The 118,368-nt window shown below is 42.2% G+C and overlaps 2 protein-coding genes across 3 annotated transcripts; one reads left to right on the plus strand and one right to left on the minus strand.

The window, feature by feature from the left end:
* The first annotated feature begins 30,582 nt into the window (after positions 1 to 30,582).
* Positions 30,583 to 101,594, plus strand: ptchd4 (patched domain containing 4). Of its 2 annotated transcripts, none has more exons than XM_080882383.1 (3): positions 30,583 to 31,436; positions 57,714 to 58,209; positions 97,468 to 101,594. In XM_080882383.1, exons 1-3 carry the CDS (start codon positions 30,837 to 30,839, stop codon positions 99,141 to 99,143), a joined length of 2,772 nt encoding a protein of 923 aa, XP_080738509.1. In that variant the 5' UTR covers positions 30,583 to 30,836; the 3' UTR covers positions 99,144 to 101,594. The 2 variants fall into 2 exon arrangements, with proteins under 2 accessions (XP_080738509.1, XP_080738510.1); XM_080882384.1 differs by having other exon boundaries at positions 30,583 to 31,262.
* LOC308397047 (uncharacterized protein) lies at positions 34,593 to 41,663 on the minus strand. Its single transcript, XM_080882771.1, has 9 exons — positions 39,987 to 41,663; positions 39,541 to 39,687; positions 39,127 to 39,308; positions 38,747 to 38,883; positions 38,532 to 38,625; positions 37,953 to 38,267; positions 37,589 to 37,763; positions 37,375 to 37,499; positions 34,593 to 37,176 (listed from the first exon to the last, which is right to left on the minus strand). Exons 1-9 carry the CDS (start codon positions 40,069 to 40,071, stop codon positions 36,850 to 36,852), a joined length of 1,587 nt encoding a protein of 528 aa, XP_080738897.1. The 5' UTR covers positions 40,072 to 41,663; the 3' UTR covers positions 34,593 to 36,849.
* Positions 101,595 to 118,368: the final 16,774 nt, after the last annotated feature.

The raw sequence follows: 118,368 nt of genomic DNA on the forward strand, positions 1-118,368 counted from the left end.
GGTGTACCAGGGGCACGGCAAAAAGTTGTTGTACCATAGGCACGAGAAAAGTTGTCGTACCAGGGGCACGGAGGAAAGTTGTCGTACCATAGGCACGAGAAAAGTTGTCGTACCATAGGCACGAGGAGAGTTTGTGTGGCAAAGTGCTACTGAGCGGTGTACCAGGGGCACGGAGAAAAGTTGTCGTACCATAGGCACGAGAAAAGCTGTCGTACCAGGGGCACGGAGGAAAGTTGTCGTAGCATAGGCACTAGAAAAGTTGTCGTACCATAGGCACGAGAAAAGTTGTCGTACCATAGGCACGAGGAGAGTTTGTGTGGCAAAGTGCTACTGAGCGGTGTACCAGGGGCACGGCAAAAAGTTGTTGTACCATAGGCACGAGAAAAGTTGTCGTACCAGGGGCACGGAGGAAAGTTGTCGTACCATAGGCACGAGAAAAGTTGTCGTACCATAGGCACGAGGAGAGTTTGTGTGGCAAAGTGCTACTGAGCGGTGTACCAGGGGCATGGAGAAAAGTTGTCGTACCATAGGCACGAGAAAAGCTGTCGTACCAGGGGCACGGAGGAAAGTTGTCGTAGCATAGGCACTAGAAAAGTTGTCGTACCATAGGCACGAGAAAAGTTGTCGTACCATAGGCACGAGGAGAGTTTGTGTGGCAAAGTGCTACTGAGCGGTGTACCAGGGGCACGGCAAAAAGTTGTACCATAGGCACGAGAAAAGTTGTTGTACCATAGGCACGACAAAAGTTGTCGTACCATAGGCACGAGGAGAGTTTGTGTGGCAAAGTGCTACTGAGCGGTGTACCAGGGGCACGACGAAAAGTTGTTGTACCATAGGCACGAGAAAAGTTGTTGTACCATAGGCACGAGAAAAATTGTTGTACCATAGGCACGAGAAAAGTTGTTGTACCATAGGCACGAGAAAAGTTGTTGTACCATAGGCACAAGAAAAATTGTTGTACCATAGGCACGAGAAAAGTTGTTGTACCATAGGCACGAGAAAAGTTGTCGTACCATAGGCACAAGCAGTGCGTGCGTGCGTGCGTGCGTGCGTGTGTGCGTGTGTGTGGCAGTTCTTCTGCGCAGTGTACCAGGGGCATTTTGCCAGTGGTGTTCTGCTTTGTTAGTGGGAGGGGGCTTAAGTGTGGGTCCCCGGGGCCTGCTGGAGGTCCAGGTCCATGCTAGATATGTGGTACAGGGTAACTGCAGGAGGGGGGGGGGGGGGTAATGTGGGTCCACGGGGCCTGCTGGAGGTCCAGGTCCATGCTAGATATGTGGTACAGGGTAACTGCGGGGGGGGGGGGGGGGGGGGGTAATGTGGGTCCACGGGGCCTGCTGGAAGTCAAGGTCCATGCTAGACATGTGGTACAGGGTAACTGCAGGAGGGGGGGGGGGGGGGTAATGTGGGTCCCCGGGGCCTGCTGGAGGTCCAGGTCCATGCTAGATATGTGGTACAGGGTAACTGCGGGGGGGTAATGTGGGTCCACGGGGCCTGCTGGAAGTCAAGGTCCATGCTAGACATGTGGTACAGGGTAACTGCAGGGGGAAGGGGGGGGGGGTGTAATGTGGGTCCCCGGGGCCTGCTGGAGGTCAAGGTCCATGCTAGACATGTGGTACAGGGTAACTGCAGGAGGGGGGGGGGGGGGGTAATGTGGGTCCCCGGGGCCTGCTGGAGGTCCAGGTCCATGCTAGATATGTGGTACAGGGTAACTGCGGGGGGGTAATGTGGGTCCACGGGGCCTGCTGGAAGTCAAGGTCCATGCTAGACATGTGGTACAGGGTAACTGCAGGGGGAAGGGGGGGGGGTGTAATGTGGGTCCCCGGGGCCTGCTGGAGGTCAAGGTCCGTGCTAGATATGTGGTACAGGGTAACTGCGGGGGGGGGGGGGGGGGGGATCTAATGGGGGACTAGATCAGGGGAGGATGTAATGGCCAGTTCGACAGCAGCATCTTTTTCGGCCGTAAGGGAGAGAGGAGGCCGACTCACCACCTCGGCCAGGCCCTTTTTTTCTCCCCTCTCCAGTTGAGCAGTCTAAGGGTAATGAGTAGCAAAGGTGCCCTCCGTCATTTATGGGAGACGGGTGTCTCAAGATGCGCAAGTCAGCAGACACCCTCGGCAATGCTCGGACGGCACTGGGACGGCGCGAGAGAGCGAGTTGCTGCCACAGCAGCCTCCTCTTCCGGCCCACCTGCCTGCCAGCCTTCCCTCCCACCCCGATCGACTGGCAAACGTGGCCTGCCATCAGAGGGCTGCCGCCGGGCCCGGCACCTTCGCCGGCGCCTTCGGGAGGTCAGCTCCTCCAGCCCGCAGGCTCGCCTCTAGCGCCGGCCGGGGGTTACAGCGCGAAGGTCGGAGGGGGTGGTGGTTCTCGGACCCCGCCCTGTCCTCCCCGCGCTTCCCCCCGCCAGTCGCGATCGCTCGGTAGCGAGACAGAGACGCCCGGTCCGTCCCGGTGGTCATACCACGGCGGGCCTCGTCGCAGAGTGGGTAGGCAAACCCAGAGTTTGCCCACCCCGCGAGGGCAACGGGGCCCCGTCTGGCAAACATGGTTTCTCGAACCCTCGCCCCGGTCCACACCTGCGTCCGGAAAGCCTCGCCCTGGTCGACAGGGCTCAGTAGCCCCGAGCGAGCGCGCGCATGCGCGCCGCTGCTGCCGCCTGAGGGGCTACCTGGTTGATCCTGCCAGTAGCATATGCTTGTCTCAAAGATTAAGCCATGCAGGTCTAAGTACACGCGGCCGGTACAGTGAAACTGCGAATGGCTCATTAAATCAGTTATGGTTCCTTTGATCGCTCATCCGTTACTTGGATAACTGTGGCAATTCTAGAGCTAATACATGCAAACGAGCGCTGACCCTCCGGGTATGCGTGCATTTATCAGACCCAAAACCCATGCCGCTTTGGTGACTCTAGATAACCTCTAGCCGATCGCTGGCCCTCCGTGGCGGCGACGTCTCATTCGAATGTCTGCCCTATCAACTTTCGATGGTACTTTATGTGCCTACCATGGTGACCACGGGTAACGGGGAATCAGGGTTCGATTCCGGAGAGGGAGCCTGAGAAACGGCTACCACATCCAAGGAAGGCAGCAGGCGCGCAAATTACCCACTCCCGACTCGGGGAGGTAGTGACGAAAAATAACAATACAGGACTCTTTCGAGGCCCTGTAATTGGAATGAGTACACTTTAAATCCTTTAACGAGGATCCATTGGAGGGCAAGTCTGGTGCCAGCAGCCGCGGTAATTCCAGCTCCAATAGTGTATCTTAAACAGAAAGCAGTCCTTTATTTGGATGATTGCAGGGGTTAAACAAGGAACCCTAAGCAAACTAAAAAACACTAAGAAACAAATACTACGAAGTTCTATGACTATGGTGGGGATAACAGACGACCCGACAATGACATTCAGAAAACAGAGGACTTAAATAGACACATGAGGTGATCAGGGGAAGTGGAGACACATGAGGAAACAGCTGACTAGGATAAACATACTGATGCACAGGCAAGAGTAAAACTAACCACATGAACACAGAACACAAGACCCTTTTCAAAATAAAACAGGAAACATGCAGACTTAGACACGACAACACAACTTAACAGGCCTAACACGCATGACAGACTAGACAAGGAACCAAACATAACCACACAGACATGACACATGAACCAGGGAAACTTAGTACAGGGGAGATGACATAACTAAGAAACAGGACTACACAGTAATCTAGAAATTAACTAGGTGCACTAAGCTAAGGCACAAAATAAATACAAAAGATACATAAACTCAAACACTGGGTCGCTTGACCCAGGACCATGACACCATTGTAACCATATCACGGGAAACCCAACGATGTTCACATGAACATGCTTTTCAGCATCTCTTTATTGACCACTTTTCACAAATGGTTGCTGTACACATATAGCTTTCCAGCTCACAGCCCAACACATACCAACACAACAGCAGACAGAGCACAGACTATAAGCTGACAAGGCGTGATTGCGGATGCCACTCAGGTGCGTCCGCCTCCCCTGCACCAGCACCGCAGACCACGCCCTGCCACACAGATTAACCGGGTAAAATAAATATTTATGCAGATATTTTGCAAATATTTTTTTTCATTGTTTAATGACATCGTTTTAACCCACTCCTGTGTAAGCACACAGGAGTGGGTTCAGGGAGGAGCTGGACATGAGTGCGCATAATCATAACACCCAGGAACTTCAGTTAACTGTGACTTTAGTTTTAAAGAGCTAACAGTTTCACAACAAAAATAACAATCAGAGCCCTTTACAAAATTGAATGAAAATGAAACACATTGTCCTTAATCATTTGAATTGTCCCTTTGAAGGTATTTTGTTAGGTTGCAACCTTATATTTTAGTTTGTTCCTCAGAGTTTTATAGAGTTGAGGGTCAGTCAAGTCAAAGCACAGATCAGGTGAGGGAATGATCTGTAATGATCTGTCAGTCAGCAACTCACAAGTCTAGTGAAGTTTCACGCTTGGTGTATTTATAGTCTAGGGGGTTGGCAACCCTGGGCACGCGATCCACAGTTGGCACACGAAGGGTTAACTGATGGCATGACCATAGCTGGACTGGCCATCGGGCATACTGGGCATTTGCCCAGTGGGCCGATGGTGATTTTTCGTTTTTATGAATTTTATTTTTTTTGTAACGGTATAAACAATGAAAGCTCTTGGATTGGCCAGATGCTGGCCGATGTATAAAAATAACCCGGTTGTTTGGTGGTGGCTATGGCAGAGCTGCCACAAGAGGCCAGGTGGATGAGGGAAAGGTGAGGCAGGAGGAGGAGAGGAGGAGAGACAAGGAGGAGAGACCAGGAGGAGAGGCGGCTGAGTGTCAGGTGAACTGAACTTCAGGTAAGAAGTTATGACCTGCAGTCTACTTTTTACAGTCAGTTATAATAACTCGTACTGCGAACTAGCTAGCATGACAGAGTTTCTACAGCTGGGTGGGTGCTATGACGTTACTGATAGTGAACTTTATTTTATTCATAAGGTTACCCATATGGAAAAGAAATAGTAAAAACTTATATGTGATTACTCATGAAAGTGGCCACTTCCATGAGTAAATCATATAAGGCTTACATGATTTACTCATGAAAGTGGCCACTTTCTCATTACTTTCATACATTGTTTTAGTAAGTATCCAAAACATACAAGTTTCATTATGTAATTTTTCAAGGGATCTTATATCCGTTTTCACTCTTATATGCTTTTCATACAAGTTTCACACAAGACAGATACAAGCTTTATAAGATTTATACAGTGGGGCAAAAAAGTATTTAGTCAGCCACCGATTGTGCAAGTTCCCCCACCTAAAATGATGACAGAGGTCAGTAATTTGCACCAGAGGTACACTTCAACTGTGAGTAACAGAATGTGAAAAAAAAAATCCATGAATCCACATGGTAGGATTTGTAAAGAATTTATTCGTAAATCAGGGTGGAAAATAAGTATTTGGTCAATAACAAAAATACAACTCAATACTTTGTAACATAACCTTTGTTGGCAATAACAGAGGTCAAACATTTACTATAGGTCTTTACCAGGTTTGCACACACAGTAGCTGGTATTTTGGCCCATTCCTCCATGCAGATCTTCTCGAGAGCAGTGATGTTTTGGGGCTGTCGCCGAGCAACACGGACTTTCAACTCCCGCCACCGATTTTCTATGGGGTTGAGGTCTGGAGACTGGCTAGGCCACTCCAGGACTTTCAAATGCTTCTTACGGAGCCACTCCTTTGTTGCCCGGGCGGTGTGTTTTGGATCATTGTCATGTTGGAAGACCCAGCCTCGTTTCATCTTCAAAGTTCTCACTGATGGAAGGAGGTTTTGGCTCAAAATCTCACGATACATGGCCCCATTCATTCTGTCCTTAACACGGATCAGTCGTCCTGTCCCCTTGGCAGAAAAACAGCCCCATAGCATGATGTTTCCACCCCCATGCTTCACAGTAGGTATGGTGTTCTTGGGATGCAACTCCGTATTCTTCTTCCTCCAAACACGACGAGTTGAGTTTATACCAAAAAGTTCTACTTTGGTTTCATCTGACCACATGACATTCTCCCAATCCTCTGCTGTATCCATGTGCTCTCTGGCAAACTTCAGACGGGCCTGGACATGCACTGGCTTCAGCAGCGGAACACATCTGGCACTGCGGGATTTGATTCCCTGCCATTGTAGTGTGTTACTGATGGTGACCTTTGTTACTTTGGTCCCAGCTCTCTGCAGGTCATTCACCAGGTCCCCCCGTGTGGTTCTGGGATCTTTGCTCACCGTTCTCATGATCATTTTGACCCCACGGGATGAGATCTTGCGTGGAGCCCCAGATCGAGGGAGATTATCAGTGGTCTTGTATGTCTTCCATTTTCTGATGATTGCTCCCACAGTTGATTTTTCACACCAAGCTGCTTGCCTATTGTAGATTCACTCTTCCCAGTCTGGTGCAGGTCTACAATACTTTTCCTGGTGTCCTTCGAAAGCTCTTTGGTCTTGGCCATGGCGGAGTTTGGAGTCTGACTGTTTGAGGCTGTGGACAGGTGTCTTTTATACAGATGATGAGTTCAAACAGGTGCCATTCATACAGGTAACGAGTGGGGGACAGAAAAGCTTCTTACAGAAGACGTTACAGGTCTGTGAGAGCCAGAGATTTTCCTTGTTTGAGGTGACCAAATACTTATTTTCCACCCTAATTTACGAATAAATTCTTTACAAATCCTACCATGTGAATTCATGGATTTTTTTTTCACATTCTGTCTCTCACAGTTGAAGTGTACCTCTGGTGCAAATTACTGACCTCTGTCATCATTTTAAGTGGGGGAACTTGCACAATCGGTGGCTGACTAAATACTTTTTTGTCCCACTGTATATATCTTTTCCATATGGGTAGTTAGTAGAGTTGCCAACCACCTTTTAAAAAACGGAATCGTCCCATATTCAGAGAAAATATTACATGTTTCGTGTTGACGTGAAAAGGAGCTCAGTTTGTCCCGTACTTCAGCTAGAATGAAAAAAGACACAAAGCTGGAGTTATTCTGTGTCTTTACGCTGTCAGCTGCCTCTTCTTCTCTCATTCAATCATGAAACTGATCAATGATCAGCTGATCGGTATTTCTGACGCAAGTCCCGTCTCTCGTTTGTTTATCTAATATATATATATATATATTTTAGGGGTGCAACGATACACAAAATTCACGGTTCAGTTCGATACTTTGGTGGCACGGTTCAATATTTTTTCGATACAAGAAAATGTTCATGCCTTTTTAATTTGTCATTTATTAAAATTATAAATATATATTTTAACTCAAAAGTACAGTTTTTAAATTTAATGTTGCTGAAACAACAAAATAATAAAAAAAATAAATCTATCTGATCGAAAAATCACTCATCTTTGGAAAAGAGAGTTTATTACAGAGAAATGGCTCTTTCCAAAATGAAAGCTATACTATACGCTTCTTCTGGGGTATATTCTCAGCAGCATATTAAACATATCAGGTCCCCATAAGGAGAATCATGTGCTAATGGCTGTCTAAATGACTCGGATAAAGTTTGTAGCATTCGTGCTTGTTGTTTTTGTCTGCTTCCACTTGTCTTTGCACTAGGATAATGTCGGCGTAAATGTGCAGTCATATTCGTTGTGTTCCCACTACTGCTGTCAGCGTTAATCTTGTTAAAATGACGTAAACACCATAACGTGGCAAATCTCCGTTAATGATTTACCGTGGATCCCCCCGTGCGTGGGACTGGACAGCGTCAACACATTAACGAGCTAACTGCACTAATGCACTAGTTCCCACCAATGTAATTGAGCATTGCGTGGCACATCCGACATACTGTTTTACATTTGGCCATGACACACTTACCATCAGGGTCATACTTCACATGAAAACCAAAATAGTTCCAAATGCCAGATCTGAATGAGGGTGGGGGAGGTTCAATTTCGGGTAGCGTTGAGGCAATTGCCATGTTGCAACGAGCTTAACTTCTGTCTCGCTAGCTTGCACTGCGCTCAGTGGATCTGCGCTTGACAGTGTAGCCTAGGCAGAGTAGTCGAACGCTGATCCACTGAGCTCTCAACACAGACAGCATCGTCAGAAGAAAAGTTGATGAAATAAATTTTGTATTGTTCGATACATATGCGTACCGAACCGAAAGCACTGTCTCGAACGGTTCAAAACCGATACATGCATTGTTGCACCCCTAATGCAACAATACATGTGTATATATATATATATATATATATATATATATATATATATATATATATATATATATATATATATATATATATATATATATATATATATACACCCAGGATCGCCCGGATCAACAAGGTCCGCGTCAGGTGTTGAGGAACCAGGGCACCCTGACGAAAAGTGGGCTACTGGAACAAGAAGGCATCGGTGGGCAAGAGACGAAAACAGGGCGTTGTTGGAATGCTACTACGCAAGTAACCCCGGCGGAAGGGGCTACATGAATAGGATATATATATATATATATATATATATATATATATATATATATATATATATATATATATATATATACATATATATATATATTTTTTTAATTAAATAGAATAAACAATAAAATAAAATATACAGAGGTTGGCAATTGGACATGTGCAAAACAAGTGGCATTTATATACAGTATGGAGTGCATAATGTTGAAGTTCTGGTAAGTGAAGGTGAGGTGTCTATGAAGTGTTCAGCAGTCTGATGGCCTGATGGAAAAAGCTGTCTCTCAGGCTCTCAGTCTCAACGATCCTTGAGGGCCGCGTACTCAAAGACCGCTAAGGCCGGAAGTGCGAGGCTTGTGAAATGGGACGGTCTAGCCTCCGTTGCGCTGCCCAGGTTGCCTAGCAACCATGATACTAACAGCTAGAAACGTTTCATACAGCTTTGTTTGACAGAAATGAAGGAGAAAATCATTTGTTCATTTGTTTGTTTGTTTCTACATGAGCTTTGATCATTCTTTGTAAGATTAAGCTCAGCTATTGAACGGCGTATATTTTAAAGTAAAGGCTTTAAAACCAAGTTAGTACAAACGTCACTAATGTCACATAACTTTGCCGACAAGTGGCCAACAGTAATGTTTTAATGTTCTTCGTTATTAAACATTTGCACATAAATAAGTGACATAATTTTCAGTACTTACTTAAAGTTTACTCTTCGGGCGCCCCTCATCCGCTGTTATTTTTTGGCAAAATTATCCACACCCACCGCCACGTCCTTAAAATTCAGGGAAATGAAGGACGCATTTGAGGGCCGCATTTTGAGCAGCCTTTGAATTGGGACAGCCTTCGTCATGTCGATGTGACGTAATCGGCCTTAAGGCTGCAGACCCTGAATTGGGATACAGCCTCAGTCTGCTGGTTCGGGACCGGATACTGCAGAACCCCCTTCCTGATGGAAGTAGTCTGAACTAGCGGTGGGCGGATCGATCGGCCTGGTGATATCAATTCTTTACTTTGAGTTCTGCTCATTTACAACGCTGTGCTTTCGGCAAAAACGAAACAACCAGGTTGCTGGACTCACCGCTCCTGTGTCAGCTGAGAGCAGGCACACTTTGCTCCCTCTCACCCACTCTTATGTTTCGGTGTTGCACTGACACGTCACGTGACTTAGACACTTTGGGGGTCGTTAAGTTGTTTACATATTAATTATATTTTTTTGAGGTTTTTTTGTTGTTGAGAATTTTAATTGTAATTTTTGTATTAGTTCATCAACAGTATTTGTTTTAATTTGTTTACTGGTTTGCGTGCACTTAAGATTAAAAAAAAAAAGATCGCCACCACAGCAGACCCGATGGCATTTTCATGCTTCGCAGCATCATTTATTCTTACAATAATCACACGGTTGTTGTAACAGTACATTCAACGGCTTCAGCTCTCCTGCTGGCAGCCATACACATCACCACCACTGTTACGGCTGTGGCCATAAGAACACTGTGTGGGGTGTTTTGTTCTGTGTCTCTTTACTGTGCTTAGGACCTGTCACTACCCGATCCGTACCGGAAACCCGATCGGTACCCCGCATGCGCAAATCTTACGTCACTTCCTCTCTTTGCCAACATTGCGACATTCATTATATTTGAATGATACGGTTAGCGCCCAGTTAGCTCCTAGCATTTCTCAGCAGCTCTGCCTCCTTTTTGACTACCGGGACATTTAAACAATGAATAATCCGTATCCGCAACAAATTTTTGCTTTTCTCCTCAACAGAGAGCGTCCCCCGATTGAACAACAGTGCCGTAAAATAAGAAGAATGGTGCCTAATGACAGAGTTAATAATACAGACTTTATAATATGTCACGTGAAGATTCAGCAGCCAGATGAAGTGTTTACTGGCAATTGACAGTGATAGCGGACATCATCATCACTATTCCAACAATCCTCTCCACACAGACAAGCATAAACACACTCGATTATCACTAAATCAAATTTAACACACGTTTGTAATGACGCTAATTCAGTTTACAATAGGGTTCATTCGCTCAGTCAGCAGGTGGCGGTATCCTCGTACACTGTGGAGTACACTGCCATTAAATGAACAGAAGAAGATGAAAACCCCTGCACATGCGTGGTACGGATCGGGTAGACCCGATTTGTACAGTCCGACTTTGCACATGCGCAGTTAGGATCGGGAGTCCCGATCTTTCGCTATCTTTTTATTTTTTTTGTTTTTGTCTACATTATATTAAATGTTTCATTATCGGAAACATTTTAAGAGATACTTGTTATTCTTAACATCTTAACAGATACTCTGACCTGTAACTATCGTAAAATGCTTCGACCGGAAGTAGACACCTCTCGTGCATGCGGGGTACCGATTGGGTTTCCGGTACGGATCGGGTAGTGACAGGACTCTTTGCAGGTCCCTCCCCTAATGAAGAGCAGTGAGCAGCTGATTGGACCGTGGAACACGTGACCGTGTTCAAAAAGCCGCTCTGACAGCTCCCACCGGAGAGAGAGAGAGAGGAGCGAGTGAGCGAGCAGTTTGACAGCTGACTTAGTGCTTAGGCACCCTTAAGCTGAAGCGAAAGGGGCGAGCCGCCTTTTTCTTTGGAACAGTTTTCTCCTGTTTTCCGGGTTAGGGAGCGAGGGTTAGTACTGTCATTTGTTTGTTCTGTGTCTTTCTTAGGGTTTAGTTAGTTTTCTCTGGTGGGACTTAGTTGGTTTTGTTTATTATTTTCGCCTGGGTTCATCCTGGAGCTATGCCTCATTACCTTCAATAAAATCACCTTTTTTACTCAACAACTGGTTTTGGATGTTTGGCTTGGGAACCAGGGCGGGTATTTGTCTCTCTCTCCTCCAACCTTATGTGCGTCTCTACACGCCTAGACTCGAGGTGTAACATAAATGGGGGCTCGTCTCTTTTCGTTCGTGTGATTGGTTCGTTTCCTTTTTGCATTTGCGGTGGGGGGGAAACGTCGTGGAGGGTGTGGGAAGACAGAGAGTTTCATTCGTCTATGCGGTAGGCGCGAGTTTTGCGGCTCTGGAGTGCGCGGATGCGGTTAGTTGTCTGCAGAGTTGTGTTTTTCTTTTTTGCTTTGCTCGTGATGTCGTTTGACATGGATGATTTTGCGCAACAGCCCCGGTTAGCTCCTTTTCGACTAATGTCCCGGTAGTCGAAAAGGAGGCAGAGCTGCACAAAAGCAGTGGTGCATAAAAGCAGATTTGTTAGTAGTGTCTAATTTATTCAATGTGGATGTTCCCTTGCATTCTAAGAAGGCGGAAATTAAGCAATGTTTGATAGAGAAACTAGTGGACAGGGGAGTGTTTGGCAGGCAGAAAACTTCGCCGAGTGGGTCTGGGAGTTTGGAGACGGCAGTGGGGGCGGAAGCTGCTGCGGCCGTCCCGAAACCATCCAAGGGGTGGATGACGTCGGGGGTGAAAGCTCCCGTCGCTGTTCAACCTCCTAAATTTGACCCGACTGGCCAGGTTGCGGCGGGTTTGGTGACGGAAGATCTCAAGCTTGCCCTTCACTTTAAGGAGGTGGAGCTGGAGGCTAAGGCTAAGGAAGTCGAGCTCATGCATCTCCGCATACGAGCTATGGAGCTGGATCCTTCTCGAGCGAAAGACGCTGTTCCCGTCCCTGTAAGTACACTCCCTGACACTTCCATCGTAGACCAGTTTAACGCTAGCAAGCAGATTGTTTTGGTACCTCCTTTTAGGGAGGGAGAGGTTGATTCTTATTTCACTGCTTTTGAGCGCATCGCAACCACTTTAAAACGGCCAAAGGATGTCTGGAGTCTGTTGTTGCACTGCAACTTAGTAAGAAGAGCGCAGGAGGTTTGTGCGAGTTTTTCCATTGCTGACAGTCTGGATTATGAGATTGTCAAATCCACTATTTTGCGGGCTTATGAATTAGACCCCGGGGCGTATCGGCAAAAGTTTCGTGCCTGTAACAAGTTTGACAGTCAACCTTATGTCCGTCTCTACACGCCTAGACTAGGGGCGTAACAACCACCAAACCTGCAGCAGCATCGCAGAACATGCCTCCCTCGCCCGCTTCACCTCACCCCGAGAGCAGGCGAGGGAATCGGCCCGGACCATCAGCGCCCCATGCCCCCGCCAGAGTGGAAGTGTCCACTCTGGCGGTCGCCCGCACCTCCAGCGGAAGCCCCGGAGCTGGCCTGATGGCCACCCATATGGGAAACAGCGGGGCGCAGCAGGCGTGGAAGTGAGCTGGGGCTCACGGGCAGCTGGGCAGACGGCCGGCACGCAGGACTATGCAGCCTGCGTGCGGAAGTGGACAGCACGCCGCCCTGTGGCAGAACCCCCGTGCACCTCGACCTCCGTCTCCAGCTTGGCAGGTCCTGCTGGCGCGCCAGCCTCTGGCTCACCCCAAGCCGCGCGCTGTCCACACGGTTGCTGTAACAGTAGCCTACATTCAATGGCTGCAGCCCTCCTGCTGCAACAACAACACCAAAAACAACAACAGCACAAGCAGCGCACAGTTTTAAGCCGGCGAGGCATCATTGTAGATGCAGTGAAGGTGAGTCCATCTCACCTGCAGCGGCATGGCAGACCACGAGATGCCACATTAATAAAACATTTTTTATTTAATTATAAATAAATTATTTCTCCTAATTATGTCCTGGGTTTTAACTAATTAATAATACCAAAGGAAACATCACAAAAAACACTTAAGGTTATGAAAATTAATTGCGATTTAGCAATTCAATTAGGCATCCGCCTTATTTATTGAAAAGTATCGGTATTGGTATCGGTGATACTGGCCCGAATTTACTTGGTATCAGATCGATACCAAAATATGCAGTATCGCACACCACTAGTATGAACAGTTTATGGCTGGGGTGACTGGATTCCTTGATCCTCCCCGCTTTCCTCAGGCACCACTTCCTGTAGATGTCCTGGAGGGAGGGAAGCTCATCTCCAATTATCCGTTCAGAACACTGCACTACTCTCTGGAGAGCTTTGCGTTTGTAAGCGGTGCTGTTGCCATACCAGGTGGTGATGCATCCAGTGAGGATGCTCTCAATGGCACAGCGATAGAAGGTCCTGAGGATGCGGGGGCTCATGCCGAATCTTTTCAGTCTCCTGAGAAAGAAGAGGTGCTGTTGCGACTTCTTCGCTGTCTTGTTTATGTGTCCTGACCACGTAAGATCCTCAGCCAGATGTACACTGAGTTTAATAAACTCAGCCGTCTGCTCTTTGCTATCTAAAATATAACAGGACACTGGCGTAAATTCTCAATCATCTCAGACTTCTGTTTAATCAGTTTTCCGTTTGATGTTTATTCAGCTGTACTCTCAGCCAAACCAATTTACTCAGGAACAAATAAAACACTGACAAAAGCCAAAAAAGAAAAATTTTAAGTTATCTAAGTGACTTATATATCATGTTTAACCTGAGTAGCGAAAAACCGCGGGGATCTGGAAACGATGTGCCGGGTGTCCAGTGTTCTCGCCGGCTCTAGTGAGCCTCGACCTCCTGGTCAGCTTCAAACTGGTGGGTAACAGACGTCTACGAAACACTTTTGCAAATATGTGATCTCTTGATAAACCGAGCAGATATTTGAAATTTACACATCTACAGTCTCGCCTGAAAATATCTGGTGACCCAGAAAGAGTAGTATGAGGAATATTAAACTAAGTAGCTGCCGCCATTGCTGGAAACTGGAATTGGCTGGGCTGCACTATGAATTCTGGGATAGGTTGGGCCACGAAGGATACACCCGACCCATCCTACAAATTGGGGGAGATGAAAGACACATTTGTCATGTGCCATGTTTCTTTATATTTTCTGGCTCCTCCCTTTAGAATGTTAGTGAGTGTGTGTAGCTCTTTCTCCTCACTTCAAAAACTCTTGTGTATGTGTTGGCTGTTGTGACCAGTGTTGCCAATTTAGCAACTTTGTTACTATATTTAGCAAGTTTTCAGACCCCCTTAGCGCCTTCTTTTCTAAAAAGCAACTAGTGACAAATCTGGCGACTTTTTCTGGTGTTGTTGGAGACTAATGATGACTTTTTGACATGAACACATGTATCGCTCTTACTCTATTTGTGACCCGTGGTAGGTACCTATTTAAAATAGGACAAAGCCGTAGGCGCACAGTCAGTTAGGAAGAGTTTAATCTTTAATACAAAATAAAAGTAACAGTGTAACAGCGGCACCTAAAAACAATTAAAAAGCTTTACCTTATTAAAAATGATAAAACTGTATGATTGCCCGTGAGACAGGACAAGCGCTGCGGGGAACCGTTTAAGAACAAATCGACATAGCACACAGGTTAAAAAGGGAGGGCAACTCACACATGACCCCAAATGGGCAAAACACTATAGAAAAAAACCCCCAAAATCTTCAGTGCCGTCTTCACTCAGGCCCACCGCTGTGCATGCAAAAGCGGCAAGACAAAAAAAGGATTTGTTTTCCCTGCAGCGCCTTCACCGTTCGCGACAATATATATATTAAAAAGGGGTTAAAATACTAAAAGAATCAATATCTGTGGTGCCTACTGATACAGAAAAAATTAAAACAAAAAAACAAAACAATCGACAGCTGCAGCAGTCAGTCTGTCGACTTACTTTTATTAATCCTTTATTTATCCAGGTAAAAATCTCATTGAGATTAAAAATCTCATTTACAAGAGAGACCTGGCATCATAGCAACAAAAGTCACATACCACATAGGTATATAACATTTAAAACAAATACAATATCCCATACAAACATGTGTAAAATATACAATAACAGATCAAATTAAGAGTACATTAAAAACAATCACACTGAGTAAAAGAGCTGTTCTATCGTTCCTTTAAGACAGACTTAAACTCTCCCAAGGTAACCAATTCTGATAATTTCAGTTCCTTCTGCAGATTATTCCAGGAAGCAGGGGCAGCGTATTTAAAAGCCCTTTTCCCCAATTCTGTTCTGATTTTTGGGACAATCAATTGAATGATTTTGTTCGAACGAAGGTTGTATTGGTTGTGGTTTTTACACATATAAATACCAGTTTAAAACAAATTAAAACACACTGATGTGTCGGGTCCTTTGCCCGCAGCCAGAAATCCACCTGGCAAAGCAGCAGCTCGGTACTCTGTGAATAAAAGGCAGGAGATCACTTAGCTGGACAGTAAAACACAGGAATATTCCTCAACTGAATTGGTTTTGTTACCTGTCCACAAGTTCGTGTCACACCCTAATAAATGTGGGTCAGTCGTGCCAAAGCGCTCACAGGCGGCAGGTAGTCCTCATGCAGCAGTCGCCCCCAGCTGATGTCTGAGCAGGAGATATTCACCCCTACGCATACAAACTGCAAATGAATCACGCATGAGCGAAGCCGCTGCTTTTACTGCTCTTTTACTATTACTTTTTATGGATCACAAGGTATAAAACTACGCACACACACACACACACACACACACACACACACACACACACACACACACACAAAACTCCACTAGAGTGCCTATTTCTGGTCACTTTTGCTGGTCGCAAGTCCGGATAAAGGAGGAGGGTTGGAATTGTGACATTACAAAAGCAATAATTGCTAAAAGAAATTTTATTTGTAGTTCTAAGTGTATTCTAAATGCTTTTAGGGTGTTTTTACTCACTTTATGTCTCTTCCATGATGTTATTTCTCTCTCCTACAGCATCTGTTACAATTACATAGGCATGACTAATTACGCAAATTAGGCGATGACGTCATTTAGCGACTTCTAGAGACTTTTAGGACAGCCAATAGTGATTTTCCTTACTGAGGAGTTGGCAACACTGATTGAGACAAGTGGGACTGCTGATTGGCTGGTTTGAAAAAGTTCCTGAATGTGGATTGATTGGTTGGATGGATAGCAGTCTTTTAGCCTCAAGACATCCACCTCGCCCTCTCCTTGCCTCGTCTTCAATTCAATTCAGTTTTATTTATATAGCACCAAATCACATCAACAGTCACCTTATATTTATTGTACGGTAAAGACCCTACAATAATAGAGAGAAAACCCCAACAATCAGATGACCCCCTATTAGAAAATACTTTGTGACAATGGGAAGGAAAAACTCAATTTTAACAGGAAGAACTCCTACCGCCATCTTTGGGGTAGGGAGAGGGAGACAGGCAACCCGTTCTCACTCCCAAAGCGTAACATTTTACGCTAGGTGACAAATCGTCACCATATTACGTTTTCGGCTACCCACCACGTTCCTAAATGAGAGCTTAGAAACACGCTATTTAACATCATTAAAGTCCTGGTTAAGGTCAGGAATAAGGTTATGGTCAGGGCTAGGGATAAGGTTAGGTTTAGGGCTGGAATACAGGGCTGGAATACAGGGCTGGAACGCCTATTACCGCGGGAGCGTCATTGCACTGGATTCCAGCCATAACCCGCCACGTACCATAAGAACGCCGAAGGTCCTTTCACATTGTTAAGGTTCAAAAATTGAGGAAGGAGAGTACAAACCACCCTTGGTCCAGAAGCTCTTGGTCAAACAATGATTTTTAATGAATACACACGTGTGGGAAGAACACTCTGTGCGCAGACAGCAAGTGGTCTTCGACTTCCTCAAAGCATACACAGATTTTATACCGTCAGGGCTTGATTTACTGACGCCCCTTCATGCGTCACAGACAGGATATATACACATACGTCAATATCAAAACCACAACGACTTTTGACACAATTTAAAAGAACAATTGTCTTTTATCTTCATAACAGGTGCTTCCTGTCACTGCCGGTTGCTCGCTTGTCATCTTGGCACCTCAGCAGCAGTTCTGCGACAAACTGCTCTTTTTGCAACCCCAAGCAAAACATGATTAAAACTTTTACCTATAAATGATTCTCTCTAACTGAGTGTGTGTGTGTCTGTGTGCTAACCACAATTGCACCCTGTTTCACCTCGCCGACTAGCTCCTGACCTCTAACCAGACAGAGAGACAGAAGCCACCCTCAGATATGTAATAACCGAACTGAAACTATGTATGTGTCATCTACTAAATAAATGTTTTAATCAAGAACCCCTACTAAAAGCTTAATACAAGAATATGAACATATAAAAGATATTAAAATGAACTGTTGTGTAAGCATGTATTGCAATTCCTTCTATGTTCTAGTTTTCCCTCAGCATGGATCATCTAGACACTCTCACTAGTGAAGCTTTAGACCATTAATGAACCTGAACATCAACTCAAATAAGCACAGATATGCAATATGTATAAAATAGTTATAACTGCACCTGGAATACAAAGTTAATTTAATACCTGTATGCATAAAACCTTAAAGCCTTCTTAAAGCTATCTGTTACATTGTTAAAGCAATGATCAATTTGAATAACCTAGTAATTCAAATGGCCTCGTCTGGCCTGCTGCTCAAAATAACCTAAGACTGGTTTCACTTCTGCAAACTCTCTGCAAGCCTGTTTCCTGTCAGCCTGTGACTTTTAGCCTTTTCTGAAAGACACACTGTTCAACCTCTGAATGCAATATAAACTACAGATTATATTATTAATGCAATGGTAATAATGATGATTATTTAACAATAGCAGTAAAATAATTTCCCTGCTCCACACTCCCTCTCTCGACCTCTGGAACACCAGAGGTCGCAATACATTGTGTCCTTGCTCAGCAAATCAGACAACCTCATGTCATCTAATTGGTCCAGTAATAAACACCAGCTCCCCTTCGAGAACACTCCATGTGTAAGCTTTGGTTTTCTCGGTCCCTCTCTTGTGGTCTCGGACCTCCCTGTGGTCGTCGAGATCTTCTGCAAAGGAAACAAAACACCTTTTCCTGCACCTCCCTAACTTATCCTATCTGTAATCAAAAGCCTGATCCTAATTATGTTCTTAACTTATTGACTTGTATTTATATATATTCTTCAACGTTACTCATCACTTTGAAACTCTTTAAGCGCTGCTTTCACGTCCGGTTGCTTGCTCTATTTTCCCTTATCTGATCATCAACATCCTGTACACACAAACTGTCGCTGCTGCAAGTGCCCCCACTCTAATCTTAAGTCACCTTTTTAACAAGAAAATCATTATAAGCGCCTATTCTACTAAAAGCTCCAAAAGAAAACAACCACTTTAATCAATTAAGTTTAAGCATATAAGCAATTACTCCTGTATACATTTCATCATAGTTAAATGCTGCCTAGAAACAACTCCTGTGTGTTAACACTAACTTCATTTTAACCTCACATTTCCTATGTTATAACCTGTTTTTGGTATAGCCTTTTTGTTTCATTTTGCTCCTTTTAATGTAACAATACCTTCTAATTTTAGTTTATCAGACTTAACCAAAATATATGCTTTCCTTCCTCTTTGGTCCTTCTTTAAGTTCAGTTAAAAGCTAAATGAATTTGAGGCCTTTTGCCTGGAATCAATACTGTCATGTGTGTTTCTGGACTCTGTGTCTGTAAGCGTGTAATTATTTCTATTTATAAGCTCTCCCATTTATCCTAAAAATAAATCTATGTAATATCTGTATGTGTAAGCCTACATTATAACCACTTCTTCTAGAAATCAAAAGAAATCAAACCTGTTCTCCTCCTTCAACCCTCACTAATTTTCCCCCTAAAATTTATTCACAGCTTTGAAACACTGGCATTGTGTCTTCTAAACAGGATTCAGTTCTTTAATCCTTTAACCTTAACATAAAAATAACAGTTTCAGTTTTACCATACCCAAATGACCAAAAAACCCCAAAAAGTCCTGAAATAATCCTAAATTATTAAACCCTAAATTCCCCCTTTTATTTTTGACACATTTCATGTGTCAAAAATACTATACATCCACAATACTATACAAAACTTAAAATGCTCAGTTTTCCCCACTCATGTTCCAATCTATGTCATAAAAATAAACTTAAAACAGAACAATTATCAGTCATGTGTTCCTCCAATTAATGGTAACTGAGTCATAACCGAAAATGTTTCTCCTTTAACATTTGGCATTCTCCCAACAATATACTATAATCCCATAATCTAACCCCAGTCAACAAAACAGAAATTTTCTCTGGTAGAAGCCAATTGTTTGTCCACATTTATTCATTCCCCCACCTTCATCCAGTCACACACATTCACATTCAGTCACACCATATATTTGCTAATAGTGGAGCTTCAGATCAGATTCTCCACCCTCGGCAAAATGAGCTCATTTTTTATTTTCCATAGGAAAATATTTCTTTATGCTTTTGGACTGGATTGAATCGCCACAATCCTTTTTACAGGGACTTAGACCTGATCACAGGTAGCTTTCTCCTTAGCCAGTTGTAATCTGGAAAGCCCCCCTTACATTTGCTCTCCCCGAGAATTTGTCAGCGCTGTTGCAGGCCTGCTTAGAACAGAAATGAGAAAAAATAGAGCTGATCATTAGCTCACAAAACACAAAACAAAATCACCTGGCAGGTTTTCTTTAAGTGCACTGTTAAAAATAATGGGCCAATTCTTAGACATGTCCATGTTTCCTAAAACTCCCTCTATTAAAAACAAAAACAACCACAACCCTAACCTAACTGACAGAATCAACCCATCACCCCAACAACCTCAACAACCTTAAACACACAAGTTTTGCCACCACATAATTTCACCTCCTCAATACACCGAAAGTCTCATTAAAACCACACAATTTGCCCACAAAAATCACCCCCTTTATGCACTTTAACATACTTCAATTCAGCATAAAACATAACCCCCCTTACAACAACATATCACTAAACTATAAATTTCCTACCCAAATCTGCACTTCTCTTCTCTGCTATGCTTCCTCTTCTGAAAGTCACTTCCTCAGTCACACACACACACACACACACACACAGGAAGTTCCTCCGTCACCACTCACTCCAGCTAATTTGCATACTGAGTCATCTCTCAATGAGTTGCTGTAACAACAGAAACATATGTTTAAACATTACCACCTTATTAAATCATTTTATTTCTTTCTACAGTGATCACTGGTTTTGATCACTCAGTACGAGAGAACACTCCTAAGTCACTCTTTTTAAAACTACTTTAATCACTTTTATTTTCATAACTCCCTTTGTCATATAGCTTCTTTGAGTTATTCCTCAACTACAAACTCAAATGTATTCTATTAACCAGTCACACCATTCTACCACTCATATAAGTAGCAAGCTGATCTTCATTGCATATCTTGTGTTCTAAGCCAGGTTTAATCAGTGTCTATGCATTAATCTCCATGAGCTTGTCTTGTCTTTTTAAGGTTAATGCATTTTCTGTTTGTGTATGTGAATTTGCATATGTTGCTTTTGCAGTGTGTCCGACTCCTGCACAATTCTCCACTTAAGCCGTCAGTTCTCTTTCCCAAATTTGCTAACCCAAATTTTAAGTTCCCACCTTATTAACAGCATTCCTGCTCCTCAGCCAGAAGTCAGGGCTCCACTTGCCACTCTCCCCCTCTGCCTCAGCCCAGCGGCTTTACCCGTGAGGTCCCGTCTTCTTCACTTCATCTCACCAGTGAGTCTGAGCTCACAGGGACTGAGTGAGGCCGAGTAATCGTGACTGTGCCTGCCTTAGGTTGTCCCAGGGTTTCGAGGTGGGATCTTACCCGTCATGGGCTATCCAGCCTTCCATACTCGCCTGATACGGGGCCCAAGTGGGCAGGGCAGGGAACACACTGGCTCTGGAAATTAAAGGAGTGTAAGCTGCTTCCTTCATTGCATCTTATATTAAACTATCTCGCTTCTGATTCTTTCCTCGAATAATTTCACATATGGCACTTTGTGTATGTATGTTTTCTATTCATTAATGTGATTGTCAGTTATTTTCTCTCTTCATTTTACTTTTTTTTTATCTGTTTGTAACGTTCTACTTTAGTTCTACTAAATCTTGATGTAAAAACAATACACCCTTATTTCACGCACACACACTCTGCAGACTTCCTCTGTTCACACACTCGCCTATGAGTTATTATTATTAGTTATTTATTATTTTGTTCAAATCACACAGAATCATTCAAATCGAGTACTCACAGCATTCACATCACAACCTTCAACGTGCTCACTTTCAATCCTGCAAGACGCAGAGATCTCCTTCACCTAACATAAACTAAATTACCATATCAACATACAATTACTGAAATTCAGACTCAAATACACCGTCTGTTTTAATAAAGTCAAAGAGTAAACGGGTGTACCAAGTGTATGTACTTATGCGTTCTTGAACTGAAAGAAAAAGAAACTCAAACTCTTATAACATCACTCATGCCTCTCTCAAATTAAAAACACTTTCAAACTTTAAAACATCCTACTTTACATCACCAAAGAAATACCTCTCACACCTTTATTCCTCATTCAAAACCTTCTAGTCACCGCATTCACACTTAAACTGTGACCAGAGTTGAGGAATATAACTCAAAACACACTTTCCTAAGAGTATTTTAGACATGCTTGTCATAATCAGAAAGAGCAAGTCAAAAACAAACAAACGAAAAATTGAAACCTCCATTAATTCTCACCGCACACACAAGAAATTGAAAAAATAAACCACACCAGCAACTAATGCTGGAGAAAAGTTACTACTGAAAGTAATGTGTTAGTCTTAAATATATACAGTGCACTCAATATATTTATATATCTACATCCAAACTCAGTCAATTACTATACATCCACTACGGCAACTCAAAACTTTATTTATAGTCCTCTAATAAACATAAATGGCATCTTAAACACACACTCAACAATGTTTGCAGCAGTATTTGTAAAACCAACTGTGGTTTAAACAGTTCACTACTTACTCATTTGCATTTTCACACTCACACACACCGTCTAAAAATAGCAGCAGACAGTCAGTGCATTACTGACTCGACACACAGCCTCCTCTCACTTTATATTACAAAGACGTCTTATATTTACAACTACTGCCAGATCTGTCAGCTTTAGCGCCTACACAATTTCGACAAATTTAAGTTAACGGTCCCACCGAAAAAGTCCAACTTTTTTGTAATCAATTAACCAGTATCTGTCCAACAGTTTCTGGCCTCATCTCTAAAGTCCCTAACAACTCAATTTAAAAGCGTCAACCAACCCAAACTTTGCCTGAAGCTCTATTTTTTGGCGTTTCCCAGCCAAGGCTTACCCCGAAGTTTTAAGTTAAAGTTACACGCCCGAAGTCCAACTTCTCCTGACCAAAAAAGCGCAGACTACCGTTCCAAACGGTAAGGAGACTCTAACTCCTAGCTTCATTCCACTCCACAACATTCCTCAGGAACGCCGCGGGACGTGACAAAACGTCGACATGTTACACCTCGGGAGTGAGAACGCTCTGAGACAGGACAAAATACATGCAACACCCAACAAAGCAGCCAACACAGAGCCAGACATTTGTTAGTAGCATTCAGTGTTTGTGTGTAAAGCCTGAATAGAAGGGAATTTTGAAAGCTGAGTTGTACTCCAGATATATTTCTTATTACATGAAAGCATTTTGTAGATAGTCTTTGTAAATAGTGATCCGTAAATACCACTCTACATATGGAACACCTTGTAGCAGTTCGGTAGTAGTGAGAAGCCTTTTTTGTTTGTTGGTTAGAAGCCTAGTTTAAAGAACTGTCATTTCTTTGCCTTTTATTTTCTGTTAGGGAAAACAGGGATCATTAGAAATTGTTTTGTTCTTTTGGCATTGCTCCCCTTTGAAGCCAAAAAAAACTGCTGCTCAGTAGTTTTGTTCAGTGCTGCTGGGCTTTCCCTAGGAGTGGCTGGCGTGGAGGACTCGAACCTCATGTTATGTCTCAGTTACTGCTAGACAAGGTTATAAATGACTGTAGCTACTACTGCCTCTCATTTGTGCATTGGATGGCTGATGAAAAATATGGAACTTTTTTAACATGTACGTAATTTAATAAAGGTTTTTATCCACTTGACCTTTTGATCATTGCTGCTTACTTTGTTTTTGAAATTTTTGGATGTTTGTTTGGAAAAGTTGGTTCAAGAACTTGGGAGAGCTTTACAAGGGCTTTAGTGACTAGTGTCAGTGCTTTAAGAGTGACTACCTACACATGAATGGTAAATGGCCTGTATTTATATAGCGCTTTACTAGTACCTAAGGACCCCAAAGCGCTTTACATATCCAGTCATCCACCCATTCACACACGCATTCACACACTGGTGATGGCAAGCTACATTGTAGCCACAGCCACCCTGGGGCGCACTGACAGAGGCGAGGCTGCCGGACACTGGCGCCACCGGGCCCTCTGACCACCACCAGTAGGCAACGGGTGAAGTGTCTTGCCCAAGGACACAACGACCGAGACTGTCCAAGCCGAAGCTCGAACCGGCAACCTTCCGATTACAAGGCGAACTCCCGACTCTTGAGCCACGATCGCCCGTATATGATCTGATATCGTCGTGTTGGTGTTGTTACCAGATCATCATGAAAATGTTGTTCCAGGTTCAACATCGCAAGTGACCAATCACATTGTTGTGACGTTATTCTTTTGCGCGCCAAGCCATTCGTGCATTTATGAAATTCCAATGTTGCAAGGACAATATCAATTCTGCTTACCGTTTATTAAAGGGTTATGGTTAGGTTTAGGGTTAGGGTCCGTTGATCGGCAGACAGAAGCGGTTTCTCGCAGCTTAAACTTAGAGTCCCCCGAGAGCAGCCATTTGGCTTTTCTACCTTTAAAACCATTTGTACAATATGTGTACAAATGGTTGGTTTTTTGTACTGTTTTTATCAATAAATCTCAGCAACAAAGGAAATACACCCATGTGTGTTGATTTCTCCCTAAGATGGCAAACTGAAACACTCCAAGTTGGTGACTTTTGGAGATTTATTTCCCTGGATGATTGAGAATGCATCAAGACGAACACAAAAGGAAGTTCACAGCTTTTAGCAGCTCCCCCACCCGCTCATTCACACACCCCCACTCCCCTCCAGAATTCCCAGATAACAACCTAATTTACATATGAATGACTAGACAATTTAGCTTCCACTTGGCTGAATCTAAAGCCTAGCTAAAAGCCTACCAGCTATTTGGCTGGAAGGCGGGTTTTAAAGGTAGAAAGGTAGAAGGCAGGGCACTGCTGCTCTCGGGGGACTCTAAGTGTTAAGTACAGTCTTTGGTTTTACGGCGTTTTTTCCTGAAGTCGCAAAAGTATGACGTCACAACATTCTGATTGGTCACTTGCAATGTTGATCCTGGAACAACATTTAGTATGATGATCTGGGAACAACTCCAACACGACAATATCATATCATGCACCTACACACATCTTCAGGAAGTGGGGTAGAACTGTCACATTCCTGATATCAAACCACTCTGGAAGCATAGATAACGACAGAAGCATCTTACATAGGCTATGGAGAAAAAGGATTGGATTGTTGTACCGGGGTCCAAAGTCCTGGTTTCACATGAAAGTGAATTTTACATTTCTTTTGTAACTCGGCTCCTTTTGTCTGGAGGAAGAACGGAGAGGCTTTGAAGTTCAGTGTGAAGGTTCTGTAGTCTGTGATGACTATGATGATTATTTGTTGGCCCACAGTGTTTTATCAAGTCAGCATAGCATCAACCAGGACTTTTTTTAGAGGAAGATCAGAAACAACCTGGGCTTCAATAACAGCTCAGCAGTGCCAGAAGCTCATCATTTTAATACAATATAGATGCAGTTATTCACTGTAAAGGAGCCCTAACCAAATGCCGAATATGTAAATGAAGGTACTCTTCAGAAGAAAAGATTTTTTTTGCAATCTTGGAAATAGAAAAAAGAGAGATATAATCCCTGATGTGTCAATAGATTAATAAAACTCACTGTAACCCACTCTGCAACACATAACAAAGATTTACCAGTACCGATGCTCTCCCAAATAACCAGAGACTTTGTTTTTAAATGGTAATTGCTTGGCATCCAGTCACAGGCTAAATGGAATGTGGTCAATGTGTGGCCTTTAATTAAGCCCTTCCACAGGGGAGAATTTACTGCTTTGGAAGGAGAAAAGAATACGTACATGGTATTTTCCCCACCCACTTAGGCCAGTAAGTCATAAAGCATGTATGCTGTGGGTACACAAGGGAATTCCTGCTTTACTGATGCATACAACAGCATTAACATAATGCACTATATCTCCAATGGGATGACACAGAGTGGCTAAATTTGAAAAGACCTTGCCTCAAAGGGCAACACATATGATATGATACAAATATGTCTTGTGCCCCATTTCTTTCTGACTCAGCTATGAGCTCTTTTTGTGATTAGATGAAGGTCTTTTCTGAGGGCTACTATGGATGAGCTGATAGTGTGTCACAATAGGCTAGGTTGTTCTTCTCAAGTCCTCAACAATAGTTTCTACTATGAAAATATTTTTGAAATGCCCCAAAATTCTAAGGAGATATTTTTCTTCAAACGTTTGCAGAGATTCGTGCTGGTCTAACGGGCAGGGACCGCCGTGTATCATTTACAGTTTTTGCCCGTTGCTTGAACACCATGAACCCATGCCTAGACTAAAGTAACACAAGTTGAAGCTTTTGTTACCATACCTCAAACACATGTACCCCTACCTTAAACAAAAGCGCTGCTTTGCACCCCAGTTCCAATTATGCAACACACCTACTCCTTTATGCAACACACATGGTCCTGCATGCTACACTCCATTTCATACATAAGACACTTCGCTCACAAAATGAAATTTCAGGGTGCCATTCGGAAAACACATGTATCCAAAATACAAAACACATCGGGTAATTGCAACCACTCAAATACACACCTGAAGGCACTTACTTGCAAAACCGAACACCAATTAGCCAACTACAAAAAGCCCTCAGCGTAGCCATTTCAAGAACTTTGCAAGCATGGATGGAGGGAGAGCAAGAGGAAGAGGAAGAGGTAGAGGAGGAGGAGGAAGAGGAGGAGGAGGCCGAAGAGGCCATGCACGGACCCATATTTCTGATGAAATAAGAGCAACTTTGGTGGACCATGTCATCAACCATGGCCTGACTATGAGGGAAGCTGGGCAGAGAGTCCACCCACATCTAAGCCGCTTCACAGTGGCATCTGTAATACGAACATTCCGACTAGAAAACAGGTATGTCTTCACCTCCATACCTTCTGCTCTACTCAGATGGTTTTATAGCACTGTTCTACAGTATATCACATTACCATATCAAGTGTACGGGGTGCTAATGCTCCTTTTGCAGCCAAAGTGGCTGATTCCTTATATTGAAGTACAGTGTTGTACAGTGGATGACACAGTACATACAGTAAAGTACTGTAAGAAAAATAAGCAAACCGATGACAATATGTCGTTGTATTTCTCTAGAATGACTCGAAGACCTTCTGGGGGAGGACGGCAATGCCTGTTCACACAACAGCAGGAACTTGCCGTTGTGGACCTAGTGAGGGCAGACAATGCCATCCGTCTCCACCAGCTACGACGGAAAATACTTGCAGACAGGCAAGTGTTCAACAACATAAACCATGTGAGCATCACCACCATCAGACGCATCTTGGGAAAACACAGCATCACCATGAAGCAACTCTACAGAGTACCATTTGAGAGGAACAGTGACAGGGTCAAAGGACTTCGAGCTGAATATGTACCATATCAGTACCACATGAATACATTCTGAGAGCTACACAGGTACCCGTGTGATGGGGTGAGGGTTCTGTATGTGTAGCACTGTAGTACAGTAATATGTTCTCTCTTTTTTTTTTTTTTTTTTTTTTTTTTTTACAGAGAATCTTGGCCATGGTTGGAGCTGCACAGCCTCATGAATTCATTTTCATTGATGAAGCTGGATTCGACCTGTGCAAAACAAGACGACGGGGTCGTAATGTAATTGGCCAAAGGGCAATTGTGCACGTTCCAGGGCAGCGCGGGGGAAATATCACATTGTGTGCCGCCATAAGCCTTCGACGGCTTCTGCATCATCATGCAAAACTAGGTCCATACAATAGCCAACATATACTCACATTTCTAGATCTCCATGATATAGTTGTACAGAATAGACCAGATCAGCCCAGGTTTGTGGTGATATGGGATAATGTCAGTTTCCATCGGGCTGCTCTGGTCCAGGCCTGGTTCTCCAACCACAGTCAACTTGAAGTGGTATGCTTGCCCCCTTACTCACCATTTTTAAACCCTATAGAGGAATTTTTTTTGGCTTGGAGATGGCGTGTATATGACCGCCAACTACATGCCTGCATGCCTCTTCTGCAGGCAATGGAACAGGCCTGCGGCGACATTCAGGTGACAGCAATCCATGGATGGTTTTGACATGGAAGAGGATATTTTCCCCGGTGCCTAGCGGGAGAAGACATTGCTTGCGATGTTGATGAGGTCCTGTGGCCAGACCCCAACAGACGGCGGGATCCATGAGCCCACGTATGCACAATTGTCATGATTTTTTGTTTACAGTATAGTGTTTTTTCTATTACTGTATTATGGGTTGTTTTTTTTTTTGTTTTTTTTTTGCTTTATCTGAATTCATGGTACTGCAATGTACAATATTGAGTAGGCCTATTTGCTTTTTTGGTTGTTTGCAAATGTGTCTCCTGAAAATATGCCTTCTGAATGAACAATGGAAATCAAAGACTGCAGTGCTTTATATAAAGTAGACTAGTGTGTTCCCCCTGCTCTGTAGGTGTTTGCATATGATGCAAGTATGTGTCATTTTGTCAACAGAGTTACATTTTGACAAAGGAATGTTAGGTTTTGATAGCAGAGTTTAGGTTTTGAGAGTAGAGTTTCAATTTGGTGCAGATGTGAATGGTATATTTCCCAGTGTTGTGTCATGTTTACTTGTGTTTAGGGTTTTGGCACAATGAGCAAAGTTTTGCAAAATGTGTTCAGGCAACGGGCAAAAACTGTAATATCTATTTTTAGATTTGTCAAGCCTTTCTTGTCCTGACAGAACACCACTAGCTAGTGCTGTTCCCACAAATGGACAGAAATTATCCAGCCTTCTCTGAAACAAACGTCCTGATTAGAACTGGATTACAAAGTACTCTCACAAACAGGTCTACACCTATTGTAGCCCATGTTACATATGCTGATCAGAAGTTCCTCTTTCTGCTATATTAATGGGTGTCTTAAAGCTTACTACTGTACATCTACATTAAGAGACTCCTTTACCAGCAAGTCAGACTCCACACAAAGTCACACTTGTCATTGAGTGGGGGGTATAGAACCCAATTTGGAATTGTTCCAGTGTGTCTATGGACATAAGCTTAAGTAAAAGGTGTTCTAAATTACCACAGATGTCATCTGCTCCACAGACATAGTGTTACTATTCTTCACACTGTCCATCAATCAGTTAATTAATCTTCTCCAATTCAGGAATACTAGGTGGGGGAGGGGGAAGTGGAGCCTACGCTACTACGCTGTATGTGGAGATGTGGAGAACATGTGAATATCACACAGAAAAGCCCCAGTCAGATGCGGATTCAAACCCAGGACCTTCTTGAAATAAGGCAACTGCACTAACCACCACACCACCATGCACATGAACTCTATGCTATGGGTTTGCTGTTACAGAAGTAGACATCATATGCTAAGAGTCATAATCAACAGCCTCCTATTAGTATATATATTCTTTTGTTAATAAACAGCCTTTTGTGTGACTGTGTTTTATATGGAGAGAATAGCAACGATCACATCCACGATCACAACTCTACTCAGGTTCCTGTTACTAGATCTCAAAGATTCATGTTTGTTTGAATAAAAAAAAAAAAACCACTTCATATTAATTTTCCCATTTTTGTAGTCTAAGTGCCAGTTGGTGCTGGTAAACTATATAATCCTTTTCTGGTTTGTGTACATTTTGTGGGGGGCAGGATATATTGAAAAATAACTAATGTCACTAAGATCTCTGGACAAGTACTAAGGGAAGGTTTGCAGTATATGCTGACTCATGAGTGCCCATATGCACTTGAAGACTTGAGAGTAGGACAGGCCCCATACATTTGGCAGGAATGAACCTCAGATTCTGTGAGTTTGCAGATTGGGATTGCGCCACTGAAGAGCAGGTGCATTCATTGAAATTTGCTGTGACGAGTTCTAATACTGCGCCAAAAAAAATAATGCCATGGCACCTGCGTCTCATGATTATACACATGGTTTCCTTTGGCACAGATGTCTTGATGCACCAGCATCTACAATATTAAGTCCTTGAGAGATAACTGTCGCCCTAAGATCTGAGATGGCAGGAACTAGCGCAGGTTATTGGCTGGTTGGAAGGTTGGTGGTTTAATTCCTGGCTGTTGCTCCAGGATGCATGCCAAAGCATCCTTTGGCAAGATACTAAACCATCGATTGTAACTGTGTGTGAATGTTAAATATAAAGCACTTAGGCATAGAAAAAAGTGCTTTTGTGAATGAGGCATGTTGTTTAAAGAGTGCTTCAGTGGAGTAGAAAAGCCCTACACAGGAACCAATTAATTTACCAAGACAACCTGCCATTTGGTCTTGTTGGACCTTTGCTCCCTTTAGCATGTCTATACCAATTCTAAGAAAAGGATGAATCAAGGTCATTTCTGAGAACTGCAGTCCATGTTAGTGTCCATCCAAATATAAAGATATATCAAGAAATATCTTTATGCACTTCTCAAATGTCCATTTAAATTGTCGAGGATTTTGGCAATATGAACGTGAATAACTGGACAACTTACAAAGACATACTTTAAAAAAAAAACATCAGGGAGGTCTGTGCTGAATGATCCATTTACACCACCATGCCTGGCCTGCACAAACCACTCAGCGTGAAGCACTGCACAAGTTGGGTTTTCCCCATTCATGAAGCTAACACTGACTCATTTCTCCAAGTGCTGCTGGTCATTCAGCCACCTGCGGGAGCATTTTACAACTATCATGTTGCCTCCCCGGTTCCCAAAAATAACCACGGGTCACCCCTCTCCTCCCTCCCTCCACATCCATCCTTCCTCTTCAACCCCGCCACATGGTTACAGTTAAGTACATAAATCAGGCGCCACCGCTGGTGTGAGAGCTGTAGAGGCAGACAGAAGGCATACACACACATACTCACACACACATGCACATCCCACTGCCGCGGCTCGTCGCTGCTACTGCAGCCGGTGCAGAGCAGGAGACTCGCAGCATTCTCTCCATCACACGCAGGCGGAATGGCTTGAGATCAGACATCGTGGACTCGTCTCGTTCGGCTCACGCACTATGATTTTGTGACTGTCTGAGTATGCGTGCGTGTATGTGCGTGCGCGCGCGCGCGTGAGCCCGCCTTGCCGCGAATTGCTGCAGTGCTGTTTTCCAGGTGTGCGAGTGCGTGTGTGTGAGAGTGTGTAAGCGTGTGTGCATGTAAGAGTGTGTGCATGGTGTTGTAGCCTGGTGTAATTCTCTTACGAATTGTACTAAGCCGGGGAACGGAGTCTGATGTCACATGTGCTTCATCGGAGGACACGGGGCATCTGCAAGCTGGATTTTGTGGAGGATGCTGCGGCAAGTGATACACAGAGGGCTCAAGGCTTCGTTCTACTGGCTGGGCTTATTCGTTAGCAGACATCCCGTTTTCTTCCTCACCGTCCCTGCGGTGCTCACCATCATTTTCGGATCTACAGTGCTGAGCCGATTCAAGCCGGAGACGGACCTGGAGGTACTGGTCGCCCCGACTCACAGCCTCGCCAAGATCGAGCGGAGTCTCGCTAACAGCTTGTTTCAAATCGACCAGTCAAAGCACAAGCTGTACTCGGATTTGCACACCCCGGGCAGATATGGCAGGCTGATCCTGCTCGCCAAGTCCGGGGGGAACATCCTGGAGCTGGCCGATCAGGTCCTGCAGGTCCACAAGCAAGTGTTGGATCTGCGCGTCAATTACAAGGGATTCAATTTCACGTTCGCGCACCTCTGCGTCTTGAGCCACAGGGACAAGCGCTGCCTACTGGATGATATCATCACCATCTTCGAAGACATCAGGCAGGCTGTGCTTTCCAACAGCACTTTCCACAAGGTGCCCATTAGTTATCCGAACACAACATTAAAGGTGAGGGTTTTTTTTCTCTCTCTTTCTCCCTCTCAGCCAGGCCCTTCACGTGCGCATACACGCTCCCCAAACCCATCTCCATCAGAGCAGCAGCCCCAGCAGTCAGCATGTGAAGCTCTGAGGCTGGCCCTCGGAGCTTGCTATAATTTCTGAATGAACAGAAAACACTTGTATACCAGACTGTAATTTGGGGCTGCACAGTGCCTCATATATCAGCCAGCGAAGGGGAAGCCTCTCCATAACACACACACAGCCGGCTTTTCAGTTTTCACCCTCCCTTTTTGGTGCAGGTGAATTGATTGGCTGCATGCCGCTTGCCCTGATCTGCTCCTCCACCTTCACACACACACACACACACACACACACACACACACACACACACACACACACACACACACACACACACAGGGATATCCTGACTATATGACTTTTTTTTTTTGATGCAGTGTCTCCCTCCTGGCTGCACAATCATTGGCCACAGTAGCTATGGCCTTACAGGTATCCCATCTTGGTTGCCTGTAGCTTCACCTGTACTGGATCTGCAGCTGTATTTATTACAGGCCACCCACCACAACATAAAAAAAGAATTCTAGATGCAACATGTAGACATTAAGGTATATTGGAGCTCAGAAGGCTCACATATATATGAGCTGTAAATCTGCTGCACTCTTGCATGATTTTCAATAAGGAATATTCATTTCCATTTGTTGTTGATAGAGATTAGCACACTTTGCAGTATTGTCACTCCACAAGGCAGGCAGTGGAGTGCATTGTGGGTTCAAAGTATAGACTGGATATAAAAAATGGACAGATCACTCTGACATCATCTATTAGTTAGCAAATGACTTGTTGTAAACATTCAAGCTGAGCGTTTTGGTTGTCAACATTAGTGACATCTTAGTGTTTTGAAACTGGTAATGTCAAGTCAGCATTAGTATTATGGCCACAACCATGCTAATCAGCTAATGCTAGCTTTGTTAGCAAGCCATATCAATAAACATAACTACCGCGATGCACAGACATAGAAAATGCTAATTAACACTAAATAATAGACTAATTCTGAAATTTCACTCATTAAAACTGCAAACTTTGGCTTTGAGTATTTGTCAGGTATTTCCAATAAAAATCTCTATAACAGCACAAACATGGTGGAGAGGTCTATCTCCCTAAATATTGGACTTCGAATAGATGTGCATATTGGGTCTGTTGGTCCATGATCAATTCTGGACATCTATATGGCGTCCAAACTAGGTTCACAATTTGGACGTCCAACCATGGCCTATCTTGGACGTGAATAAGACGTTCAGCATTTGAACTTTACAACTGGGCAATTCTTTTGGAGGTCATGGGGATGTCTATGGCAGGTGCAAGAAATTTACATTGTTAGTAAATGTTATATTTTTTTATTTACAAATATCAGTATTGTGTTATCAACATGATATGCATGAATACAAATTATTTATAAACAAACACAATCTATTAATCTATTATGTGTTAGTCTATTGATTTATTCAGTACCTTTTTTTGTTATTTTACATATTCCTGTTTTTTTAACTGGTTTATCTGCTTCAATTAAACAATTTAATTGTTTGTAACGAGGTTAAATCTGTCATATCTGTGATTCCTGAGATTAGGGACAAAACAGGTTTTAATTTTCTAAAATATAATTTTTGATTTTTCAAAAACATATTTACATATAATTGTTACACAAAGTTTTGGCTGTCTCACCATGTTTTGGTACAATCTCCCAGGTGTAACATTTTTTAATAATTTATGTTTTTGCTGGAGAAGTGCAAGGTTTTTGTCAACACCGTCAGACACAAAGAAATGCAAAAATATATATTTTAAATTAAGTTGTTTCAGCTATTTTGACTATTAGCAGCTTCTCTGTTCTATTGTTTATGCACATATGTTTTCAAAGTAATTATACCACATTTAAAAGTAAGATTGTTTTGGCTTTTTATTATTAGAGTTACAGTCATACATATTTTCAGAAGCTTGTATTTAATCTGTATAAGAAACAATCATATTAAGCAACATGCAAATTACACATTTATTGAGAAAATTACGTATTTTTATTGGAAGATCATGAGGGAGGAAACTATATGGTTCTCCAAAAGAGAAAAATAAACAAAAACTCCATATTATGGAGTTGACAAGGTGCTGACGGTGGTGACACAAATCTGACGGTGGTGACACACTAGTAGAAAACAAGATATTATTTCTTTCAAAATGACAATTAAACCTTAACAACCTTTGTAATATCACAAGACACATCATAACAATTCTGTTTTTGCACATGTCAAGTTCTACATCTTAATAGTTCACCAGCTACCTACACAGCAAAATCTCCAGTGTTAATTCAACTCCTATAGTGTTAAAGTTAACACTTTTCCAGTGTTTATATAATTCTCACTGGTTTAGAGTTAAAGTAACACTTTGCAAAGTGTTATTATTTTAACTCCATTGTAGTGTTAAAAATATAACACCCATAGTGTTAGAATTTCACTCTGTATGGTGTGAAGTGTCTTCACTCAGAGTGTAACTACCTAACATTTATAGTGTTGTTTTAGGACACTGATAAGTGTTCACTTTTACACTGGCTTGGGTTAACTCTTTTCACTGAGGGTGTTACTACACAACAACTATGGTGTTATTTATGACACTTTTAAGTGTTTATTTTCACACTGGATTGTGTTGACTGTTTTCACTTAGAGTGTTATTCTGTAACTTTTACAGTGTTATTTTGGCACTTTAAAGTGACATATATGAGCTTTTAAATACTAGTCTGTATTAATTGTCTGAATACAAAAATGCATTAAAGTGCAATTACTGTATGACTACTGTGCTACATTCAGTGAAAATCCTTGTTAAGTCCCTTTACAGGATAAAAGGAGAAAACATAAAATTGGTCACATAAGCATTTTAATAAATATTAAATTCCAAGCACCATACAGCATACGTTCACAACAAAAATAATGGCACAATGTACAGACCATCATCATCACCATAAGCACTTTGCAAATCAAAGGGCTTGTATATTTCAATACAGTCTGCTTTAACAACATATTTTTCATCCGTTTCAAACACTTTATAAGCATGGCAATGTTCACTGAAATTTTCAACCACAAGCTTCTTAACTATGAAGTAGGTGTGACTATTGACCAAAACTATTGTTTTTATTCTGCAAAACACCGGCATCTCATGTTCAGAACCACAACAAATGACCAATCCTGTTCTGTACTCAGTCCCATTAATGTTAACCCAATTAGCAGAGAAAGCCTCTTCTGCAACAGCAGGCAAGCCTAGGGAGATCATTTCACTATTTTCCTCACTATCAACATCAAATGATTTCAAGGGCCCATACTCAACATGGCTTAAAGGACATGTCTCCCACTTGTATGCTATGGATGTTTGATGTTTTTTGGCAAGTGACACTGTGATGTTCTTAAAGTTCTTAAGGGTGTCTTTGAACACCCTATGTTTAGCCTCACCTCTCATGCTCCATACATGCAATAATGGCCCAATTTTTCTGATGCAAGTTGGGTAGTGCAACATAAAGTGGTGTTTGGGAATCATGTTCCTACCTGGATACAACAATTTGAACAAGTCATGATGTTCCATTGTTAAATGTTTTAGAAGCACAGTCATGCCATGTGTAACAGATGGAGAGAATATGATGTTAATTATTTGCAACAATAGCAATAGCATAGTCCAGTTCTGATTTCCTTCTGGCACAATATCACCAAAAATTAAAGGAATGTTTCTTATCAGACAAAGAGTCTGAATGGAGTTAAGACCTATACTATTACCACTACTGTCTAAGTTCACCCTTGTTGGACGATTTTTGGTCTCCAAGTAGCCATAGTCAAAAGCATAGATCCGTGACAAAAGAGCAGGTTTCGGCAGAAAATTGTCTGACAGATAGTCCAACAGTAACTTTATCTCATATTGTGCTACCCCTTCGAGAATATCATGCATAATGTCCAAGGAAAAGTTCTGGCAAACATGAAAGAATTGAAGAGTGTTCAGTGTAGAATTCTTTCTTAAGCCAAACACATGTAGCTTTTGAGGATCAGATTGCAACTCACTGCAGTACATTTCAAAAAGTTCTTTCCCTCGTAAGATGATCTTTGGATCATCCTCAGTATACACACTCTGTGCATCCTGTTTTGCAATTAAACACAAACGACAAAAGTAACGTCCACTGAAAGACTCAACAAAACCCAAAATTGAGTGCATCCCCAAGTTGTCCCCAGTTATCTGACATATAGTGCCATGGACCTTTTCAGATGAGAAGGGTAAATCAATGCCATGGCTCTCCAAAAACTTTATGTCATCAATCAGAGGCTGTAAAATAGGATCAAAGCCGTATTTTTTCACATCTTCTGCATGAAACAATGCAACCAAATGAATGTTCATCAATGCAGAATTTAACTTTGGAGGCAGATTTCTGAGGACAAAATAGATTGCACCAACTTTGTGAACACCACGTTTGGAACCAAGTGGATTAGCAGTCTCAAAGTCATCATAATAAAGCTGAATTTGCAAAGAAGTCTGTGGTTTTGAAAACAATGGATGAGACTTATAGTAACTCCCATCACAAAAGTCTTCATATCTGTCTTCTTTTGATACACATAGTTTAGCAAGCAGCTCGCAAATATAAGAATTGCGACATATAAATTTGATTGTTTCCAAAATTGGAATGTACACAAAAGTGTCTTTTACTGGTACCTGGTCATAAGTGCCTGATTTTTTATTTAACCTTGTATCATAGCGTATTCCTAAAGTCTTTTCCACTGGATCCACAATTCCCCATTTTTCACGGAAATATGACTTTCTTTTAGCTTCAGTGTCGAACTTCTCAACTGGATTGTCAAAAGTCTCAAGACATTTTTCCACTGGAGATCTAACAGGATTTTCTGTTGGCACAACGTTCAGTACTTTATGTTTAAACTCACAGTGCAGTCCATCTGCAAAATCTTCCAAATCACAAACAAGTGATGACACAAAACTATTTGCCAAACCACTACCATTGAGTTTACCAATAATTTTAGTGCAAATTGCTTCAGAATTTTTTTTAATTCTTTGACCTGACCCATTGTTTTCAGAACACCCAACCTCTAGGCTCTGAGTAACACTTGTTCCTGCAACTGCTATGTCTGTATCTTGTAATCTGTCAAAATCAGCTTGAAATGACTCTGAGGGTTCTGCATCACCACTTTGACAACAATCTTCATCATGAACACTATTTAAATGTTTTTTTAAACCAGAATATGTAGTGAACTGACGGCTGCAACCATCTTGTGAACAAGCCAACTTAAATTTGGTGCTTGGATAAAAACTGTGACCTAGTCGCAAATGACTTATCAAAGCCTGACTGGTGCTATGCAGAGTTTGACAGATAAAACATTTAAACATGGTTCTCATTCAACATTTTGGCACGCAACTCACGAACACGTGGTGACTCATCTGTTGAGGTGGCATCAATGTTGAATATGGTGGTCTGCACAAAACTGTAGAGATGAACCAGTGACTCGTCGTAAGATAAGTTGAACACGTAGTGGGATTTGAAAAGTTCATCAAAAGCACTGAGTGAGCTGGTGGCTTGGCAGGGGATGAGCTGTTTGTCCACTGCGATGTAGAAGGTGTCAATGCTGTTCTGGGTTCGACCAACAGCGAGGATGTATGGTTGTTTACCATCTCTTGCTTGCAAGTGTTCATCAATGCTGCAGCATGACTAAAAACAAATGAGATATTGACATATAGGCCTAGCTTATACTTGCTGAGTATGAACCATTCATTCAGTTTGACATTATGTGCCTTGCTAACTTATTACAAAATACTAAGACACATACTTCATGGAGAGGAAAACTAAAAAGTGCAAAAACTGAAAAAGTGTTTTGTAGGATTTTAAAAAGTGAGACAACATATTTACCTTGTGAAAGTGCACCATTTTGTGTGCTGCATCAGTTGGACTTATTTTGGTTCTCCTCTTTCGTCCAGCTGTGGGTGGCAAAAGTTGAAGGAGTAGCAGCAGAGAGGCCATGTCACTGTCCCAGTCTGTGTATGGTTGAATTTATAAAACAATTTCAAAATGACAGGTAAAAATAAATATTATTAAAATCAAACAAGCATGGTGCGACGCCTACCATTTGCATCACTCTCTGTTGGTTTCTCAGCAGCTTTTATCAAACGACACAGGTCAGTTGACTGAGTCAGCTGTTTGGCTTCTTTAATAACCTTTGGCTTGAATGACATGTCCCACTTCTCAAGCAACTTGGTGGCTGTTTCAGCACCAAACAGCAGCAGGAAGTCTTGATTGACCTGTTCATCATACACACAGGACATAAAGACAGTGCTCAACATTGTTTACATTGCAATGTGATTTTGACCAATATGGGATATAGCCTGACTGGGATGACCAATGATCACATCTGTTACTGTTGCCATCCACATCAGCAAAACAAAAAAAAAAAGGATTAACAGTTGAAAATATCAAGTGATTTGACTTACTAGTCCTTTGACATCCAAAAAGCATGGAAATGTTTTGAAGACATCTGCAGTTCTTTGTGGATCATGCACCAGATCCTGGCGATGTTGGAACGTCATTTTCATCTTCTGAAATACACTTGCTTCATCAGGAGAGTGAACAAGAAATGAGATGGCCTCCTTGCAGGCATCTCCATCAAGTTGCTGAGGCAATGTGGTTGCTAATCTTCTGCGCTTAGGCCCTTGTTCTTGATGCACTGGGACTTCCTTCACTGGCCGTTTGGTTGTAGACCTGGACGCTACATATCCAGTGCCTTTCACTCCGTCGTAGAAATGCTCCTGTCACATTTAAACATAGATGAAAAATAAACATCAAATGCGATCTTACAGACTTTGCAGATTCAGCAAAAAGAAACCCAAGGACTATTATCATGTAACAGGTGCAATACATGTTAAACAACATCCACAATTTCAATACAGTTTTATGACAATAGTTATTACGAAATAGGAATTAAGATTTCTCTTTTAAATCATTTAGCTGATGTAATTATTCCATGATGAAAACTAAATAATGTGCTGTTTTACAATCACTGCATGACTTACATAGCCGTTTGGAGAAAATGGATCCTTCAATGAGGGAAAGAGTGTAATTATTCCAAGGGCATATTTCTCCTTTTGCTTACGGGAGGGAATTCTGCTATAGAGGAAATACAATTGACAATGTTAAATCAGAAGTATGTGTCTTTACTGCAGTATACATTACAAGAATATTCCATATGGCCCATCTTTACTTTTTTATTAGGTACTATTACTCTTACCCATGTCTCTCAGTCATATCACTTGCCAATATGTTAACAAGCTGCCGCCGGGTGCGGTGGCTCAGTGAATTTTCGGCATTGTATTCTTCAAGAATTTCCTCTCCACCAGGTTTCCTAGTCAAGGCATTTTTAACCATCTGCTCATATAAAAGGGAAAATAATAACAATAAAAACTTGTTTGTCAGTAAAGGTGAAAGTTTAGAGGAATGTCAACAAACCTGTGAAAGACATATCTAGCAAGAAGCACTAACTTCTACTAACATTTTTTCATACAGGGCAAGTTGGGAACCACCATGTTTTGAATTTCAATTTGTATAACAATCTACAGTATAAATGGTGTCAACTCAAAAATACAAAAGACATTTTCTGTTCTCAATTACCTCTTTTGCAGCCTCTGACACAGAAACATTTGGTGCAGAACTGTCTTTGCTGGATCTACTGCGGCCTGCAGGAATGCCCTTTTCCCTGAGGTCACTGTCACTTGATGAAAGTGATATAGTGTCCGTGAGGGAAGATAATGTATCCGAGGAGGATGGTGTGGAATGAGCTAAAGGACAAAAATCTTTGGGAGAGATGATTTGGTTAACTTTCTTTAGGCTACTCCACAATGCCATTAATAACACAATTTCAATGTTCATGTTCAGACAACATTCTATACAAATATGACCCAGCCCTGTCCACTGTCATGTATATTGCATGAAGACAGGTCAATGTCATCTGCATCAAGAGCAAAAGAACTTGGCTCTACATTGAGTGGGCTATACTATGAAAATTTAAGTTATGATAACATTTACCTTCATCTGAAATCTTTTCACGTATTGTCAGGCATAGGTCTGGTTGGGCCTCCAGTAACTCCAGAAAAATGTCTTCTTCGACAGCTGTGTCAGTTTCATCGAAAATATCAAGGTCAGCAGCATCCGGAAGTCCAAACTTGGTTTTGGCTTTACAAAAAGATAAGCATAATGTCACCTAAAACGCCTGAAAAACTTTTTTAAAAACTAATTTTGACTTTTTTATTTAGCTAATATTTATTAACAGCTGTTTTACCTGTCTTTAAAATGGTTAAATTAGACAAGTCTGCAGCAACAATATAGGCCTAGGCCTACTGCTCTGTACTGTTTTTAATGTCACACATTAAAATAAAATGTGTTAACATTTAATTCGTTTTTTAAATAGATGAGATGCAAACATGATGAACTGATACATGTGCAACAAATTTTGTTCTGCCAGGTTATCTTACCTTCACTGATGAATTCTAGATAAGTGAATCCTGCGTGCAATTTAATGTACTTCTTTACATTGAGGTATTTCACTTTCAGCAACATGTCTTACAACAGCACCTGGTGGAGAGAAGGGGGCACAGAATATTTTTTACCATATATTTAAACCATAGCTTAAGTGGCAACAAATCCGGACAACTTTAAGAAAATATTAGGCTATACATTGTGTGATGATCTGTGAAGGGGTGACAGACCACTTCAACCTCAGGAACATAATTTGGCTTCCCCCTGCGCACTAAAATAGCTGAACTTGGGTACACAGAAATAGCATCCAATGAATTATCCACCCATCCACATGTTTATAAGACGACAACGGCGATCTTCTCGTCTGCACGCAGGCTAGATACTTAGTTCTGCTATGTTGCGAGTAAATCGCTGTAGCCTACTTGGGGAAAAGCATCTCTGTTTAAACCATGTCAGGATGATAATCCACATAAAATTTCCTGTTGAACGCACACCTGCCTTCATCACGCTTTCACTTATGACAACAAATATCCCTTATACTGTAAATTAATGAGTGCAAGTCTTACATTTATATCGGGAGTTTCTGACACATGCACAGCCGTCTGGCTAGTTGCTACTTTGTGGTGGTTGTTTTGTGACACGACATGCTAGGATTATCAGTGGAGGCGACGTCAACGACCCTCAGTCGTTATACCGCTTTGTCTTAAACACTGGATGGTAGCCTATTTCACTAAAACTGTAGAAAAGGGGAAAATGTTCCCTTAGATTAGGCCTACTACAACATGTATGATATATCCTAACCGTTAGCAAGCAATCCATGCACAAACGCAGCGCGCCTTGCTTGGTCACTAACATCTAACAGAATTCCATAACCCCCTGCCACTTCAAAGATTTGTAGGCTAGGCTACTGCTAAACTCGCTGGTAGCACGTGTAATTAGCCTATCTTGACGCTTTCCAAAACTTGACTTGAACGTCTCTATGTGATTGTTTAGTTCACTTTTAAATAGGATATTTCTGAGGCGAATGTTCGCTTCCCTTAAAAGCAGTGGGCTAAACGCATTTGTCTTAGCTGCCAGCTAGGCTACCACAAATTCAAATTTTAACATTACATTTAACATATCCAGAGGATAGCTAACTCCTCCCTCGTTTCATTTAATAAGCATTGAACACTGGAAAGCATTTCTCTTATGACATTAGAACTAACTAGAATTGAGAATTATATTGAGCACGCATTTATTTTCGCTGCAATATTAACTTGTTATAGAGGATAGTTTAGCTACCTAAGCTAACGAATCCCATCTCTTACCGCAGATGAATACACTCCACATTAGGAAAATATTGCATGCTTCTGATAAATAATGTTATAGGCTAGTTAGTTACAATATTTAATAATGATAAAATAACATAGGTCTTGTTGTATAGTTCTTACCTGAACAACCTCCTCGATCTTGACAGCAAACTTCTGGCGGACTCCTCATGCCCATGAGCGCGAAAAACCCGGATGTGGAAATCAACTCCAAATGAGTGTTATAGTATTGACTCTTTGAAATAACTCCGGCTACAGAGCTTTTTCAGCACCGTTAGTGTTACTGTAACTCTCAAACCAACACTTTTCAACTCGAAATTTTTAACACCAGTAATTTTAACTCACATCAACACTTCGGATTTTGCTGTGTACTACTCCTTGATTCCTAAAGTTCTCTGTGGTTGTGTGTTTAGACCTTGCTGGACTTTCTCTCCTTTAGACTCTCTGTGCTTGTTTCCAAAACCTTCTCTTCTGACTTTTTTCTCTTCCTTTCAGATCACTGGTGTTCTTTATTTTTCCCTCTTTCACTCTATTTCTCCATCTTTCCCTTTCCTTTATGAGAAACTCTTTCTTCAACTCAGGCTGGCTGTTATTTTTTTCTCTCTTTCTTTTTTGATCATCCCTGTTCCTTCTCTTTCGTTCCTCTGCTGACAGGTTCCCCTTTGCTATTCTAGCCTGAAATGTACCATTTTTTTAATTACTATAATTCTTCTGAACCTTGTGCTTTTTCACAGATTAAGGATGAATATTCACAACACAATTATGCATTAAGCAATAGAAATGCTATCCAGCCATTAAGTTTGATGTCATTAGCCATTTCCAGGTCCAAACTCTGCTGCAGATCCCAAAGCAAAGGAACTCTGCGGCATCACTGAGAGTCACAAACTGTCTAAATTCTTTCATCTTTAATAAAATGATCAGTGTGGCTGCACTAGCAGGTGTAACATCCAGGCATCCATGAAAACAGAATATATGAAATTTAAAGTTAAAGTTAGATTGCTTGTTTCCACCTGAACATGATATACCAGCTCTGCTACCACTTCCAACATAAATGGAGACAGAAAACTAAACAGCAGTGACTATTGTCAGGTTACTGAAGTTGGGCTAGCTGGTATATAGTGATGTGCTACGTGATCGCTAGCGACACAGCTGTGTTAGCATAACATAAACACAGTGAAGCTGGAGGATGAATGCTAACTTTTTTCCACTTGATAAAAGTTAACGTGAGGGTTTCCGATGGTTAGGCTGACAGTGATCACTGGCTGTTTTTAGGGGCTTGTTCAGATGTAATAGAACAAGATAAAAAGCATTAAAACATTTTAACAGCACAACAGGCTTAACAAACACAGAGTAGTTTGGGCCTGGAAGCAGGATTCATACATCATCACTTAAAGAATAGCTCTCGGGGGACAGCTAGCTCAGTAGATGCCACATGATCGAAAGGTTGGGCGTTCAAATCCAACAAACAGAGGCTATCCTGGATTGGTAGCTGCCCACTGCATCACTGAGTGAATGGGTTAAATGCAGAGGACTAAGCATTTTCCTACAGGATTAATAATGTATACATACACAATGAGATTCAAGATAAGGCAAATTTGATAATATTTGACACATCCGTGAAGCAGAAATATCAGTAAAATACACAAGAAGTAATATGACTGAAATATTAGTAAAAAATAACTTAATATAAATGGTGAATAGCACACTTTTGTGACATTTGTCAACATCATTAGAAAAAGGGTCAACACCGTCAGACAAAAATCCTGATGGTGTTGACATCTGATGGTGTTGACAAAATACCCTACTTTCTCTAAAGATTAGATCAGCAGACATCTCCAAGATGTCTGCTGATCTCTGTACAGAAAACATGCCCTCCACCCTCTGGAAACATTAGACTGCAGATACTATAGAAGCAGTATAAAAATGATGTCTAAGTTGTTTGATATTAATAAGACATCCACAATGGCCACGTTTGGATTATAGGTAGCCTGTAACACAGAGGTCAGACAGACGGCAACATAACATTCATAAACAATTCCTTCAGTGGACCAAAATTGTACATCCAAAAACAATTTATAAAAGATGTCACTCCAAGTCACTTTGCGCAGTGGGCATAGACTGCTTTGACTACCTAACTTGAAGTGCTACGAGTATATACCAGAGTCTATGAGGATTGACTTCCTGTTGGAGCCAGCCAAGTAGCTAGTAGAAGAACTAGAGTTTCGTGTTTCGTGTCAGCTCCAAAGTTTGTTGCTTACAGTAGGTAAAGCATATGCTGCTTTACTGTCCTGCTGGACACTAATGTTATCCATAATTTACAAAATGTACTTACTATTGTGTTCAGCGTGGCTTGAAAAAGTGACTAGGCCTGAAATCTAACCAGAAGAGTATTTACAGAGGTAGGACAGCAAAGAAGTTGAGGATCAGTTTCCCATAGAACCACAGGTCTTTGTCAACTACCGTTAACCAGTGATGGGAATAACGGCGTTACAAGTAACGGCTTTACTAACGGCAAGTAATCTAACTAATTACTCTTTCTATCATTACAACGCCGTTACCATTACTAACAAGAAAATGTAGTGCGGTTGCGTTAATATTTTTCAACAAACAGACGGTTGAAGCTGTGTTCAGCTTACCACATCTTATATCAGTTGCACGGAAGTAGCTGTCTACATAAGTAATCTGGGCACTACAGCTTTAAGCAGCTGCGCACGCTCCAGCGGACGGGAATCACTTTCTGGCAGACGATCACTTTTTGGCACACAGAAATAGTCACTCTAATATCCATTTTATACACCACTAGTTAATTTCATTGTGATGTACAGGCCACTTTACACTTTCTCTATCTGCAGCACATGTACAGTGGGCTCAGACTGACATGAACACAAATTCAGAGTATCACATGCTTGGATTCCAGGATGGTGGGTTGTAACTTCCTCCAAGAGCTGCCACAGCAGAGCCATCCGAGCAGCATCAGTGTCTGAGCACAGTGATGAGGCCATCCATCGCGCTGTTACAGACTGTTTGGCTCCTAATATTCAGTTAGATAGACAGACAGTGTATTCTTCTTTTGGATGTCAAGTTGTAGCCCAGCGTGGTTTTAGAATTTGTGTTTTCTCTTCATTGAGCCGTTTTATTCAGTGTCATGTCATTTCCCAAAAAGAATGATAAAGCACTCTTTTAGAAGGTGGAAAACCATGTACCTGCCGATGTGGTACTTTAAAAAAGACATCATTTTGGCATTGAAGATCATCATAATTTGATCTCATTGCTTTGCTGTATTAGAATTTGTGTTGTAGATTGACATAGGCAAGTGCTAAATATCACATAAAGCAACACGTCATATTAGCAATATGTCACCATAAACCTCATGCAGACACTGATTCCTGCTAACTATTGTTTTGTCATATACAAATAAAGTAGTTGGAATTTCATTCACCAAAAACTGAAACACTGACAGGCTGTTACAACAAATAATAATACATGAAGCAATTCTTCAGATAACTGCATCCAAAATGATTCAAAAGGCACCAACAAGAGGCACACAGTCAAAAAGTCAAGGTTCACTTCAATTAGCAGGGGTGACACATAAGCAAACAGCTGCAGCCAGATGTTTCAGAACCCACCACAGATTCAAAGTAACCATGTTTCTAATAATCCATAATTCTTCAAGTCTTAATACGATTAATACAAGTTGTTTTAAGTCTAAAAAAATGGAAGAGAAAAACAAGCTATAACAAATTTTAGTATCAGGCTGTTTGTTTTCTGCTTTAAAGTTTTCCAATCCCCATGAACTTAAAATTTGGCAGTCTATGGGGGTTGACTGTCTTTTTCAGTTAGACTCAAGAGGACACTTTAGGAACTGCACTGGCTTCAGTTTTTAGCCCTGGAGGCTGATTTTTGGATGTTCAATCCCTCTACCCCATGTTTTTCCCTTTGCTGGCCTTCATCTTTTTCCTATTATAGTTCCTACAGCCACAAGAATCTGCTGTTGCACAAAAGTAAATAGAAAAAAAAGATCTTTTGAGGCTGTTTTCTGAATGACAGCTACTGCTCTACATAAATGATCAATGTAATGCTAAAAGAAAATAAATGGTAGTACTGAAGAGCCACTAAATTAGAATGAGTCATTTCACTGTCATTTGCCACTTCAGAGTGAGGTAGTTTATTACATTCTTTATTACATACATTTTTTTTCAGTGCCATTTCCTACCTTGCCATCGTGCTGTGCCACTTAATATAAACATGTGAACGTGTTAACGTGGGGTACAGCTTCAGTAAAACAGTAATTTAATGTTTTTGTACATTCCTATAGCTGCAAGTTTATACCTTATATGGACAAAAGTACTGGGGCACCTACACATTACACCTCAAGGAGATCCTCAGCCATTAAAGTCCCATGCTGTGAAGCTTCTGGCACACAGTTTTTGTGCTGCTGTTAATGACAGAAGAGGTTTGGAACTGTTAATAACTGAACTGAGCTCTGGCAACTTTTATACACTACCAATCTCAGCACTCTGCCACCCTACTGTTTGGTGTGTTGGAGTGTTGTGCTGTGATGGAGATACCACACTTCCTGGGGAGCTGAACAAGTTCTACACACGGTTTGATGCACTGAACAACACGCAAGTGAAGAAAGCCATGCCCCCCACCACTGACCAGACCATCTCTCTGCCTGCAGCCGACGTGAGGAGAATTTTCACCAAGGTCAACCCACGGAAAGCTGCTGGACCAGACAACATCCCAGGTCGTGTGCTGCGAGACTACGCTGATCAGCTGGCTGATGTCTTCACAGACATCTTCAAGTCTTCACTGAGCCAGATGATCGTCCCAGCGTGCTTCAAGTTCACCACCATCATCATGGTGCCAAAGAAATCCTCAGTACCCCAAAAACTGTTTGACAAACTCAGCAAGTTGGGACTCAGCACCTCTGTTTGAAACTGGATACTAGATTTCCTGTCAGAGAGGCCTCGGTCCGTCCGAATCTGCGACAACATCACCAGCACCATCAGGCTTAGCACAGGAGCTCCTCAGGGCTGTGTTCTCAGCCCACTTTTATTCACCCTCCTGACACACGACTGCACCACACTACACAGCTCTAACCACATCATCAAGTTCGCTGAAAACACAACTGTGGTTGGACTCATCAGCAGCAACGACAAGTCACCATACAGAGATGAGATTCAACAGCTGGCGTCCAGGTGCTGCAAGAACAACGTGTCACTGAATGTGGAGAAAAACCAAGGAGATGATCGTTGACTCGGTCCACCCACACTCAGCATGCGCGGTTCCATGGTAGAGACCATTAACAGCATCAAGTTCCTGAGAGTTCACATCTCAGACGACCTCACCTGGACCACCAACACCTCCACCATCATCAAAAAGGCCCAGCAGCGCCTCCACTTCCTGAGACGCCTGAAACGGGCCAACCTCTCTCCTCCCATTCTCACCACATTCTACAGGGGCACCATAGAGAGCGTTCTGACCAGCTGCATCTCCGTGTGGTTCGGCAACTGCAATTTTGGCGATCTCAGCAAACTACAACGAATTGTTAAAGTAGCTGCCAAGATCATCGGAAATCTCTCCGTTTGCTAAAGGACATCTACCACAACCGCTGATATAATAATAAGGCCTCTGGCATCATGCTTGACCCCTCACACCCCTCACATGGACTCTTTTCTCTCCTTCCATCCAGCAGACGCTATCGCAGCATTGGGGCCCGATCCTCCAGACTGTGGAATATGTTTTTCCCACAAGCCATCAGACTCCTGAACTCACTACCAGACCTCCCCCCCACCACACACACCCACACAAACTGTTAACCAACTCTTTTGCACTTTACATACCACTGCCTCTGTAAGACATGCTGCTCTATGGACAATTTTGTTTTACTCCATTTTATAAGCTGCTACACTGGTCACTTTAAACCACTCCAAACTGTAAATTGTAAATTCTAATTGTAACTTCTCTTGATCCCCTAAGACTTAAGTGTATATTTATTTTCCTCTCTTTTTATATCTATTTATTAGCTTTTTTTTAAACTGATGTAACCGGAGACTTGTCGCCTCATCTCTCTGTATGCTGCAATGGATATAGCAGAGATGACATTAAAGTTTAGTTTGACTTTGACTTTGACTTTGGTGGAATTACCGTGGCTCCTAAACATTTCTACTTTGCCTTAACATCACTTACAACCACTGAGTGTGGAATATCTTGGAGGGAAGAAATTTTACGAACTGAGATGGGTTGCAAAGCAGTTTGCAGAACAACAACTACACAACAACTTTGAGCAAGTTAAAACAGCTCAAATAGATAGTGTGCTCTATATGGCCAATTGGATCTGCAGAATGTTGGCTTACTCTACTATGTGGGCTGGGCACTGAGATAAGATAATCTGCTGGGATTGTGGTTGAACTTGACTTCATGCCCTCCTGAACTGTGCTGAATTTTTTCACTTTGTGCTAACACTAGAAAGTACACAGCATTTGAAAGATTTCAGCTTTCTTCAGTATCATAAAATACTTTCTTTAGAGAGCGTCTTCAACTATTTGACTTTTGATAGGAACAACAAAACAAAACCAAATTCAGTGTCAATTATCAAATTTTCTCATCTTGAAAATTCACCATACCATCGTCCAGCCTTGTCTTCAGTCTTGTTTTTAGGTGAAAAGAATATGTAAATTACATACAAGTTTCCAAGTTTTCTTATAATTTCTTATAATATAATGAATTTAATGTAATATATTTTCAGTCTCCCATCACTCTCTCGAACTAAAATATCGAACTACAATATTACCGTCTTGAAGGTTTATGTGACCTCCAGCTCTCCCTGCACTGTGTCAGTCACTCTGCACTCTCCGTGTTCCTGAATCCTCCCCCTTGCTGTTTGCCAGTGTGACGAGCTGTCTGGGCTAATTAATTTTTCGGACTTCTAATGCCTTATCCTACTCTTTGATGTTACAACCAGGGTTATTTCTGTACATACTTGTATACAGAAATAACCTATGAAAAAAACTTTTTGCCAAGTTTTATTCCCAGGAGAAAAAGCTTAAAATAGATGTTGCTATTTTAATCTGTCTGCTATATTTGAATTTTCTAAATAAAAACACAAAATATTATGAAAAAAATGTAGAAATGTAGCCACTGAAACAACAGGAGAAATGTTCATGATACTTAAGTTGTCTATAATAATGTCAGTAGAATTACACTCTCAGTACTTATTCTAATATTTAAAAAAATGATTTTCCCATGTAGTTAAACATAAACTGCTTGATTAGAAACTTGTACATAACATTCTACTAATTTAAAATGTTAAAATTCTATTTTGTTGACAGGACAGATTAAGATGTTGGGAAGGCTAGAAGGAACTAGGGATGGGAATTGAGAACGGGTTTTTGGAGAGAACCGAATCCTGGTAGTTCAGTTTGAATTGTTAATCTGCTTCAGAACAGCCGCACTAGATGCCATCTTTCATGTTTGCTGTGCTTGTGGGCATCATTCTTCTTTTTTAGCCTAAACTAGAACACCTGTCAGCATATTGTAGCCTTGGCATATATGCTTCCTATGTGCCTGTGGTAAAGAAAAAAAAAGTTTGACAAGTATTGTAAGTATTAGTTCCAGTGACATCCCTTGAAATACATACTTTTCTATTTAACCCCTAACCTTAAGCAATACACCATTACCCAAATACTTGGGTGTACCTAAAACTAAATTTTGTCCAAGGTCATACAGATATTAACTGCTGCTCTCCAGCTCATTAGTAATTATAGGTTAACACTTGTTTATTGGATAAGAAGCATGGAGCAGTAATGACAGTAACAGATTTCACAACTCTTAGAGAAATTATCTTTTGCTCAAGGGTTTACATGGTTAATGTTTTTGAATTATGCACACAATAAAATCACTGCCTCAATAAATCAGTATTTTGTACTTGAAAAATGACCTTGGTATTTAATTATAAAACTGTCAATTCCCATACAATATTTCCCCAAATTCATTATCAAAATAAATAAATAATAGATAAGAAATAATAATAATGGCCTTTTCAATAATGGGCCATTATTGAAAAGGCCCATTATCTTTAATGGGCCTTTTCAATAATGCAATCTGTTGTTATAACAGCTTATGTATAAAATGAAGAATACATTTTATAAAATGAATATTAGCTTGTAATGTTTGAGCAAATACTGACTTCTTCCTAGCAGCACGGCGGTTAGCACTGTTGCCGCACAGCAAGAAGGTCCTGAGTTCAATTCCACCATCAGGCCGGGGTCTTTCTGTGTGGAGTTTGCATGTTCTCCGGCTTCCTCCCACTGTCCAAAGACATGCAACTTGTGGGGATAGGTTAATTAGATAACTAGGTGTGAATGGTTGTCTGTCCCTGTGTGTTGGCCCTGCGACAGACTGGCGACCTGTCCAGGGTGTACCCCGCCTCTCGCCCTATGACAGCTGGGATAGGCTCCAGCGCCCCCCGCGACCCTGAAAAGGATAAGCGGAAGTGAATGAATGAATGGATGGACCTTTTTAAAATTATGTGAAAAATAACTAACTTATGAAATCCTTATGATTTTTCATTATATCATAGGAACATGTAAAAAATAGTATAAATAAAGGTTCAAGGTTCAAGGTTCTTTATTTGTCACATGCATAGTTATACAAGTATAACACACAGTGAAATGTAGCCTGACACGCTCCTCGACATGTGCAAAAATTGGGGGGGGGGGGGTGTAGAGGAAGAACACTATATATATATATACATACATATAGTATATACACTGGGTGAATGTGCAGTAGTAGCAGCAAGCAGGTGAATTCTGTACATTAATATGAATAGACATCTGACTATTTTACAGGATAGACAATATAAACATATTTAAAATTAAAGGAATTGAAATGTACATTGTGCCTTGGTTTAGAGTGTCTGGAAGAGAGTCCTGTCTCAGTCAATTATAGATGATGTGAGAGGGCGGGTGTGTGTGTTTAGGGCACGGATGGCTTGGGGATAGAAGCTCCTCTTGAGTCTCTCTGTCCTTGCCCGGAAGATGCGGAACCTTCTACCAGATTGCAGAAGTTGGAACAGTTTGTTGCCTGGATGGGACGGGTCCTTCAGTATCTGCGCTGCTCTAGTCCGGCATCTCCTGGTGTAGGTGTCCTGAAGCGGGGGGGAGAGCAATCCTGAACCTTGAACCTTGAACCTTGAACCTTGAATGTATAAACCACTGCATTACATATACATATATCAGTATAGGGTTGCCTAGAAAACTGATACTAAGCTATTAATTAAGATTAAAATAATAATAATGGATTGCATTTATATAGCACTTTTCGGGGCCCTCAAAGCGCTTTACAATTCTACTATTCATTCACTCTCACATTCACACACTGGTGGAGGCAAGCTACAGTAGTAGCCACAGCTGCCCTGGGACAGACTGACAGAAGCAAGGCTGCCATATTGCGCCATCGGCCCCTCTGGCCATCACCAGTAGGCGGTAGGTCAAGTGTCTTGCTCAAGGACACAACGACTGAGACTGTCCGAGCCAGGGCTCGAACTGGCAACCTTCCGGTTACGAGACGAACACCCAACTCTTGAGCCATGAATAAATAATATTGATTTAGGCACTCATTTCAAAGAATATAATTACAGACAGGTCTGTTTTTGCCTCCTTGAGCTTATACACAACTTAACACAGCACTACTGTGGACAGACGGAAACACAGCTCCTCCTCTCACTGAAGTAGTTAATGTTCATAATGATTATTATGATGACGGTATCATATGAAGGTCAGTAGAGCTCCCATTTAAACCACAGTTATTATAATTTTTTATTTTCTAATTAGCTTTTAATTTGTCTTGACATTCTGTTTTTATGTCACTTTAGTTTCCACAGTAGATTTTTTTTATTTCAGATTATTATTTTTTATCATTTGAAAATGTTTAGTTTTAATTTAGTTTAAGTTTTTTTCAGTGTACGTTTTATTCATTTCTTTTTTAGTGACAGGCAAGATTTATGAAAATTAGTGCATGTGTTACAATAAAAACACAACTTTTTGGAAACAGTGGACTCGCAGTCTTATAAGCATTCAGACTCAAAAAAGTCTATCAGTGACTCACTAATAGAGAAGTTGTAATGTTTATTTAGTTTTACATAGCTAACAGATACCAAAACTAGGGATACTTCCTCTACATTTGTATTTCATTTTGGTTAGTTTTAGAAGTGGACAAAATTGTTTCAGTTAGTTTCAAAAATATTGTAGAAGTATAGTTTTTATTTTAATTTGACTTAACCTCTAGTTCTAGTTTTGTTTTAGAAACTATACTAACCTAAGTTTGAGCAACATTTAAGTAATAAAAATATAATTAATGTTAACCTTTCAGCTTAGACATTTACCATTTAACTGTTAGTTTTCGTGATAGCCACATTACATTGGGTGACATTAACGTAGGAGCTAGCACATTACAGGCTGGGGATATAATATTAAGCTCAGTATTGTATAGTGATGAAATCTGAAAAGTCTTGTACATAATTATAAGCAGTCTGCTTTCCCTGATAGCCTTTTACCATATCTGCAAACATTCCTGTTTTGCTGTTTTCTACCAGAAAACTCTTGTAATTTATATGACTGTTAAATTTTATTATGAATAACTGTAGCATCCCTGAGTTTTAAGTGTTCATTTGCACCAATGGGAACCCCATTGGTGGTTGTGGGGGTTGAGCTGAATGGGGTTAAAAGTGTTTCAGCAGTCAACTTCTGTACAGAAATGAAGACTTTTGCCATCTTAGCTGTTCTTAGCTAAGAACAGCCATCTTAGCTGTTCTTAGCTAAAATGGCAAAAGTTTCTTTAACTCTTATTGCAAAGACACAGTAAAGAGCAAGAGTTAAAGAAACCCCAAACTAGCAAGATGAGCTTTTCAACAGACAAAAGCAAACCATGACAAGAAATATACCGTAGGACCTCCAAAACACAGGTTTAGGATCCAGGAATATGGTTTGGTTTGTTTATGGAACTACACGTCAGGTTGATGCAGTCTGCAACAACTTGAATGGCGTGGAAGGTTGTGGTGTAGGGTTAAGAAGGTTTTCTGGTTACATCGTAAGTTAGAATTCAGAGTTCCCACAGAAGTCTAAATCCAGTCGTATGTTTCACCTCAGAAGGTCACTATGAGTGAAAACATGTTTGGGTCAGGTTTTACTTTCTACTCCTCAGTAATTTTGACTTGGACATCTTTTTGCACGTCCAATCACTTTAATTTCAATAATGACTACTGTTAGGTTTATATTGTTGGATTGTGATGTATGTTTAGAAATATATACTCATATATGCTTATATGAGTATATATAATCGATTGCATATTGATAGGCTGTCTGATCCTTAGTAGTGTGCCTTCCAGAGGGTTCTGGCATGCACACACACCCTAAGGTCATGAGAGAGGTCGTACCTTCTCTTACTGATTTATGGTATAGGAGGACACCTACTCTGTATCTGTTTAATTATAAGAGCCCTTTGTTTAGGTGGACCGCTAGACTCCTGGCACCAGCTCTGGGGAGTCGTTCACAGGGTCACATCTTGACACACACACAAAAACACACACGCATACCTACACATACACACAGATGGTACTCTTTGTTCACGTGTATGCCTATGTAAGATGTCATATGTTAATGAACCTATGCATATTCATGTAACCACAACAAAGAGCAGTGCTACGGGGGAGCTAACTGAGAGTGACTGGGGTTCGAGCGTCAGGAGCAGCGCTCGTCACAGTTCTCTCCCTCGTGCACGAGATCACACAAAGAGCTCTGCCTGGTGTCCAGTGCTTTTTGCCATTGTAGTAGAATTGTTTCTAATTGTTCCAGCGAGGGGTTTGTGCTAAACAAACCTATCAACTACCTGTCTTAGGTGTAGGATTTGGTTTAGGTTACTATCTTAAAATCCACCCGGTCAGTGCCAAACCAGCTACAATTAGGTTTGCCAACAAATATTCTGCATTTTATTCTGCAATCAAATATTTAAAACATTCGCTCTATCACAAAATTTGTGAGTGGGGTGTGGGGGTTATACCCTTGGCAGAACATAATGCAAAGCTGGATTTTCACAACAAACGTTGTTAGAGACTGTGCTGCTGGGGAGCTAACAGAGTACTAGCCACCTTTACTTTTAATACCAGAATAGGTGTGTGGTGTAGGACAAGGTGTAGCTCTCACTGCACCAGTAAGAGGGAAAAGCGAGAGAGTGGTGAGTGATTACTATATCACCTAACACATAAGCTGTGAGAGACATAAGCTACAAGCTGATGTAAGCAGAACAACTGAAGGTAGATGGTTTTCAGAAATCTCATCTGTCTGAGTCTTTTAGAATACAAGTCTTTAGTTCTATTAACTCCTTTAGGCTGTATTTATCATTTATGTAAAACTATCCCAACGTAACAGGTGGCTAATAACAAACCTGGGCTAGCATAATGGTTGTAGCATATGTTTGAAAATTCAAACCTTCCTGATTCTTACTGTAGGTCTTCTTACACATTTTTTTTTTTACCTTTTGCTTATTTAATAATGTGTTGGTTTGAACCTAATGTGGACTTATTGAACATAGTGAAAAATTAGGTATTTTAAAGAAAACTCAAATACTAGTAGGGGTTGGACCAGGAAAGCTCTTTCTCCACCTCTTCCACCATCACCACCTCCATCTCACCTCAGACAGCAGTGAGGTGTCACCTCCCTCTTTCACACATCACTCAGCACATTTATCACACACAGTTCCTTTTTTGTCTCTCTGTGCTCACCTGGCCTCACTCTCATACGCAAGTATATTTTGTCTTATAAGGACTGCCACAAAAAAGAATAGAGAACAAAGCTGACAATTCTGCAGGCACAGAAATTGTTGCCCCGATTATGTCTCATTACTCACTTTCTTTAAAGCTTCAAAGGCACGCATGTTTAAGACTGCACACACTCTGAGCATGTATTGGCTCAGTGCAGATATTTATACATAAGTGTGCTGTGACTGTTGAGATTCATTTGAAATGCTTTAGTGAAACCAAGAAGTGAGTGTGATAGAGTAATTTGAGCTTTGCGAAATTACACAAGTGAAATTGGAGCAAAAGCTTTTTGAGCTCCCTCAGCAATGTAATGTGATTACATTACATAAACATGTTCGTACACTGTCACGAAATGACAAATCTGAAGCACCGAGTTGGGATTGTTTTCGAAGAATGATAAAGCTCAAAAATAACATGCAGATCTCGCTCTTATAAATGGATCGATTTGAAGCAGACAGTAATAAAAGTCTCAGACTCTGACAGAAAACCTGACTTTTGAGTTATGGATGAGCTCAATCATGTGACTTCAAAATGCAGTGTCCACCACCAGTTTATTCTGCTGTTCACATAATCCCAGAGTGGAATAACTCCTTTCTCCTCACACTGAAGTAAATTGTTTACTGAAAATGAAGCAAACAATTGCAGGGATTTATTTATCTAGAAGCCTCAGATTTTTATCAAGCTCCCTGCTGTGAAACAGTACATTGCGACTATTTGATTGTGCTGGATTATTGTGTTTGTGACAAGATAAAGCACATCTACAATAAGCTGCAAATTAAAACTGAAACTGTTCTGGTTGCGGAAACCAGGCAGGAGTTTCACAGTTTCACTGGTGCGTGTCTTGATTTAGTGATTAAATAGACCAATACAATATTTGCGCTGCAGCTTTAAATAATTGTATAATTACTTTTGAGGCATAAGCTTATAGCTATAATGTGTGCATTATTAGTTTAATGACTTTACCATACAGTCACAATAAATACACATATTTGGACACATTACCTAAAAATCTAAACCAGGCAAGGGAAATAAATGATGAACAACAAAAACTATACTATTTTTTTTATGTCTTTCATATATACTTTCAATGCAGGATCCTCATATAAAAAAGAAAGCCCACCCTCTTTTATGTATCAGGGTAAAATGAGAAATTATCTGGTTCTAAAACAATTTAAAGAGAACATCAGCTGAAGAATAACATGAAATATTTTACTATGTAATTGTTGTGTTGTTTTTCAAAAACTAAACCAAAATCCAGAAACAGGGTGGGCAGTATAGTCTCAAAATTGGAGGAAGATATTTCAAGAAAATCTGCAATAACAATATTTCTGATGATATAGAGAAAAAAATTGTGAACATTTCATGGACTCGAGTTTATAGCCTTTATAAGTGCAAGTAAATGAAGACTATTTTCGATCCATCTTTCCCAAACATCTACTGTCACTGAGGACAGATTTCCTCATTTGAATTTGAATTTCCATTGAAATAAGGTCCCATTGTAGTGCAATATTAGTCGCAATATTAGTTTTAAATAAAAAATGTAGATGGATAACATGAGTGTGTGTAAAACTTTGGTTTAATTATAACTAAAGTAAATACTGTATCTAGTAACTCTGAGCCGACAATATTATGACAGAATACAACTGAAAAATATTTTCTATTTTCTGCTTTTCCACCATTTAACTGCATTATTATTGTCCATCCAGCATTTTTTCTTCGTGTCATCTAGAGTGTCAGTAGCACGTGTAACCAGTGAGGCTGCTAGTTTTTTGTCTTTCACAGCCTGGTTCTATGCAGCAGTATGTTTTTGCCTCAAGTAATGAAACATGTTAGCTAAGTTGTGCTGCCGTGCTCTGTTTAAAGAAAGGACCTTTCAGACCCTTCCAAACAGACTCTACTTGTTCAGTCTTTTTCTAACTGTTCTTTAATCTCCTAGGACCTGGCGTCCACATATGTGGATATCACATTTTGGGTTGTCTAGACCAAAATAGTCAATTTTGCTCTACAAGCCCATATGGAAAAGAAATAGTAAAAACTTATAAAAGACTTGCATAAGATGTGGCCTACTTCATATAGTGAATCATACAAGGCTTATATGATTTACTCATGAAAGTGGCCACTTTCTCATTACTTTCATATATTGTTTTAGTAAGTATCCAAAACATACAAGTTTCATTTATATAATTTTTCAAGGGATCTTATATCTGTTTTCACTTTTGTATGCTTTTCATACAGGTTTCACACAAGACAGATACAAACTTTATAAGTTTTATATATATCTTTTCCATATGGGAGGGCCTGATATCCATTTACGAGGATGTTATACTGCCACTGTTCTGTCAAAATTTACAGTGAATGTCCTCTTATGTGGATCTCGTTTTTTCTCAAAAATAAAATCAGGTAAAAAAAATAAAATCACGCAATTCTTTGTTTTTACATTCATCAGGTCCAATCAGCCCAAATAGCAAAGAGAAATTAAAAATGCATGCCATGAAAGAGTTTGGGTCTTAGGAGGTTAACAGTGAAGTTTAACATCTGAAAAGTAACTTTTGATTCATTTCCTTTATTCTATTTATTTTTGTGCTTTTTCTTTGATCATTGCACAATCTTACCTTGGGGTGAAAATGCCAGAACACCCTCTTCTGGGAAGATTAATAGCTGTGTTAAATGTTTTCCACTTATGAATAATTAAATAATTAAAATAATTAATCTTAATGTTCTATTAATGAATTTTGTTGTCATTGCCTTTTTTTCAGAATTGCTTTTAATTTCGTTTTTAGTTTGCTTGACATCATCACTGGTGTGATAACTTTGACCTACCTCAGGATGCCTTCAGCAGCCATTCCTGAAAAGAAAAAAAGTTATAATGTACCAGTGGCATTATAACTTTTTTTTGATGTAGTCTGTGGCGCAGTAATGGCTAATATAACAGGAACAGGTTTAAGGTAATTGTGGAAACCCCATTACCCAGTGACACATCTTTTTATTTCTCATTTGGAACAGTTAAATTTTTCTCAACGAGTCACCTTTTACCTGGGTGAAGCCAAGAGATTGATGCATATTTTTCATGCTTCTGTTTGCATCAGACCCTTATAGCATGTAGCATTATTTGGTCATCCCTTGCCTTTGCTGGGCTGCACTGCTGTATCATTTGGCACCTTATACATCAGTAGTTCTGCCAATACTTTCAACTTAATAATGAATGGTTGTGTAACAACAACCAACAGGCTTCTATTATAATCTGACTTCTGTGTGATAGACTAATGCTTACTCACTTTTATTGTTCCAGCAGGCTTATTGAATTCCTCCTGTGCAATTCTTCTTGGACTTACCTCCATGCTCTTGTCACTGTGACGTCTTGTTTGTGCTGTACAATCTGATTAATGAAAAAATTAGTACAGAGCAGCATCAGTCCTGTCCGCAGCTGTGAGGTGGGTTCATATTAAAAAGTAAAGCAAATAGAACAAAAATGAAAGCTGGTATCAAAGAACGTATAGTGAGAAGCAGGACATTTGCTTTGAAGTTACTGGACTCCTGTGCCTTCCATGGTATGCTACTTTAATTGCAGCTAATATCTAATACCTCTGAATTCTGTGCAGGATGGCCGTGTGGCCTTCATCGGGCACCAGCTGGGCGGTGTGTCCTTCTCACCCAACAGCCGTGACCAGCAGGTCAAGTTTGCTCGTGCTGTCCAAATCACATACTACCTCCGAAATCATGGACCCGTGGTGCAGGATGCTATTGCAGAGCGCTGGGAGAATGAGTTCTGTGCCCTGGCCAGTCGACTGTCCACAGCCGAGGTCCCCCATGCAGCAGACCAGCTCCACATCCAGTCACTCACATCCTTCAGTCTGTGGCGGGACTTCCACCAGACGGGCCTGCTGGCCAAGGGTGAGGTGTTGGTCAGTCTGGTGCTGGTGCTCCTGGCCGCCACCATCTCCAGCTCTATGCGGGACTGCCTAAGGGGGAAACCTTTCCTGGGACTCCTGGGTGTGCTGACCATCTGCATTGCCAATGTGACGGCTGCAGGGATCTTCTTCATATCAGATGGGAAGTTCAACTCTACACTACTGGGGATACCATTCTTTGCAATGGGTGAGTGGCAATATGGGTCATAACAGAAAATGTGTGTTCATGTGTGTGTGTGTATACAGTTGTTTGGGTAAAAATGCTTATCTTAGGTTCACACTGATAGTGAGTTGATTGTGGTTTGCAAATTGTGATGGGCAACACTGCTGCAAAGTAATAAGCATGATATGTGTTTGTTTGGCTGATCTTTATCACCACAACCTTTCTCAAGGCAATCCTATCCTTACTGAACAGAATTTCAGGTTGAACTCCATCAAAATCCAAACCAGAATTTACCATGAAGTCACGTCCAATATAATTAAAATCTAAATTTGAATTCAAAGTTATGTTTAACTTATGGCACATTTCAGTCATTTGATAGTCTTGATTCACTGCAGGAACTCCTTTTTGTGTTTTTTAAAAATTTTTTGTCTGAATCATGAATGCCCAGGTCATCAAAATTCACGAGTTTCTACTGCAGTGATGTTGTGGGTTTTTATTTTTAAGTGAATGAGTTATTGTTTGCAAATGTATACATACCACCGTGTACAGTAAAAAAAAAAAAAAAAAGACATTTACTCTTTTCTCTGTAGAGATCACACTGAAGTCCCATCCAAACTAGAGGGCAAAGCAAGTTCACTGAAATACTGTGAAGGTGCATCCTTATCTGGTAGCACAAGACTAATTAACGCCTTAAAGCTTTTGTGTGATGAGACTCACTACCAATAAGTTATGCCCATGAGGTCCAAGTCATCCTTGGTGATGACTCTATCCTATGGGATTATGTCTTTATTTTAAAAATTGTGTTCCAGAGTCTTAGCAATGAGACAAAAAACATTCTAACATTCTAACTGAAAATCAAAAATGTATTTCCTTTTATTTTTATTTTTTTTACAAAAAAACCCTACAAAAATCAAACAGTTTGCTAACATACTAGCTTGCTGTTCCTGTTAGCTAAGGCCATATACATCTTTCAAATAACAAACTATAGTATAGGATGCCAATGCAGTAAAATGTTAATGCAATGTAAATCTAAGATCTAATCTAAGAAAAACATTTACTCAGTATTTCATGGTATCGTAAGTTACATGTTGTAGAGGAGAATTTTCCCCTCCAGCAGGCTTGTTTTTGTTTTGTATTTTTTATTTGTTTGTTATTTTTTGTTTTTTTAGAAAATTACAGAATATGCCTCGATTGCATAAAGTGTCATAAGATTTTTTTTTCCCCTGTTCAATCCTTTCAATTTTATTAGAAAAATAGAAAGCAGTACAATACAATATCAGTATTTTAATCCTTGACATTGACAACTAAAAATGCAGGTACTGAACATTGCAAATTAACATAAATATTACTTCAAAAAATGACCTGAATCACATTGTTTCTTAATAACCAGTTATCAGTATAAACCTTAAGCTACAGTCCCACACACCAACACAAATCCCTATCCTTATGAAGACACACATATGATCTTTGTTTTCAAACTTACCTATGAACACAAAGTCGACAACACCAAGCAAAGATGAAAACCAGCACAAAGAGACTTCAAAGCGATTGCCACACTGACTCTACTTTAGAAATATGAACAGGTAGAATTGGAGGCTGTGGCCTGACTTCTAATCAGTCTGTTACCTGTTGAAGTTCACTCTGGCTGCTGGCTGTTGGGTATACACTTAGCTTTATCATCACTCATTTTTGGCTAGCTTTGCGTTGGTGTGCAGATAACTAAAGAAACTTTGTAACATGATTAATGATAGAAATGTAAGTGTAATTTTAGTAATGAATTTAGTTCAGTAATGGGTTGCTGTGTTATTGAAAAATGTAGTGTGATTACAATAACTCAACAGTGTTTGCCAGTAGAAAACCTGCTGAATCAGCAACATGCTAGCAGTGAGATGTGCATTTTCAGGTATTCTTGATGCCAAATTGGTTATCAGTTTTGGATGATGTGGCAAAGAAGAAAGATTCTTTTTGGTTTGTAAAGGTAGGAGTAGGGCTGGGCAATATGGCCTAAAATCCATATCACTGTATAATTTGAAGCATGTATCAGGGTCATCAGCATCCTTATGTATGAATTCTGACCTCGAACCGATTTTATGTAGTACAAGGCGCGCAGAAATCTGTCAAAAAATGTTTTAGTACAACTTTAGTAAGCTATGAAGGATCAGTGTTGCCAACTCCTCAGTAAGGAAAATCGCTATTGGTTGTCCTAAAAGTCGCTAGAATTCGCTAAATGACGTCATTGCCTAATTTGCATAATTGGTCATGCTAATGTAATTGCAACCTATGTTGTTGGAGAGAGAAATAAAATAGTGGAAGAGACAAGAAGTGAGTAAAAAACATTGTAAATGCATTTAGAATTTATTTAGAACTATAAATTTAATTTCTTTTAGCAATTATTGTTTTTTAATGTCACAATTCCAACCCTGCTCCTTTACCCGGGCTTGGACCGGCATAAGTGACCCAAAATAGACGCTCTGGTGGAGTTACTTTGTGTGTGTGTGTTTATAAGTAAATGGTAAATGGCCTGTATTTGTATAGCACTTTTCTAGTCCCTAAGGACCCCAAAGCGCTTTACACAACCTGTCATCCACCCATTCACACACACGTGATGGCAAGCTACAATGTAGCCACAGCCACCCTGGGGCGCACTGACAGAGGCGAGGCTGCCGGACACTGGCGCCACCGGGCCCTCTGACCACCACCAGTAGGCAACGGGTGAAGTGTCTTGCCCAAGGACACAACGACCGAGACTGTCCAAGCTGGGGCTCGAACCGGCAACCTTCCGATTACAAGGCGAACTCCCAACTCTTGAGCCACGATCACCCCAGTAGTTTTAAACATTGTGATCCACAAAACAGAATCACAGTAAAAGAAAAACTGACTGCGTTACAGTCAGTGCGGAAGCAGCGGCTTCGCTTATACGCGATTCATTTGCAGTTTGGACGCATGGGTGTGAACGTCTCCTGCCCTCAAAAAGTTGTCATAAATAAGTCTCCAATAATACCAGAAAAAGTCGCCAGATTTGTCGCTAGTCACTTTTTAGAAAAAAAGTCGCTAAGGGGGTCTGAAAACTCGCTAAATATAGCGACAAAGTCGCTAAGTTGGCAACACTGTGAAGGATGGATTGCCAGAGCATTACGGCTGCCGTAGTCAGAAGCCTTGCAGAGTAATCTGGGTCCAAAACTCCGTCTGCTTCAGGCCCCAAAATCAAACGAACACTGCGGCATAACTGAGAGTTATAAACTGTCTAAATTCTTTCATCTCTATTAAAATAATAAGCATTGCTGCTTTACCAGGTGTAACAATTAAGTTTAACATCCAGGCATCCATGAAAACAGAATTTATTACAGGGAGTGCAGAATTATTAGGCAAATGAGTATTTTGTCCACATCATCCTCTTCATGCATGTTGTCTTACTCCAAGCTGCATAGGCTCGAAAGCCTACTACCAATTAAGCATATTAGGTGATGTGCATCTCTGTAATGAGAAGGGGTCTAATGACATCAACACCCTATATCAGGTGTGCATAATTATTAGGCAACGTCCTTTCCTTTGGCAAAATGGGTCAAAAGAAGGACTTGACAGGCTCAGAAAAGTCAAAAATAGTGAGATACCTTGCAGAGGGATGCAGCAGTCTCAAAATTGCAAAGCTTCTGAAGCGTGATCATCGAACAATCAAGCATTTCATTCAAAATACTCAACAGGGTCGCAAGAAGCGTGTGGAAAAACCAAGGCACAAAATAACTGCCCATGAACTGAGAAAAGTCAAGCGTGCAGCTGCCAAGATGCCACTTGCCACCAGTTTGGCCATATTTCAGAGCTGCAACATCACTGGAGTGCCCAAAAGCACAAGGTGTGCAATACTCAGAGACATGGCCAAGGCAAGAAAGGCTGAAAGACGACCACCACTGAACAAGACACACAAGCTGAAACGTCAAGACTGGGCCAAGAAATATCTCAAGACTGATTTTTCTAAGGTTTTATGGACTGATGAAATGAGAGTGAGTCTTGATGGGCCAGATGGATGGGCCCGTGGCTGAATTGGTAAAGGGCAGAGAGCTCCAGTCCGACTCAGACGCCAGCAAGGTGGAGGTGGAGTACTGGTTTGGGCTGGTATCATCAAAGATGAGCTTGTGGGGCCTTTTCGGGTTGAGGATGGAGTCAAGCTCAACTCCCAGTCCTACTGCCAGTTTCTGGAAGACACCTTCTTCAAGCAGTGGTACAGGAAGAAGTCTGCATCTGATAGGTTTGTAGCTTGAACCTATTCGCTGGAACGTTGAAGGCAATATAATTACACAGCAAGCAAGACACGAAGTAGGCAAAGTTCTTCTTGTTACTCATGCATGAGGGAGACCTGCCTGGAGCCAAGTGTTGTTCCACCACTTGACCTCCATCAGACTCTCAGCCAGGTTCCCCATAGCACTCCTTTTATTGTGGTTACATGAATATGCATAGGGTCATTAACATATAGCATCTTACATAGGTATACATGTGAACAAAGAATACTCTGTGTGTGTGTGTGTGTGTGTGTGTGTGTGTGTGTGTGTGTGTGTGTGTGTGTGTGTGTGTGTGTGTGTGTGTGTGTGTGTGTGTGTGTGTGTGTGGGGTACTGCTGATCAAAGGGTCATATAACATGAAAGCACAAAAGCAAACATCCTTGGTCAGGAAGAGGGTAGTCTCCCCCTCACCCTAGATTGTTCACCCTAGATAACATGGTGAGGAAGTCCAGCAGTTCATCTAAACAAAAAGTACTTAGACTAGAACAGACGTAGCTACGTTAATCCTACTGTAAAACAATAAGACAAGGTAGGACCTCTCTCGTGCTCCCAGAGTGCTCTCTAATGCACACAAAGTTTGCAGACTATTAAGGATCAAACCTCTACCAATCTACAACTAATTATAAAACTCTAAGCATATATAAGTAGATATTTCTAAGCATAAATGACAATCAACAATACAAAACCTAACAGCATCCTTCAAGAAAAACACGATTTTCATGCAGAAACAATGCTCCATCACACGCGTCCAAGTACTCCACAGCGTGGCTGGCAAGAAAGGGTATAAAAGAAGAAAAACTAATGACATGCCCACCTTGTTCACCTGATCTGAACCCCATTGAGAACCTGTGGTCCATCAACAAATGTGAGATTTACAAGGAGGGAAAACAGTACACATTTAACACAGCCTCCCAGAACAGTGTCTGGGAGGCTGTGGTTGCTGCTGCATGCAATGTTGATGGTGAACAGATCCAAACACTGACAGAATCCATGGATGGCAGGCTTTTGAGTGTCCTTGCAAAGAAAGGTGGCTATATTGGTTGCTGATTTGTTTTTGTTTTGTTTTTGAATGTCAGAAATGTATATTTGTGAATGTGGAGATTAGGGGTGGGTTTTTATAATCGATTTATCGATTAAAATAGATTCTGGCTTGGATAACGTAAAATCGATTCATTAAAATCCTGAATCGATTTTTTAATATTAATTTATTTTGCCCGAAATGCCAGAATCTCAGGTGAAAGATCACAAAATTTCAACAACCACCAAACAGCTAACACAGTAAATGAGAGCAGGTACACGGCTTCTGCACAAAGACGTAAACACACAGCGCGGACCCGCGGATCAGAATCAGTGAGATGTCGCCTTTCTCAGCTGACGGTCGGGGCTGAAAGCCGACAGCTCGCTGATTCTGATCCGCGGGTCCGCGCTTTTTGTTTATGCCCTTTTTGCACTGATCATATGGCTGTTAGTTTTATCTCTCTCCAAACAATATTGACCGAACCAGCAGCAAAAGAAGATCCAAACTACGCTTCACATAAACATCGTCATGAATTCCCTCTGACTTTTGCTGACTTTTCAGGATAAAAAACAAAAACAAATCACACTTCATGCACAGCTCTCTCTCTCTCTCTCTTTTCTGCATTATTCGCTTGCTTGTTACGCACAAGTCTACCGTTGTTTACAGCGCTGTCGGACGACGTTTTTTTTTCCCTTTTACTTACTTCCGAAAAGTAAACCTAATTTCTGCCGTTCAATATTGAACAAATTTTAATTTTTTAAAATTAAGCAAAATGCAAAACGCTTAGCCGTGTCTCTAATAAAACCGCTGTAACTTCAGAGGTAATGTTCATGTGTTGATTAATGGTTTTCTTTCGTTTTTGATGTACTGCAGATTATTTTTATAAAATCCCAGGCCAGGAAAATCACCTTCATGTTTTTCTGTGTTTTATCTTCAGCTACTTTGACACAAAGGCCTCTGCTGTGATGCTCACACCTCTGATAAAGTCTTGCGTGTGTCAGCTTCCTTTTAATAGATACAAAAATATGTAAATGTACTGATCTGAATTATAATATTTCTGACTGTCAAAATTTCCCAGATTCAAATCGAATCGAATCGAATTAAATTGAATCGTGGATCGAATCGATTCGGGACCTTGTGAATCGGAATTGAATCGATTCTAGAAATCAGTGACGATACCCAGCCCTAGTGGAGATGTTATATTGGTTTCACTGGTAAAAATAAATAATTGAAATGGGTATATATTTGTTTTTTGTTAAGTTGCCTAATAATTATGCACAGTAATAGTCACCTGCACACACAGATATCCCCCTAAAATAGCTAAAACTAAAAACAAACTAAAAACTACTTCCAAAAACATTCAGCTTTGATATTAATGAGTTTTTTGGGTTCATTGAGAACATGGTTGTTGTTCAATAATAAGATTATTCCTCAAAAATACAACTTGCCTAATAATTCTGCACTCCCTGTAAATTCAACTTTGTTAGAAGTTAGCAGGAAGTTAGCTTGCTAGTTTCCACCTAAACATGATATGCCATGTTCTGACTGAGAGATTTCTGAAAAAATTAAACCATACAGCTCTGCTATCACTTCAAACATAAATGACGACAGAAAACTAAACAGCAGTGACTTTTGTAGGGTTACTGAAGTTGGACTAGCTGGTATGTAATGATGTCCTACGTGATCGCTAGAAAAACAGCTATGTTAGCATAACATTAGCGCATTGAAGCTGAAGGATGGACGCTAACTTTTTTCCACTCAATAAAAGTTAACGTGAGGGTTTCTGGTGGTTAGGGACAAATGCACTTGCATGGCAGGATGCTATAAATGGACCAAACTTCAGTTAGGAGAACAACTGAGATAATCCATCCACAATATGAGGTTAGTCGTTAATATGCTGCAACAACATGGGAATAAAGCAGCTGCGAGAGAATTCAGCATTAAAGAATCAATGGTACAGAAGTGGAGGAAGTGCAGTTTTTGGATTTCCCCATATTCCAAAAATGCTTTGTCTCTTTGCTATTACTGTCGCCCGGCATAATTTGCAGATGATGTTGTTTACATACGCTGCAATGCTTTCGACCAAAACAGGCGCAGCCTGATGATATGCGCTATCAACATGCACTATTGCGGTAGAACAATATAGTCAAAATCTCTACCGTTGGCCAAATTTATATAGTTTCTACCGTATACCGTTTATACCGCCCACCCCTAGGTGGGAGGTGGTCTAGATGTGTGGAGGTTAAAATGAAGGCTGGCAAAATAAGAACTGACTGAGAACTTATTTAAGGTAGTTTTCAGGATTACAAGCTTAATAACATGTGTCACATTCAAACATACATTAAATGTACATTTTCCACATTTTCCTCCATCATATCCTCTCTTTCCTTATCTGTCTCCCTTTCGTTCTTTAAATATACCTTGTCTATTTACTCTACAGTATATCTTTCTTCTCTATGTATTACTAAGGTCACCAGATCCCCAGAGCTTTGGTAGAGCTTGGCTGCATGCCAGCTGACATAACTTAAGTTTAAGTAAGACTCAGGAACAAGAGACTGGCTCAGCTCCCTCCTTATGACCTAGAGGCAGAGGAGATGAAGGGCTAGAGGTGTGAAAGAAGCTAAAAAAAATCAAAGAGAAAAAAAAAGACTGATTTATTGGAAAGAAAAAGCTCCCTTTTTTCTTTCCAATAAATCACATTCTATTTTTGTCTCTTTCCTTTTCCTCTTTTACTCTGCAGAAAGGTAGGACAGAGACTGAATTTTAGGAGGGAGGAGAGAGGGGAAGAGGAGAATGGAAGATGAAGAGGAAGAGGCAGGAGGTGGAGACAGAAGAAGGAGATGGAGAGGAGTTGATGAAGTCTGTAATTTCATGTGACAGGACCTCAGAGGTAGCAGATGTCCACCCTCCTTTTGGGAGGTTCTGACTGAGGCACACCCCTATCACTATATCAGTGCCACATCAGGACAGACACTGATAACTGTAATAGAAACTGATACCAAATGTGTCATGCCAGTGTAGCACCCCCTGTGGACATATTTTAGTTAATTCAATTTTATTTATACAGCGTCAAATCAAAACAAGAGTATCTTATATTGTAAGGTAGACCCTACAATAATACATACAGAGAAAAACCCAACAATCAAGTGAGCCCTGTGTGTAAGCACTCTGGCGACAGTGGGAAGGAAAAACTCTGTTTTCACAGGAAAAAACCTCCAGTAGAACCAGGCTCATGGAGGGACAGCCATCTGCTTCACAGAGTGAATAGGTTAAATGCAGAGAGGAATCAGTGTTGCCAACTCCTCAGTAAGGAAAATCGCTAGGCACATTAGGGGCTTAATATGAGGGCCCAACTGAAATCAAAATGAGATATCCCCTTTTGCAGTCAAAAACTTTTGAAGAACCAGAAAGCATATATGATTTACATACAGGATTTACACATGTGGTTACACATGCATCTACAGAGAAACAGTGTGTGGTCCATGTGGTAATAGAGCTCCCAGAAAACTCTCTAATTGTCTGCGAATGACCAAAACTTCTCTCTCTTTGTGCTGGTAGAGTGGCCAGATGAAAGCCATTCCTGCATAAAAGCCAAAAATCTCTTCATCTGTCTGATGGGATGGAAATTGATCTCTGACCTACTATAAAGGCAGAATGCTATGCATGATGAGGCACCAATCTTCATTGTGAAACGTAGCAGTTACACATAGTAATGCAATTTGGAAACTTATCAGGGCTAGAAAACGCTAAGGTTTGAGAGAATGATGGTTAAGGTCAACTAAAAACTACATAAAGGAATTTAAGGTGACATAATTTGTAGTACAAGACGCGTGTAACAAGGGCAGCACTTTCTTTGGAAATGTAGTACTGTAACACTGGTAAAATAACATGGTATAAAATTAGCACAAAAGGCCCAATGATTATAACACAAGACTATGAAGACAACAGCTGAATTTCACATAAATGTAGCAGAGAACAAAGTAAATGATTTTTGAAATAGTTTCAAAAAAGTCCCATCCTATCCAAATAATACAAAAGAGATGTCGCTCCTCTCTAAAGTTGTATTGGCTTGTTAAGTGTAAAGCTGTGTCATGGTTTCTCTTTATCTGTTTCATCAAAGCCTCCCTTCACACTGTAGTAAAATTAATCCATTATTCTCTCTCAAATGTCTAACTAATGTCATCTGTGGCCTTTGAATCATGTAGTGGAAGCAGATTTGCACAGGGCAGGTACCGTCAGATGTCTTTGGACCTTTGTTTAATATGGAGCACCCTCTCCTCTTGTCTGTCTCCCTTGTGCCTATCTGCCGTGTCATATGCGAGCTGGCCAATTACTGCTGAGTTGAGCTTGTCACTTTCTTCTCTCTCTGGATATGTGATGGCTGTTAGAAGTGTAAAAACAGGCAGGAGGAGAGAAAAGAAAGCAGAACAGCACTCATGAAACATACATGCTGGGACGTTGCAGAGGTAGTGCTGGCACTTTTTTCCTTTCTCTTGCTGACAGGTTTATATAAATTCAGGATATCGACCATCCAGACCTGCATTTTATTTAGTTAATACAACAGGCTGCTATTGTTTGTTTCTCTGGTGCATGATGAAGCTCCACAATGCCAGTCTGTATTCATCAGCCTTGTATGAGTCATAATGGAAGTATGTTGGAAGAATGTGTTCCTTTTAGGTCAACCAAGAAATCTCAAAACCAGCGAGACCAGTCACAATACTAAACTCTAATACTAAAATCCAGATAGCAATGAGGTCTTACTCTGTATACTATGGAGACCAACTGTGAAGTTGGAGTCGGTACTAACTTCAGCTGTGAGATCTTTGTTTTTCCTCTCATGGACACAGTGTTTATGTGGGATCTACTTGTTTAACAGTTCCTGCGTAAGTTCAGTCAGCGTAAGAGGCATCATAGAATGGAATAGAAAATAGTGGGAGTGAAAGGAGACCTTACATTTAGAATGTTAAACAAGCAAGTGGTTCTTTTGTAGGCACAACAACATAAGCCATGGCTGTCCAAGAAGGTAAGAGGAATATTACAACCGTGTACACACCACTACACACCACTCTCAGCCACGTGGACAAGAAACAGGGTAACTATGTGCGAATGCTGTTTGTTGATTACAGTTCAGCGTTTAACACAATAGTGCCCTGCAGACTGTTCACAAAGCTGAGGGATCTGGGACTTAACAGCCGTCTGTGTGCATGGGTGTTGGACTTCCTCACTGGCAGAACTCAGGTGGTGAGGGTGGGTAGATGCGTCTTAAACAGCATCACCATCAACACAGGAGCACCTCAGGGATGTGTCCTCTCGCCCCTGCTCTACTCCCTCTACACTTCAGACTGTGTGGCCACCCATGGCTCCAACACCATTGGGAAGTTTGCTGACGACACAGTGGTGTTGGGTGCCATCTCCAACAACGATGAGATGGCTTACATGGATGAAGTGAAGAATCTGGCATCATGGTGCCAGGACAACCACCTCCAGCTGAACATCGGCAAGACCAAGGAGCTGGTGGTGGACTTCAGAAGGGGTCAGCACAGAGACTACAAGCCCATTATCATCAATGGAGCTCCAGTGGAGAGGGTGCAGTCCTTCAAGTATCTTGGTGTCCACATCTCCTCAGACCTGACATGGGCTGCCCACATTCAGGTCCAGACCAAAAAGGCTAGGCAGCGCCTGTATCACCTACAACAACTGAGGAAGTTCAGGGTCTCTCCAAAGATCCTCAGGATTTTCTATACAGGCGCTGTGGAGAGCATCCTCACACAGAACATGACATCGTGGTTCGGGACCAGCTGTGTGAAGGACCAAAAAGCTCTCCAGAGAGTGATCCGTACAGCAGAACGCTGCTGCAGGATTGCTCTCCCCCCGCTTCAGGACACCTACACCACGAGATGCCGGACTAGAGCAGCGCAGATACTGAAGGACCCGTCCCATCCTGGCAACAAACTGTTCCAACTTCTGCAATCTGGTAGAAGGTTCCGCATCATCCAGGCAAGGACAGAGAGAGGAGCCTCTATCCCCAAGCCATCCGGGCCCTAAACACACACACCCGCCCTCTCACATCATCTATAATTGTCTGAGACAGGACTCTCTTCCAGACACTTTAAACCAAGGCACAATGTACATTCCAAATTCCTTTAATTTTAAATATGTTTATATTGTCTATCCTGTAAAATAGTCAGATGTCTATTCATATTAATGTACAGAATTCACCTGCTTGCTGCTACTACTGCACATTCACCCAATGTGTATATATATATATATATATATATACACACACACACACACATATATATATATATATATATATATATATAATGTTCCTCCCCCAATTTTTGCACATGTCGAGGAGCGTGTCAGGCTACATTTCACTGTGTGTTACACTTGTATAACTATACATGTGACAAATAAAGAACCTTGAACCTTGAGCCTTGAAGTGTAGCTTTTTTTTTTAAATATTTATGCTTTTAATTGTCTGTAGGGTGAGCGGTGCTACCTCTGCTACTGCTCAAACAACATAACTGGTTAATGGTGTTAGCATTTAAAATAACATAATGATACAGTTCCAGTTTAGGAATCATAAGGTGTTACTCAGTAATTATAGACTTTTAAACCTCTTCTGGCATTAACATCAGCACAAAAGCTGTGCTGGTAGCGTCCTGATTTCCTGAAGCTCGTGTAGATTCAGATTTTACACTCCAAACAGCTGAGATGACTCTTTAAAATTCAGCAATTAAAGATAGTTGCCTGAATTAAATGGAAAGTATTGATTGGTGAGCTTCAGTGCTAATGGGCTGGTGTTATTACCTTCAACAGAACAAGGTTGGCTGCTTGCCAGCTGTTTTCACCGTTGCTGTCTTGACTGAAGTTTTTGACTTAGAAACTGAGCGATAATTCATGTGCTCAAAAGCTATAGACTGATACTATAAAGTCTACCATGTTTTATCTACTTTTTTCCTCTAATTTGTACAAAATTTACAAATTTAACATCATGTTCTTTTCATTCTGACTTTAAAGTAGCAACTGATCTCATAATCCCAACAAGTGTTTACTAAGGTCATAGAGCAAAGAAGCTGAAGGGTCATGTTTTCCCTCGACTTTTATACAATCAGAGTAGTCTTCCCCTACTGGGCACAGAAATACAGATCTAAGGCAGTTCAGTAATGGCTTCACTACCTCGTATCTATTTCCAGTTTTGTTTATGGGTATAGTATTAGGATTACCTTGCTAATTACATTATTTTAACCTGATAAATAAGTTTTAAAAAGTGTCCACAAATCCATCAGATTATAATTTTAAAGTTTGCTGCTGAGGTTCTTATTTTGTGATCTTAAACTGACAATAAAGAAATTCTAGTTTCTGACCTATAAGGTCCCATGTAAGGAATATCAGTATATTCTGGCTTCGCCTATGGGGAACTGTCATGTCATGTCTAGCCTGTGGTCTTTCCATCTGCCAATATGTCAATCAAAGCTTTATTCGTCACATGCAGGTTGCCCTGCAGTGAAATGGGACCCCCCCCCGACCTTACACATATAGCACAAACATTACATGGGGATACAGGTCGGAGATTGGTAGAATCAGAGAAAAACATTGAAATGTACATTACAGTGGGGAAGTACAAGAGGAAAAAAGAGACCCCTACTCATGCTGTGCTTCCATGGTAGGACAGCATGAGAACAGGAAACAAAAAAACTCCTTTGCATAAAAAAGCACATAATGTCCACAGCACAACATTGTGAAGACATGACAAGCCACAGGGGTGGGTGGGGGGTGAGGAGTAATCCGAAGAAACACAGCAGCCACCCTGCACAGCGCTATCATTCCAGCGCGGCACACAGACCCGCCGTGTTCCCTCGCCGGAAACAAGCATCGAAGGCGTTGGAAAGGGAGGGGGGATGAGTGAGTGCCTATCAGTGTAAGTGTATGTGTGTGCGTGTCCATAGTTCAGCGGAGACAGTGTCCTTCGCTCTATCAGGCTAAGTAAACAGTCTGCCAGCCAACCCAGGTGGCCTTCATGGGACGGGAAGAATAGTCATCACACAGTCGTTATCAGGGAGTTGTTTTGGTGGGCTCCAGCCTTGGGCCTAGCAGCTGGAGCCGTGGTGTCCAAATGTTGAATATTGTTGATTGTCCATCTGCTTCCTCTCAGAATATGTATACAATAATGGATATAATGCGTTTACCTGAAAGTTATCTGGTTGTCAAACTGGTGAGCTGCTTTTGCAAGCTCGTCCAGAGCACATGAGTGGGTGAAGTTCAAGGTTCAAGGTTCAAGGTTCTTTATTTGTCACATGCATAGTTATACAAGTATAACACACAGTGAAATGTAGCCTGACACGCTCCACGACATGTGCAAAAATGGGGGGGGGGGGGGGGGGGGGGGGGGTCTGTAGAGGAATATAATATATATATATATATATATATATATATATATATATATATATACAGTATACATAGTATGTACATTGGGTGAATGTGCAGTAGTAGCTGCAAGCAGGTGAATTCTGTACATTAATAAGAATAGACATCTGACTATTTTACAGGAAATACAGAAATACTGGTTATTAAATTTTTTTCATGAAAAGTTCTTAACCATGCTCTCAATCCTCATCAATCCAGGCAGTGATGTTCCTGTCAGCGCCGCTGCATGATTTACAAGGTGGTTGGAGCTTTCTCTTTCTGGACCTTGATGCTTTTATGGACTGATATTTTCTTATCCTGTGAGGGCAAGATGGATAGTGACACTTAACATTCGCAGCCAGTCACGCGCTATGGCCGTCTCTGCTGATGGTGAAAAGCCTTCTAGGAATTCTTGCCTGTTTCTATAAGTAGGGCTGGATGACTGATGATCGATCTGTGGATGTTATTGCCATGAGTACCTCTGGAATGGTGGTAGCATGACAGCTTCAAGGTCGTTATTAAAGCCTGCACAAAGGAGTCATAAACCACTTCTGCACATCAATTAATACTCCTCCATGATGATATGACTTAATGGAAAAATACACTGTTTCTGGGAGAGCGAGCCATTTGGAGTGTATATAATATACTTCTTTATATGTTTCTAGCATAATTGGATCTTGCTTTGGGGAAAAGAAATTTCTACTTGGAGTTGTGTATATTCCTTGTCTTTTCCTTGGATTTATCTTTAATACTTATCTTTAGGTTTTCAACTGATTGCTTCCCGTTCTCATAACATCATCTCTCAGTATTCAGAACCACGAGCCTCTTGGTGTGCCTCTAATTGGCTGTGTGAAATTTTACACCTTACTGCATTTACAGTGTAAGAAGCCTCCATGTTTCCTGCAGCTAAAACTGACTGCAATGGTAGCAGTGAGTGTTAAGTTGAAGTAGACAGCAAAAAGAATAATACAGTTCGTGACTGCAGCGTTTCTCTCCCTCTATACAATACATCATATCTACTCGGCTTCTTTGAAAAAATGCTTTGTATACACAAAATAGGCCAACTGTGAAATAGGTTATGGACAAGACACACGAAAAAAGAACAAACTATATATCAAGCAGTTTTTCTTCTTAAATAAAATGACAAGTTCTTCAATATGTTGAATTTTGTAAATTCTGTCACTATGCAAAACAGCTTGAGATGTTTTCAGAGACATTTGTTGTAAGTAAGTTAAAATTCGGTTGGAACAGATTTCCAGGGGTCTGAATGACTAAAGGGAGCTGAATATGTGTAACAGCGTGTTTGTGCAGATTTAAAGAGAGATGTTATGGTGCAGCTGCTCCTTTTGACGTCAAATAGTATTGATCTTCACATCACTGTCAGGGTAATGTCGTTTAGGAAATAGCAGACCTAGAAACACACAAACAACACTTGTCATGTGAAGTGATATGTGCATGTGGAATATCCTTTTATAAACATGCGTGCAATAAGAGAACAGCACCACCAAGGCTGGAGACGGAGCAATACTGGAAGAGCATATGGGAGAAGGATGCAACCCATAACGGCAATGCTCAGTGGCTAGAGGATCTGAGGGCAGACCACAGCGACCTCCCTGAACAGGATCCAGTAACCATCACAGTGGCAGATATCCAAGAAAGGGTCTCCAGTATGAAGAGTTGGACAGCACCAGGGCCCGACATGGTTCACGCCTACTGGCTGAAGAAGCTGACTGCACTCCACGAGCGTCTGGCAGCACAAATGAACCAGCTGCTAGTTAACGAGAGACACCCGGAATGGCTAACCGAAGGCCGGACGGTCCTGATCCCCAAGGACCCCAAGAAGGGACCGGTCCCCTCCAACTACCGACCAATAACCTGCCTCAGTACTACATGGAAGCTCCTGTCAGGCATCATATCGGCTAAGATGAACAGGCACATGGGTCAATACATGAGCGGGACACAGAAAGGAATTGGCAAGAATACCAGAGGCGCAAAACACCAGCTACTGGTAGACAGAACAATCAGCCGAGACTGCAAGACCAGACTGACCAACCTGTGCACTGCCTGGATTGATTACAAGAAGGCCTATGAGTCAGTGCCCCACAGCTGGATACTGGAATGCCTAGAATTGTACAAGATCAATGGGACCCTAAGAGCCTTCATCAGGAACTCAATGGGGATGTGGCGTACAACACTAGAGGCCAACTCCAAGCCCATAGCACAAGTCACCATCAAGTGCGGGATCTACCAAGGAGATGCTCTGTCCCCACTGCTGTTCTGCATAGGCCTGAATCCCCTCAGTGAGATCATTAACAAGACTGGCTACGGATACCGACTACGGAACGGAGCAGTTGTCAGCCACCTCCTGTACATGGATGACATCAAGCTGTATGCCAAGAGTGAACGAGACATCGATTAACTGATCCACACTACCAGGCTATACTGCAATGACATTGGAATGTCGTTCGGACTGGAGAAGTGTAGTCGGATGGTAACAAAGAGAGGGAAGGTAGTCAGAACTGAGGGGATTGAACTACCAGAAGGCAACATTGCAGACATAGAGGACAGTTACAAGTACCTGGGGATCCCGCAGGCGAATGGGAACCATGAAGAGGCCGCTAGAAAAGCTGCAACCACCAAGTACCTGCAGAGGGTCAGGCAAGTCCTGAGGAGTCAGCTGAATGGTAAGAACAAGATCCGGGCCATCAACACGTACGCCCTGCCCGTGATCAGGTACCCTGCTGGGGTAATAGGCTGGCCAAAGGAGGAGATAGAAGCCACTGACATAAAGACAAGAAAGCTCCTTACCATGCATGGAGGGTTTCACCCCAAGTCCAGCACCCTGAGGCTGTACGCTAAGCGGAAGGAAGGGGGCCGGGGACTGGTGAGTGTCAGCACCACAGTCCAGGATGAGACAACGAACATCCAAGAATACATTGGGAAGATGGCCCCAACTGACCGAGTGCTCAGTGAATACCTCAGGCAGCAGAAACCCAAGAAAGAGGAGGGAGACGAGGAAACATCATGGAAGGACAGGCCCCTGCACGGTATGTACCACCGGCAGATAGAGGAGGTGGCTGATATCCAGAAATCCTACCAGTGGCTGGACAAAGCTGGACTGAAAGACAGCACAGAGGCACTAATCATGGCAGCACAAGAACAAGCTCTGAGTACAAGATCCATAGAGGCTGGGGTCTATCACACCAGGCAAGACCCCAGGTGCAGGCTGTGTAAAGATGCCCCAGAGACAATCCAGCACATAACAGCAGGGTGCAAGATGCTAGCAGGCAAGGCATACATGGAACGCCATAACCAAGTGGCCGGCATAGTGTACAGGAACATCTGTGCCGAGTATAACCTGGAAGTCCCGAGGTCAAAATGGGAGATGCCCCCAAGGGTGGTGGAGAATGACCGAGCTAAGATCCTGTGGGACTTCCAGATACAGACGGACAAAATGGTGGTGGCTAACCAACCGGACATAGTGGTGGTAGACAAACAGAAGAAGACGGCCGTAGTGATCGATGTAGCGGTTCCGAATGACAGCAATATCAGGAAGAAGGAACACGAGAAGCTGGAGAAATACCAAGGGCTCAGAGAAGAGCTCGAGAGGATGTGGAGGGTGAAGGTAACGGTGGTCCCCGTGGTAATCGGAGCACTAGGTGCGGTGACTCCCAAGCTAGGCGAGTGGCTCCAGCAGATCCCGGGAACAACATCGGAGATCTCTGTCCAGAAGAGCGCAGTCCTGGGAACAGCTAAGATACTGCGCAGGACCCTCAAGCTCCCAGGCCTCTGGTAGAGGACCCGAGCTTGAAGGATAAACCGCCCGCAGGGGCGTGCTGGGTGTTTTTTATATATATATATATATATATAGAGAGAGAGAGAGAGAGAGATGAAATGAGCTTCAGGTAAGAAGTTATGACCTGCAGTCTCTGGGTCAGATATAAACCAAGTTTAGGTGGAATTTATTTTCGTTGTGCTAATGTCACGACCGGGCGGCCAGACACAGGTAAGTGGACTCAAATGCAGACACCACATGGAGGTATAGTGCAAACTAGCAATTTATTTGGCACTCAAAAATGGCACAAGAAACCAAAATGTTAATCGTGAACTAAGTGCGAGAGGGAAAACAAACCTCTGAACATTGGCTACCTACTAACATAAAGTTTCTGATTATGGTACTAAGAAGCTATAAACACACTGTGATTAGCAAGGGCTAGCAGATAAGCTTTTACCAGGAATGCTGAGAAAGTAAACAAGTCTAGGCTAGACCATCTCCAAAATAATTGTTTAACCAAATAAACAGGAATCACACTGCGTGTGCAGCAGCAAAGCCAAAAGGAAATAGTCTCTTTATCGGGCTGGGCACGTTATTTGGGATTTTCCGGAGCAGGCATACAAGGTACAGGGTCACAGGGTTTCTCTGAGTCACTGTAATGAAAGGAGTGTAGAGTCAATGCGTGCCCCACGCAGCAGTGCAAGAATTGGTGGCAACAAAATACATAGTCTTACTTGTCTGGGTTGACGGCGAGGCTAGGAGGTGTTGTGAAATCTGTTTATGTTGTCCTAGTAAGGCTACCATGAGGGCAGCCACTAGAGGTCGCTAGGAGACCGGTGGTATATGTGTTTTTCCAGAAATTGATGTAGCGACGGACACTGCTGCTACAATTGAATAAAAAGTGGTTCGTGCTTGAGAACCCTGCGTCTTATTGCCTCCGAACATGACATGGTGTCAGAATTGAGGACTTCACGCCGAGTTACACAAAGAAATGGCTAAATTTGGACCTCCGGAGCCGTTCGACTTTACACAGCCGGCAGAGTGGCCGATATGGCGGCAGAGATTCTCCCGTTTTCGAGTGGCGTCCAAGCTAGGGATGGAGAGCGGCGAAGTGCAGGTGAACTCACTTCTTTACTCCATGGGGAGAGATGCCGAACCAATATATGGCTCGTTTGTGTTTCCTGCTGCTACGGAGGCCAGGCCAAGTCCGCAGTTTGAGTATGATCTGGTTATACAAAAGTTCGATGAGCACTTTGTCCCAAAGAGAAACGTTATCCACGACCGCACCTGTTTTCACAAACGGAGCCAGAGGGCCGGGGAGACGGTCGAGGCTTTCGTGCGGAGCCTGTACGAGCTCGCGCAGCACTGCGAGTTCGGCGGCAGTAAAGACGAGCAGATCCGGGATCGTATCGTCATTGGATTAATTGACAAAGATGTTTCACAAAAACTCCAGCTCGAGGCGGACTTAACTTTGGATAGAGCCATTCAACAAGCACGCCAGAGCGAACAAGTCAAACAGCAAAGTGCAGACCGAGTGGAAAACACGGTGAATGAGGTGAAACAGAGGCATTATAACAGCATGAGAAGGAGTTACTACCAACCTCATCAGGTACGTGAGCAACAACATGGTGAGAGTAAACCAAAATGCCAAAGATGCAACAGGGTGCATGACAAAAGAGAAAACTGCCCAGCCCGCAATAAAAGATGCAGAAAGTGCAATAAGTTGGGACACTTTGAAGTTGTATGCAAAACCAAAATGCTAAAAGAGGTCAGGGCTGAGGCTGTAGAGGACTCAGATGAGGATTCATTCTTCATAGGGGAGCTTTTCCTGGGAGCAGTAATTGAGCCAAAAACAACAGTCATTGAGGAGTCAGGCTCAGATGGCAACTGGGACACTGAGCTATTGGTAAATGGCAGTCCAGTTGATTTCAAAATTGATACAGGCGCAGACACCACTGTTATGACAGAAACGACCCTTAATAAGCTACAGCAGAGACCCAAACTTATCCAGTGTAAGCCAACTGTGTACAGCCCTGGTGGAAAAGTCAAGTGCATGGGTAAATTCCTTGCTACTACAGAGTACAAAGGCCAAAAGTACCAGTACTGGATTACAGTTATAAAAGGGCAATATGCAAGTAACCTACTGGGGAAGACAGCGGCAAAGCGCATGGGATTAGTCACTAGAGTTAACAAAATCAGTAGTGACTTAACAGAGGATGTGTTCGGAGAAATTGGCCTGCTGAACTGTGAACCTGTAAAAATCGAGCTGACCGAAGATGCAGTGCCGTACAGTGTAACCACCCCACGCCGGGTGCCTTTTCCTCTCCTCCCAAAAGTGGAAAAGGAAATAAAGCGCATGCTCAAACTTGGCATCATTGAGGAAGTCACCGAGCCAACAGACTGGTGTGCACCAATGGTGCCTGCTCCAAAGCGCAACAAGGATGAGGTCAGGGTGTGTGTGGACTTAAAACGTCTGAATAAGGGAGTAAAGCGTGAACGGTACATCTTGCCCACATTGGATGACATAACTCCTAAGTTAGCAAGGGCTAAAGTTTTCTCCACTTTGGATGCCTCCAGTGGGTTCTGGCAAATACCACTGGATCCCAGCTGCCAAAAACTAACCACGTTCATAACTCCCATGGGCAGGTTTTGCTTCAGACGCCTGCCATTTGGCATAACTTCAGCACCCGAGATCTTCCAGCGGCTCATGAGCACCTTGCTCAAGGGCCTAGAGGGGACTGTCGTCGTGATGGACGACATATTGGTTTTCGGGGCTAACAAAGAGGAACATGACCAACGCTTAGGTGCAGTATTACAGACAATCAAAGCATCAGGACTTAAGCTCAACAGGTCCAAGTGCCACTTTGGAAAGAATGAACTACAGTTCTTCGGTCACATCATCAGTGCGGATGGTGTGAAACCTGATGGTGGCAAGGTGGAGGCTATTGCCAGGATGCCCAGCCCCACCAATGTAGAACAACTCAGGCAGGTACTCGGATTAATAAACTATGTTGGAAAATTCCTGCCAGGCCTGTCCACAGTGCTGCACCCCCTCTCCAATCTACTCAAAAAAGAGACTGTATGGGTGTGGGGTGAGCCTCAGGAGCAAGCATTCAACAAAGCAAAAGCAATGCTCGTGGCTGCACCAGCACTTTGTTATTATGATGCAGGCCGACCAACAGTTGTCAGTGCGGATGCCAGCAGCTATGGCCTGGGTGCTGCACTGTTACAGGACAATGACGGGGAGTTACGGCCTGTTGCCTTTTGTTCTCGCACGCTCACAGACGCAGAGAAAAGATATTCGCAGATCGAAAAAGAGTGTTTAGCATCTGTCTGGGCCTGCAAACGTTTTACCCGCTACATCCAAGGCATGGGTCATGTACGTCTACAAACTGACCATAAGCCCTTGGTGCCTTTGATCAACTCATACGACCTTGATAAAACGCCACTGAGATGTCAGAGATTGCTGATGCGACTGATGCGATTCAATGTCACTGCTGAGCATGTTCCCGGTAAACAGTTAGTGGTGGCGGACGCACTCTCCAGACATCCACTGCACGGATGCTACCCGTCCGAGACAGACAGCCATGTCAAGGCATATGTGAGCAACGTAGTGACAAGCAAACCTATCAAGTCACATAAGTTGGAGGAAATTCGTAGAGCTACACAGAGGGACCCAGAGCTTCAAAAAGCAATCATCTTCATCAGACAAGGGTGGCCTCGGAGAATGGCAAAGAGCTCACCACTCCAAGGCTTTTATGCAGCCAGAAGCCACCTTTCAGAATCAGATGGTCTAGTGCTCTACCACGATCGCATCGTAATTCCCACGACACTTAGACCCAGTGTCCTTGACCAATTACATGAAGGCCACCAAGGACTAACTAAATGTAGAGAGCGCGCAAGATCAACAGGGTGGTGGCCCAACATTGGACTTCAAATAACACATAAGGTGAGGTCATGCAACTTTTGCAGAAAGCACAAGCCTACACAGCGACGGGAACCTCTCGTGACTACTCCTCTGCCCAATGGCCCCTGGCAAAAGATTGATCTTTGCGAGCTTGAAGGTAAGAACTTTCTTGTCGTTGTTGACTATTTTTCAAGAGACATTGAGATTGCTTCCCTCACTACAACAACCAGCAGACAGGTCATTAACAAGCTTAAACACATGTTCGTTAGATGGGGCATCCCGTTAGAACTGGTCAGTGATAATGGGACGCAGTTCACGTCATCAGAGTTCCAAGACTTCAAACTGAGTTATGGCTTCACCCACACTACGTCGAGCCCTCATTACCCCCAGTCAAATGGAGCTGCTGAAAGAGCTGTCCAAACGGCCAAGTACATTCTCAAACAGCCTGACCCCTGCTTAGCCTTAATGAGTTACCGCTCTACACCAATTGCAGCAACCGGTGCAAGCCCAGCTCAACTTATGACAGGACGTCAAATCCGCACCACCGTCCCAGTACTCGAAAAGACATTGCTGCCCAGTCCAGTCAATAGGGACACAGTGTGCCAAAGAGATGCTGCAGCTAAGGACTCTTACAGATTCTTCTACAACCGCAGACATTCAGCTCGTCCACTTCCTGAGCTTCTCCCAGGCCAGGATGTTGTAGTGAAGCTTGACGGGGAAAAGGGGTGGACGACTCCAGCCAAGGTCATCAGTAAGTCTAAGGAGCCGAGATCCTACTTAGTGGAGATGGCGAATGGGAACGTGACTCGCCGCAACAGACGACACCTTCAGCCTGTCCCAGGCACCGCTGATCCTGAGGAGCAGCAGCAGAGCACTGTTCCAGCTACACCGACTACTCCAACTAAATGGTAAAAATGGTAAATGTCCTGTATTTGTATAGCGCTTTTCTAGTCCCTAAGGACCCCAAAGCGCTTTACACAACCTGTCATCCACCCATTCACACACACATTCACACACTGGTGGGTGTGCCGCCCCCACTAAAGGGGCGGCTGCTTCCCAAGAACCACCAGTAAGGCAGACGTCGCCAATCCCTGTCCCGGGGTCTCCTCTCCGCCCTACCACACCTGTGAGAGTGACTTCCAGGGGGCGGGAAATTAAAGTACCTCTCAGATTCAGAGACTGAGGACTATCTCCTTTCTATGTTCTAAGGGCAGAATAATCCCTTATCAGGACTGAGGGTAGTCTATCCCCGTGATGTCCTGCGTTCTGACAACACTGTTTTATGTTTAAAGTACCTTTGTTAAAAGGGGAGATGTTGTGAAATCTGTTTATGTTGTCCTAGTAAGGCTACCATGAGGGCAGCCACTAGAGGTCGCCAGGAGACCGGTGGTATATGTGTTTTTCCAGAAATTGATGTAGCGACGGACACTGCTGCTACAATTGAATAAAAAGTGGTTCGTGCTTGAGAACCCTGCGTCTTATTGCCTCCGAACATGACAGGAGGGGATTAATGGTCCGAGTGAGGCTAATAGTGATGGGTCGTTCGCGAACGAAATGGCTCTTAGAGCCGGCTCTTTGACGTGAACGACGCGAGCCGGCTCCTTATTGCGAGCTGTTGCGTGGGTTATATATTTTTTTCTCTTTCTCTCAGCCTCTCTCTCTCGCACTTTTTTCTGCTTCACTCAGCACGCAGCCTTGTGCTTTACGCTGGGCAGAGGGGGGGGGGTAGTTACACTCAGTAGCACAGGAACAGAGCCAGAGGGAGAGAAAGAGAGCCAGGGACAACAACACAGTGTTGCCAATTTAGCGACTTAGTCGCTATATTTAGCGACTTTTTGTTTTAGAAAAAAGACATGAAAGTGCGTATCGCTTTTACTCTCAACAAGCAGCGGCTCTTTTTAGTGAGCTGAACCGAAAGAGCCGGATCTCTAAAAAGAGCCGGAAATCCCATCACTAGAGGCTAAAACCAGTTCGTGTACACTCACTGTGAAGTGTAGGGCAGGGAGGCAGGCAGGTGAATAGCGCCGAGAATAGTAGCAGGCCAGCGACGGGGAGTTGAGTGGTTACAGGCAGCAAGATCCAATCCACTGTGAAGCTGCAGAGGTAAGTAGACAGGGTTAGCGAGACAAAAACAGCAAAACACAGTTTACCGAGCACAAAGAAATACTTTTCTTTCTTATTCTCATTTAAAATTTCTAGCTTTTAACAAATAATTATCCGAATCTTACAACCAAAGTTTTCATCTGATGTCAAATTTATAGAAATCCATTATTGTACATAGTAAGTTTTTTTCAGGGTCCCAACATAATTTCTTCAGAAGAAAGTACTGTACATGATGCCAGTATTTTCCCACATTTTCTAGATACTGTACTAGTACTTTGTGTAAAATGCCATCAAAAAGTCAGTTAAGTTTTATTCTTTCTCACCCGTCTTTCTGTCTCCTTTCACTTTTAAAAGGTTGCCATGTTAGAAAAAATATTTTGCCCTGCCATGCTGTTTATTGATGTGGTAAATAAATAGTTTATGAAAATACCACTAAATCTGTCATTTATTATTTTTAATATTCAGTAATGATCATGTCTCACCTCTAGTCTTCTCTGTCTTAATTTCAGGTTTCCACCATATGTTGTAGATAGTTCAGGAAGTTAACTCAACCAAGCAGTCTTTGGGTTTCGGCTAAGTACTGTTTAGAATACCAGAATAGGGAGGATGGTGTAGGTTTAAGTTTATTAGATTGATACATATATACCAACAAGACAGTGTACATCACTGTCACAACGACGTTTGTTTTCATTCAAAGGCTTTATGGTTTTTCCTATAATACCTGGTTGGCTGGTCTCTAGTCAAAATGCCCGGGCTGATTTTTTTGTCCCAGTCCAGCCCTGGTCCCTCCTGCGATGGACCAAAAAATCAGTCAGACTCTGCCATTAGGTAAAGCCAAGCCAATGTAAATTGACTTGTTCAAGTTTATGACATTACAAATATGGCAGAGACTTAATCCTTGAACATTGACAGGCCTTAATATGGAAATAATAAAATAAATAAAAAATATGAAGCTGTATTTTAAAAAATACCCAGCCCATTCTGAACTTAGGATGACACTGTCCCGTGTAATGAGAAAGTTTACACAGTTTCTCACCTCGTTTTCCTGTTATGTAGAACTGAGTGTTTAAATAGCTACGTTACTACAGTTCAGGACAATCAGTGTCCTGAAATCATAGTAGGAGTATGGCACTGCTTTAAACACATCCTCCTGAGCTGCCCTGAGGTGTGAAATGGCAAATTTGGTCTTTTGCATTTTCAAAGCCCTCTCCTTCTCAGTGTGTTCCTGCTGCTTGGCTGCTGCAAAATGCATCTGTGCATGTATATTTTATATGTATATGTGTTTGACAGCCTGTATTTGTTGAAGCCAATGAGAATAGGCACTTCACTGTGTGTGAGTGAGCTCCTTGCATCTATGTGCATGAATATCTGCATCTGACCATTTCTTTTATGTTGTGTTTGCATGAAAATAAATACAGTTGGGTAAAAAAAAGTCTCATCCAGGGTTGGAAGTCATTGTCATTTCAGTGTTACACCAGGTAAAAATTCTGTAAAGCTCTAACCCTAGATTGATCACCACTTACCTGATGTCAGCATGTTTTCCTAAGAAGACGACTGTGCTGTTGGATTGTTATTAGATTCTAAAAAATTTAATGAGATGACTGTATATCATTATAACCAGTCTGAGTGATGCAGTCACTGCTTGCAAGAAGAAATCCTTTGAATTTTGCTTCACGTTGACTCTTTCAGAAAGGTTTGTGATGTAATCACAGCAAGTGTATGTTTTTGTTGGTGTTGTGCTGAATTGTTAATCTGGCAAAGTGAAAATGAACTTTTGGGATTCATAAATTGAAGAAAGTGCTTTAATGTTTCTGAAAATGTCTGAAGTGATTATTTGTCAGAAACACCCATGTTTGAGTACCATTCCTAAAATAACACAAGAAAAAACAAATCCCATCACTCGTTCATCTTTGATGTGAAAAAATTAGACTTTTTTCCCTCTGTGCATTTTTAATAGATCAACAATCTTATGGCTCTTTGATGCTATATTTAGAACAGTTATGCGGGGTCCTTTCAAGACTCCACTTCCTGCTGAATATTGCAATTAAAAATTACCCCCTACCTTTAAACACACCTGCTTATTGACTTGTATCTTTAAACGTGGCTCTCAACCCCCAACCGTCCTCACTATTCACAGTCACACAAATGAGAGAGTTGAATAAAGATGGTAATGTTGTGTCCCAATTATACACTACAGGATTGGAAATATAGGTACAAATATAAGAAAAACCACATACAATATACCCTGCATCTCACCTTGATAAGTGCTGGGATATGTTATAGCACTGTTTGCCCAACTTTTGGAGCACCGATTTTCACATTTGAAAAATACCACCAAACAAAAATGTCACAAAAAAGCATATTGATAATTTCCCCCTGCGCACCAGGCATAGGTTGGTTCGGTTTGTCCCCAGTAGGGATGGGTATCGTTTAGGTTTTATCTGATACCGGTGCCAAATCGGTACTTTTGAAACGGTGCCGGTGCTCAAACGGTGCTCAAACCGGTGCTTAAAGAATGGAGAACACAAAATTGGTCCAAAAACCTCTCATGTTCAGCTGTTTTTTTGTAAAAATATAACAATGTTAGCCTTTTCTGCAGCTATGGGGCATATATGGTATCACTCTTGGCTGGAAGCAGTGCTTAAACAATGGAAAAAACACAAACTTTGTCCAAAAACCTCTCATGTTCAGCTGTTTCCCTCTTTTTCTTTGGTCATTTTAGCCTTTTTGGCCAGGGTGGAGGGAGTATCTGCCATCAAACAAGAAGACAACCGCATGTAACTATGATGATGTTTGCTAGTTGACCTTAGGGGATGTTGCTAACTCCGGGTCCGATAACAGGCACCACACCCGCAGCAGATGTGCTCGGTGTGAGGTCTCACAGCAAGCTATCAAATACGGCGCATTTTTCGGCTTTTTAAAAAAACGCTATGCGTCGCCAGGTGTTTCATCAGATTTGAGGTGTTACCTCCTTTGACAGTATCAGCTTAAAGCACTTGTTGCAGGCTGCTGAGTTTGCATCTTTTGCTGTGAAGTACAGCCAGACTTTTGACCGCTTCGCCATGGGCATTTTTAATCTGTAGCTCTGCTCTAAAAGAACGTACGTACCTGGACCCGCCTACTATCCTCGGAAACGTAAAATGATTGGCTAGAAGTGTATCACAGCTCAGGAAAAAAAAGCACCGAAATAAAGCACCGAAATGTGCGCTGCTTTTCGGTCTGGTTACTGCCGTTTATGTCAGAACTGGTGCCATGATGGCACCGGACACCGGTACCCATCCCTAGTCCCCAGTATACCTTTTTAGCTTTTTGCTCACCATTACTCATGCTAGGGCCTTTATCTGGGTTGGAATTTTCTCCAGGACGCAAATCACACTGACTGCTTGTTCTTTTCAGATATTTATCTATTGCTATTAAGTGCTGCCTCGTCTCACAGCATGACTATTATGTAAATTCTTCTTCGTCTTCTTCTGTTTTACTGCCAGTTGGAAACCCATTTAATTAGAGTGGGTAATTGTACTGCCCTCTAGTGGAAAAGAATGTAATTGTTCTTCTCATTACTCACGTTGATAGCTTAGAGCAGGGGTGCCCAATCCCAGTCCTCGAGATCTACTATCCTGCAGCTTTTAGATGCATCCCTACTCCAACACAGCTGAATCAAATGGTGTGATTACCTCTTCAGCATGCCATCAAGTTTGGCAAAGGCCTGATAACAAGCCATTCAGTTGATTCAGGTGTGTCAGAAGAAGGATGCGTCTAAAAGCTGCAGGACGGTAGCTCTTGAGGACTGGGATGGGGCACCCCTGGCTTAGAGTACTAATCAGGTGGAACCAGAAAATCTTCCACGGCACAGCTGATCATTGGGGTGCCACGGCACAGTGGTTAGGAAACACTAGGCTACAGCATCCTACTGACCGTGAACTGGATAAGTGGGGGAAAAAATGAGTGGATGGAGTCAAATGCGACTGGCTTGCATTTGAAACCAAATAATTGTTCAGGAAAACTTTCGCAATTTCACAGAAACTGCTTTTTTTTTAGAGGAAAACATGGCTCAGGGTGGTGAAATACATGTGTATTTGGGGGCATGAGGTTTGAAAGTAGCCAATCCAAAAGTGTTATTCGTGTCTCCTTATTGCATCCCCGGTGTCAGGGTTCCTGGGTCGTTAACCCAGTGTTTTCTGTTTTGTCATGTTCAGTTTATTTTCACATCTGTGTTTTCTGTGCCAGCATACCGCCTGCGTATTGTGTTCCAGTTATTTCCATGTATCATTAGTCAGACTAAGTTCAGCTGCGTACTCACCGGTTTCTAATCATTCATCACCCAGCGTGTATTTAAGTCCTCAGTTCCATCCGATCCTTGTCGTGTCATTGATGTACGTCTGATGTTAGTGTCGTCTGTATGTTCAGTTAGCCAGCCAGTCCTTTGTTCATTCATTCATTCATTCATTCATTCAGCCAGCCAGCCAGCCAGCCATTTCCTCCCTCTGTACTGTTTGCTCACTCCTTCGGCAATAAACATCCACCTTCACCTACCTGCCTGTGAGTCCAGCGATTGGGTCCTCCTTCTCTCGTCCACGACACTACTCCTGACAGAATGACACGACCACGCGTTGTGGACCCAGCGGACTCTGAACTTTTCGAGCGGCAGGAGGCAGCGCTCCTTCGCTGGACGGAGGGGCTTCGGGGAAAACAGCGGCTCTTCGCGGAGAGAGAGCACGTCTTTGAGGGGACTCGCCTGGCTCTGGGCGGGCCTCGGAGACGCCGCGTTCCCCCACCTGCTGCCTCACCTGCACCGGAGCATTCGCCGCGGAGATTGGGCGTCACAGGCCAAGCTTCGGCCGCTCGTTCTCCCGCCGCTCCGCTCCTCGCTCGCCCGCCAGCCGTTTTACTCACCGGACCTTCACCCTCGCCATGGCACAGCGGCTCCGCCTACCACCTCGGCTCAATGGAGGCTCCCGCGCCAGAGGCTCGGCTGTGTACCCCACCCGCTTCCTCTTCCCGGAAAAAGCGGCGCACACGCCGCCATAACAAGGACTATTTTCAGCTACTCCCGGTGGTGAGTTCTAGTGACTGTTTTAAACCCTCCTCATTTGATTCTTCACCTCAAATAACTAATAGACTTATCTCTGATTCATGGGGAGTCTCCCTCCTAGACGAGGACGTAGACTGGGACGAATTTTTCTGCTCTGCTCCCCCAAAAACTGTTCAGTCAAAGACTGTAAATAGTGGTGGCAGGAGGACCAGAACTATCCCAGAGAAACCTGCCAGTATCACACACCCGGTCGTTATCTCCACTCCCGTCAGTCAGGCTACACCCACTCCAGTGCCAGCTCCCAGGAGGAGGGCAGCTGCGACCCAGTCTACCTCCACGCCCGCTCCTGTTTCTCGGGTGGGGGTGACTGGTGTCCAGCCACCTCCCGTGCCTGTCCCAGCGCCCAGGCTGAGGGCAGCCAGAACCCAGCCAGAACTCCCTAGCGGCTTGGAAGAGCTAACCAGTTCACCTGCTACCTCACCACTTCATCCACCTCCTGACCCAGCCTTTCACGCCCTCGCACTATCCCTATTTAGATTAGCTGAACTGTCCCCTGCCCAGGCACCAGCCTTACTAGCCCAAGCTGTAGCCTTATCTCCATCACTAGCTCAGTCTGTAGCTCAACCATTAGCCACGCCAACCTCAGCTCCGTCGTCAGCCTCGCCTACCTCTGTTCATCCCTTAGCATCTCCACTCCAGTCAGTTCCCTCACCTGCTGTTCAGCTTCCACTCCAGTCCCCTGTAGTCCAGTCCGCTCCTGCCCTCCAGTCCCCTGTAGTCCAGTCCGCTCCTGCCCTCCAGTCCCCTGTAGTCCAGTCCGCTCCTGCCCTCCAGTCCCCTGTAGTCCAGTCCGCTCCTGCCCTCCAGTCCCCTGTAGTCCAGTCCGCTCCTGCCCTCCAGTCCCCTGTAGTCCAGTCTGCTCCTGTCCTCCAGTCAGTAGTCCAGTCGCCTCCTGTCCTCCAGTCAGTAGTCCAGTCGCCTCCTGTCCTCCAGTCAGTAGTCCAGTCGCCTCCTGTCCTCCAGTCAGTAGTCCAGTCGCCCGTCCACCATCCTGTTCAGTTCCCGGACCTGCAGCCACAGCACCCAGAGCCAGCTGTGAGCTACCCTGCTTCTCAGCCAGGGGTTTCCGCACCCGCTGGCCCGGCCGCTCCTCAGCCAGGGGTTTCCGCACCCGCTGGCCCGGCCACTTCCCTGCCAGAGGTCCCTGCACCTGCTGGTTCTGTCCTGTGTGTGCCAGGGGCTCCAGTGCCCACTGGTTCTGAGATCGTTTTCGCTGGAGGGCCCGAGGAGCCCGTCCAGCAACCTTCCTCGTCAGCTGGGTGTTCAGGAGAACCGCACCAGCCTCATGCCTCGTCAGCTGGAGGGCCCGAGGAGCCCGTTCAGCCTCCCGTCTCCGCTGGAGGGTCCGAGGGGCCCGTTCAGCCTCCCGTCTCCGCTGGAGGGTCCGAGGGGCCCGTCCAGCCTCCCGCCACGTCAGCTGGAGGGTCCGAGGGGCCCGTCCAGCCTCCTACCACGTCAGCTGGAGGGCCCGAGGAGCCCGTCCAGCCACCACCTGCGGCTGCCTCGCTGTCACCTAGCTCTGCTTCTGCTTCGCCTGGTCCAGCTTCAGCCTGTGCCTCGCCTGGTCCAGCCTCTGCTTCTGCCTCGCCTGGTCCAGCCTCTGCTTCTGCTACGCCTGGTCCAGCCTCTGCTTCTGCTTCGCCTGGTCCGGCCTCAGACTCTGCCTCGGCCTCTGCTTCGCCTGGTCCGGCCTCAGATTCAGCTTCGGCTTCTGCTTTTCCTGGCCCTACAGCTGCTCCTCAGTCTCCGCCGGCTCCCGCGCCGCCTTCTGCAGCTGCTCCTTGGCCGCCTTCTCCTCGTCACCGGCATGGTCGACCACCGCACCGGCTCAGTGGCCGCCGCCGTCTTCCTCGCTGCCGCCCACCGGATTGACTTCAGCGTATCTGCCGGCCGCGTGGCCGCCCACCTGAACTGTATGGGCTCAGCCACTGGCCGCGTGGCCGCCCACCTGAACTGTATGGGCTCAGCCACTGGCCGCGTGGCCGCCCGCCTGAACTGGCTCTGTGTGGACTCCGTCCCTCCGTCCTGGGCCCCCTCCGCCCGCCCTGTTCTGTTTTTTTTTTTTTTTTCTTTTGGCCGTCGGGTGCCGGCCTTTGGAGGGGGGGGTACTGTCAGGGTTCCTGGGTCGTTGACCCAGTGTTTTCTGTTTTGTCATGTTCAGTTTATTTTCACATCTGTGTTTTCTGTGCCAGCATACCGCCTGCGTATTGTATTCCAGTTATTTCCATGTATCATTAGTCAGACTAAGTTCAGCTGCGTACTCACCGGTTTCTAATCATTCATCACCCAGCGTGTATTTAAGTCCTCAGTTCCATCCGATCCTTGTCGTGTCATTGATGTACGTCTGATGTTAGTGTCGTCTGTATGTTCAGTTAGCCAGCCAGTCCTTTGTTCATTCATTCAGCCAGCCAGCCAGCCAGCCATTTCCTCCCTCTGTACTGTTTGCTCACTCCTTCGGCAATAAACATCCACCTTCACCTACCTGCCTGTGAGTCCAGCGATTGGGTCCTCCTTCTCTCGTCCATGACACTACTCCTGACACCCGGCAGATGCAGTCCAGCATTCCCACATCATAACAGTTTACTGCGTGTACCTATCTCGAGTGTTTTTGTGTTTTTGGTTTTGTTGTTCTTAAAGCCCTAAGATGCCACTCAACAATAAGCATTTACAGGATTTTTTTTTTTTTTTTTTTTTTTTACCACATCAAAGATTTGCAGAACGCTCCAGGAATATTTTCACTTTTTTCATTTGAACAGGGTTGAGCTCACATCTAAGTAAAACACAGCATGGGCAACCAGTTGCAATTAGCCAAGCAGGTACTATAGAGGTTAAACTTGGGAGAAATTTACCTGTTGCTTGCAAAAAAAGCAAAGTGGTGTTTATTGCTATTGTCATCACCTAGATATTGATTTGGATGTGAAGATTGCCCCTGGGTTCCCCAGTGTTCGTCCTCACTTTCATTCCGCTCATCCGTTTTTATTGAGTTTGGGTCACTTTTCTTGTCTGAGACCTCCTCCTTGTGATATTGGCTCCTCTGTCATCTCCACCTGCGTGATAAGCCAGTACGTTTAACAGTCATCCTGATTGGGAGAATCCACGGTGGGCGGGAGCAGCTGGCATGCTCTCTCAGTATGTGATGGATGTGTTTTGGAAGTGTGTGTGCCCCAGAAGTTTTAGAGCAGTAATTTGGTGTAATTACTCGATAGCTTTTTGGTATGGGCCAGAGGAGGAGAGGGCAAATGCAGCCGAGACCTTCATTATAGGAGACCAATGGTCAGACTGTGGGACAATAGGACTGTTATTTTTTTTTACCCTTACGCCTCCCTTTTCAGCAGAAAATAGCCTGCTGGACAGCTGGTGACAAACTGCCCTCTTACAATCCATTAAGGATTGTACCTGGAGCCTGGGAGAGGCTTGAGATACAACACCACTCACCTCTTCATCCTTTTATTCTGAGCTACAGCTTCTCATCTGTTGCCCTCTCTTTATCCCTCTCTGATTCCTGACTAACTGCTGTAGTGGTTGGCAGGCAGCACAGGCTGTACCACATTAGACAGAAAGGTAAAAGGTGAGTACATGCAAGTGTTCAGAGGGTGTATAGATGTGTCGAAGCTGCTGTCTCAGTGCAAAAGTTGATCACTGTTGTCAAAACAAATTATTAAAGATGATCACATCACAAATTAGTAATTGTGACCAGAAACCGGCCTGAACGAAACAGCCAGTGCTAGAGACAGGAAGGTCATGAGTGTAAGTACCAGCTTACAGCAGATAAAAGCTTGCCTGACCTCTTTTGGTTCTACAAAAAATAAGATTATGACCTGATTTTCGTGATTTGCCTTAATTGAAACAAAAGAAGACTGCAATGCTTTAGTGATCTGAATGTCACACTAGTGCTCAGAATCAAAAATCTACAATATAACATGCTTCTCTTTTAAATAGACTAGACATTAGAAAATATTGCAGGTACTGCACACCAGTACATCTGTGCAATGACTGAGGACAAATACACACCCACCTTTAGTTATGCCGGCCAAGGGAATTATGTTTTTTGTAGGATTTGCGTTCGTGTATGCATGTCATGTTTTCTGTCTATGAACACAATGAATTATGATAACACTTTATAGGAGTGTGGACTGTAGTATTTTAATCATTCATTAAATTTTGGTTTATATCCACCAAGATCTTCAAGGTCAACTTAATTATTTTTTATAGAATCAACATAAAGCCTTATAACTTAGAAACTGTGATTCTTACAAGTTTGGTGTGTACTGTGATCATATAGAAAGTATTGCGTGAAGAATTAAAATATGATTTCACTCTTGACTTTCACTCTTCAAGGTCAACAGGTTGATCTGAAGGTCAAAGTGACAGTACTATATAGAGGAATTTTCAAACTTACTACCAGTGTTTGTATTGACATCATATAGACTAATAGGGAATGATAAATGTGGAATGGTTGTCCGTGTTAGCCCTGCGATGGACTGGTGATCTGTCCAGGATGTACCATGCCTTTCACCCTGTGGTAGCTTGGATAGGCTCTGGCCCTCCCACGACCCTGATAAGGTTAAGCGGAAGAGAATAGATAGATGGATGGACATTACTTTAAACTGCTGACCTTTTCTTTAAGGTCACATAAGGTCACATTTTCATAAAATGTGCTATTTTAAAAACTATGATTAAAATTCTGCTGCCATTTAGGTAATTATATTGGTATATGGAGGATTCTAAATATTAGATTATAGTTTGCGTCCACACATCATGTCATATTTGAAATCTAAGAAAACAAAATGAATATATACAAAACACAATACTATTCCTTTAAAACTGCCTGAGTGGGGTGCCTTTATGAGTACTTCTTGTTGCTGTCTGTTTCCCCATTAAAAAAAATTGCATCTAGGTAGATATAAACTAACAAGGGATCTAGGATTAACCTCATTGGTAACCCCACTATCCCAAAGGTCTAAGTTGTCATCAGTGACCATCCCTTCCTTTAATCTAACCCCAGGCAATCCAAATATTTAAATTTAGATTTTGATACACTGTTTTTCCAAGTCATTCCAATTAGGAACAGGAAAATAATCATGCTAACTCAGCGGTCCCCAACCCCCGGGCCTCGGACCGGTACCGGTCTGTGAATCGTTTGGGCCGCGAGAGTTGAGGCTCAGGTGTGAAATGTATGGTTTTCAGGGTTTTTATCGGTTTTCAGCATTATTTTGTTATCGTTTTTATCGTTAACTCGGTTTTCCTGGGTCTTTTCACATGTGTTATGAATAAATCTTCTTTTTTTCGGTACCGGTACTAGTTTTATTCTGTTGTATTTATCCGCGACACCTTAAAGGCCGGTCCGTGAAAATATTGTCGGGCATAAACTGGTCTGTGGCGCAAAAAAGGTTGGGGACTGCTGTGCTAACTGACTAAAAAAAAAATTCTAATTTTTTTCCAAAGACGTCCATTATGCTCTATTTCATAATATAGGGTTGTATAGGGAACAGTTGGGGTTAGGGTTACCACCTATAATCATTTAGAACTCCGAAAGTTAATTGCCTTTGCTGGTTGAAATTGGTTCTAAGAAGCTGTTATTCTCCACTTTCAGTCAGTATACTTAGCTGTTCAGATACTGCATAAGAACCAAGTACTGAAGTTCTTCACTGTAGTTACCAAATGTATGTTAAACCACCTGCAGACTCTGAGAAAAGAGGGAGATGAAAAAAGCCAGAGTCACTTTTTTTTGCCATTTCTATTTGGCGTGCTTGTTCTGTAGTTCGTCTGTGTGTAGGTGTGTTTGTGTGTGGGTGAAGATGGCGAGAGCAAACAGCAAATGAGAGTGTGGTCTTTTCTGCAGACTTGCAGTCATAGCTCTAAAAAGATGGGAGTCGCAGTGTTATTGTGTAGAGCAGCGGTCCCCCACCCCCGGGACATGGACCAATACCGGTCCATGAGTCGTTTGGTACCGGGCCGTCAGAGTTCCTCTGCTGATGTGTTACCTCTCACCAATCAGCCTTTGTCATCCATTTGTATTAGCAGGGATGCACACATTAAAATTTGGACATTCAATTTTGCATAATTCACCATCGAGACAGTGAGAGAATTGTCAGTTTCCTTCAAAGATGATTAGCATTGAGCGACAGTCATGCTTCCAGCCATGTGCTATTCTCCCTCCTGCTTCTACACTCATTGAATAAATTCCCCCCGCTGCCTGCTCATAGAAAATCTCTAACCACAAAAAAGAAAGTTTGGAGTTTGAAAACAGTGGCTGGCTGGGGAAGTTTTCTGAATGGCATCTTGGATTTTCTCTCACAGTCCGAAGACATGGGCTCGTTGTTCATGAAATTGGAATGAGTAATGACTAACCCAATCCTATAGCTATACCTCCAAACCCTAAACAAAAAGAGAGAGAAGCAAAAGGGAATGTAGTGATAGTGTGAATATTGCTTCATACAAATCAGTTAGATTAATTATTTTTTCCCCACTGATCCTCAAGACTTTTTTGCTTTGTTTTGTTTTTAACTCTCTGAGGTCTAAGTCTAAGTCATCAGTGGTGATGACCACTTAGGTCCAAACTCTAAACTGATGTTTTTGAGAAAGCAAATGGGAAAATTTTGGAATAGATAGAATTTATTGAGTGAATGGAGGCATAATATGGTTTGACATGGTGACGAGTCGTAGTTACAGAGGACTCACAATTAAAGAACCATTAAAAAACCATTAAAATACAGTTCCCCCCCCCCCCCCCCTTATTGTAGTTTTACTTTCAGAAACAAACCAAAAGAAGCAACAGGACACATGCATGCAAAAAAACAGATTTGAAATGTAACATCTTTTACTTTGTAAATGAGTCTTGCTAGCATGTGGCTTTAACAAAAAACAACTTTAACTCTAAATGCCTTTACACACTGAGCACACGGCAGAAAAAATGACATGAAATTTTGAATTTTTCAAATGAAAACTTGTCGTTTAAAGTATATACACATCAGAAGTATTTTGCGAAAATATATTCCCAAAACATAAACTACGGGGGGAAAAGGGAGCTGTAGCTGCCTTTAGAGATATTGAAATATCTCTAGCTCATTTTTTTTTGTCAGTTGGGCAGTTTGAGCTCTTGTTGGCAGAGTTGGGACCACATCTGAAGAGGCAGAGAAAGGATTGACCCTGAGCAGCGTTTAGTGATGTGTCTGAGGTACAAACAGGATTATTTTATTGTTTCCCTATCATTGTATATTCAGTAAAGTATTGAGCTATGAGTGCACTTGTTGCCAAATGAAGGGTGTCTGATTGGTCACACCTGTTTATTTGCTTGCAAAATCAGGAATATCGAGAAAATAATTGCTGCAAATTTGTCACGTGAAATTATGGTGTCTGTGTAAACGGCTGAAGAAAACGTGAGTCAGAAAAATACTTTTTTTCAAAGGCCTCAACCCAATACAAGTCTCTGCTAAGCCAGTAGCTGCTAGGAGTTTTACAAGTTCCTCAATAAATCCTGATCAATTTTCGTTGTGTTAAAAAAGCAGGTCTTCGGAGGTATTCATCAATGCAAATGTTTTATCACCTCTGAGATAAAGTCAGTGTAGAAAAAGAGTAGATAAAAAGGCTTGCATTCACCCAGATGTTCAAAGTCAAATGTCATGAGTTTGACATCATAGTTTTGTGCTGTGCAACTGTTATCAGAACATTTATGAGAAGAATTGATACGCTTGGAGACGTACGATTTCAATGGACTGGACAGTTTTCAGGTGAAACCAGTACATCCCTGTTCACGCCACATGAAGTGTCTGACTTGGTTTGACATGGCTGTGAACACCCATTACCTCAGCGAGCATGTCACTGTTTTTGATCTTTCCATGCACTCTGCTACATCATTTCTACCTTCTAATTGGGATTCTTCTCACATTGGAGCAGCACAAGCTTTCAAAGACAAAGGCATTTTCACAGAGACAGGTGTGAAGCCTCCCAAGTGTTTGTCAGTGATAAAATGAATTATACTCTTACTAGAAAGCAGCCTTGATCATAACACTGCCAAACTTACTTTCTTAATGCTTCTTAAATCTGAACTGTTTGAAGAGTCTTACCAGTGTGCACTACATCAGAACACCACATGCTTTTTAGACTGTTATTTTAAGCAGACAGCTGCTGGTGTTTGACCATGTTGGTTTAGCATGAGATAAAATATGGGACTGAAACCAAGATTTTTGGTGTTGATGCTATTGTTGTTTACTCGTAAACTGTAGATGGATTTTGTCTTGTTGTGCTGATTTGGAAATAAAGGTTTAATCATATGTGTGTAATGTACATTGGAATTGACATTAGATTGAACAGATGATTCTAGATATACAGTGTGTTAAAAGGAAGGTCTGGGGCACCAGTTCAGCTCAGTGCGTTGAGCATGCGACCACATGCCATATGGCCGAGAGTGGCCGGCCTGGGTTCATAGTCCGACCTGCGGCCCTTTGCTGCATGTCTGCCCCTGCTTTCCTATCCTCTCTTCACTTTATCTGTCAAATAAAGCTGAAGATATGGATCCCTGATTTTAAATAAGAATAAATTTACTGTTAGGTACTTACAGTGCGTTCTACATATTCTCTCTCTCTCTTACTCATATGACAGTTTTGTTCTCTGCTTTTTTTTCTGATAAAATAAAATGATCCACCAGCAAAGATTGTTCAAAACAAAAATGCAAATTTGTGCAGTCATGAAAATATCTTGGTTAGAAATGTTCTCTTTCAATGTTAGTACTGCTACTAACCAGGGACGCTTTACCAGATGGGCTCATTATTTTTATCCACTTCCACCTGCCAGCAATCAGTCACCGTAATGAATCCCAGAGCTTTTCCAATCACGTCTAGAAAATGACACAGTATTTAACATCCTATTTGGTAACTGGTGAGGGGTAACGTATGTGGACTCCCTCAGTTTAATGCTGTAAAAACCAAGGGAGTAAATTTGCTCTCTCTCTCCACCTCTAAACCAGCTGACACTAACTAATTGACTTGCTGTACGGCTTAATAATACTAAAAGCAGGAAGAGCCATCTAGCCAACTCATTACATAGGACTAATCCTTTATAGTTAATTAACTTTTATTTTTCCAGTGTGTCAAACACGGGAAAATGTATAATGCTGTCAAGGGTGGCAATTTTTCTTACTTCTATATCCACCTGCTACATGTGAGAGAGACATTTTAATGCCAATGTTGGCACAGAAATGTACGAATAGGCTAAATGCAGTATGCTGAGATATTTTCATGCTGGAAAAACACTAAGTTGATTCTCATGTTCAGAAATTCATAACACATTTGCTTGTAGCATTCCAGCTCCAGCATCTTACAAATAAATGAACAGCATGCGTGGGTGGGCGGGCGGGTGTTCCAGCGTGGGAGGTTTTGCACTGTGGCTTTTCTCATGCCTTTGAAGGTTGTGCATTCATGGCTGTATTTTTGACTGGTGAAAATCCCACAGATTTGACTCACATGAATGGGCCTGCTGCAGACATATGTGGATGCTGTTTAGTGATGTGTGGTAAAGAGGATGGTGTAAAACTCTATCTCATAAATGAAGAGAGATGGAAGAGCGATTACCATATTCAGATTTGAATTTGAACTTTTATTCTGGTTTGCCAAAATAAGAGTGTACTAATAATCATGGTCTCTCTCTCTCTCTCTTTCACGAGGCCGGCGTGGACACCCAAGTTTGTGTATGTAATCCTACGTCATTTCAGAATGAGGTGACGTAGAATTTTGAAATTGATACAATAGTACTACTAAAAATATCGAGTTTGAGGTTTTCGAAAAAGGGGGCAACACAGAGTTTTCAAATTGATACCATAGCTTCATCTATTCGAAGGCTGGCGCCTGTACATTATTTTAATACTGAGTTTAGGGATTATTGTCAATTGCTCTTATTTGGCTTTTTCAAACACTGACATTTTTAAGGAAGAAATACAGAAAAATGATGACAACTGCAGACGTCTGTCCAATGCATGTGTATATAACCAAGTTCCAAGTACCTCATTGCATATTTAAAGATTTTAAAGATTTAAAGTCCTTCCATCCTAGACCCCTGGTTTAGTGTCTGAAAATGTTTAAATAAAAGCTTTGTGAATATTCTGTCAAGTCATTACATCCAAAGCAGATGCATCCATATATAGCTTTTGTGTGTGCAAAAATTAACAATGATTGCGATAACTGTCTTTTGTTGTTTATCTTTTTATCTATGAAGTTGGATTTTGCATTGGTGGTTGTTGGGGAAAAAACACATACGTGAACATTCAACAAGTCCCATGCTAGAAGTACCAGTACATTGTGAGAATTTTCAAGGTCACCTTGATTGGATTGTTCTTTGGTTCACATCAAACAGAACTTGAATGAAAAATATTAATGCATACTTTCAAAAGCTCTTAATCTGTCACAAATCTTACTTGCTGTCAAGGTTTCACAGAAACACAGATAAATAAATAAACTGATGTAATCATTTCGGTGTATGTATTATTTCTGCAATATTTTTAGTTCTTCAAATTAAATTTTTGTTGTGGGTTTGTTGTTTTTCAATTCGGTCTAATCACACAAATTACACCATTAACCACATTGCTTAGAGGTAAAAAAAAAAAAAAAAAGGTACTTTTAAAATCTTTATATAATGCAAGTAGAGTAGTCGTAGCCTGCTTTGGTAGCATGTACATATTAGAATTTACACATTTCTCTTTCTTGCTTCTAGGTCATGGAACCAAAGGGGTGTTTGAGCTCTTGGCGGGCTGGAGGAGAACCAGGGAAAACCTCCCCTTCAAGGAGCGAGTTGCAGACGCGTTTGCCGACGTGATGGTGTGCTACACTATGACCAGTTCACTCTACATCATAACGTTTGGCATGGGAGCTAGCCCTTTTACTAACATCGAGTCAGTGAAAATCTTCTGCCAGAGCATGTGTGTGGCCATCCTGGTCAACTACTTCTATGTTTTCTCTTTCTATGGCTCCTGCCTGGTGTTTGCTGGACAGCTTGAGCAGAACCGCTACCACAGTGTTTTCTGCTGTAAAATCCCCTCAGTGGAGTACCTGGACCGCCAGCCCACATGGTTTAAAACCATGATGAGTGATGGCCATGACCTGTCCACACACCATGACAGTGTACCATACCAGAATCACTTCATCCAACACTTTCTGCGAGAGCACTACACAGAATGGATTACCAACACCTATGTCAAACCATTTGTGGTCATTCTCTATCTTATTTATGCTTCTTTCTCATTCATGGGATGTTTACAAATCAGTGATGGATCAAATATTGTGAACCTGTTGGCGAGTAACTCTCCAAGTGTTTCGTACGCTCTAACTCAGCAGAAGTACTTTAGTAACTACAGTCCAGTGATTGGATTTTATATTTATGAACCCATTGAGTACTGGAACTCCACAGTGCAGGAGCACTTGAAGACTTTGAGTCACGGTTTCAACAAGATCTCCTGGATGGACAACTTTTTCCACTACTTGCGGGTAGTGAATGTGAGTGCATCAACTAAGAACGACTTCATCACCATCCTTAAAGGTTCCTTCTTGCGTAGCCCAGAGTACCAGCACTTCACAGAGGATATCATATTTTCCAAGAACAGCGAGACTGACGAGTATGACATCATTGCTTCAAGGATGTACTTGGTAGCACGAACCACTGAGAAGAAACGTGAGGAGGTGGTGGAGCTTTTGGAAAAGCTTCGGCCCTTGATGCTGATCAACAGCATCAAATTCATTGCCTTCAATCCAACGTTTGTGTTCATGGACCGGTATAGCTCCTCTGTCATCTCCCCCATTCTGACCTCAGGCTTCAGCGTACTCACCATCCTCATCCTCACTTTCTTCCTGGTCATCAACCCATTGGGAAACTTTTGGCTCATCCTCACAGTTACATCCGTGGAGCTGGGTGTCTTGGGTTTGATGACTCTCTGGAATGTCGGCATGGACAGCATCTCAATCCTGTGCCTTATTTATACCCTCAACTTCGCCATGGATCACTGTGCACCACACCTGTACACTTTTGTGCTGGCCACCGAGCACACTAGGACGCAGTGCATCAAGTTGGCACTGGAGGAGCACGGGGCTGCCATCCTGCAGAACACATCTTGCTTTGTGATTGGGATCATGCCCCTGGTGTTTGTGCCTTCCAATCTGACCTACACACTGTTCAAGTGCTCCCTCCTCACTGCGGGCTGCACTGTGCTGCACTGCTTTGTCATTTTGCCTGTCTTCCTGACCTTCTTCCCGCCGTCCAAAAAGAGGCACAAGAAAAAGAAACGGGCCAAGCGGAAAGAGCGGGAGAGGGAGCGGGAAAGAGAAAGGGAAAGGGAAAGGGAGGAGATAGAGTGCATTGAAGTCAGGGAGAATCCGGATCACGTGACAAACGTCTGAACAGTTTGTAAGGATAGCAGTCAATAGTAGTGCTGGATGCTGAGGTACCTCTTGAGGTGCAGGGGAATATGACATTACCCCTGAGGAGTGAGAGGTCATCACTCCTAGCCAATAGCAGCTAAGCTGGCCAGAATCGAGTACAGCCCTACTGGTCAGTTGTGTAGTCCTTCAGTCTGGACAGTGTATCTCATTTGCACAAACTGCAACACGGTCATGGTTCTAAGGCTCTTTTCCAACTCTTTGGTATATAGAAACAAGTTAGCTAGCAGAACACATGCTTGCTCAATCTGTAAGTAAATCTTGAACACACAGTATGTTATTCCATTTAAATATTAGTAATTATGTGTTTGTCTCCTGCAGCCCTCTTCTCAAAATGAGTGAGGATCATAGCAGTCTATTAAGCCAAGGACATTCAAACAAGTTGGCAAAAGCAGCAAGAGCGATAAAGAGTGTACAAATTAAAACTGTGCAAACAATGACTGTGCACACACATTACTCCTCACACCTTGATAAAGGTGAAAAGAAACAAAGCCAAATTGCGTGGAAAGAGAGAAACAGTGGGCTGAAAGCACACTGCATGCTTTTCTGTATCATTATAAATAACCGAACAGCTGAACTGGGCAGATGGCATACACTGTGTCCATTATGAAGAATTATCTTGCACATTGCAGTGTGTGATTAGAACTGTCAAGGTTTATATAAGCGGGAAGCAAATATTTCTGCTTTAATTCAGAGGTTGTATCAGGTCTTAGGCAACAGCAGAAGGAACTGCAGTGGGCTGCAGCATATGAAGAGGAAGTGATAAGTGACAGTCATGCAGGAGTCTTTGAGAAGGCAGTAAGCCTGATTCTTAGAGTATGACTTAACTAAATCCTAAACTGCTTTTGAACCCAAGCAGCAAAACCAAAAGTAAAGAGTGTTTCCGTGGCTTGAAACGTCGAACTTCCTACCAGAAAATGTTCCCAAAAAAAAGTGTGTGACTGTCCCCAAAAGCTTACTGTTACTGAAATTGGAAGGTCTGAATATGAGTCAGTACAGCAGTGGTGCCAAACAGTGTACAGAACAAAAGTATTGGCAAGATTGAACATTTACATGAAGTCACAAGTTATTTGAGCTTATTTAAAGGATTGCTGGTTGATGTTGCTCAGGTTGTGATGTGAATTATAGCACAGGCTGTAAAGTATAGTATCAGTGTGAAAAGAAGACAAAGGAATCTAGCTTTTGTTGCACAAGTAGGAAAACAGAAATCAGGAAAGCAAGAGTTATTCAGAGGTCAAGTTAAAGAAATCGTTAATGAGTTATTCCATCAAGGTTACAGAAAATAGTGGGCAACAGTTAGCATGGGAAGTGACAACAACACTGTAAAAGTGAGGGTGAAGACCATTACTGCCACCTGCAGGGTTAAAGCTGGTCTTGTCAATATAGTATCAGTGCATTTGGATCTAATCCTTCAAAATAAAATTCCATCAAAAACTTGAGTTGTCCTCTGCAAATACCCTTTTCAAAATTCACTTTTTGAAGTGCAAAAATGGCTCCCGTCTCCCCCAGAAGGTAAACAGAATTATCTACGTGTGCCAAGGCCCGATAAGGATCTCTGTTGCAGCCCCAAAACAAACACACCCAAGGTCAGCTGCCCTCAAAGATACCAATCACACTCTGACCTCTAGCAGGCAGGTCTTAGCTGGTGGCATGTGATAGAGAGACCCCATATGTGAGCAGATGTGGCTGATTAAAGGCCAATACCTTCTTAGGGGACGAGCTGCTTCTTACAGGGCTGTCATTGAGGGGACACTGCTGTTTCATCCCTTTGTGCTGCCATCAAGAAATAATCGGGCAGCTTGGGGGTGGGGAGGTAAGAATGTTCATTTGGACCAAATGTCAGTGTGAAATATGTGCATATGTTCGCAAAATGAGTGCATACATCTGTGTGATGAATGGCTCGTTCTCAAAAACACTATTAAAATGACTTAATGTGTAAATCAGTGAACGAATGATAGACAATTGTGGAAAGGAGACTTCAGCCTGTATTAATTTACCATGAATGGATTATTTAAAGTTTCTGCTATTTGAAAATTGGTGTAGTTTCACTTTCATCAACCAGGCCCTACTAAGAAATGATGAGTTTTATACAAGCTACTTGCTGCAGCAGCTGCAGTCTTATGTAAAAGCCATGGTGTGTATGTATAGCAAGAAGGCATGAAACGTTGACAGAAATGCAAATGAAATGGGAAAGAAATGCAAATCCTAAACAATTTACTTCCCAGACTGGACTGTGTTTGCATGGCACTGTATTGTATGTATGCATGTATTTAATTTCTCTCTATGAAGACTATGTATTTTTTTCTTTTTTCTATTATTTTGCTACACTGTAGTGACTTACGTTTGTTGTTTGGATGCATACTCTGTAACACCATGTGCTGCAAAAGAACAAAATGTGTCATACTTGTTTCAAAACAAAAGCCAGAGGATATTTGTGTAATATAGCTGTAAATTACTCTTTTCTATATTTTCTAAGAAAACAAATATACTATAGAAAGATTTTTAATGACAAATTTTCTTAAAACAAGCAAATAAAAAAAATAAAAAAAAGGGGGGGGGGGGGGGGGGAATGTTGAACACAGTAGGCCAGTAATAAACAGTGGAATGTTACCAGTATACTAGATCGTGTTTCTTGCAAACTGCAGTGTCAATGTTGATGATTCACGTTTTTATATGGGAAACTGTGGCCACCATTTATTGTTTATGTGTCTTGACTCCATTATAATCTTTACTTGGTACTCACATTTAAGGAAATTGAACCTTAAACAGCCCTTTGTCAGTCTTCTGAACAATCTATCAAGCTTTGTAATGATTACTTTGAACAGAAAACCTAGATTAGAAATTTACAGAATATTGGGAATAATGTTGTGATGAACATCTATTATAGTTTGCTATATGACAAGTCAAGCTTAGCAGCAAAAATATAAATATCTAGCTTAACTCTTCTGGAACTTTGGTCCTAATTATTAGTGTCCTCTTACTGTATGGAACCTGCCATCACTGCCTGACGAGCTGTTGTTTGCATCATATCCACATTCAACGCTTTTTGGCTTTTTTGTAATGACTTTAATACCTAGTGCCATCTGTTTCAGCTAAAGTCTGCTCAAAAGGGATACTAAAACAAATAGAAATGAATCTTCTATGACAACATGTAGAGTCTTTCCAGTTGAATGCTGTATCTTAATAGTTTCGTTTTTGAAGAAGGAAACCTGAGAGGAGCCCTGCGTTATTTTGATAATGTAAAAAATCCTTTGAAAACACCAAAGCAACAGTCTCTGATGTTCTTACACTATCTGGGCACATTCTCATATATACAGCCCCATTTACGAAATGCAAAATAATGACCTGTAAATATTTAGGGCTGGGTTTGGGTTTTGTTTTAGCAAAATGCTGAATAGACCAAATTTTAAATATATATATATAAATTAAATATATGCTAGATGGAAAAAAAAAAGCCAACCCCAGCCCTAATCATAAATGGGTCACAGGCTGACCACTTGGGGTTAGGTTCCATTTTAGTTGATGTTACAGTTCAAATAAATTCCCTTATTCTGGTATGAGAGCTCTATATGCCCAAGATAGGGTCTTGAAATATTCCATTTAAGGGGTAGATGTGAACCTAGGTATAATCTTACTTGTAAACAGATTGTCAACAGCTTTGTGGATGTAGAAGGTCAGCATTCTGAAGTCTAAGCCATCATCAGTGATCACCCTAAATCTATACTATCAGAATGCCATTTTTGTTCTTTCAAAAAATTGTTCTCTCAAACTTGGCTATCAAAGGAACAACAAGAAACTAAAAACTGTCTGATTCAAATATTAGCTTGTTCCCTAACTCCCAGGCTTGGAGGACAAGTTGATGATGGCTTGAACCTCAAAGGGTTATTGTGTGGCTCATTCAAGTTGTTGATAGTTTCTGGACATTGGTGGCGCTCAGTGGCACAGAAGAAATAAATGAATTAGTGCTTGGATACAATATATGGATTGCTTTTTATAATTTTGGTTTGCATTGAGTTTGATTAGAAAAGATACAGAACTTTGCTAGTCTTGGTCTCTTATTAATAAACTCACACAGGATATGCTCTTAAAGATAGTGCACACTATGTGTTTATTCACTTTTTGATCTGAGCACATGTGCCTGCGTATATATAATTAATTTGTAATATTATTTAAAATGCAGGAGTGTTGTGTATTTTCTAATATTCGCATCAGTGCTTTTCTATAACCTTGTGCTATATGTGTGCTTTTGTCCATGTTGTCATTTACGTGATACTGTGACATTACAGGAAAATATCAATATGACAAATTAACCTCAAACACTTTATGTTAGAGGAGTATGATGCACAAAAGCAATTCAAAAAGAAAAAAGTATTTGACAAAAATCTTTGATTATTTTAAGAGTCAGTATTTAGGCAGGTAGATGAGTCTACTGTAAGTCTCATGGAATCCCTTGACCATGCACCAGCACATTTTCAGTTTCTATAACCAGGGACAGCACAATATTTCCACAATACAGGGCAATAAAATTATGCAATCACCACTTTGCTTGCTGAATAATCTACATGGCAAATCTGTTTCAACCACAGCCTCAGAGGAAAAAAATTCTAATTTTACTGCAAGTCATTGATCTTGTACGTCAAGTAACTAAGTCATAAGAATAGGGTGTTGTTGGCCCCGTTCATCAAACCTGGTAATTACAAGTTTCATATTTTATGTTAAACTTCAACATTTTGCAGGAAATCAAATGAAAGTGAGGTTATTTGGGTAAATTGGGGCCCCTTAAGTTTCTTTTTGTGAAGTATCTCTCTCTCCCTCTCTCTCTCTCTGTCTATCTATCTATCAGAAAGCTATTTTTTGCTACTGTTTCTCTGTCCACATCCATACAGTGCTGTCAGCTGAGGGTGTATAACTTGCTTAAAATGTCTAGAACAAGGACCAATATTGAGTAGAATAATGCATACATTTGGCTGATTGTTAGAGTTAATATAAATGTGTAAGCAGAGGATTCTGGTTAGTTTTTACCAAAGTCTAAGACTACTGTGTCTTAAAAGATGACACCACTTAGATTAAGAAGGCATATATTCTTTAGATTGATGTGGGCTATGCAGTCATGATGTTAGCAGAATCAGATCTTCTTCAAATCAAAGACTATTTTAGATTTTTTTGTGTGCAGCTAGATCTACATTAAACTACTGTGTAAGACTTGCAGTAACAAACTAACTGTTTAAACAAAACTCTGTGAGTTACAATAACAGAATAAATGTAAAAACTAAAAGCTAAAAGCTAAAAAAGTAGCTTATGAACAATTTTTCAAGTTATTAAACTGGTAACTTCAGCTATACAGAAAGCTTTGATCAGGAAACATTAGCTTGACTAATTTGTAAGAAGAAGAATGTGTTATTTGGCTTTAGAAATACGCATAGTATGTGAGGTAACATAACAATATCATGGTTTCCTTATCATCAGTGATGGCTTTCAATTTATGCTATCAGAGTATGATGTTTTTTCTTAAACTGGGTGGTGTTCTCTTTTAAGTGTTGTTAAGCGCCTGTTAGTGATGTAAATCTGTGCTTTTTACATAGGGGGTGTCATTGCCTTACATATATTTTTCAATATTCAAGTGCAGATGTTGATATTGTTAATGTGGAGTATTTTTCTTAGATTGTGACTGCATTTCATACATCTTTAGAACCAGGTGTAGTAAAGATACACTGTGATGAGATGACAATGCTGTCAAGTAGATTTTAAAGTGCTTTTCGTTCTTATTGACCTTTCATACATCGGACATACAACAATAAAAGTAAGAGACAAAAATACACGTTTGTGCCCAAAAAGGCTGTAAGAATGGGCACAATCCCCTTGCCACCACCTGGAGTCACTGCTAAACATTTTCTATTTTATGTAAATGCTAACATCACCCAGATATTAGATCAGTGTACAGCTTTGCATGGCTTTACATTTTGGGTGCATTCCTTAAAAAAGACCAGGAAGTTACAAGCTCTAGCCTTATGTTGCTTGTTTTTCTTGTTGCCTTGCTAGGTGTTGGCAGAGCTTTAATTCTCTTTTGCTAATTTATGCCTCTTGCCAAGCAGCTGGAAGATTTAACTTCATTTGACTGCAGCAACAGAGAAAGAAATCAAGGGAGGAAAAGAGCAGAAGCAGGAATGAGGAAGATGTTTGAGGGAGGAAGAGGTAGAGAAAAAAAACGGATGCAGGCAAAACAGGAGGTAAGCTCTTATTTGAATTTGAGAAGATTTGTGCAGCAGGAATGATGGGAAGGTTTCCGGTGAAGGGAAATGTTATATGAATCCAGGGTGATTGCAGTGCTTTGAAAAATGTTCCCTTTGAGTGCTTTGCTGGTGTAATGAGACTTACCGGCTTAGTTTACTCACAGAGCTTCAAAAGTTCCTGCCTGCGGTGACAAATGCAGATTTTTCTTGCTTCAGAGGAAACTGATTCTATCTTGCGAACACAGATCTTTGTAAGTACTCTTTCCTGAAAAGAAAATGGTATTACAACAAGGCGTCAGAATAGTCACATAAATAGTGTTCCATTTCATCGAAAGGAGAAAAGGTATGGGACAAAGCACTCAGGTGACTTAAATCTCTGAACTTGCAACCAAAAACTTTATGTTCACTCTCAGATGGCATGACACTAAATAATTTATTAATTTTATCTCAGAATTAGATTGGGGTTTTACTTCAGTGACATGGTGGTGAAGCAAGAAGGTTTAGGATTCAAACCCATTGGCCAACCTGGGATTTTTTTCATGTTCTCCGTGTTTTGTGCAGGCTCTCTGTTCCTTCGTACTTCCCACAATTTTTGTGTTTTAGATTAACTTTTCTATAATTGAATGGTTCTTCTCTGTATTGGCTGTACTCGGTCCCTTAATACAAAATTAAGGGTAGTTAAACTATCAAAGAGCTGCAAGGAATTATCTTTTCATTCAGTGATTTGAAGCACCACTTTGGGCCAAACAGAAATACCTTAGCTATCGAATAGATTACTAATGTTGTGTTGAAGCAGTCCAGTTCCATTAAGGATGTACCCTACTGACGTGAGTGGCTCTCTAGCACCATCAAAGGATCATGCCACCAGGTCTTCAGTCATAGGACTCATATCATTTCCAGTAAAACTATATTAATGACTTTAGGTGATCAACAAATGTTTCAGTACATATGTGTATTATCATCTATCAAACTCCACACTAGATGGTTAGATAGCTTTAGATAATCAGCCATTACCACTGTTCACGTGCTGTCACGCTCATATTAGCAAAACACCATTGTGTTGCTGCCTGATGAATCTAGTAGCAGAATTTTCTTGTTTATTTTGCTCTGTGGACCTAACCACCACTGGAGCCACTGAGGGTATAGGACCCCAGGAAACCTCAATTCATTAACATCTTTCAGTAGATTGAATAGTAATTTGTTAACACTGTGATGTCTAAGTTAGTCATCAGTGGTAACCCTAAGCCAGTCTTGGCAGTCAGAAGACAAAGAATGTAATAATTAGTTCATCAAAAGTTATTTATACTAAGTCATTAAGTATTACATTAAGTAAGACAGTTAGAGCTGTCATTGATGATGACTTAGACCTCACAGGTGGTTATTTCACAAATTCTACCAAAAATAGGTTGGATCTTTGCAAAGATATGTCAAAGGCAGCAGAATGCTACTTATTGACCTCGATATATCAAACTGCTGGAGTGCCCTTTTAAGGCTCATTAAATTACTTTTTTTTTTGCATTGGGACGTGAGGCTTCAGTTAGAGGGACAGTTTTTCTTCTAAATGTCTGTTATATACAGGCTGAAGAGAAAATCTAGGCCTTATGTCAATTGATACTGGGGTTTTTACTGTATACGGCAACATCACAGTAGCATTTTGTAATCCCCTCCCATTTTACTTCCTGAGCTGACAGAGGCTGGCAGTAGGAGTGGCTGCTGTCGTGTTGTGCTCCATTGCAGCGTTGTTGCGCCAAGCTGCCTTGGCTGGGGTTATTTTTGGCTCACACCTAGTTTTAATCCTGTCGTGATTCTCCTACGGATTATTCCTGCTTCCTCTCCCATCCACACCTTCTCCCGCTTCCACTTTCACCCCACCTCCTCTCTTTCTCACCTCCTCTTCTCCCTCTCTCTTTTGCACTTTCTCACCCTCTCCTCCTGTGTGTCTTCTTTTAACACCACCACCAGTCTTCCTCTGTATGTATCTGTGTCATCATTAATATAATATCTTCAGCCATGCTGCTGACCAGTCGCGTCAATGATTAATTCATTCATTAGGTTTTATACATGCTGTTGTCCCTATACACTCCAAATATACAAAGAAAAAACATTATCAGTAATCCTGTTAACACCACTGTTTGCTGTGTAGTGTGTCCCTTCACTCTCTCCTTTCTCCTATAGATGAATATATGTTTGACACAACAGAGACAGAAAGTCTGCTGGAATAAGTGACTGCACTGTGAAATGAATTAGTGTTTTGGTGTGTTTGGGGTTGGCTGCAGTTTGTGACTATCACTGTGCAAAGTTGTTAACAACTGACAGACTGATAAAAGTGTTTCTCTTGTAGAAAAAGACTGTGAGGTTTTTGTGTTTTGTTTTTTTTTAACATAAATGAATGCTCCTTGAAATGTCCTGTTATGTTACCCGAGCATTAGTGCCTATGGAACCTGGTCTGTGGCGCTGCTGACACACACCAACAGTGGAAGTCAAAGCTGTTTTAACCCTCCATGATGACTGCAATCCCAAAGAGTTTTGGGGGAAAAATTCTGGCCTTGGTTTTTACTCTTGAACTCTGCTAGAATAGATTTGCACAATTCACAGTTCAAAATAATTATGTATTTTATGCTTTAATCTGTCCTCAGTTCATCCTCTGTACAAGATAACTTAATTACTTACCTTAATCTGATTGGAGTTTTGAAACACATATATGTAGGGCTTCTGTCCTCATGCCTCAGATGACCATGTGAACAAATCATCTCTGTTTGACAGCATTTAGATTTAGAGTATTTAGATAAGTCTGGGTTTTTGGTTCAGGCTGGTATTCTCACACGGACCATGTCTTTAATGCGCACGTGACAGAAAAATAAAGATAAAGCATAATAGGGCCACTCTAAAAAAGCAGCACACATTATGAATCAGGTGCTATAGGCAAGGTGTTTGGATAAAATAACTGTGTTTCTGTTTAAAAACTTGTTTTGCTAGGTTACTCTTTAGCATGAAAGAGGGAATTACAAAGGAAATATCTGCTTTCAAAAATCTGGCTGACTTAGTTTTGATAGACCGGTTGTTGGAGTGGCTGGTAGGTAAATTTGGAGGTCTGCTATATACAGAGTTTCGAGCTGAACCAAATGAATCTAAAATTTTGCCTAGGACATTTAGAAAGGAGTCTCAGTGACCTTTGCACACATGTTTCGAGTCTCTGATAGAAGTAAATGTTCTTTGAACACGTTACCCAGTAAGCATTAAACTATGTACATTATATCAGCTTGCGTGTTTTCCGTGACTTGTGTGACTTAAATGCAGCTTACCTCTCAGATGTGAAATAACACAAACCTTCCCGGCAGCAGAAAAAGGAACAAGTAGTCTTCCATAAATGCAGACATATAGGTGTTCCGCTGTCGACAAAACTCTAGTTAGCCATGTCAGCTGTGACTAAAAATAGACAGACAAACTTTTAATTTTTTTTAGCTTTTTTGTGGTATGTCAAAATGATATTACCCGGGCCAAAATATTATCCTGAATCCTTTTCCAAAAGTCTTTCACACTAACTGATGGAGCGCACACACCACATTTGCAGCCCAGCTCTGGCACTGACAGCCGATTTTAAAATGCTCTGGACATGAACAGAAGGATTTTGGATAGACTTTGAGCCCAGGCTTGCATACTGTACACGTGTCTCTTGTAGCTGAGGAGCTGAACAACACTGATCAGACCAGCTAAAACTACAACCGTTAGTAAGAGGACAATGTACGGGAATGTCTCAGTTTCAATTTATTAGAAGACATATGCTTTTGAATGCTCTGAATATTTTAAATGTAAACTCCTTTTCTACTGCCTGCTGTTGACTCTATAAATAGTATGCATATGATGAACTTTTTTTACTTGACAAAAAAGATTTTCATTAAAAAAGCTTTTGTCTATGAGTAGCCTGCGTCTTTTTTGTTGTCTGCATTATTTTTAAAGTCAAGGTCAGAAAAAAATGTCATACTTTAGTGTTTTAGTCGTTTATTCTTATGATTAATTGTTAGAGAAGTCCAGTATTTTTATGTTTTTTCTTTTTTAATATGATACAAAATGGAGAACTCAGTTTGCTAATAATGTAAAAATACTTTTTTTAACTAGTTAGCCATAGCATTATAATTGTAGTCAGATTTTTCAGTCTTTGATGACACACTTAACTGCAACATCGGTCAATGAGTAAATGTTATAGATAATTAGATTAAAAATAGATAGTAATAGATGATTAATAATAAAAAAAAAACATGCTGCTTAAATGGGGAGGTTGGTATCTTCCTGTGTGTCACGGCAGTGGAACGGACTCAGGCGCAGACTGAGAAAGCAGGGTTCAAACAGTTCTTTATCAATCACACTGGTGCGCTATATACACGTGAAGGGGGGGAAACATCAGGGTCTCGGGGTTCAACAAGTTGGGGAAACACACGCCTTCATACTCGCTCCGCTCCTCGTCCAAACAATCTCCACACAAGCAGATCCACTCTCACTCACGGGGTCCAGGGGTCACAAAGAGGGTAGATCCAGATAAACCTATTTACAGAGACGAGGATTAATCCGAGGCAAGCACGGGAACAACAGAATCGTTATAGAGCCAGGCAGTACTAACAAGAGTTACTTAATATTCCAGCAACGAGTAGCTCAGAGCCCCTGCCTTAAGCACAGCCAGCGATCAACTGCAAATCACCGGTGATCAGCTGCAGGTGCGTAGGCCAAAGGCGGGAGCCCAGTCTGAGCTCCGCCCAGGCCAGGGGTTGGCAACCTGCGGATTTGCAGCTGCCAGTGTTTTCTTTTGCATGGAAACCAGGTCCAAATGGCTCTTTGGGTCTTAAAGGTCGCTGACCCCTGGCCCAGGCAGACAGGCAAGAGAGAGAGAGCAAGGCAAGGAGAGCAGAGAGAGCAAAACAACAAACACTTGTGGCCACACTGGGCTGGCCGGGGAGGCACATGGACCATGACACTGTGTGTTTTCGTGTTTTATGTGTGAACACTGTTGCTTGACTAATCTGTCTTTATTAGCAAGATAGGTCCTGAGTGGCTGGTGTCCTTTTGCCCTTTAGCTCAGTGTTGCAGTCTCAGAAGCAGAATAAACAACCCTGACAGCACTTCACAAAGAAACTGAGTTGAATTAGAAAGGTGAGTCAAAGTCAAACATGCACCAGTGGCCCTCGCCTACAGAAAAGATACTGGCCTGAACAAATTAGTCAGAAACAGGCTGTGTGCTGTGGGATAGCAGTGGTGGGGGGTGGTGAGGTGGGCTGGGGGGACAAACAGCAAAAGATACTTGGAAAGGAAAAGACAATATAAGCTTTTTTTAAAAGTACTTCGCTAAAAAAAAGGACTGGCTGCAAAGACCACTTAAATAAATGAACCAAATTCCCCAGTGTGCCTTTAAGGGGGCAGGATGCCAAGCCTATTGTTACTGCTTTAATGCCGTTTATTGATTAGGTGCATATTTACATCAAGGTGAACTCTCGGAGAGATTACAAGCTGCTCTAAAGTGGACCTTACATTCAGTGCCTTTCTTCTCTTTTTTGGTGGCAGTAAGAGGTTTCTGATGTCATGACAGGAAACTCTGAGATAATGAATAATACAGGTAAGCATGGGGGATGTGAAAGGTTTGGAAGCAGATGTGGCACAATTAGAGCAGAATATCGAGGGGACAAGAGAGTAATTGTAACTGTAAATGGCTACTCTGGAGACACATAACCTCAGTAGAGTTTTCTCTCTGTGTCTTCTTTGAGCAAACTGCTGATGCAGCAAGGCTCTGCCCTGCACAGATTTGCCCTGATGCTAACTGCCACACTGAGAAAGACACTCTGGTACATCTTTTCTTTGCTGCTACAATCCCAAAGGCTCAGAAACATTGCAGTCAACACTCATTGAGAAACACACTCTGAACAAATAAAGCCACACTGACAGATATTCGGTCAAGTGCAAAAAATTACAACGCCCGTCTCTGCATATTTCTCTCTGCTGGAGGGAGCATTGCTGTGACTTTGCAGCAAGGCTTGCTTGCTCACTCAGGTGATGCTTCACAAGATCATTGCTTTCTGTTTGCCAGGTCCCTAATCGGGTTCTCTATAGTCTGTCACATTGTATACAAACAGCAATGCTGCAGGTGATACAGAAGCGATACAGAGATGCCACTAGTAAAACCACAGGAATTACCCGGTACAAAAACAGGATGTTGTAGCGTTAGGGGACATGTGGATATACATCTGCAGGTTCGACTCACTCTGGCAAATTTCTTTTTATTGTCCCATAAGAAATATTTATGAACTTTTTAACCCTCTGAGGTCTGAATCATTACCAGCGATGGCTCCAACACAAAACCTAGTGTTGCCATTTTTGTTGTTGCACCTCCCTTAACTTAGATAGTTAAGTGCATGCTGATGCTTTGTGTTACAATAATTGTGAGGTCTGCATTTATTTGAGTGCTCATTAAAGTCTGGCAAAAAACACGAACCATCTTAACACATTGTTTGCACAGGGGAGAAGCAGATCCACACAAATACTTGGTAATGTCAACACTCCAGACTCAAGACATCTTGAATCTATACATGAGTGTGTCTCCTTTGCCTGTCTCTACAGTCATTCATCCAATGGACTTTAGTCTGCAGCTGTACTGCCCAAGTAAGTGCACTTTCATCCTGAATTGATGTCTGTTTGCATAACTCTGTGGCTGTGCATACAGAGAGACTGAGAATTCAACCATAAAGGAGGCTGCAGGGGATTCCATGCAGAATTGACTCTACTGGTTCAGTGGAGATGTAGCTGATGGATGTTTTTGACTCATGATTGTGTCAGTTTTCTGTGTAATTAGTACTAAATTAAATTTTAATTAATCACAACCACCTAACTGGGCAATAATTGGTTTTCACATGAAAACAGTGGGCCAGTTAAAATAAAATATTACTGTGTTTATATAAATTACACTGAAGGTACGTTGTCTTGCACAACGTGCTTTCCCTCTCTAAATATCTCTTTTTTTTTTTTTTTTTTAGCTTCTAAGCTTATTTCTTTCCCAAAAAGGCAAAGTAATGAATAAACTGAAAGGGAAAAAAACACAAAAGTCCATCTTGGGTGTCAGATGTCACAGCCCCACAGTTTCTGCTTGCAGACAAAGAGCCAAAGAGGATGAACAACTCCAGGCTCAAACGACATTCTTTTGATCAGTGATTCATCTTTAACACAGAGCAGTGTGGAATCCTTCATAGGCTTTTCTGCAATACATGCCTCTAGCAGGAGTACATTATATTATCCACTATCTGTATCTGCATCTTTAGTATCAACTGGCAGGTTGTCTCTATATCTTGTATGCTGGACAGTTCCCACAGGACATAGCTGACAGGAAGCTTGATAAGATAAAAAATGTTATGATAAATCCATCAACTGTGAAAGCAAAGAAATTAAAGACTGCCATCTGGTGGTGAGGATGAAAATTAACCTGGGGAAAAAGGTTGAAAGCAATAATGAACATTTGCTTCGTTGGACAGCTAGGCACAAATTTGTCTTTAGGATAAAACTGTATAAATAGCTGCTTCCGGATTCTTCCTGATTTAAACAGAACCGGTATCAAGAGGGAGCCCCACTGAAAGAAATCACAGGAAAATGTCTTTTTTTCTTTTTTTAGAAATGATGATATATTTTAACTTTTTCTCCCACCAAGTCTCTTATGTTAATTTGACCATTATATTGATCAAAATTTCAATTTAGCTTTACCCATGGGTCCAGACTTTGCATAAAGAGGTGGGTGTCAGGATAACCCTACTCTGAAACTTATCATTAGCATGTTAACTCTATGATGTGATGACCCAGCCCTATGGAATCATGTTAACAATGCATTAAAATTTAGTTTAAGGTCCTCAAAGAGAAATTAGTGATTTATTGGTTTAAAATTGACAAAAAGCCTTATAAGTTAAAAGTATGATTCGAGTGTGTGTGTACTGTCAACATATAGAAATAACTGTATAAAGATTTAAATATCATGTCACATTTGATCTCTGACCTCTCCTCCATTTATCCTTCAAGCTCAGGTCCTCTACCAGAGGCCTAGGAGCTTGAGGGTCCTGCGCAGTATCTTTGCTGTTCCTAGGACCGCACTGTTCTGGCCAGAGATGTTGGATGTTGTTCCTGGGATCTGCTGAAGCCACTTGTCTATATATGCCTTTAGCTTGGGGGTCATTGCACAGAGTGCCCCTCCACATCTTCTCGAGTTCTTCTTCTCCCGCTCGTGTTCCTTCTTCCTGATGTTACTGTCACTCAGTATAGCTACATCTGTCACTACGGCCGCCTTCCTCTGCTTGTCGATTCCTCTACTTGTTTGTTAGCCATCACCATTTTGTCCATCTGTATCTGGAAGTCTCACAGGATCTTAGCTCGGTCATTCTCGACCACCCTAGGGGACGTCTCACATTGTGACCTCAGGATCCTGTATACTTAATGAAAAGGTGTGTCCAAATTTTTGGCTGGTATATAATCACCTTTTATGACTAATCACTGACTATCCATCCATCTATCCATCCATTTTCTTCTTCCCCGCTTATCCGGGCACGGTTCGCGGGGGCAGCAGCCCAAGCAGAGAAGCCCAGACCTCCTCTCCCCAGCCACCTCCTCCAGCTTATCCGGGGGAACACCAAGGCACCTGCTGGAGAGATATCTCTCCAGCAGGTCCTGGGTCTGCCCGGGGCCTCCTCCCGGTGGAACATGCCCGGAAAACCTCGCCCAGGAGGCGCCCAGGGGGCATGCTTGTCAGATGCTCAAACCACCTCAACTGGCTCTACACTGAGCCCCTCCAGAAAGGCCGAGCTTCTCACCCTACCTCTAAGGGAGAGGCCAGCTACCCTTTGGAGGAAACCCATTTCCACCGCTTGTATTCACGATCTCGTTCTTTCGGTCACTACCCACAGCTCCTGGCCATAGGTGAGGGTAGGGACGTAGATTGACCAGTAAATTCAGAGCTTCGCTTTTACACTCCGCTCTCTCTTCACCACAACAGACTGGTACAGCATCCGCATCACTGCAGCTGCTGCACCAATCCGTCTGTCGATCTCCCGCTCCCTTCTCCCATCACTCGTGAACAAGACCCCCAAACTCCTCCACTTGGGGCAGGGTCTTGTCCCTGACCCGGAGTGGGCACTCAACCCTTTTCCGGTTGAGGACTATGGCCTCAAATTTGGAGGTGCTGATTCTCAATCCCACCGCTTCACACTCGGCTGCAAACCGTTCCAAGGCAAGCTGGAGGCGATCACCGGATGAAGCCAACAGGACCACATCATCTGCGAAAAGCAGAGATGAGATCCTGAGACCACCGAAGTGAAAGCATTCTGGCACTTGGCTATGCCTAGCAATTCTGTCCATAAAAATTATGAACAGAATCGGTGACAAAGGGCAGCCCATCACCCACCAGGAATGAGTCTGACTTACTGCCGGCTATGCAGACCAAACTCTTGCAACGGTCGTATAAGGACTGAATGGCCCGTAGCAATGGGCCAGACACCCCATACTCCCAGAGCACCTCCCACAGGACCCTCCGAGGGACACGGTTGAATGTCTTCTCCGAGTCCACAAAACACACGTAGACTGGTTGGGCAAACTCCCATGCGCCCTCGAGTATCCTTGAGAGGATAAAGAGCTGGTCCAGGGTTCCACTACCAGGATGAAAACCGGATTGTTCCTCCTGTATCTGAGGTTCGACTAATGGACGAACTCTCCTCTCCAGAACCCTGGCATAGACTTTCCCAGGGAGGCTGAGGAGTGTGATTTCCCTGTAGTTGAAACACACCCTTCGGTCCCCTTTCTTAAAGATGGGGACCACCACCCCGGTCTGCCAGTCCAGGGGTACTGTCCCTGATCTCCAAGCAACATTGCAGAGTGTCAACCAAGACAGCCCTACAACATCCGGAGCCTTCAGGAACACGGGGCGGACCTCATCCACCCCAGGGGCTCTGCCACCAAGGTGTTGTTTTACTGCATCTGTGACCTCGCCCCCAGAGATTGGCAGATCATCCCCTTCATCCTGTGAGATTATTCTGTTATCATATGTTATCTTATATCTGTAGTTAAAGTAGTTGAATTATGATAACAGCTGTAGGACATATAATTTCCTTTAGTCTAGATTGTGTGCGATGTATGTAGCTTAGTTCTCATTATACTTTTGGGTTAAAAGAACATATTCATTTTGTAGTTCATTAGATAAGCGTGCATCACTCTGTATCCTTGATCTGCTGTGAATGTCTCACACTGTGTTCTTGACATGTTTTACGGCTGAATCATGAAAAGAAAGGTTGTATGCAGGAGACTCTGTGTCTAGGACAGGGGAGACAGACCACATTCCATACCCCCACCTTTACAGAGAGCAGAAAGACAGGGAGCCGAGGTCATAACTTAGGCGCCGTGACAGAAAAAGAATGTGAATGTTTAGGCTTTTATTACTAGGTGGGGGCCACTAAAGGCTATAAAAGCTTGAGTAACCCTCCACCATGTTGAGAAATGCGGCTAACCCTCTGTCAGCATCTCTCCCGTCCGGACGTTCTAATGCTCTTAAGTGTTGAATTGTATGGAAATAAATGATTGTTGATTGAGCATTTATACATTGTCCTTCCTTCAGCCCAAAGATTAAAAGAATTGGGAGATTTCAACAACTTGGTGCCGTGACCGGGATCTTTGGTGTGCTGAGGAGGGGCAGATTTGGCCTGCGGTGAGATCACGAGGCGAGGCGAACAGAGGACCGGTCCAAATATAAAAAGGTAAGCACAGCCTGTTGTATTATAAATACCAAATGTGCATATTGGGCTTTCCAAATTAATCTGTTCGCTGAGTTACAATCCCCAGACTCTGCTTCCGCCACGGAAGACGTGACAGTGGGATTGAGGAGGTCCTCGAAGTATTCCTTCCACCGCCTGACGATTTTCTCAGTCGAAGTCAGCAACACTCCACCCGCACTATAAACAGTGCAGGTAGAACACTGCTTTCCCCTCCTGAGTCACCTGACGGTTTGCCAGAATCTCTTCGAAGCAGTCCGAAAGTCTTTTTCCATGGCCTCTCCGAACTCCTCCCTAGGGATGGGTACCGGTGTCCGGTGCCATGATGGCACCGGTTCTGACATAAACGGTAGTAACCAGACCGAAAAGCAGCGCACATTTCGGTGCTTTATTTCGGTGCTTTTTTTTCCTGAGCTGTGATACACTTTTAGCCAATCGTTTTACATTTCCGAGGATAGTAGGCGGGGCCAGGTACATACGTTCTGTTAGCGCAGAGCTACAGATTAAAAATGTCCAAGGCCAAGCGGTTAAAAGTCTGGCTGTACTTCACAGCAAAATATGCAAACTCAGCAGCCTGCAACAAGTGCTTTAAGCTGATACTGTGATACTGTCAAAGGAGGTAACACCTCGAATCTCATGAAACACCTGGCGACGCATAGCGTTTTTTTAAAAGCCGAGAAATGCGCCGTATTTGATGGCAGCAGCAGCCGTTCTTCTCTGCGTGAGTAGCTTAATGTTGTTCTTGTGTGATTTACGTTGAGTAGGCTAACCACGTTATTACATTAATGCATGTAAGGTGAACTAGCAAACATCATCATAGCTACATGCGGCTGTCTTCTTGTTTGATGGCAGATACTCCCTTCACCCTGGCCAAAAAGGCTAAAATGACCAAAGAAAAAGTGGAAAACAGTTAAACATGAGAGGTTTTTGGACAAAGTTTGTGTTTTTTCCATTGTTTAAGCACTGCTTCTAGCCAAGAGTGATACCATATATGCCCCATAGCTGCAGAAAAGGCTAACATTGTTATCTTTTTACAAAAAAACAGCTGAACATGAGAGGTTTTTGGACCAATTTTGTGTTCTCCATTCTTTAAGCACCGGTTTGAGCACCGTTTGAGCACCAGCACCGTTTCAAAAGTACCAATTTGGCACCGGTATCGGATAAAACCTAAACGATACCCATCCCTACTCCTCCCACACCCGAGTTTGCGCCGCATTCCGCTTGGCCTGACGGTACCTATTAGCTGCCTCGGGAGTCACCATTTGGTTCGAGGGTTACCACCACGACAGGCACCAACTACCGTGCGGCCGCAGCTCTGTGCAGTGGCTTCGGCAATTTCTGATCATGGTCGTTTTGGACTCAGTGTCCTCAGTCTCCCTCGGAATGCTGTTGAAGCTCTGCCGGAGATGTGCGTTGAAGATCTCGCAGACCGGGGCCTCTGCTAGATGTTCCCAGCACACCCTCACTGTACGTTTGGGTGCGCCAGGTCTGTCCAGTATCCTCCCTCACCACCTGATCCAACTCAACACCAGGTGGTGTTCAGTTGACAGCTCAGCCCCTCTCTTTACCTGAGTGTCCAAAACATATGGCCTCAGGTCTGGTGATACGATTACAAAATCAATCATCGACCTGTGGCCTAGAATGTCCTGGTGCCACGTGCACTTATGGACACTCTTATGTTCAACCATGGTGTTCGTTTTGGCCAAACTATGGTTTGCACAGCAGAAGTCCAATAACAAAACACCGCTCGGGTTCAGATCCGGGAGGGCGTTCCTCCACAAGCCCTGTGTTTCTCTTTATCAGTGTTGTAGTCTCCCTCATGGCTGTGTTTCCTTGCGTGTCAGTTTATCCATGTCCCAGTTTAGTTCAGTTTTCCATGCCATTCTGCAATAAAGCAGCTTTTTGAGTTTAATTTTGTTGTCGTGAGTTTTGTGTTTGGGTCCTTCTCCTGCCTGTACACAGCCGAAACATGACAGCAAGCTGATTTGCTACACAACACTATAATTTGCATATCAATTTCCTCATAGTGAATACCACTTTTTATATCCACCATTAGGCCACAAATGCTATTATTTGTGATAATAGTTCTTGCATTGGAACAATAGCCATATGTAGGGGTAAAATTCTTGCCCATATACTGTAAGTGTGGACTTCCTGCTAAAATGCATTCTTCCATGTAAAGTT

This window comes from Rhamphochromis sp. 'chilingali' (genome assembly GCF_963969265.1).
Source record: "Rhamphochromis sp. 'chilingali' genome assembly, chromosome: 5".
Taxonomy (NCBI): domain Eukaryota; kingdom Metazoa; phylum Chordata; class Actinopteri; order Cichliformes; family Cichlidae; genus Rhamphochromis; species Rhamphochromis sp. 'chilingali'.

Excerpts from the sequence above, each read along its gene's own strand:
- LOC308397047 (XM_080882771.1), bottom strand. The coding sequence starts at position 40,071 with ATGTTGCTGAAAGTGAAATACCTCAATGTAAAGAAGTACATTAAATTG. Across the intron at positions 38,884-39,126 it reads TGTCAGAGGCTGCAAAAGAG|ATGGTTAAAAATGCCTTGAC; the intron begins GTAATTGAGAAC and ends TTATATGAGCAG. Across the intron at positions 37,764-37,952 it reads TTTTGGATGTCAAAGGACTA|GTCAATCAAGACTTCCTGCT; the intron begins GTAAGTCAAATC and ends TATGATGAACAG.
- ptchd4 (XM_080882383.1), top strand. The coding sequence starts at position 30,837 with ATGTGCTTCATCGGAGGACACGGGGCATCTGCAAGCTGGATTTTGTGG. Across the intron at positions 31,437-57,713 it reads ATCCGAACACAACATTAAAG|GATGGCCGTGTGGCCTTCAT; the intron begins GTGAGGGTTTTT and ends AATTCTGTGCAG. Across the intron at positions 58,210-97,467 it reads GATACCATTCTTTGCAATGG|GTCATGGAACCAAAGGGGTG; the intron begins GTGAGTGGCAAT and ends TCTTGCTTCTAG.